The 144,179-nt window shown below is 41.2% G+C and overlaps 3 protein-coding genes across 3 annotated transcripts; 2 read left to right on the forward strand and 1 right to left on the reverse strand.

Moving 5' to 3' along the window:
- Positions 1 to 17,768: 17,768 nt before the first annotated feature.
- Positions 17,769 to 57,204, forward strand: PUM3 (pumilio RNA binding family member 3). The gene is made up of 18 exons (XM_081237693.1): positions 17,769 to 17,839; positions 23,122 to 23,213; positions 24,146 to 24,364; positions 26,973 to 27,108; positions 27,702 to 27,777; positions 29,833 to 29,926; positions 30,188 to 30,254; positions 31,449 to 31,623; positions 32,604 to 32,707; positions 33,709 to 33,787; positions 35,981 to 36,079; positions 36,990 to 37,043; positions 40,476 to 40,556; positions 47,284 to 47,426; positions 48,097 to 48,319; positions 50,231 to 50,318; positions 53,117 to 53,207; positions 56,914 to 57,204. The coding sequence occupies exons 2-18, from the start codon at positions 23,132 to 23,134 to the stop codon at positions 57,044 to 57,046; spliced, it is 1,944 nt and encodes a 647-aa protein (XP_081093819.1). The 5' UTR covers positions 17,769 to 17,839; positions 23,122 to 23,131; the 3' UTR covers positions 57,047 to 57,204.
- Positions 57,205 to 75,371: 18,167 nt separating this feature from the next.
- On the forward strand, positions 75,372 to 76,010 carry LOC308618916 (large ribosomal subunit protein eL21-like). The gene has a single exon (XM_081237257.1). The coding sequence runs from the start codon at positions 75,422 to 75,424 to the stop codon at positions 75,893 to 75,895; it is 474 nt and encodes a 157-aa protein (XP_081093383.1). The 5' UTR covers positions 75,372 to 75,421; the 3' UTR covers positions 75,896 to 76,010.
- Positions 76,011 to 108,450: 32,440 nt separating this feature from the next.
- KCNV2 (potassium voltage-gated channel modifier subfamily V member 2) lies at positions 108,451 to 124,546 on the reverse strand (the record flags this gene model as incomplete). Its single annotated transcript, XM_081237534.1, has 2 exons — positions 108,451 to 108,732; positions 123,155 to 124,546. The coding sequence occupies 2 exons, from the start codon at positions 124,544 to 124,546 to the stop codon at positions 108,451 to 108,453; spliced, it is 1,674 nt and encodes a 557-aa protein (XP_081093660.1).
- Positions 124,547 to 144,179: the final 19,633 nt, after the last annotated feature.

Genomic DNA, 144,179 nt, shown 5'->3' on the forward strand with positions numbered 1-144,179 from the left:
CTTGAGTTCATTCTCCATGTGGCAGACAGTGAGCCTATAGAGACACAAGTCAAATCATACCACTTCTCTGCTCAAAATCCATCTTACTCAGAGTCAGAATAAGTCTTCACAATATCCTACAAGGGTCTGTAATCAGGCCTGCGGATAACTCTCTGATCTCACCTCCTACTACCCTCACCCTCAGCAACAACACTGGCCTCCTTGCTGTTCCTCAACCAAACCAGGCATGTTTCTGCCTCAGGACATTTTTACTTGCTGTTTCCTCTGCCTAAAACGCTGTTCTTCCAGGGACCAACATGGCTCACTCTCTCACTTCTTTCATGGGACCAGAGACCCATACCCCTTATTTTACTTTTCTCTATAGTACTTACCACCATCTCACATTTTATGTATTTTACTTATTAATTTTTATTGTCTTCCTCCACCTGCTAAAACATGATCTCCATGAGAGTAGCGATTGTTGTCTCTTCAGATGATGATAGTATCCCTAACATCTAAAAAAGTACCAGTCACAGAGCAGGAAATCCAGTGTCTGTTGTATGAGTCCTATTTCCTGCCATTAGGAGATCACACTCTACCTGATGGATGGACCGTCTTTCACGCCTGCAGTGAGATCTGTCCCCCAGCCACCACTCAAGACTCTCCTGGCCTGTGAGGTCACTGGATGACTTTCCTGTTCCGAGCTATATAGCAGGCTTCTCTGTTGCTTGTAGCATTAAAGCAGGACACCCCCCAAAGCAGCCCAAATCAAAGTGGCCCAAATATACTTTTTCTGTCAAATTTGAACCAACCTTGGGATGCAAGGATCACTAAGTGGTAAGTTTTCAATATGATTACTTTAGGGAAGTAACAGTATGCAAATTGACAATGCTTGTATAGGGTGGCTTTGCTTTAGTTTCTCCTGAGAGCTTTTAAAAAATACCAATGCTTAGGTCCTTCCGCTAAGGGAGCGTGACCCCATTAGTCTGAGCTAGTGGTGAGGGGTGGGGCGTTGTGGGGTGTCAGGCATTGGTAGTTTAAAAAAGCTACCAGGTGTGCAGCCAGGGAGGAGAAAGCCTGATTCAGGACTTTAGAACTGGCAAAGCATTTTCATGCATTATTGTCTTTGCTTCTCACATTACGTCCACATGACAGGTGGGGTGGCAGATATTTTTTGCCCCATTTTCCAGGAGATCTAAGAAGATCGCTGACTTGGCAGCCAGGAAGTCTAAGAGTTAGGATTTGAATCCAGCTTTGGCCCCAAATCCGGGACTCTTTCCCACCAGCATAGAGCAAAAGTCACCTCTAAATGAGGTTGTAAATCCATCCAGAGCAACGTTCTCCTCGATGGTGTATTTCTAACTGCACTTCTTTCTCCGTGAGCCTTCATGAGAACAGAGACCAGGCTGCCTTACTCGCTCAGAGCCTAGCGCAAGTTATTTGTTGAGTGAATGAATGAGGAATGAGTGAAGCAGCCTTTGCACCATTGGCCCATTTGCTCTGCTCTTCTCCGCAAGTTCATTGTCAGTTTGGGGGCGTTTGCGCTGCTTCGGTTGGCTACACTGTCCTGTGACAGTTCCACTCAGATGCTGGTTTTACTCCAGGGACATCTGAGCTCACATTTTACCCAGGTCAGGGGAGCTGCCATGAACCCTCTTTTCTTCCCTTTTCCTCAGCACATTTCTGCAGCTGAAAGATTGACTGAGGCATCGGCATGAAGAAATTACATTCTGTCTGCTCAGAAGTCCCACACCAGTGGGCTCATTATAGGTAGGCCTCAGTGGAATAGTTCTCTTTCCCAGCAAGTCAGAGTGGAAAGAGAAGGGAAGAGTGATCTTCATTAAGATGTGTTCACCCATCAGTTTCTTTCCAGATGAATCTAATAGCTCCCTTCCAACTGGACAAGTCCCGTCACCTCCTGTTTCCGTGAGGGTGCTTTTGGATGAGAGAGCATTTAATTGGTTGACTTTGAGGAAAGCAGATTGCCCCTATCAGGTGGGTGGGCCTTATCCAGTCAGTTGAAAACCTGAATAGAACAAAAGACTGACGTCCTGGAAGCAAGAGGGAGTTCTGCCAGCAGACGGCCTTTGGACTTGAACTGCAATGTCAGCTCTTCCCTGGATCTTCATCTTGATCGCCTTTCGACTTGAACTACAGATTTTGGACTTGCCAGCCTCCATAATCACGTGAGTCAATTGTTTAAAATCAGTGTGTCTCTCTCTCTCTCTATGTATGTATACACAGATCCTATGGATTCTTTCTCTGGAGAACTCTGACGAATACACCCCAGCAGTAACAACCCCAAATATCTCCAGGCATTGCCAGGTGACCACTGGGGGGCAGAATAGTCTCAGTTGAGAACCACCGCTGGTGACAGGTGAGGCTCCCTCACGGCATAGTTTCTGGAGAGGCTGATCTGGCTAGAATAGTCCAGAACCTAATGGAAGCTAAAATACCTCCTAGAAGGTGTTCTCTATGTGTAATTCAGTTGGAGTTTGTTCCAAGTCTGGTCTGACAACAGAGGTCTCAAGGAGTCTCTGGAGTATTTTAAGCTAAAACTAAGCAGCTTTGCCTTGAGCATCAAATTCTCTCTTCTAGAAAAACTGTGTCATACGTGCCTGAATTTTACTTCAAAGAAAAATGAAAGCAAATCACCTTTGAATCCAGTCCTTGCAGACTTTCTCATTTATAAGATTTTTCTCTCAGTTACCTTATGTTGAAAAATAGAATATTGCTTAGAGAGGATGAGCCATAAACTGGTTCAGATCAGTGCAGATTTTGGATGTGAGTGGAAGGCTCCAGAGAAAAATCAGGGTTTTTTTGTTTTTTGTTTTTAAGGGGAAAAGAAATACTACACAGTCATTATTCCTGGGTGGTAAACTTGAATGTGGAAAGTCCTTTCTGAAAACAGTATCGGGTGACTCCAAAAGTGCCTCTATTGATGACAAGGATACTTCCATCAAAAATGAATATGAATAAGGCAAGCTAAAAAAAAAAAAGAAGACATCCTAGACAAAAAAACAAACAGACAATGAATATGAAGGCTTTATTAAATGAAACATAAAAGCAAATAATATTTCCAAATTTGTATCTTATTTTAAATGTGGCTTTGAGTATGTTCATGTCACTAAGTAAATTAAATATTACAAGGAGACATTTGGCTAGTTCCCCATGTCTATAAAAGTTGGCCCAAATGTACTTTTGCACATTGTCTTACTGACAGGAAGGAGCCCTGAATGGTCAGCATCCGTGGTATTCTTTAAGCAAAAGTATCGGAGGGTGACCAAGCCTGTCCCCTCCCTCCCTCTCCTCTCTCAGCCTTTCTACTCTGCTTTTTCTCCACTTCCTCCCCCTACACCCCAGCCTCCTCTTCTGCTTCACTCTCCCATTTCGTCTTCCTGTTCTCCTTGCTTTGCTTACTCTCCTTGCTTTTTCCTTTTTCCTTTCAAATATGTACCTTTCAAAGATCTCCATCCCCTTGGGCATATGTGCCCATTCTTGTTCTCCTATCAAATGTGATGGAAAGATGAGAAGAATTTAGGAGAAGAAAGGGGAAAAAATCAATTCTCGTTGCGTCACTGAGAATGTCAGTGTGGAGGAGCCTCCAGAGACGAACAAGGTCTGGGAAAAGTCACGCGGAGGATGGTTCCATCCATACACTTGGCAAAATATCACTCGCTGCCCTCCCATCCGAACCTCAGAACGGCGCGCGTAGTTTCAACAAAGCAAACAAAAAAAGTAAAGGTTATATATTTCCTCTACTGCGGGGATGAATTTGCTGCAGGAATCAGCATTTTTTCTTTTGAAATCAGATTGATACGGCTGCGCTCCCAAATGCCAGAGGTAGTGAATATTTTCAGCTGGGTTTGTGGAAACCGCTCCCTCGCTCGTGGATCTTAAAGAATCTTACAGGATGTCAGCTGCCCACAAAACTGAGGAGTGAGCCTTTAATCTTTAGTTTGTGATGGCGGCCGAGGAAATGCCCATTTCCCAGGTCCCCTGACCTTCTGAGGCAGGTGGCCCTGCTCCACCTTGTATCCCCTACATTCCGGGAGTCCCTGACCCCGCCTCCACTCCACTGCCCATCACCTCCCCGATTTTGCCCTTCCAATCCCCGCAGTGTTTTCCCTCTTGGACATTTCAGCTCCATTCTTCCAGGAACACAGCCTTTTTCTTTTTTTTTCTTTTTCCCTTTCTTTCTTTTTTCTAAAATAAGTCTGACTATCTTGCCAAGGAGCATAGGGGTGAGAAAAGGGGGAAAGACCTCATTTTTTAGTGACAGCTTTGACAGGTTGAATGAATGCCTCAGTAAATTACTCTCCCATGCTTCTTCCATTTTCTATCTTCAGTCTTTGGTGAGTTTTCTCAAAAGCTCCTGCTTGAAATATTTGAACAAACTTCTAGGTTATACTTACCTTATTTTTTATCTCCGTTATCCATAGGTAATGTTTCTTGGTTTACATTATTTCTTCATTACTTTTTCTTTTGTTCCCATGCAAAAGACAGATTGGCTAAAATGAGCAAGTCTGGAATTTGGATGTGTGTTACTCTCCCATGAGTATGTTTATAAGCTTTACCATACCTTTCCCCAGATCTTTCCCTAATATGTGTATTTCATAGGTGTTATAAATGATTAGTCTTATAAGTACTTATTTTCCCTAATGTATTAAAAAGAATACATGTGGGGCAGGTGAACTTTTTTCAGAGGTTAACTCCACAGTCAGTAAGTGGACAGAGTCCCTTGTTGCCTTATAAGGCAAGGGTCTATAAAGCCAAGCCTTGCAATTCTTCCTTTATAAAAGCTCTTGAAATCTGTTCCTTCTTTTCATTTCCTGCTGTCAGCACGTTGGTCTGGACCCATGTGACTCTCTGCTTAGGGGTCTTAATCTACCGCTGCTCCTGCCTGTAGCAGATCCTGCCAATAGCCTGTCTGTATCACCCACCCCTTTCTATTCTGCACACTGCCCCCCACCCCATTGCCAGCAGGTGCATTTATGTCTGTTTCTCCAATGCTACCAGATGCCATTTTGATGCCCATGTGGCAGGCTGGCAGTTCTGGGGAACCTCAAATCCCTGCCCCCAGGAGCAGCCCTCAACCAATGACTGCTGGGAGCTCATGTATAAACACCTCAGCTCCTACATCCCTTGGGTGGGATGCCTCTGAGCTGTATATTCTACACTGGCTCCCAGAGTCCCCCAACAAGACAAATCTCCAGTTATCCACAGTGATAAATTACTTGACAATGAATACTTTACTGTCTGCCTTCTGTTCCCTATCTCTCTCCCCCGGTCCCATGTTGGTATGTCCTGGCACCACCCCCAAAATCAGTCATTTTCACTTGAATCTTGGTTTTAAGTTTGACTTCTGGAGGAACTCATTCTAAGACATTGCCTCTCATGTCAACCCCCACTAAACAGTCATGTTATATTGAACTTTCTTTAAAAGTTCAAGGAGGTTAAAACCCCAAAACTTTGTAAACATCACCATCTCCACTCAGAAATCATTGGCAACTTCCAGTGGATAAAGTACAGATGGTCTTAGCCTATGACTTAAGATTCTATATCATGTGGCGTTTTTCTACCTTCTGTAATCCTGTTTCCTACAACTTCCTTCCACTCAAAATGGAGGTTCCAACCATTCCCAGAGGACACAATGCTCATCTTGACCCCCACGCATCTGCCGGCACTATTCCCACCACCTGAGCCCCACGCCCCGCTGCTTCAGTGTATCTGAGGCCACCAACCATCAGGACCGTTGTCCTCTTTGTGGATCTTCTTGCTGAACACACCATCACTTTGGCACTTTGCCTTTACTTCTTCTGATATTTACCATATTTTTCTTGATTCTTCTCCTGGCCTCCCACCTAACTGTGAACTCCTCCTAGGGTAGTTAAATCACTTTCTGTCTTTAGGACCTAGAATGTAGGTTTACAAACACTAGGTGAGGACGCAAAATTCATACTCTGCCATTTATTAAATGTGTGACTGGGCAATATATATATTGTCTCTTTGAATTTGTTTCTGTATGAGTGGTATATCGGTAATGTAACACTACATATAGTTGTGATGATTTGAGTGACATAATACATATGAAAAATGCTCTCGAAACTATCCAGCGGTATCTAGTTAGTCATGATTAAGTGGTTGGCAAATAATTCCTGCTGCTGCTGCTGAAAGTGGGAATGATAAAGTTACATAAGACAAGCAGCTCCCTAGAGATAAAGAATGAGTATCAGGGAAAACCAGCAAAAAAAATATGTAGCATTACATTGAGTTTTATTGAACCAGTTCATGGGCAATAAAGTAGCATGATTCTATCTACCTCACATATTCATTAATCCTACAAAAGTTTATCATTTCGAGGTCAGATCATTTTTCTCCCCTGCTCAAAACCCTGAGACGGCCCTTCTTTTTCACTCAGAATAAAACCCAGAGTCCTTAAAATGGCCTAAAAACCCTTTCACCATCTGCCAACCAGCCCCGCCCTCCTCCTGAACTTCTTTCCCATTACTCCTCTCCCTGGCTGATTCCAGCCTTCTCGGCCTGCCTCTGTTCCTCAGACATAGTCATGTGGGGTCCTGACTCCTGCCTTGGGTCCTTTGCTCCAGCTCTTTCCTCTGCCTGGAAGGCTCCTTTCCCAGTTGCATGTTTGGCGAACTCCCAACCTCCCCAGATTTCTCCTCAAACCTCTCCTTAGTGACACCTACTCTGACCACCCTATTTGATATTATAACCGGTTCCCCCGCTCTGGTTCTCTCTTTACCCAGCCCTATTCTTTTTACTATAGTACTTCTCATGTATCCTGCAATGCCTTTATAGTGTTTGTTATTGTTTGGTGTTTATTATCAGCAAGTCTTAGTTTTATTGACTAATATATATCCCAAGTGCCTAGAACAGTGCCTGGGACAGAGTAGCCACTGAATAAATATAGTTGCTGAATTTGTTGACTGAAGTTCTTACTACGTGCCCACAAATAAAATAGCTCTGATCCTTATACTTGTGCAATTATAGTTTAACAATTACACCCATTTCACAAATATTATCGACAGCTGAATATGTGCCAGGCAATCTGCAAGGCCCTAGAGATATTACAGCAAACAGAGGAACAATTTCCCTGCTTTCACACAGCTAATCCTTGTGAAATGATATGATGTTGTAAAAATTCAGGTGTTAATATACGTGAAATACTCAGCCACCAAATTAAAAATTCCAGATCATTATTTTCACGTCCCTGTCTTGTGGACAGACACCAAGAGCACCCTGCCTTGCACATACTAAACCTCAGCAATAACATGTATTAAGACAAACACTGGATTGTGTACTCCCCAAAAACCTAACTTCTACCTTCAATGCGAAGTCATGTTTTGATTCAGTAGTTTATATAATTTATTGTCCCAGGAGCTATTTTTTTGGAAGACCTATTGCTTTGAGTTGCTAAATACTAGATAATATGTTAAAGAGTATATGGTAGAAATGTATCTTGTCCCTCTAAATATAGAAAAGACATAAGGTTAGGCTTCTAAAACCCTGGTGATGGTTCTGGCTTTTGTCCTCGTCTTGACACTAAACTAGTCATGGGACAGTGACAGGCAGAGTGTGCACCACTCAGGTGTTCCTTCAGGAGAGAACTTGCTGCAGGAGGTGAGCGGTGGGGTTAGCTGAAGGCCTCCAGCTCTCAGACCTTCAGCATCCACCACAGTGTCCAAACCAAGGCCAGAGGCTTCCGGGGCTGCTCCAAGCCAACAACAGAGCGTGGCTGCGATGCAAGAGGCAGGCCATCCCTGCCCAACTCGGGACTCTTCTAATGGCCAGTTTTTGCTTTGAGTCTCCACACCAGCCTGGCCAAAGCATTCTCAGAGCTGTTCTCTGGGGCTCTTCCTGTACAATCCTTCCTTCCCACATTGCAGTCCGAGGCCCTTCCTCTTACCCTGCTTCCTCTTCCCTTTATCTTTACAGGCTATTCCCTGCATAAATCTTATGTTTCTAACTCTGCTTTTGCTTCCCAGAAAACTTGAAATAACACCACTGGTACCAGGCGTGGTTCCAGAAAGCTGACAAGAAGATGGGGTCGGAGACGGGATCACTCACCACAGGCTGGCGAGGAGGATCCCAATCCAAGTGGTAAGTGGGGCACAGCTAGTCCTTGGCACAGATGGTTGTTCAACTACTAAAAACAATCACCACTGATGAGCAGGGGGTCCCCTGGTGGAGAGGAATGCCCTTGCCAGGGCGGTGGTTCAGGCATTTGAATGTTATGCGGGGGCTTCCATGTATCTAAGGGGAGTGGAGTTGGAGGACTCCCTGCAGAGTGACAGTGGGGACTGGAAACAGATAGTTAAAGGCGAGTGGAGGAAGCAGAGGCATCTCTGGTCACTTACAAAGAGGCTCCTGTCCCTTGCGGGAGAGGACAAAGTGAAGAGCAAGCCCAAGATTCAGAGTCGTGGATCTCCAGAATCTTTAAAATGCTTAAGCCAAGGCAGCCTGTTACACTGAGGCCAGTGGCCCGCTTGGGAGAACTTGAGACCCTGAGACATGGGATGGAGACATGAGTGGGTGCCCCCAGTTTTGCTCTGCTGACTGCCCTGAACATGCAGATCTTGCAGAGGTGGCCACACTGCCTCATGAAGATCCACACTCTGCCTGAGCAGGAAGACACTGCAGAGGCCTCTCCCTGCAAGACAACACCTGCTCCCTGACGCCCTGCTCTCAGGAGCTGCCCCCGCTGCCTCTCCTGGCTGCCAGGCCAGTAACTAGGGTTAAGTCCAGCATGGCCCAGCAGAGGACATGCTGGGCCTGATGAAGGAGAAGAGAAACTACCCCCCTCCCATGGGACCAGCACGAGTTGGCCAGCATATAACTGTCAGGGGAGACGACTGCCCAGGGACTGGGTTATGCGGGTGCTTGACCAAGGGGCTGGAAGGTCAAAGTGAACAAGCGGGAAAACCCTGACTTGGGGTCTACTTTCTTGGGACATGGGATTTAACACTCCAGTGAGGACCCTGGAGGAATGGGGCAAACACTATGTTTTTACTCAAATCACAGAGCAGAGGTGAAATGCCTGAGTTACCACAGCAGATGGTAAAATAGGATGGAAAAAACAGATGGAAAATAGGATCAGAAACAGTTCACACTCCTTGGAATGAACAACAATATTCATTTACAGTTTTGCACCAGGGCTATGTTAGCTCGCCCACCTTCTGTCTTAATATAGTCCAAAGAGATCTGGACCATCTGGACACCCCACGGAACATCACACTGATCCATTACATTTGTAAAATAAAGACATGGCTAGCATGCTAGAGACCTTGGTAAGAAGCATGTGTTCAAGAAGGTGGGAAATAAACTCTACAAGAGTTTCAGGGACAGGCCACTTCAGTAAAGTTTTCAGGAATCCTAAAAAGCTAGGACAAAAAAAACGGAGGTACACATTTTTAGGGTCAGGGGCATGTCAGGATATCCCTCCAAAGTAAAGACACATTGTTGCCTCTTGGATTTCCTATTACAGACAAGGAAGTACAATATCTGGGGGGCCTCTTCAGGTTCTGGAGGCCAAATAGTCCACATCTGGGAATCTTGCTCTGGTCCATGTGCTGGAGGGTGTGGAAGGCTGCCACCTGTGAGTGGAGCCTGGGTCAGGAAGGAGCTGTACAGCAGGTCTAGGCTGTAGTGAAAGCAGCCTTTCCACTTAGAGCAGAACAATGGGCAGACCCTGTGGTGTGGGAGGTGTCAGTGGTGAGAAAAGATGCAAGCGCAGAGTTCATGGTAAACCCAAGTAGGAGGATCATAACACAGGGCCTTGGGGTTCTTTAGCAAGGCCTTGCCATCTGTAATGGAGAATTAATGTGCATCTGAAGAAATACCTCCTAGCATGTTACTGAGCCCTCATAGAGAGAGAGTGCTTGATTATAGTGTACCAATGACCATCCACCCACAACTGCTGGTTAGGACAGGTTCTGTCTCACCTGTCAATGCATAAAGTGAAAAGGGCCCAGCAACAATCCATTATAACATGGAAATGGTATATCAGGGATTGAACCCAAGTAAGACTGGAGGGTATGAGTCAGCTGCACGAATAGAAAACCCAGACCTCCATATCGCCCACATGATTACACCAGCCCCCTTCCTCGTCTCTCCCCGATGGCTACAGAGCAGGGTGCCTTACAAATAGCTGATGGGGGAGGAGAAAGCCCAAGCTTAGTTTACAGGTGAGTTGGCTAGGCTTGGGGGTGCAAACTGAAACTAAATAGTAGCATTACAACCTCATTCAGGCTGAAAGCAGAGGGGGAGAATCTTCCTAACGGGCAAGCCGTGCTCCTGGTCATCCAGTTGATGTGGAAGGAGAAGTGGCCCAAGGTGAGAACATGTAGAAATTCCTATCATTGGCCAGTGCCCCAACCAGCTGGTCAGGGACCTGGAAGGAAAAGGACAATGGGAAACAACGAGGTCCAGGGTAAAGGCAGATGGGAGTGGACACAGCAAGTGCCAATTTTCACATTGTTAATACCCATCAAAGGTATCCACAATAAACACTGAACAACCAAGAAGACAAAAACGACTCGGCCAGTTGACATTAGTGAGCTTGCAGCACTGGGCACTCTAGAGCTGGCCTGATGGGTACATGAACAGAGAGGCCACAATGGCAGAGACGGAGGCCACACATGGGCCCAACAGCATGAACTTCCACTTACCAAAGCCAATCTCTAGTGATTCCTCTGAATGTAGAACCTGCCAGCAACAGAAACCAGTGCTGAGCTCCTGAGATGGCACTGTTTCTTTCCCAGAGACCAACAGGCTACCTGCTGGAAAGCTGATGATGCTGGGCTCCTTTTATTGTGGAACGGCCAGCTGTTTCTCCTCATAGGGATAGAGTCCTATTCCAAGTATGGACTCGCCTTTCCTGCCCAAGAGCCTCAGCCAGCACCGCTATCCAGAAGCTAAGAAGTGCCTGATCCATGCTCATGGAAAAGTACACAACATGGCATCTGAATAGGGAACACACTTGACAACAAGGGAGGTCATGTGATCCACAGGACATATCACATACTGCACCGTCCAGAGGCTGCCGACCTGACAGCTTTGCACTGGCTTTCTAAAGGTGCAGTTGAAGCACCAGCTTAGAGGCTATAATCTGCAAAAATGCGATGCTATCTTCCAGAATGCAGAATAAATAAATCTAAATCAGAGATCTCTATATAGTGTTGTAAGAAGAAGACTACATAGGCCTGAGACCTAAGGAGCAGAAGCAGGAATGGCCCCACTTGCCATCATTCTAAATGGCCCTCTGGGGCCATTTGTGTTTTCTGTTCTTACAGCTCTGGGCTCTGCAGAGTTTGAGGTCTTTGTCTCCAAGGGGACATATTCTTGGCAGAGGACAGAGCAAGAGTTCCACTGAACTATGGATGCTACCTGGACATTTTGGACTCACTGTGTCCAGGACCGACAGGAGTCACCACGTTGGCAGGAGAGATGAGGAGCCGGGGACGTGTGGGATCACTGTAGAGCCCAGGTAATCCACTTAGGTGCCTCTCAGTACTCCTTAGCCCCCAGTATATCTGTAAGTGGACCTCTGTAGTAGTCCTCGCCTTACAAGGGTATGATTACCAGAGTCTCAGAACCCTCAATTAAAAGATCTTTTTTACCACATCCTTCTCCCTTTGTCCCTCCCTTCACAGGTGTCAGATCAGTATTAGATCAGTATTATGGTCTGAGGCTTCCGTCTTACTCCTGTCCCCTCTATCCTTGTCTTTCACAGGCTTTCCCCCCAATAAATGTCTTGGCCTTCTAATTCTATCTTGGCGTCTGTTTCGTGGAGAATTCAAACTGACATAACGGGCTTAGGTTAGTTGGCTAATCTTTTCTCCCTCTTAAAAGTAGGAGGAAAGTTGGGTAGGTACGTAGAGCTAGACATCATTGTAAGCCCTGACTTAACCTGTCTATAGTTTTTAAAAGTAAAATGGTAGAAATAGTTAGAAAATTATTAATTTATTAATAAGCTTGGTTATCAAGTCTTTATTGCTCAGAAATCAAGGAAATCACAAGCCAAAACCAGTCACTAGTTTCCCATCTCATAAAGCCCGAAAACAAAAATTTAACAAAAACTTAAACCAAAAACACGTTAATTGTTCTCATCCTCGCTAAAACCTGGGGCTGGTACCTTTTGCTTGAGGAGTTTTGTTTTACCATAGTGCATTGTTAAGGCTCCATGTATAAGTGATAACTCGTGGGCTTTAAGTGATATTAACTAATCTTTGACATGATCTTTCATTAAAGGTGGTATTTTATACTACAGTCAGATACACATGCATTTTGATGGTCTGATTTTTCTTTCTGTGGCTCCTGTGGGTGTCACCAAAGAAAGTAAAATTAGGACAAGGTCAATTTTATGTTTACTAGACAGTAACTAGAACATTCTAAATGCACAATTAATGTTTAGACTATATTTGTGCACTTTTTAGCAAATGTATGGTATTGAAAAACATAATCCACTCTACTCAGAAGCAGTTCTTTTTTACTAAATGAAAATGTGTTGGCAACTGCTCAGTTTCCATGGATTTATGACTCCAATAGGTCCTGAAAATAAAACCCAATCTTTGCCAAAATCTCACTTATGCTTTATATCAATAACATGCCCTTTATCCCTGCTTATGTGTTTGGGAAACAGAGAAACTATACCAATTAGTTAAAAATCCATTAGTTAGAACTCTAAAGAACTGATTTGGAGGGCGGGGAGATGTGTGGGAGCTGACACCTAACACTTTATTTTTATGAAAAAGAAAAATTGTACAAAATCATGATGAATTTAAAAAAAGAGTGAATATTTTCCAGAATACATTTGGAAGTGTATAGTTCAAATTTAAACCATTTAAAATATCTAATGATGTTAAATCACTGCAGGAGACCTCAAGCAACAAGAGAGATACAGTTATGTCCAAGACATTCTACTTACAGAAACAAGTGCAGTATACATTTAATTCTCTAATTCTAGTGGCTGCAAAAGGATTAAACAGGGTTTAATCCTCAGTTAACTGGAAAATCAAATCAAATCACCAACTTGAACTCCCTTCCCTAAATAAGCAACTCTTAATTTTAGCTGCACCTTAGCATGTTCTGGGGGAACTTTCCAAATTCTCAATGCCCAGGTCCCACTTCAGACTAATTAAATCAGAATTACTGTGGTTGTTGTTGCTGTTTTTTAATCCACAGGTGATGTGTGGCCAAGATTGAGAGTCACTACCTTGGATACTACAATTATTTTAAGTCTAAGCTTACTACAGTTATTTTAAGTTTTAAACCAGCTTAAATAACAAATTAAATCTCTACTGTTGGATGAAAGCATATTTGCCAAGTTACCTTTAATTTTACTAGAGTGCTGGAAAAGGAATGAACTCCAAATGCCTGGTTAACGTTATGTCTGATGGTCTTCCAGTCCTTGGGGGGGCCATGTGACTGAGTTCTAGGTGCTTAAATGGAAGGGGAACCCTGCCAGGTCTTCTCCCTCTGAGATAAAAGGATAGCGCCCTACTGGGGGGAAAAAGTGGATTTCATCTTTTCGCCATTCTCCTAGCCCTGAACTCTGATATAAATCCGGAAACTGAGAAGTACATCTTGCAGTCAGAAAACAATAGTGAAATAAGTCAAGACAGAGAAAAACAAATTCTGTGTGATCTCACTTATATGTGGAATCTCAAAAAACCCAAATTCATAAAAACAGAGAACAGATTGGTGGTTGTCAGAGGGGGGGTATCAAGCATAGGGGAAATGGGTGAAGGTGGTCCAAAGGTACAAACGAAAAAGGAAAAAATGAAATCAGCTTGGGTCTGTGATGACACTGTTGAGCCACTGAACTACAGCAACCAATTGCCTTCAGAATTTTTGTTGGGGGAAGAAAATGATTGATTAAGTCACTATTAGCTGAACTTTCCATTACTTGCAACCAAAATAATTTCTTTTTTTTTTTTAAATTTTTTAATTAGTTTCTGCTTTATAACAAAGTGAATCAGTCATACATATACATCTGTTCCCACATCCCTTCCCTCATGCATCTCCCTCCCTCCCACCCTCCCCATCCCACCCCTCCAGGCGGTCACAAAGCACCGAGCTGATCTCCCTGTGCTCTGTGGCTGCTTCCCACTATCTATCTACCTTACGTTTGGTAGTGTATATATGTCCATGCCTCTCTTTCGCTTTGTCACAGCTTACCCTTCCCCCTCCCCATATCCTCAAGTCCATTCTCAAGTAGGTCTGTGTCTTTATTCCCATTTTGCCCCTAGGTCCTTCATGACTTTTTTTTTTTTTTAAATTCCGTATATATGTGTTAGCATACGGTATTTGTCTTTCTCTTTCTGACTTACTTCACTCTGTATGACAGACTCTAGGTCTATCCACCTCATTACAAATAGCTCAGTTTCGTTTCTTTTTATGGCTGAGTAATATTCCATTGTATATATGTGCCACATCTTCTTTATCCATTCATCTGATGATGGACACTTAGGTTGTTTCCAGCTCCGGGCTATTGTGAATAGAGCTGCAATGAACATTTTGGTACATGTCTCTTTTGGAATTATGGTTTTCTCAGGGTATATGCCTAGTAGTGGGATTGCTGGGTCATATGGTAGTTCTATTTTTAGTTTTTTAAGGAACCTCCATACTGTTCTCCATAGTGGCTGTACCAATTCACATTCCCACCAGCAGTGCAAGAGTGTTCCCTTTTCTCCACACCCTCTCCAGCATTTATTGTTTCTAGATTTCTTGATGATGGCCATTCTGACTGGTGTGAGATGATATCTCATTGTAGTTTTGATTTGCATTTCTCTAATGATTAATGATGTTGAGCATTCTTTCATGTGTTTGTTGGCAGTCTGTATATCTTCTTTGGAGAAATGCCTATTTAAGTCTTCTGCCCATTTTTGGATTGGGTTGTTTGTTTTTTTGCTATTGAGCTGCATGAGCTGTTTATAAATTTTGGAGATTAATCCTTTGTCAGTTGCTTCATTTGCAAATATTTTCTCCCATTCTGAGGGTTGTCTTTTGGTCTTGTTTATGGTTTCCTTTGCTGTGCAAAAGCTTTGAAGTTTCATTAGGTCCCATTTGTTTATCTTTGTTTTTATTTCCATTTCTCTAGGAGGTGGGTCCAAAAGGATCTTGCTGTGATTTATGTCATAGAGTGTTCTACCTATGTTTTCCTCTAAGAGTTTGATAGTTTCTGGCCTTATATTTAAGTCTTTAATCCATTTTGAGCTTATTTTTGTGTATGGTGTTAGGGAATGATCTAATCTCAAACTTTTACATGTCGCTGTCCAGTTTTCCCAGCACCACTTATTGAAGAGGCTGTCCTTTCTCCACTGTACATTCCTGCCTCCTTTATCAAAGATAAGTTGGCCATATGTGCGTGGGTTTATCTCTGGGCTTTCTATCCTGATCCACTGATCTATCTTTCTGTTTTTATGCCAGTACCAAGGTGGATACACCTTGGCATGCACTCGCCCTCTCTCTCTCCCCCTCCAAGCTACAAATCACTAAACATTTACTATTACCTGATAACTATCAGCTTTTGAGTCACACAGCAACCCCAAAAGATAAGTGCTGTTGTTCCCATTTTACATACGCAGAAACTGAGGCCCACACACACAAAAAAAGTGACCTCTTACCTGAGGCCCATACAAATTAGTTATCTTGTCCACGGTCACATATTCCTTGGATTTTAAGCCAGGTTCTTTTGATTCCAATGCCAATGCTCTTAATTATGTTGCTATAAACCTCTTGCATGTGTACAGGTCTAGTCCTGATTAAATTACATGCCATATCATTTAGGAAGAGCATTTTATGCTTCTAGGAATACATATAACGTTCAACATTTAGATCATTAAATATTTGAAGAATTAATGGGCTTAACTTGGTCAACTGTAAAATTATAGAAAATTTTGTTGTTGGTGGTGGAGGTCTGCGAAACCGCAAGATATTTCCAACTCCAAACAAAACACTCAAGTCAATCTTTCTTGTCAACTTTTTGACAGCACAGATTTGATAAATAACACCATAAATAATAATCTAGGACTTAGGTATGTGACAACTTTTTTTCTCCCTGGTGAGAAGGCAGAAGAATATTAGAGTTTGATGTATATGTTTAAGACAGCTACATGGATGTGTCTTAGAGGATATGGGGTGCTGCGGACTTTGGTGTTGAAAATACAAATGAATCTCTTCCAGGTAGGGTGTATATGTTAAGATTTTGTTATTATTATTAGCTAGCACATACCATACTATTTGCCTAATAGGTGCTGTTGATGGACCTCCTGCCATTCCTGTTCTGTATTCTCTCCTTTTGAGCTTTCACTGGAGAACTAATGAATTAGAGAAAGCAGTCCAGAGTCAGTCACGTTGAGTTTGGAGTCAGACTCACTGGATCAGAAATACTGAATGTTTCCCCTTTGTCCATAACATGAGGGGGAAAGATGTACTTAACTGTTCTTATGAGACTTAAATGAGCTTATCCAAACGTATACTTAAGGCAGACAATAAGTACTTATCAACGGTCTGTGTGCTGAGTGGGATGGGTGTCTGGGAAGTAATGATGGCCCCCGCCCTCAAGAAGCGTAGTCTAGTGAATCATCAGTCTCAAGACAGTGCCTTAAGAGGTGGGAAGCAATGTGATTTAGAAGGCAGTAAAATCTGATGCTTGACACCCCTGGGATCAAGTCCCATTCCTCAACTCTCCGAGTGGCCCTCCAAAAGATATGTCAGTGTACCAACCTGCAGAAGCTATGAAAGTGACCTAATTCGGGAAAAGGATCTTTGCAGATGGAATTAAGTAAGGACCTCCAAATGAGATCATCCTTGATTACCCTGATGGGCCCTAAATCCAATGACAAGTCCTTATAAAACGTAGAAGAGAAGACATAGAAGAGAAAGCCGTCTGAAGACAGAGGCAGAGGTTGAAGTCATGCAGCCCAAGCCAAGTAACGCCTGGAACCACCAGAAGCTGAAAGGGGCAAAGGATGCTCCCCTAGAGCCTTCAGAGGGTGCACAACCTCGGTACCAGCATGATTTCTGACTTCCAACCTCCAGAACTGTTAGAGAATAAATTCTGTTGTTTGACCAGACCAGGTTTGTGGTGTTTCTTCATCTGTAAAATGGGGGTAACATCCTAGTCTCATTTCCTGAAATGTTAAGTGGGGTAACTGCAGTCTGGAGGAACGCGCAGACGTTTAAAACGGCAAACGTTTATTGAGCGCTTGTCCTGCTCATTCAGTGTGCTAGGCGCGTTCCCTGTGTGACTTAGCCATCTCTATTTTATTAATCAGATAACCAAGGCTCAGAGAAATTCAGTCATTTGCCCAAAGGCACACATCTAAGAAGCGGAAAAAAACCGAGATCGCAGTTCGAGCCGACTCCCGAGATTTCCCTTTAACGTCCCCCGCTGGACTGCCAGGGAGGATGCAGATGAACGCACTCTCAAAGCGTTAACTAGTTTAGCCTCAGTTCCAGCTACAAATGAGCCGAGCCAACCAAGCCTCCGCTTCCACAACTGGTCAACCCTCTTGGGATGCCGCCGGCTCCCCCGGCCGGGAAGCGACAGGGTTAATGACGTCACTTTCAGGAGCCGCTATCACGTCCTCGCCCCACGGATCCTTTCAAGGGCCAAAACCCGCCTGTGACGCAGCCCTCGCGCTTCTGGACGAAGGGAGAATAGAAGTGGGCCAATAGAAATGCCGAATTTCCGTTTTTCCGGCTAATCCCCACCCCTTAACCGAGCTCGGCCGAGGAAGAAAGGAAAAGGCGACTAGGGGGCGGGGCAAGGCGAGGAAGCGGAAGCCGTGGCGGCGGACCTGCGACGCGCGCGTCCCTGGGCCACACGTGCGCGGTGAGTGCTGCGGCCTCCGCGGCCGCTCCCGGTAGGGCTTTGCCGCCTACTCGGCGCTGAAGTCGGAGGGTCTCTCGGGTAGAGGTGTTCACACGTGTCACCCGCTGGGCAGCCTTCTGTGCCCTTTTCTGTTCTGGGAGTTTGGGGGTTGACGGGAGCCTGGCGAGAAGGGCAGCTTACAACTCCTCTCCCTACCACGCTTTCACCCTTTTTGTCGTACGTTTGACATCCGCTCTGCGCCCGGTCAGTGCTAGATGCCCAGTTTGCAACCTGAATGTAGAGTTGCAGGTTGTAAGCGCTGGGAAGGAAATGACCTGGGTGCCGAGATACAAGATAGGGGAGTCTGACGTGATCCTGAAGCCGAGACCTAGAGCGTGGCGAGAGGCAACCCTGATATCTGAAAGCCCAGGGAAAACTACTTTCCGCAGAGGCCGTAACTTGGGCTAAGTCCCTGAGGTGGAAGTGGGGGGCCGATGTTCGAGAGCTAGAAGTTCAGCCATATAAGATAAAGGGGTGAGAGGAGGTTCTGTAGGGCTTTGAAGGCCATGGTGGGAGTTTCGATTTTCTCTACAATGGAAAAATATTCGCATTATTAGAACACAGTGAAGGCTTATAAGCAAGGGAGAAACACAGTAGGCCCTGGTTCTTTTTGGAAAATGGATAATAATTTGGATTATTATTGATTATATAGTTGAATTATTGATGATGGTTTGAATTAGGGTGGTGGTACTGGAGATTGAAGTTGAAGGGTTTTTAAAGATTTGAGAAGAATTATTGAAAGATTGAATGTAGCAGACAAGGAAGAGTAAACTCTCACAGGTAAATCTTAGGTTTCTTGAGCAGTGGAGTGGATGCTGTGCCATTGCCGAAATGGGGAAGAATAGGGTGGGGGAAATTAGATGAGGATGTTATTGTTTGGGGGTGGTTTGCAGTGGTCATATAGTTAAAGAATTTTATTTTGGTTCTATTAAGTGTAAGGTGTTTGTTAGACACCTAAATGGAAGTTTCAGGTAGGCAGTTAGATACAGAAGCTTGGAGCCCAAGGAGATGTTCCTAATGGAGAGATAATTTGGGAGTCCAGCATAAAAAGCCATGGGATTGCACGAGATCACCTAGGGAGAAGAGAGAGGGGAAGACTTGAGGAATGCCAGCATTTAGAAGTTGGGTATTGAATGGTCATTACTTTCAAAGTGCAATGCTGAGCCTGCTGAGAGGAGTCAAGATCAGTCTTGATCAGTCACGTGTCCCTCTATGTCTGGGAAGTCTCTGCTCTTTTCCTTCACGAGGCAGAATTGGGCTCTCTCAGCTCTGTGGCTCTCTGAACACTTTTTTTTTTTTTTTTTTTTTTCGGTTCGCGGGCCTCTCACCGCTGTGGCCTCTCCCCTTGCGGAGCACAGGCTCCGGACGCGCAGGCTCAGCGGCCATGGCTCACGGGCCCAGCCGCTCCGTGGCATGTGGGATCTTCCCGGACCGGGGCACGAACCCGTGTCCCCTGCATTGGCAGGCGGACTCTCAACCACTGTGCCACCGGGGGAGCCCTGAACACTTTTTATATACTTCAGTTATAATGCTTAATTATGCCATGTTTTAATTTTCTGCTTGCCTGTCTCTATCACACCACACTGATTTTTTTTTGTACATATATTTTTAAAACCCATTAGCTCTCTAGCACATAGTGTGTAGGTATTCAATACATTTCAAGTCCAAAGCGTTGTTATAAGAAGGTCATCAAAATGTGCCATAGGAATAAGGAGAATCATTTGAGAAAGGAAGAAGGCATCTGGAGGAGGAATGATAAGAAATTGTCATTGAGGCTGGATTTGAAGGATGGGTAGGATTTATATTGATAGAGAATGGCTTTAAAGTTTGGCTCCTGAAAAAGAATAGTGAGGGAGTAAGGTTGGCTTCAGTGTGGTATTGTGATGTGGGTAAGTTAGGACTAAGTTTTGAACGGCTGTGAATGCCAGACTGAGTTTGAAGTTTTTCCTATAAGCAGTGGGAAGCTTTTGAAGGTGTTAGAGCAGGGAAATGACATGAAATGGATGTGACAGTGGAAGACTAATCCGGCAGCAGGCGGTGGATCATAGCAGACTGGGTCTAACGGCAGAAAACAATGTGAGCAAGAGACAGAGTCTGAACGGCATAGTAGAGGGAAGGGAAAAAGAGGAGACAATGCCAAGACACTGGAGTGTGATGGTTGGATGTGATGGTACAGGGTCCCCAAGCAAATGCATTTTGCTAAGTGATAGAAGCAAGACCCCAAAGGCTGTATATTGTCTAATTCCATTTATAGGACATTTTTGAAAAGGCACAAAGCTAGAGGGTAGAAGAAACATCAAGCATTGCCAAGAGAGCCAGGAGAGGATGATTGCAAAGGGGCTCCACAGGGGACTTTTAGGAGTTGGGACAGTTCTGTAAGGTGCTGTGGTGGAGGATACATGACTGGGTTTGTCAAAATCAGCACTGTACACCAAAAAGAATGAACTTGACTATAGGCAGAAGGAAAGAAAGTCAACTGACATGTCAGGAAGTGGAATGCGGACTGGAACAAAATGCATCTAACTAGTACAAATGTATAAAAAGACCTCACTGAAGGGGTGGAGGGAAAAGAGCTGACCTAAGAAACTTTGGAAAGCAGTGTTTTGAATGGATACTGTGAGGGAAAAGACAAAAAGAACTGTAAATAAACACCACATTATAGTTGGTACATTTGTTTTTACCAACTATAACCCTGTGGCACGTGATTAGAGTTGGAGACATTAGTATGAACGTACTTAACAGGTACAGAAATACAGGTTTGTGTATATACATAGGCTTATATACATACATATATTACCTAGCCCTGTCTGGTGAAAACACCTAGAAGCAGTGACACCCCAGTGAGAAGCACACCTAGCACCCAGATCTCGATAAGAGGGTTTCTCTAGGGTTCCTTGGAGAAATGGCTGATTTTAGGGCTTGTGCAAGGAAAATAAAAGGTAAACTTGGAACAAGTGCCAGGAATTAAGGACATGCTAAGGAAAAAAAAAAAGAAAAAAGAATGGACCATATGAAAAGGACACAGAAGCAATCTTAGAGATTTCAAAGCTGGAACAATTTTAGCAACAAAATACTAAGCAACAAAATACATTTTGTTTAGCAACAAAATACAAAGATACTGTTAGTCCATATCGCACATAATAAAATACTATGAGGCCATACTGATGTAAATAAATGATTAAATGAATGAGGAGAAATAATAAATGTTCTCTACAGAAGAATACAAAATAATGAAGGTAAAAGTAAGGGAAATAGAAAATCATCATGTAAACACCACGGAAATTGCCGCAGGCAAGATCCACTGGAGAGTGCTAAAATCAGTGGGGGTACAGGATATTTGCATGATCTCAAAACATATCCAAAATATTTATTAATTGCTCTGGGATTTTAATGCATTGATTCAAATTCTTTAATACTCCCCGCTCTAGAAAATGGAGCTTAATTCTCTCCCTAAGTTTGGGCTTAATTATGGAAAGGGAGACATAGTAACTTTACAGCAGAGACACCTTGCAAACACTATGTTAACCAAGTGATCAAGGTTAATATCACTAGTCATGTCAATATCATGCTCCTCCTAATGTGATGGGATGAGAAGGGCACTTCATCTCTATGGTATTCTTCCCTCAAATCCGTAAGGCCAGTAGAATCATAGGAAGATGTCAGACAGACCCCAAATGTGGGATATTCTACAAAGTGCCTGACCAGTACTCTCCAAAAGTGTCTTGGTCATGAGAAACAAGTAGAGATGGAGAAGCTGTCACAGATTGGTGGAAATTAAGAAGTCTTGATGACTAAATGCAAGGTATCCTGGAATTGAAAAACGACGTCAGTGGAAAAACTGGCGAAATCCAAATTTAATGGCGTCATATTAATGTTATTTCTTAGTTTGGGTAAATGCATCATGGTAAGATGTTAACATTAGGGGAGGCTGAGGGGTATACTGGACCTTTCTCTGTGTCTTTCCCAACTCTTCTTTAAAACTAAACTTATATCAAAATAAAAAGTTCATGCACAGAAGAGCTAAGGGATGCAGATGTGGTTATGAAGGCTATAGCCAAGTGACAGTGACCCTACAGTCATTAATCATCTAAGGAAACGTAGTCATTCAGAGGCCATTCATTTTCCAGAGTGCTCTTTGGGACCCTTCTGGTCCCTTGAGATATTCCAGGAAAAAGTGGTTCAACCACGGTTGGGAAATCCTGCATACTTCAGCTTGTGCTTGGTGATTAATGGCTTAAATTAGCAAATTAAAAGAATCTGCTTTTCCTTAAAGATGCCTCCTTCATTATTTTCATTTAAGGGTTTCCCAAATACATTTCACCCCAGAACCCCTTGTTTCTCTTATATCTATTAATATCTTGAGAAATTTGTTGTTCTTCAATGGAAAATTCTTGTCTAGAAATATCTGGAATTGTCTAAGGATCCCTAGCATCTGCTCGAGAGGGTCAACTTTAGAAATTTTGAAATGAGTTGAATATGCAACTTTGGAAGGTACAGAAATAGACAAAACATAATAACTTTTGCTCTTGATACATTCGGCTGCTTTCAGGAGCCTTGGGCAGCTGAGGGGTTATCTATTGTTTGCCCTGTGCACGGTGGGGTCTCTATCCAGAAGCAGCCTGTTAGGCAGATTTCTTTAAAATGAAATATTAAATATTTCAACAGTCTTATTTCAGAGGTCTTTGAGAATTACTTGATCGCCTCTAAAAGAATAACAGATTAAACGTTTGAAGTTAGTTTTTGTTTTAGCTACCTTGGGTTACATAAGGAACTTTTAGATAATCTTCTTTCATTAAATTTGAATATGTGATAAGTGCAATGTTTGTTCCTGGCTTTTTAGGATAGAGACCAAAAAATCAAGTGGTAATATTGTCATTTTCTCATCACAAAGTCTTCCCAGGTTGTAAGTAATGCAAACACTGACAGTTTTATCATGTTTCGTGTAAATAATGATTTATTTTTAGCCATTACTACTGCTGAAATGTTGCCTCCAAAACATCACACACTAGCCAAGGTGTGTGTGTGTTCTTAGTTTTTGTATTGGTATCGTATTTATTTTCACTTTTACAATCTTAGAAGTCATGATTGTGTAGTTCCTGGACTCATGGGTGCCTGTGCTGTATGCAGCTAATTTGTCCTGCATCTGTGACCTCAAGGAGTAAATGTGGCAGTGACCACTAATGACTTTTATTGGATGAGAGCAATTCAGTGATCCTTTTTTGGATTTTGTTTTTGTTTTCCAGAGTTTCTATAATGGAAGTCAAAGGGAAAAAGAAAATCACAGGAAAAGGTACAAAGCCATCACAAGAAAAAAACAGATTTCATAAAAACAGTGGTAAGATACTCAAAGCATGCTTCCCATGTGGTTGTTTTGGCCCTTGGAGGGAGCGGTGGGTGGGATGAGGGGGCATGTAGCAGATTCCAATCTATTCATGGGTTAGAGTTAGCATTAAAGTAGTAGGAAAAAGTAGGTGTTACTATATAATAGAGTTTGCATGTTCCCTGTGAAACTTAGACCTTTAAGAAATTGCCAGGGTAATTGGTGAATGCCATACTTTTGAAAGATGTTGTCTAGTGATGCTGTTTTCTCACTTTAGTCACACTAATTCACAACATTTTATTTTAACGTTTGATAAATTGTGGCTAATTAATACGTCTACTGGTGAGCCAGATATTCAGGATTTCTCACTGTGATGTCTTTATTGTTCCATCAGGTGTCAGTATTGCAAAATAGAAGAGTCGGGAATTGTGTCAATGACTAGTTTCCTAAGCAATCTTTTTTTTTCCTTGCAACTAGAAATTCTGAAAAATAAACATTTTAAATTTGTTTATATATGATATACTTTCTAAATTTTAAATGTTCATTTTATTCTTAGATTCCTATTATGTTATTGACCCCCTAAATACACACACACACACACACACACACACAAACATAAAAATAATATCTCGTCTTGTGATATGTGCTTAAAACAGAAGTACACCTAACTGCCAACAGTGGTTATCTCTCGAATTATGGGTAGTTTTTGTTATGTATTTCTCTACTTTGTAGGTTTTCTATAATGAACCTGTATTATAATTTTATAATCAGAGTAAGTTTTTAAATTTTGTTTTGATTTTTTAAGTCCTACTGTGCTCTGTTTTTGAGAATAAAACAAAGTATGTTTCACTAAAGAGTGTGTAATTTTCTGTAACAAATACAATCCAGTGGATAAAAGATCTAGGCCCAGGATCATTGAACTAACAATTATTTATTATTGTCACTAGATTCTGGTTCTTCAAAGACATTCCCAAAAAAAGTTGTTAAGGACGGTGGACCTAAAATCACCACTAAGAACTTTGAGAAAACTGCCACAAAACCTGGGAAAAAAGGTGTGAAGCAGTTCAAGAATAAGCAGCAAGGGGATAAAATACCAAAGAACAAATTCCAGCAGGCAGATAAATTCAACAGGAAGAGAAAATTCCAGCCAGACAGTAAAAATGATGGTAAGCACTGATTCCTTTAGCAGAGTTTTTGCAGAAGCCTTGCCCTGCCTGAGCTATTGCCTGAACCACTGTGCACAGGGACACTAGAAGTCTGGTAGAGACCTTCTGTTCTTGTTCCTTGACAGGCGACACTTGGGGTGGGGGTGGGAGGGTAGATGGGGTTAAATAAAAAACAGAAAGCATCTTCTCTGGTCAAAATTGTCCTCTGGTACCTAGAATTCCTTACTTCCTAGGCCCTTGCTGAATTCCCCTAGCTGTGGAATTAGGCTAAATTGTATTGGCTTTATGCATTGGAACCTCAATAAAACATTCCTTTCTGTAGGCTAAAATTAATGAACTCATTCATTCAACAAACAAATACTTAATACTTAAATTTAATACTTAAATAAACAGTGTGTCCCAGCTAAACATCCACCTTGGCTAAGGATGCCCTGGTGAACAAGAAACATATAGACCCTGCCCTCACAGAGCTCAGGCCACTCTAATATCATCAGCCCATCAGATGGCTCAGACCCGGTAAACAGTTCCAGAGAAGGTATAGTATACATGTGACAGATTTGACTTGAATTGGTTGAACAGGATAGGTTGCTCACTGATTACAAGTGTTGGCAAGGCTCCTCTTTGTTGAAACAAACTACTAATCTCTTCATCATAATGTTTAAGTGGTCGTGTCTAACCCAGAGCTTTGCTGTCTGTTGTACAGCTTGCCCTTGCTTTACATCGTCTGTCCTGCACTGGTCCCAAGCGAGCAGCTTCCAGGTTACGCGTGCTGTCATGCATATGCCTTCTCTGCAGCAGCATGAGAATTTCTCTGGTGTCTTTCATACTCTTTTTCTCCAGCATGGCATAGCCTGACACTGCTCCTTTGCTGCCAGCTGAGACCACTGCCATGGGGCCTTTTTACTCCAGTTCTTTAGACCTGGTCCCTGTTCTCTGCTCTGCCTAGGGCTGCTCCAAGACAGGGGCGTAGGGAGAGAGGAAAGCAGGGAAATTTTCATTATTTCTCATTAGACCTGGAGGATTCTTTCATGCTCTAGCTTCCACCTCTTCTCTTTTCGCCTTCTCTTCCAGCTTCTCTTTCCTACCTACTCTTTCCTAGCTTCTCTATTAGGTCCTAAATCTTTCTTTCCACTCTGGAGTTCTTGACACCTGCATTTTAAGTGCACACACATCCTCATCTTATTATAGTGGAGCCCTGGTTCCTTTTGCTATAGGAGATAAGTTCCCAGCATCTCAAAATGGAACTTTGATTTTATTTTCTCAGTGTTATACCAGCAACTGAGGGGGATTGGATACTAGACATCCCCAGAATTGGTTGTATCTGCTGCAACCCAGCATGGCATATGTCAAGGGTGCCCAGATATTTGTAGAATTCAATGAACTCTGGATTGGTTATTATCCTCTGCTGCATAGTACGTGATGCCCTAATATTAATGGTGAATATGCCTTCTGTTGCCTGTAATCCTCTATTACCAGGCTGGGAATAAGCAAGTGAGCAGAAAGGGGAGTAACTAAATACACTGTGGTATATTGAATGCCATTAAAAATTATATTCTTGAGGAATATTTAGTTTCATGGAAGAATGCTTACAACATAATAATGTTTAAGTAAAGACAATAAGGAAATTAATATAAAACGTGTAGGGGAAAAGACAAGAAGGAAATAAAACGTTAATCCCTAGGTTTTGAGATTATAGGAGAATTTTGTTTTTTGAGTGTATTTCTAATCAGAGAAGGGGAGATATCTAGAAATAACTTATTCTCCTAAGGGTTCTTTGCAGGGTACTCATGTAAATAATACCCATTTTATTAAGGTTTTTTTTGTTTGGCCTCTTTGGTTTTTTTCATTCAATTAATAAGTTATTTAGATTGTGAAGACCAAAAATAACCAATAGAAAGATACTCGACTTTTATAGCATGACCCTAATTGTAGAGAACTGAGGGATTTTGATTGTGCATTGTCATGAGTAAGAGACAGCAGATAATAAAGTTTTAGAGCCATGTCTGGGTTTGAATCCTGACTCTGCCACTTAGGAGTTAACGTGACCTAGGACTAGGAACTTACCTGCTTGGTGCCTTTGTTTCCCTGACAAGAAAGGGATAATAATAGTACCCACCTCACAGGGTTGTTGTAAGAATTAAATCACGTAATACATAACAGCACTCAGAAGAGTGAATTTTTGAATATTGTTTTTCCTGTGTTAATTTGGACTAATTTTTGTTTTCATTGAGAACTGATTATACCTAAAGTCCAATGATCTTAATGTTCTAGAGTAAAATTTTATTTTACAATTGAGAAAGATGCTTAAACTTTTTAAATTGCTTTTATAATCTGTTTAGTTTCCTTTTTTTTTCTTAATGGGTATCCTGTTAAGATTCAATAAATAGCCGTTGAATAAATGAACAGTTGGTGTCAACCAAATTTAAAATGTGTAAACTGCTCAGAAAATGAAACAAAGTATAACTTGGTAGGGAATGATGTTTTCCCCCTTCTAGTTTCCTCAATGAATATTGATCTTGATTAGTGATTGCCATAGGTACCTAATTTGTCCTTGTGTATGGCACTGAGAATGTTAAATGTAATTGAAAATAATTTCTGTAATGACTAGACACAGCAGCCAAGAAACCCAAATGGGATGAGTTCAAGAAGAAGAAAAAAGAACTGAAGCAGAGCAGGCAACTCAGTGATAAAACCAACTACGACGTGGTTGTTCGGGCGAAGCAGATCTGGGAGATCTTAAGAAGGTAATGCTACTTAATGGCATCTTTATTAGGCCCTTTGAGATGATGGAGGAGTAACAGTGTACCTAGTAAATAGTGAAATGTCCTAAGATAAATGACATAGCGCTTGGGTTATTTAGGGAGTACTCATAATACTCCAGTAGAGGCATCAGTGTTTGGATGTCTGCCCGTTGCAGAAATGTGTGGAATCATTCGGATGGTGTCAGATCTGCTTATGAAAATGAATGAGAGTTAAAATGGATTTGACGTCCTTCCTGAGAAATTTCTGAGAAAATGAAGGACAGTTCTTTTCGGCTAGGTTTTGAAATACTTGAGTACTTGGTGTCTTGGACTTGTTTTATTATTTTCTTTACTTTTGAAGTTCTGGCTGTTAAGATTTAGATTGATGCGTAAAATTATACCTTGTGAGATGAGTTTCTGCCTTTGAGAAAATTACTTTTCTCTGGCTGCTCTGGAATAGTAATTTTAATGTCCAGTTTGCTCTCTTCGAAGAGAAAATCATACTGAATTGGGTGAACATACACTGGTATGGTTTTTATTTTTGTGTGTTTAAAATAGTATCTTTACTTAGGCTATGTTTCCTGCCTCTTTTATAGAAAAGATTGTGACAAAGAAAAAAGAGTGAAGTTGATGAGTGATTTGCAGAAGTTGATTCAAGGGAAAATTAAAACTGTAAGTAGGGCATACTCAGTTGCAATTTTAACAATTGAAATTGACTCACAGTAAAGGGTAGTTGACCGTTGTGGCAGGTGAAATTGTTTCTGTTTTTAATGTATTTGGCCTCACATTTCAAATACCTTTTATAATACTGATGAAAAAATTTAATAGTGAGAGACCTTACTGCCGGGAAATTATAAAAAGGCTATCAAGTATTTGGCTGTTCATTTTAAAATAATTTACTGAAAATAAATCAATGTTCTCTTAAAGTTATCTCGAGAAATTTATTAGTTCAACAGTGTTCGTTAGACTGTCTTGCTGTGAACTCTATACTTTTGTATGTTCTAAATTGCTGGCTATTTTGTATGTGTGATGCAAACACATGATTACTTTCTTCCTGCGTTTACAAGCATCATGCAAAGATCTTTAAAATATAATAGATTTGGGACTTCTGAATTGATTTTCGTTGTTGCTGTTTAATACTGTTTTATAGTAAACGTCTATTGATTCTTGTGTATTTGGATAAATACTTAGTGATATTCACTTGTAAGCCAACAGACTTGGTATCTTTGGAGACCCTTGAGGGGCAGCCTTTGCTGAACCATGTACGTGGGTCTAACTAGATGCTGTATTGCAGTTTGAAGGACTGTCTTAAAATAGTGAGTTCCCAGCTGCTGCTTTCTTAAAGCCAGCAAGGTCTTTTTAGGTTGGAACTCCTCGTCATCTCTAGCAGTAGCCTGTTGTACTCAATTTATAAATACTTTACACTCAAGATCCTTTCCCAGTTACCCTTAGGTTATTACTGCATGCCCATGGACTTAGGGGTTAGTCTGGTATTCACATACCCACTCTGCTATATAAAATATGTGTGCCTTTAGACAATAACAGCCTATTTATTGATTATTTACTGTGTGCTAGGAATTATGCTAACCAGTGCATACTTTGTATCCTTTAACTTAGTCATCATCCCTATTAAACGTTTGATACATCTGGGCTCAGAGAAGTTAAGTTTCATCCCCAGGGTCACAAGGATAGCAAATTCCTTAACTTCTCATAAACTTACTTTAATCTATAAAGTGCTAATAACAACAACCCACTTTTAAGGTTGCTTTGAGTTTAAATGAGAAAAATATACTTAAGCACATATATTGGTTACATAGTACGTAATCAACATATGCACAAAACAGCCTTATTTCTTTTTAAAAATTATTTTTAAAGTTTTATCAAAAATGTCTATGCAAATCTCCCTTAAGGAACTTCTTCGGAAATCCATGACTTTGATGAAGGTATACCTTCACCTTCTGACTTGTTAGAATTTAAAAATTTAAAGACAGACTCAGCAACGAGTAATAAGCACTATTAAAGTAGACTGTAGCATATAAAAAATAATAGTGCATGGCTGATTATCTGCGGTTATTGCTTTAGAAAATTGATCAGCAAATCCTTCAGTGAGGATCTAATCCATCCAATAGTTGTGAGGGGGCTTGGGTTGGAGAGTCAGATTTGAAATTCTAGGAATATAACTGGATGTATGTTCAGGGATTATAATGAAAATGTGAGAAATGGAGTGATTAGCTCATAATGTAATTGCCAATGTGTATCTAGATTATTATAATAATTAGGTATAATTATTTATGTAGCAATACTTTGGTTGCCAAAGCCAAACATTCTTCGATCATTTATATTTTTTTAAAAATCATAGAATGATAGAATTTTTGCATTGAAAAATTCCTCTTTTAGGGAAAGTAACTATCAGAGAAATGAAAAATGTAGTGTGTATAATCATTAGACAGGTTTGGTTTGAATTATAATGATAGAATCTTGCAGAATACTTAAATGCATTCCTGTGTCAATGCTGTACGGTAGCCAGCAAAACCAAAGAATGCCATTCTGAACAATTAAACAAGAATTTCTACTCCCAAGTAACCTAGGTTTGATTAGCCATGAAGACCCTACTTTTTTTTCCTCACAAGGAATTGTAAAAGAGGCAGCAATACAACATAAATAATATGATAGAAACATATATTTTCAGGGAGAATTCGTCTAAAGGCCCCAAATGTTTTCCTACAGATTGCATTTGCACATGATTCAACTCGTGTGATCCAGTGTTACATTCAGTATGGCAACGAAGAGCAGAGGAAACAGGCTTTTGAAGAACTGCGAGGTATTTCTTATATATATTTCGTAATTGTTTGTAAGAAGTCGCTTGTTTTCTCTTGAAATACCCAACACTGTCCTGGAAAAGAATTCTGTTGAGGGATAGCAGTGTGTCCTCTGCAGGACCTTTTCTGTTTATTTGTTTTTTTTGCCTGGGACAAATAGGGAGTTATTCGTTTGTGTTCCCAAGATTGTGCAGTTAGTTCTTCCCTTGTTTCTGGAGGACTGAAATGAGGTTATCATTAATGTAATGTATTTTGTTTTTCAGATGATTTGGTTGAATTAAGTAAAGCTAAATATTCCAGAAATATTGTTAAGAAGTTTCTCATGTATGGGTGAGTTGTTCTATTTATAAAATATTTTTTATTAGTTTTTTAAAGGTGTGGATACCTATTGTGTGCAAATACATGTTGCTTAAAAGTCTGTTACCATAATAGGAGGCTTAAGCAGATGCTTGTGATGTTTGCAAGGAGTGTGGTCTTAAAAAATTAATGTTATTAAAATTAATGTAAAATGATGGTATTGTCTTCACTGTTCTTACGGGTATATCTTGAAGCCCTGGAAGAGTAGAAATGGTTATAATGAACTTCAAATTAGTCACCAGTTATTTAGAAGATGGAGTGATGGGAGGGGCAGGTGAGTAGGCTCAGAAGCAGGGTTAGTGGGTTAGGAAATGTCGAGATGGGAGGATTTCCTAAACTAGGTGGAATTGATACTTGTCTTGCTGTCTCAAGTATAATAATGGGCCAAAATATGCTAACCAACAACAAAAAAGTACAGCTGACAAATTTTCAAAAACTGTATTCCTGACTAGAATTACTGGCTGCTTGATTATTTTAGGATAGAATAGAAATATTTGTGATTAAGTCCTGTTTTAAAAGAGAATCCTGGAATATGTTTTATTCATATTGTCCTGCATGTTTGACTTTTACCTTCTCCTTTTCTCCTTCTACCCCACTTTTTTTAAGCTGAACAATTGACTAATGGGAACTGACATTTATTGAGCACTTACTATGTGCTGGTTACAGTTCTCAGTGCATCTTAACTCATTTATCCTCACATCAACCTTATTCTTTCTATTCTGTGACTAAAGAAGCTGAGGCACAGAGCGGTGAAATACCTTGCCCAGGGTCTTTCAGCTGGTAAGACCCTAGGTCTTTTCAAACCTAGGCAGGCTGGCCCCCGAGTCACTTAGAAATGCAAGGTAGAGGGAATTCCCTGGCGGTCCAGTGGTTAGGACTCCACAGTTTCATTGCTGAGGGCCCAGGCTCCATCCCTGGCTGGGGAACTAAGATCCTGCAAGCCGTGCAGCGCGGCCAAAAAAAGAAAAAAAAAAACAGAAAAAGAAAAGAAAGGAATACAAGGTAGAAATACAAGGCAATTTGATTTTCCTTCTCATAGCGTTTCTCTGTGTTAGCCACCTCCACACACAATGATGAGCTGGTCTCAGAAGAAGTGTGTTATGTTTTGTTGCCACCCAGCTTTCTCCTCCTATCACTTCCCTTTTCCCATGGTCACGCCGGGTTTAGGAGCAAAGCACAGATTGCAGAGATAATGAGAAGCTTTAAAGGTCACGTGAGGAAGATGCTGCGGCACGCGGAAGCGTCCGCCATCGTGGAGTACGCCTACAATGATAAAGCCATCTTGGAGCAGAGGACCATGCTGGCAGAAGAGCTCTATGGGAACACATTTCAGCTCTACAAGGTGACAGTTCAAGACATGTTTCCTAGAGATTTTACTTTCCCTGTGTGCTGTTCCTTACCTTCCAATGCCCTGTTTTCAGAATGTATTTTTACTTTGGTGGTTCCTTTAAGAGTCTACCTCATAGCCTTTATCCTCTTGGATTATTTTGTCTTGGGTGTAATAAGCAAGTGATCATACTTACATTTCTTTCTCCCAGAGCACAATCTTTAAATCCCCTATAAATTAAAACTACTTTTGTTACTCCTTCCCAAGTACTGTGTGTAATGCTTTGGTACTTCTGTTTCTACAATCAGATAGACCAAGGAAGAAGATTCTTAATAGTGAAGCTCTGTAAACACCCCCTAGCCAGCTCTGGTTGAAGGGCATCGAGCTCCCTGTTGCTGCCTTCTCCCATGTTTCCTCATGTTTGTGGATTACCCTTCCCCGGGTCATATGCAGAGAGGAAGCAGAGTAGAGAGACCCAACCTTGGATTTAGTACAAGGCTAGTAATGGGACTAGGACAGTTAAAGGATCCACTTCAGACTTCAGGACACAAATACACATATTTACCTCAAGGGAGATGGATGGATTCCTGGGTTCCTTCTGCTAGTCAGTTTCAGCTCCTGGGTTGTACTTTGTGCTCTGTTTCCTTTGTCACAGTCGCTATAGGAATATCCAGCTAATTACAAAACATGGTGGCAAGAATTTGTTAACTGACTACTTGACCTTATGATTAGGCACATGCTAGGTGCTTGGCAAGTATGAACTGGCTGGTTGGTTATTTAGCTTGGCTCTGGAAGTACGATGGTGGGTGTATAGAATGAGAATTAGATAATCAAGAATTACCCTGTGAGTGTCTCTACAGCGGGGCTTTTGTTATGTAAATATGGCAAATCTAAAAATGTAAGTTTATGTGAAATGACAATAATTGATTTTCTTTGTTCTGAAGTTGAAGAAACTTGATTAAATTTAGAGGGGTTTGATTTTTCTTCTGTTGCAGTCAGCAGATCACCCAACTCTGGACAAAGTATTAGAGGTACAGCCAGAAAAACTAGAGCTTATCATGGATGAAATGAAACAGATTCTAACTCCAATGGCCCAAAAGTAAGGAAGCTGTTTTTGTTTTTTTTCTTAACAAATGGCATTTGAAGGAGGAAAGTTTTACATAGCCTTTACAGAGAAAAGGTGGATAGTTTCCCAATTATAGTCTGTTATCTAAATTGGATTGTGAGACTTAAAAGCCCATGCATTTGGCCTTCTTGGAATTTGTACCACAGTGGAGTGGTTAGGGCATTACGCCTGGGACCAGACTTCCTGGGTGTGAATCCTGGTGCCTCTCTCAGTTAATAACTGTGTGACCTTGGGCAACTTAACTTCTCTGTGCCTCAGTTTCCATATCTGTAAAGTTACGATAATAATAGTGTATATTTCATAGAGTTTTATGAAGATTAAATGGGCTAATATTTCCAAAGTGCTCAGAACAGTGCTTTGCCATTAAAAACAACATGTTTTTGCTGTCTACATGGATACTCGATGTGGACTTAAAGTCTTTGGTGCCTGATCATTAGCCTCCACTGTACACCTGAATTCACCAAGTGTCACACTAGGAGGCTTGGATCAATTCGGTGTTTTGCGATTGCTGATACTGTTTTGATCTATTTAGGATTTAACTGCTAAAAGGATTTTGTGAAACTGACACATTATAAAGGAGGCTTGACAGAAAGAAAATAGCCATTAAAAAATAGTCTACATGTGGATTTCTAATCACACGTCCATTGTTGTGTAAAAGAATATAGATATCCTTATTTAAGAAAGTCGAGTGTATTTTGAATGATAATTTCATATTTGCTGATTAGATACTAGAAACTTGTACTCTGGTCTTGGTTGTAGATGGCAAGCAAGACCTATATATATTTTAATAGGTCTAAAAGTTTTTTTTTTTTTAGTCTTAGGATTGCTAAAGATATGATTTATTTTATGACAAATGACATTTGCTAAAACCATTTCACTTGTTTTGATTATTTTAGGGCGACCGAGGTTACCTATCTCTGTATTATTGTGGTGCCATTTCTGACTTTCTTTTTCTTCTTTTTTTCTGTTTTCAGAGAAGCTGTGATTAAGCACTCACTGGTACATAAAGTATTCTTGGACTTTTTTACCTATGCACCCCCAAAGCTGAGATCAGTAAGTTCTTGGTTTTAGGTTTTAAACTGAAACATGTAGAACTGTGTAAAAAATGTGGAATACTGCTTTGATGTATATTGGCTTTTGAAAATTTTAAAGAATTGTTTCCTTATTTAGGAAAGATAATGCGCTAAACTCCCTTTGAAGAAGTCTACTAATTCCATTTAGATTTTTGCCAGAAAGACAGTAGAATTGACCATAATTTTATCAATTTCATTGAATTTTTATATTTTAATTATAATCCAGAGAGCATCCTCTAGCTTAACCTAATCAGAAAATTAACTAACATGGAGGAATATTCAGCATTCAGGGAGTTCAAAATTCACCTGTATTGATACCAAAAAAAAAATTATATCGGTGTTAAAAGGTTACAGGAGGACACTTAGGTAAAACTAAGCGAACCGTTGAAAAACTGGACCTTACATGAGAGTGAAGGTAAATTGCAGTGCCCTTCAAGTCAGTGATGGGAATATAGATGAGAATTCATTTAGTCCCCTGAATTTTGCTTGCCTCATCATACTGTGAACCCATCATCCATTTGTTCTCATTCTAATAATAAGCGATAACCAAGTAACGAGACTCACGTCTTTTTAACAAATATGCCAGATTAAACATTCATAGGAATTGTGACCCTCTCAAAATTGACATGCAAAATAGTTTTCCAAGAGTAGCCACCTGCCTAAGCATGTGGTTCAGTGACCACAGCAGCTGCTGATTCTCTTTAGGGGATTTCTCTCTTGTTCTGGCACAGCACAGTATCTCACAGTTCTGGATTTACTGAGGCAGGACTTTATTTTCAGAACTGAGAAAATAATCATTTGAATATATTCTGTAGCAGAAAGTCTTTATCTTTTTAATGTTGAATGTGTTTTAGTAATAGCAAAAAATCATTGGGAACTTAGTGTGAATATAAAATAATCAGACAGGTTTTTGTGGCCCCGGGGGCATTTTCAATAGAGAGACTTTAAAAAAAAAAAAAACTTTTGGAGGTAAAAGAAGCATAATTGGAATATATGTTTAACTCCCCAACTGGATAGCTTTGCAGAGATTCATAAGTTCAGGTATGTAAGCTGAAAGCTATGTTCTTGAGATTTATCCTGGAAAAGGATTGTGAGATAGTTAAGGGTGAAATTGCTGTTCCTTATTGATAAAAATAGGCCACTTTTCTCCTTCCTGGCAGGAGACTTTGTATTTATTTAATATAAATTTTGAAATTGGGAATGGACTAAACTGGCCCCGCAGCTGTTAGCTGGCAGAACTCACTTATGTCCTATATGCTAGACTTCCAAATATAATTATGAAATTATATACATTGAAAATAAGAAATAAAGATTAAAAATAAGCTAAAATTACCTTGTAATAAATTAATGATTGGGTTTTTACTTAAAGGTCATTGAGTAAAGGCCTAGTGAAGGCCTAGTCTAAATGTTAATGTAGGGATAAATATTTCTTAGAGAAATGTTATTTAAGTGTCTTTATGGTGAATTATTAATATGATTTCCAGAGGTAATCCAGTGATAAATTAAAAAATAAAAACTTTTTCAGACAAAATTAGTGTTTTGGTTTTCTGCTTGTTATATACATGACTCTTTTAGGGAAGAACATTTTATTTATTTTATCTGGCTTTTTTATTAAAAACTCCCTTCTTCCCACAGCCAACTCTTAGATTTTTTTTTTTTCTTCAGAAGTCCTTTAGAATATACTATACATATACAGTTGACCCTATAACAACACGGGGGGTTGGATGCCGATACTCCCGTCCCCCTCAGTGGAAAATCCGCCTATAATCAGCCCTCCCCATCAGCAGTTCTGATTGCGGATTTTACCCACCTTCAGATGGTGTAATGCTATAGTACATATTTACTGAAAAAAATCCACGTGTAAGTGGACCCGCCTGGTTCAAAGCGCACTCGGGGTCAACCGTATACATACTTTTTTGAACAGACGTTGGTAAAACTCAGAGATTTTAATAGAAATTGCCTGCCAGCAGTACTTACTGCTCTTGATGGAAAAGAATGTTTCCAGGAAGCGGTTGTATGGATGTATGCCTGTCCAAAAAATTAAACATTAAATTGTTTGCTACCTATAGTTTCTGCCTTTCATTCTCTGTGCATAACTGCTCCTTAGTAGACAGATTGTGAGAAAGTAAAAAGAAATAGTAAACCAATGCCCTGAACTGCATTTATTCCCCAGGAAGTGATTGAAGCCATCCGAGAAGCAGTGGTATACCTGGCGCACACACACGATGGCGCCAGAGTGGCCATGCACTGCCTGTGGCACGGCACGCCCAAGGTAAGCGTCAGTCAGGGCTTGACTTGCCTTTCCTTAGACTTTTTCGGTCTCCTTGGGGTTTTGCCCTCTTGCGCACAATATTATCTTTGCAAAGTTGTGCCTCAAGGCCTCACAGAAGCTGGCTCCCCTTTGAGCCTTTTGTTTCTTCTCCACTGGAGTCTTCTTAAAGTTTGAAAACTTTGGGTTATCTTGTATGGGGAGGGGTGTGTCAAGCAAGTAAACACACTATTTATGTTAGGCTTAAGTTTATAAAAGTTTTGGTACCTGTCAGCCTCTTCGATTCCTCATTTAATGATCTTGTGGGAGAGGGAGAGGAAAGAGAAGAAAACGAGCAGCTGTGCATTTGCTCCCATGGTTCTTAAGTACTTTGAGGGAAAAGGTAATAATCCATATTAATTATAGAAGCTTAACAGAAATGATCCATATTTCCTTGATTGGTATAATTCTGCCTTTAAAAGACAGTTGTATTTTGTCCAATTTTTTTCTTTCGTCCACTTTTTAATACAAATTTAATTTCTCCTCAACAAGTAATGTATTGAATACCACCTGTATGCTAGACTTTTATGCATTTGAAGACAGTTCAGACATTGGAAGAGGGATCTCAGTTCTTACTATAAAAGGAGGTAGTTTCACTAGGTTTGCCTTGCAACTAATAATTTTATGGTTCCATATTTATGTCTCAATGGATTGTCACATAGAAGTCTAAGATTATAATAGCTCTGAGAGGACTTCTTATAGTGTATTGCATTTTTTGGTTCTGGTTGAATAACTATTTTCACTAATGAAAAGTATGCCACTCCAATGAAAGTTTAATATATAAAATTTTTAACTATGAAATACCTTAATCTATAGCTAATCTGTAACTAAACCTGTAGCTATAAGTTCATTGAGACAATTTTTCTTTTTTAAGGACAGGAAAGTGATTGTGAAAACAATGAAGACTTATGTTGAAAAGGTGGCTAATGTAAGTATAAAAACTACATATTTCTTTTAACTATTTTTAACAATAAAATGTATTTATATCTATTATAGGAAATTTGAAAAGTTCAGAAAATTACCAAGAAAATTACTTATTGTTTCATTTTGTTATAATCTATTTTTATGCATATGCGTGTCTTTTTATATATTATTAAATTTACACAAAATGAATTTCTCATTTTTTCATTTAACATTGTACTGTGGCAATTTTCCATTTTTATTAGTTTTGAAGAGCTGATATTTAGTCTCTAGGTAAATTGCACTTAAGAAACTTGTTACCAATTTTCATTACCACCAAAACATAACAGAAAGTGAAACTTGTCTCTTTTCTTTTCTTAGATTAAATTTGTAGTGTGGTCAAAGAAAATTTTAGTTAAGTTTTATAATTCTTTGGAATCTTTTGGAGATGCTATAACAGCTTTTCGAATGAAATTGGAGGATATAAAAAGTTTTTTCTGAAGGATTAGTTGCCTCAAAAAATAATATTTCTGTGTATTTAAATACTAAATAGTTTTCCATAATAATTCTAAAATATATGTAGTAGTAAGCATTAGTTTTCAATTTTTGAACTATTTTATATATTATGTTTTATAGCTTCTAATTTACAGGTGAACTAAACTTAGTGCTATCAACAACTTTTCCCTCTGAAAAATCCAATAAGAACTACTGGCATCTAGTGAATACTTGATATAGTAAATGCTAATTCAAATTCAGATAAACTGGTGCTCTGTGATTGTATACATATCTGTTGTCTTCTGTAGGATTCAAGACTAGGAAGAGAGTTAGTATAAAACCACGTAGAAGGCAGCTAACTTGGCTGTAACAAAATGAAATAAGAGGCTCTCTAGTGAGGAGTTTTCAGAGTATGAGAAAATTTTATGATTCATATTTCATCATTAAGTAAATCTTTTTGTATAACATGTTAGTTTGAATATTTTAAATCAGAAATGAGTAAAAATAGAATGTTAATAGAAAGTTCTATTAGGTGGAAGGGAGGGATAAACTAGGATTTGGGATTAACATATACACACTACTATATAGAGTGGATAATCAACAAGGACCTACTGTATAGCACGGGGAACTCTACTTTATATTCTGTAATAATCTAGATGGGAAGAGATTCTGAAAAAAAGATGGATATATGTATATGTATGACTGAATCACTTTGCTATACACCTGAAACTAATACAACATTGTAAATCAACTATAGTTCAATATAAAATAAAAATAAAATGACATCGGAAAAAAAAGTTCTGAAAGGTATTAATACTAAAAGACACTCTTTTGTAATAAAATTAGATTGTTTTAATTTTACAATTTGGTTACATCAACAGTAAATTTTTTTGGAGAACCTCATCCCCACAAGGTATTGTGAAGTTTAGCAAATTAACAATTCAGTGTCTTTTTTTATCTCAAGGAGTTGCTTCTGAAGGGGTGAGACAAACTAAAACAACCCATGGATTTGGTCTGTGGGTTATTTGGAAGTATTTGATTTCCAAATATGAGGGATTTCTTGATATACTCTGTATTATTTCAGTCTTTTGAAATTTATAATGACTTGTTTTATGGGCCAACGTGTGGTCTGTGTTAATGTCTTGAATATGTGGGTGTGGTCCTCTGTAAACGTCCGTTAGATCAAAACGGTTTGGAGTGTTTTCAGATCATGGATGTTTTTACTGATTTTATCTATCATTGTCTAGTTCTGTCAGTTGCTGGGGAAGTGTGTTCAAACTTCCAAGCATAATTGTAGAATTGTCTATCTCTCAGTTAAATTCTGTTCCACCTTCTGTATTCACCCAGAGATATTTTACGGTTGGGTATGCTTCCATGTGTGGGACTTAAAAAACCAGAAACCCGTGGTTGTGTACTATATGCACAACATTCTCTACTCTGTTTCCTTCATTTAATTCCTCTCAGGGGTCATTTCATGTCAATATATATTCATCTGTCTACCTCTCTCTCGTTAATGACTTTATGATATTTTATTATATGACTTCCATAGTTCATTTAACAAGTCTCTACTATCGGACACATGAGTTTCTAGTTTTTTATTTCAAATAATTCTCCAGGGCATATCCTTTGTTCGTATGTGGAAGTATGTCTGTAAGATACCTCCCTAGAACTACAATTGCTGGATCAGAAAGTACATGCATTTTAAATTTGTAGTGTTGTTGTCAGTTGCCCTTAAAGAGGTTGAACCACTTTACATTCTCATCAGCAACATAAAAGTGTGCCTGCTCTTCCCCAAACCTTTGCCAAATTAGTATATTATCAAGGGCTTTCACTTTTGTGTATAGGACAGGTGGGATATAGTATTTCATTGTTTTAATTATAGTCCTTAATTAATGAGCATTATTTCATATGCTTAAAGCCATTTGTACTTCTCTTTGTGAACTGATTCTTCATGTTCTTAGCCCATTTTTAGTTGATTGTTGGTATTATATATAGTAAAGATGTTAGACCTTTGTTGTTTTTCTCCAGTTTGTTTCTAGTTGAGATGTTATTCCTGCCATATTCATCGGATCTGGCTCTGAATGAGTGTTGGCTGGTAGCAAAAGTCAAATCCCTCTTAAAGTAAAAAAAGATTTATATCATCATCTGGGATACTTAAAAGGAATATGCCACAAGCTTTGAAAACTTTTTTTTTTTTTTTAACATAAAGTAGAAGTTCCTTAAATCTTGGAACAATATCAGCATCACGGAAAAATTTCTGTTATTTCAATAGTAATGACTGTGAAAGTCCTAATGTATATTTGTATGATCTCATGCTGCTCTACTTTTTGAAAGCAATTGTTTTTATCTTATTCTCATATTCAGTATATAAATATATTCTTCTAGTTCTTTTTTCTTTAGTGTTTCTATTTTAATTATATAGGATTATTTTAAAGAAATTGTACAATATACCAAAGAAAATGAAAAATTATTTGTAATCCTTCAACCCAGTGGTGACAGTGTTTTTCCTTCCAGGATTTTCTGTGTATGTGTATTATGTATATTTTGTATATATAATTATATCTGAGTTTATATATTTTCTTTTTTATGATTGCAGTACTCTTAGTTTTTTTTTTTTTCCCCACTTGTCACTGTAATTTTCTTTGAGTTTAATTTTCAAGTAGCTATTCATTAACAGGATACCTATTTTTGAGAGGTTATATTCTGATTAGTTTAAAAAAGTGCGTCTCAGCTATTTAATATTGAAGAATGTGCTTACCTGTTTGTCTTTTTCTTACTCAACCTAGAATATAATTAACTAGGTCCTGATACAAGAGCACATTTCTTTGAATGACTTTTATCCATCTCATTTATATTATGCTGGATACGTAGTCAGGGTGATAACCTTTTAACGTAACTCCTTAGGTGGAAGAAAAGGGAGAATCTGTGTATTTTTTTAACCTTTACTGGCTTTCAATTCCTACAGGGCCAGTACTCCCACTTGGTTTTATTGGCGGCGTTTGACTGTATTGATGATACTAAGCTTGTGAAGCAGATAATCATATCAGTAAGTAATTCACATAGTCTTGACTTTAAGTTAAATTGATACATCATTTGTGAGTGTGTAAGTTTGATTTCACACGTAGATGTGTAAAGACTTTGAAATGTGTAAATACTTTCTGCCAGTATTTCTTATTTTTTAGTTGCCTTAAGCCTGTTTTGAGGGGGTTGCTTTATTCCCGTACAAACCATAATCCTGTTACTTGATTATTACTAATTAATGTTGCTTTAAATATGTAAAAGACTGCTTAAATTAGGGTAATGTGACTGTTTAGACCATGTAACATACTAAAAGAAAAATTAGCGATGCAGTGTTTAGATTTGATCGGAAATTTATTTTCATAGTAATTCTTCAGTTATTCAAGAACTCCTGTCCACCCAGGCAGAAGCTATCCATGACCTTTGGAGAAACTACCTCTGCATAGCTTATCAATACATCTGTCCTGACTTGAACTGGAGAAGAAAAACTGATGAAGTTCACTCAGTTGTGATGGCTTCTTAGAGATTTCATGAAAGCTGGTGTAGAGTTAGATTAAAATTTTTAACTAAAATTAGAATACTAGTTTCCTTTTTTCATTCAGTTTTTTAGCCCAGTATAATGACCATAAAGTGGTAATAATTGAAAGCGGTTTACTTAACCCTAAATTTGCCTTCAGAAAAACTGAGCTGTTCTCTTATAAAAACTACACCCAAGTAAAAACTACATTATGAAATAATTTTCTTCATTCTGCAATGACTGCCCCTTTTCTGACTTGAGATTCTGTGATCCTCTTTTATTTTTCCTTCCTTTATTTCTAGCATGCAAGTTGTGTTAGGTGTATGATAGAGGTTTCGGGGGAAGGCGTAAGAAATTTCAACACTGGTAGCAGGGACCGAACCTGGAAATGTTTTAAAAAGCACATAATCCGTATAGACACAGATTATTCATTTGAAAGTTGGTACACATGGATGGGGCCCTTGCAGAAATCTTAGTGACAGAAGCGACTTCCACACCATCTGCAGGGAGAAGCATATGGATGTTCAGAAAGAGAATTCACCTGTTGGCCTGTGGTGGTGCTGTGGCCTCTTTGTGGCCTATCTGGACCAGTTAGAGCTGGCTGATGAGGAAAAGTGTCCCAACTAGTGAAGGGATAGGAGATTTGTTTTCTCAGATGCCAGCTGTAGGTCCCAGTGTGTGAATTTCTCATGCCCTTGCTGTCATTTTCCAGCTTTCCCCTTGACTCTTTTAAGATTGTGATGACTTTCTTTGGGATAGGATTGTGGGAAGAAACAAGTTGGCAGCACTTTGATGTTACAGACTGAGTATTTTGACATGTTCCTTGTGACTTTATTACCCTTTTGACTCCAATCAATAATGATTGTTTTTCATTCCAGTGACAGAAATGTGAGGCCATAGATTAGCCAATGAATAAAGTTGTTTCATGAAAATGGAAACAGGCTGGGCTATTGAAAGCTTGCTTTTGTTTAATATTTTCATGACAACTAAAATTTGCATAACTGTTCCAAATGGATTTTAAGAGAAATCAAACTTCCTTCAGGATTTGCCACAATTGTCTGCTAGATTAATTTTTTCCAAAGACTTATGCCACTTAAAGTCGCTGTTGAAACAGTTTTAATTCTTTGTGCTTATCAGTTTGATAAGCACAACTGTTTAACCCACATTCCTAGTGACTTTCTCATACTTAGGGCAGCTTTCCCTGAGAATGGCCTCATTTGCTGATGTCTTGCCTCCAGCTGACAAATGCTCAACGGGTTTTGTGTATCATTAAACTACGTAGCCAGTGATAAAATTATGGAATGCTAATTGCTCTTGCAAATTTCCCCGCCATCCACCACAAAACCTGTTGCAGTATGCAGTGCTTGTTAAAAATACCCAAGAAAGCTTAGTGTTGCAAAACATTCTGTTCAGGGTAACCAGACTCCTGCAAATGTCACGTTGAAATCACAGCCTGGTCAGTTGAGCCCTCACCTTTCAAAATGGATACACACTGTTTCCCACTTACTTTACTTTACTTTCTAAAATAAACATACTTATAAAATCCGACCCTGGACTTGTTGGTATGATGCAACTGCTTTGACAGCAGTGATCCTCTAAAAAGGAAGTAAGTGCACTGGCCATTTGCTCTTTGAGAGTGAATATTGATACATACTTTAAAGTGTAGTATCTTTAAGATGCTATACAGAAGATATAAAGAATAATAACAGTGAACACCCAGCCTCCCACCTGATCGGGCATGAAGAAGTAAAACTTGCCAAATACAGTTGAAGTTCAAGCCCTCTGTGTACTTTTTTTTTTTTTTTTTTTTTTTTGCATATCCTTGTACCCCCGCCCCTGCTGTGATGGATTGGTGCTTATTCTTTGCATGCATTCCCTTATCCTTTTGCTATATGTAGATGTTTATGGCATTATTTTGCATGTTTACAAATTCTATATAAGTGATGTGTGTTTTCTCCTGCAACTTGCTTTTTCCTTTTGGCATTATGTTTGTGAGTCATCATCAGGAGTCAGGAAGCTTTTTTAATAAAGGGTCAGATAGTAATTATTTTAGGGTTTGTGAGTCGTGTATGGTCTCTGTCGCATATTCTTGTTTGCTTTGTTTTTTGTTTAGCAACACTTTAAAATGTAAAAAATATATATATATATATTCTTAGCTCACAGGATGTACAAAAACAGGCTGCTGATTAGATTTGACCTACAGGCCATGGTTTACCCACCACTGTTCTAAACCATTCATTTTTCAATGCCAAATAGTTTTCTACTCTATGAATATACCACAGTTGATTTTTCCATTTTTTCTGTTGATGGACATTTAGGTTGTTTACAGTATTTGTAACTTTAAACATTCATATTATTTTTTGCTATTCCAAATAATTCTGTAAGCCTTCTTGTATGTCTCCTCATTTCTCAAAGGCATTTACTTAGCAGAACTGTGGGTTGCCAGATAAGCTGCCCATATGTTATATAGAGTCATGTGTCTGTGTTTCCCACGCAGCCACTACAAAACCTGTTGCATTATGCAGTGCTTTTAAAAATAGCCAAGAAAACTTAGTGTTGCTAAGCATTCTATTCAGAGTAACTGGATTTCCTGAAATGTCAGGTTGAAATCATAGCCTTACAAACACTCCTTTTCTCTTTAAGACCAGGCTCCAATTCAATCTCCAGATAATGTTCTCTGATCTCTCAGCCAGACCTGCTCTCCCCATTCTCTCAACTCTTATAATTTTTGTCTTTGCCGTCTGTTCATTTAGCAGTTAATTGCGATCTGACCCAGGGCTTACAAACTCAGAAACATTCATTGACCAGGCAGGTAAATGAGTGAGGCGGGCCAGGTTGGGAGGGGCGGGGGGAACTAGAATGCACATGCCCTGTCCAAGGCGGTAGCCACCCTTGGCTCCAGCTTCTGGGAGTGTGAGCCCCATGGTGATAGATCTTCCAATTTATTTTTCTTTTTTAATTGTGATAAAATTTACCATCTTAGCCATTTTTAAGTATATAGTTAAGTGGTGTTAAGTGTAGTCACATTGTTGTACAACCAATCTCCAGAACTTTTTCATCTTGCAAAACCAAAACTCTGTACGTTTAATAACCTCATCCCAATTTTTTGAGTGCAGCCAAAAAGTTGGACTTTTGTGTAAAGTCACCGCATTTTTTAAAACAAAACACTCAAGAGGCTGCAGTCACTGCCAGTGATCTAACCTTCTTTTTACACTTCTGTTTTTATCCATTATTTAAATGTCTTATTTTTATTTTTAACTTTTAAAGAGTTCCTCTTGCCTCTTCTGCTAGATTTTAGCTCTTAGGTTAAGGTCAGCCTGTGTTTCTTTTTGTTCACACACAGCCTTCCATAGAGGAACATGCACCATGGATGGGCATGGTGCTCAGTAATGTATGTTGCATTTTGCATTTCTTTCTTCCACTGAAAATGCATATGTGCTCTAACCTTACTTCCAGTGTGCACCTTTCATTTCGACCTTTCCCTTTCCCTTTTAAAAGAGGGTTGGCAAAACAAGAATGCCAAAGAATCTGACAAGGGTCCAACACAAGGTCAGAATGGCCACACATTTTCACAAGGGAGATCTTTTGTTCTTCCTGCACTTTTCTTCTGTTTACATACCTGCGTTAGAGTAAAGCGTTAAGGGGAAGATATTACAACAGTGGTCCTTCTTGTGATCTTCTCTAAGTAAGAGGGAAAGTGAATTGAAAACCTTTACATTTGAACCTTCATCGTTGGGGCTCTTTCTCTTTTGAGGATGCCAAACTCATGACTCCCATCAGCTTTATTTAACCTCCATAGTTAAAGATGCTGTATATTGATGGGTGTTTTCCACATGAAGATAATTACTTTATAGCAGTTTCCAGTTTACAGAGTGAACTTTCTGATTTGCTTCTGGTAGTGGCCCACAGGTGGGGCAGGTTTATCATTTCCTTTTGCAGATAAGGGAATTGATGTATAGAGAGGTTAAAGGATTTTCCAAAGGCTACACAGCTTGAACCCAAAGACCAAATTCAGCACAAATCAACTGCTCTGTAGCTGCCTCTACTCTATCTCTACGTGTTTTGACACTCAGTGTTCTCCAGGTGATCATCTAGAAATTTCTCTCCTCTGTGTGTGACCCAGGTTAAAGAGAAATGAATTAGTACTCCATAAAATAGCATCACTCATACTGTTTTATTTTTTCCAAGATGAATGTTTTTGATGGTAGGAAACCAGGAATAAGGGGGAGTTGGGGGAGAATTAAATGATACCACATTTTTAAGTAAACATTGTTTAGTTTCATATGATTGTTAGTTTATAAACATTGCACTCGTTTAAGAATCTTAGACCAACATAAGTGTAGGTTCTAAATTCCTTAATTACAGACTGAAAGGTAGTAAAAGTTCAGTGAATTTGGGCACTTAGTCCTTGAGTAGTATTTTTGCATGGATTTTATATGCATCTTGTGTTAAGGTGAAACCATTTCTGCCCAAGCCAGATAAGATGCACTAGTCCTTAAGTGTATGTAGAACCCACAGAGAAGATCAAGTACATTGAAGACTACATTGCTGGCTTCATGCCACTCCTTTTCCTCCTAGGCCAAGAAAAAAAAAGTTAATTAAAAATAAATAGCAGCCATTTATAGTTCTTCACTGCCTACTCCCCGCCTCCCTTTTTTTTTTTTTTTTAAAGCAAGGGTTTTAAAGGTATAATACCCCAGAGGGTTTTTTAAGGACAGCAAAGTTGTGGAGGTTTTTTAATGATTGTACACACTGGCCTAAGCTATGTATCATTCTCAGTCTCCTCTTTAAACTGATTAAAGCATTTCTCTTCTTTTATGAGTTGGTTAAACCTTAAATAAAGCCACACGAAAAGTAGTCCATATTTGTGGCACTAAATGCCTCTTTTTCAAAAATGCATATGTGAGTCTACTTTGGGACATGTTTACCTTGAAATTGCAAAAGAGCTCCCATCTCCATGAAGTGATGTACATTTTTTTTCTGTTTTCCCCTTTAGTACTGAAATTTTAAGTCATTTTTTCTGAGTGGTTAAAAGTTATATTCGTTTTCAGGTGGTTAGATCTGTTGCACCTATTTTCTAGCTTGTTTTTTTATTTTTTCCTGCACTGAAATTACTAATCTCATTGTAATCAGTAGGCACTCAAGAGAATAGCAGATCTGAGTATATCATCTCCTGGAGAATTCCTTTCCCTAAGAATGGGGTGTATGTTTTCTTTGAAAGAGACTAGAGTTGAAGTCAGAGGAGCAGAACTAGTGAGAGCCCTTGCACTGCCACTCTCACGTCCTCCTGCAGGTCACCTCTCCCCTTTCTGGGCCCCTCATCTGTAAAGCTGGGTGGTTGGACTGAATTCTTTCTGTGGCCCCAGCCAGTTCTGAAGAATCTCTGGTGTTCAGTCACACATGGCTTTGAATATTAAGTTTGTTATAAGAAATAGGAATGTTAGAGAGGGAAAGACCAATGATTTTTCTGTTGCATACGTAGAATAAACGAGTTTTTAAACAGTGACTTTTCTGTCTTTGCAAATATCGCCAAATCTACACAGGAGCTCAGTTGGGGTGGGGATGACATTGCCTTTATTCCTTAATCAAACAACTAGAAAAGGAGGTTACTGTTCTTGTTGATCGGAGATGTCATAGAATGCAATTATTTGTAACTGCTCCATGGAGTCTTTCTGCATTTATTCCCCTCCCCCCTCTTTCTGTTTTCGACGTGATACTTAAACAGCCTTCATTTGCCATGAGTAAGTAACCTAACTTTAAAAGCCTTTATCCACTTGTTCTATTTAACAGAGTTTCTTTATCTCCTTTCACATACATCTCATTAGGGGAATTCTAGTAAGAATGGTCGTCATCCGTGCTGCTGCTCCATTTAAGTGCAGCTGCAAATTAACTGTATCTGCTCAGTGGCCCCAGCAAGCAATGTCCCTAGTAATAGTGGCCTAAGAAATATTGGTTACAATGAATGAGATGACTCCTTTAGACATAAATTTTTTAAGTCCTTGAGCTTGGTCGGTTAAATATGAATGGATTGTTCAATAATGCTAGTCCCAGTAGAGAGGCAGTTCTGTATTCCGAGTGTAAATTTCTTTGTGCTTTAATGAGACGACTTCAGAGCTAGCTGTACATTTTTTCATTAAGTACGTTGGGGGAAAGTTATGTATCCTTCCTTACCATTCAGATTCCAATCATAGTTTATTTTAAGCATACAGATTCACTTTTTGTTTCTATAATTTTACAGGAAATTATTAATTCCTTGCCTAACATAGTAAATGACAAATATGGAAGGAAGGTCCTGTTGTATTTACTAAGCCCCAGAGATCCTGCACACACGGTAAGAGAGATCATTGAAGTTCTGCAGAAAGGAGACGGTAATGCACACAGGTGAGGGACAGTAGAATAAAGGGCTTGGGTCCTTTATTCCTCTGCTCTGATTGTTCATTCATTTTGAGTGGCATGTGCTTCCATAAATCTACTCACATGTGTACACCTCTCATGGTCCCTCCCTCTCTAAAACTCCAAAGGTGAATTCCATTTTTAAGTCTGTAGTTTGGGCAGATTCTTAAAGTTTTTATCCTGAAAAGGAAATGAAAGCATCGTATGCCAAAAGAACGCCTCTGAGGCCCAGCACATAGTAGGCGCTCGGGTGTGTGTTTTGCTTTATGTTTAAAGCAACTGGTATCACTTAATCAAGTAGTCTGGGGAGCAGAATCCATAAAGTAATCTAAACATGTGTTGTAAGATATTCTGTTATTGTCGTTATTTGGTTCAAGGTTGGTTCAGGATTTTTTTCTTTTTTTTGTATCACACAAGGCAGGTTTCACTTATTGAGTGCTCATTCTGTGCCAGGCACTGTTCAGATCCTGGGGACACAAAGATGAAAGACAGATATCCCGCCCTCAAACTGCTTATCTACATGCACAACAGAAATTAGACAACAGAGCGTGGCACACACAAACTGTTATAAGCCCTTAGAGATTTCTGTGATAATAAAACACCATATTTCCTTTGCTATTTATCTTACCTTAATTCTTCATTCAATATGTTACCACAGTAAGAAAGATACAGAGATCCGCCAACGAGAGCTCTTAGAATCCATTTCTCCAGCTTTGCTAAACTACCTGCAAGAACACGCCCAAGAGGTGGTGCTGGATAAGTCTGCGTGTGTGCTTGTGGCTGACATCCTGGGAGCTGCCATTGGAGATGTGCAGCCTGCCATGAATGCCGTTGCCAGCTTGGCAGCGGCAGAGCTGCATCCTGGTGGCAAGGATGGAGAGGTACTGTGCTATCATGAGACAGGCGGGAAAGCCACAGTGGCTGCAAAAACTCCAATCACTGGGAACATTGCTATAAAGAGAATTTTAGTGATAATTAACTCACCTCATACCCACAGTACATTTGGAAATTGCGAATTCAAAACACTGCTGTTAACGCTCACTGTCTTCTGATGACTCCACATAACTGCAGAGTAAAAACAAAGTCCTGGGCTTCCCTGGTGGCGCAGTGGTTGAGAGTCCGCCTGCCGATGCAGGGGACATGGGTTCGTGCCCCGGTCCGGGAAGATCCCACATGCCGCGGAGCAGCTGGGCCCGTGAGCCATGGCCGCTGAGCCTGCGCGTCCGGAGCCTGTGCTCCGCAACGGGAGAGGCCACAACAGTGAGAGGCCCGCATACCGCAAAAACAAAAACAAAAACAAAAAAAAAAAAAAAAAAAAAAAAAAAGTCCTCTTAATGCTGTCCATGATTGACCCAGGCTGTCTTTCCAGCATATTCTGTGTTCTTAATTTTGTTTTGAATTTGCTGTGGACTTTTGCACTTCTTTCATTTGTATGTACTTCTTTTCTCAACCTCAAGTGCTGCTTATGTTTCCATTTTCCTGTGCTCTTCCTGTAGAAAGCCTTATTAATCCTTCCAGGTCCTCAGAATCCTTCTCTGTGAAGTCTTCCTTAATTCCCTCTCAATCAGAAAGTTTTTGCTCTTTCTGATAGCTCCTGCCTATGTTGTTTGGGCCTTGTGTTATTCTGCCTTGTATCTTAAGTTTCTTGGTTCATGCACTGGATATGTGGTAGGCAGTGGTCAACACACCCCCTCCCCACCCGCCGAAAAAGAGAATACCCTTTGGGGAAACACAATACTTAAATAAATATGCACACAAATGATTATTTATTGTAGAATAGAGATACGTGCTGTGAAGGAAAACGCCAGGCTTTATGGGATTATATACAAATGGGAGCCAACCTGTCCTAGGAGGGCTTCCTGAGGCAGTGAAAGCGAAGCTGAGACCCAAAGGACTGGTAGCTGAGTGAAGAAAGAAGATTCTAGGCGGAGAGCAGAGCACGTGCGGCCGCCTTGGAGGAAGGAAGAAGCTCGGCGTGTTTGAGAACAGGAGGCTCGGGGGGCTGGAAATCAGTGAGCGAAGGGAAGAGGAAGGCGGAAGCCAGATCCTGCCAGGCCCTCGCCCCGCACTGGGTTGTGAGCTCCTGATGGACCCACATGGATGGGGAGCCCACTGTTTTCTGACACAGGAGATGGGGAAAGAAATGGGCCGTGGATCTTAGAGACACCCTGGCTCCTGCCCTCACAGGGCAGATCCTGTTAACAAATTGGGACTATGCATGTGTAGTGAAAGTTCCTCTGTAAGGACACAGGGCCTGTTGTCTCCCGTGCTGGACAAGGAGAGATCCTAGGGGATCTCTGTGCGAGCGGTTGGTATGGCCCTTGAAAAGGAGTGAGGTTAAGCTGAAAGATGCTTTCTCCGCCTGCTCAACAGGTAGTGCTTGCTCCTCAGGCGTCACCTTCAACGGTGATTTAAACATCATCCAGCCTTAGGTTGTAATGTTTCTGCTGTCGTGTTCTGTCCCATCGGTGTCTTTGCTCCTCAGAAATGCGTATGACAGTCTGGAAAGTGGTTAGCGTGATCTTAAGATGAGCCTGGTGGTACAGCTGTTCAAACTGGAGCTCGTGAAGCTGAATGGGAGCTGCCTCAGCGGCCATGTTATCTTGAATAAGCATCTTCATTTCAGTCAGGGTTGGAGTCGATCTCTGGTCCCTCCAGGTGTAGCGGTCGTTGTAGATAAAGACCTCTTAAGCCTTTTGGAACTTTCAACTCACCTGAGACTTTATCCGTATATGGTGATATAGAGTGGATGAAAACAACTTTTTAATTAATATGTTCTTGACCCCTCACAGCTTCACGTTGCAGAACATCCTGCAGGACATCTAGTTCTGAAGTGGTTAATAGAGCAAGATAAAAAGATGAAAGAAAGTGGACGAGAAGGTAGGCTGTGCAGCTTGACCTTTTCTTGTATTGGATGTGGAATTTCAGTCATGTCTGGCATCCCTGAACTTTATGCCGGCCATTTAAGTTCAAATGAAAGTCTGTTGAGTTTGTGAGTAAGAAATGATTTAGTGGTTGCAAATAATGCTTTTTCCCCCTGGAAATTTGTCTCCTAGAATCCTTTCATTTTCTTTCCCTTTCCCACCCTCCCTCCCTTTCTCTCTTCCCTCCTCTGCTACTTCAGACTTCAAAACGGGCTTGTCCAGCATTCTAAAATGCCATTTTATTCTTTGAGGATGGTGAGGGCAGAGTAGGAGGGCCAGTTTGTGAGTATCGTCATCCCAATTGAAAAGCATATTTATCTTTAGTTTTGAGGAAAGGATAAGCAGAAGAAAATTATCCTCATCAGAGAATTTTGAACTGGTGCCTATTTGGCATTCAAATAATATGACCAAAGAGCAAGCCAGTCCTTGGCACTTCCTGGTTTTTCATAAACCTTACAGCTGCTCTGTAGAAGCTCAGCTCTCAAGAGGAGGACAGCATCTTTTATTTATTGATGAGTGAAAACTTGCGTATCATTCCCCTCTCAGTCCTGTCTTTGACCAGACCTTCTCTTTCTAAATTCAAACTCCATCTGGTATTTTAGCCACTAAAGAGGCTTTCTCCCACTGAGTTAAAACAGTTTGGGCTTTCTGTTACTGTGTCTGAAAAAAGTGACAGATGATGAATTTATGTCTTGAGGCAAGTTGCTGTTCTAATGGTTAGTGAGGCAATCAGTATAGTAGTAGAACTGTCTCTTCTCACTCTAACTTTAAGAACAGAGACTTGGGGGGCTTCCCTGGTGGCGCAGTGGTTGAGAGTCCGCCTGCCGATGCAGGGGACATGGGTTCGTGCCCCGGTCTGGGAAGATCCCACATGCTGCGGAGCGGCTGGGCCCGTGAGCCATGGCCGCTGAGCCTGCGCGTCCGGAGCCTGTGCTCCGCAACGGGAGAGGCCACAGCAGTGAGAGGCCCGCGTACCGCAAAAAAAAAAAAAAAAAAAAAAAAACAGAGACTTGGGCCTATTTCTCACTGTAAATTTTTTATAAAAGAGGAAGCTTCTGGTAATAAATTTTGAAGAAAAAATAATGTATTGAATTATCTTTTTATTATTAAAAAGTTGGAGCATAGTTGAGCTGAGTTTATGTCAGAAAAGTTGTCTTGCTTTTAAAATCCAAGCAATTTTCTAGTGACTTTTCTCCTCATTTAAATGGCCCTGGCAACCCTAAAACACATCTGTTTGAACTTGATGTATTTGTCATTTTCATGTAGCACCAAATGAGTGGCTAGCTGTCTTGGTTATCTGTTGCTGTGTAACAAGCCACCTCAAAACTTCGTTTTCAAAACAACAGTCATTTGGTTGGTGTTTGGTGGAGCTCAGAGGCTCTACTCGGAGTCATCTGGGGCTGCTTGGCTTGGGGTTGGATTATCCACGTTCACAGTGGCTGGCAGTGGCTAAGTCCAGCAGCCTTGCTTCCTCTCCCTTGGCTGTTGGGTTTCCTCACAATATAGTGGTTGAGTTTTAGGAGGACAAAGTAGGTGCATGGTACTTTCATGCTTTAGCCTCAGAAGTTATTTAAGGGCAGTTGTACCATACTCTCTTGATTAAGTCAGTCGCAAAGGCCCACCCAGTTCAAAAGGAGAAGACATCAGTTCCACCTTTAGATGAGGGAATGGCACTATTCTAGAAGCATACACAGACAGGAGATACTGTTGTGGTCACCTTTGGAAAACATTGTCTGCCTCACCAGCTGATTTCTGTCCCTCTTGAGCACGTGCCACGAAGAATAAAATAGTCATAGGCTTCTTGGCTTTTAAAGGCTCCTCATATTTGGGTATCTTTGAATTTTACGTGCTACCTACCCAAGATGTTTGCCTTTAAGATAGGTTGTCCCCACCTCCATCTGTACCAGATCCTAGTCTTCAGAATTTCTCCTTTGTCGAAGAGTTAGTTAACACTTAGATGGCACAGTGAATAAGATAATACACTCTGAGACCTTGGGAATCAGATGTACTATAATAACAAAAGATGAATCGTATTTTTGACGGGTGAACGAATGTTTAGTATTGTAGAGAGAAATTGCCAGGTGTAAGCCAGAATAGTCATTTGACCATTAACCGTGTTCAAGGCACCTTCTGAGTGAGCATTTTCCTTGAGGGGAAACTTGATTTTAACCAAACACGAGGTGCTGCTGTCAAACATTTACTTCCTTAATAATTTTCAGGCCAGGGTTAAATCATTAAATAATACAAAGAAATGCAAACATGACCAAGCGAGCATTTTATAAGAAGTCATTGTTTCTCTTGAGTAATTACTGCTAAACATAGCTGAGGATTTGGGTCAGGGTTGAGAGAAATGGCTGTATTAAAAATGCATTACATAAAGCTGAGCTAGAATATTTAGTGTTAAGTGATACTGGGTGAGAACTCTTTATTAGCTTTCTCATTAAAACATGTTTCCAGCTTTAAGGGTAGTAGAGGGGCTTCCCTGGTGGCGCAGTGGTTGAGAGTTCGCCTGCCGATGCAGGGGACACGGGTTCGTGCCCCGGTCTGGGAGGATCCCACATGCTGTGGAGCGGCTGGCCCCATGAGCCATGGACGTTGAGCCTGCACGTCTGGAACCTGTGCTCCACAACAGGAGAGGCCACAACAGTGAGAGGCCTGCGTATAGCTTAAAAAAAAAAAAAAAAAAAGGGTAGTAGAGAGAGAGATTGGGAGTTTAAATCTTGGTCTATGATGTTCATTAAGTTTATTTTACAGGTTGTTTTGCAAAAACACTCGTAGAGCTTGTGGGTATGAAGAACCTGAAGTCCTGGGCTGGTGTCAATCGAGGAGCCATTATTCTTTCCAGGTATGTAGAACGTGTGCCTTTTTCTGCTCAGGGTCCTCATCCTCAATGCCCGTGAGGGCAAACCGTGCTTCCTTCACACTTACTTCTCAGTTCTAATGTCTGTTTCCCATAGTCCAGTATTCCTGTCTGTTACTCTTGGTCTAGACAACTATACCAAATATTAGAGAGCAAATGTGACTCTTCCCATCTGTCCTTACAGTTTCTTTTCATATGCCCTCTTTTGGATGGCAGGCATCATAAAATTATGGCATTCACAAGGCATCATTTGATTGTTTCACCACATTTACGGTTTTGACCAAAGTTTACTTGTGTTCTTTTTTAATGGATTAGTTTTGTTCCTGTAAAAACTGACAGAGTTGTTTTTCAAATCGTGACTGACTTTACTGACTTTGTTTTCAACTACTCTAAAAGGATTCGAGAAGCATTTGCTATTAAAGTCTGCATGCTAATTAATCTTTGTTTCTAATTTAAATGATAGAAAACTGATGATTTGTGAATTGAGACATAAGCTTAACTTGTATGTTGTTGTTTGGACATAGGTTGAGCTTATAATTTATGGGTCATTGAAATTTCCATCTATTCTATTCCCAGATAAAACCCTTTTTATTAAGGATATTCATTTTAAAATAGATTTGTGTGTTGTTTTGAAATAATCACTGTTGATTTTTTTCACCCTGCTGTGTTGTTGAGATTTGGAAAAACAGTTACCAGTCTCAGCTTGAATTTCCCACAGTATTTCACATGCCAAGTTACTATGCAATTTAATTTGTATATGTTTATAAATGTTGTAGGCATTTCTTCAATATATATTTTGATTTGGTACACATATACTCACAAATACATACATTCCAAACATGCATTCATTATTTTTAGGTATATCAGTATCTCCAAATATATGGATGATACAGATCACTAGTTTATTTCTCATTAAAATTAGCTAATTTTCCAGTTGATTTTGAACAGCCGGAGTCCATTAGCTGAAACATGAACTTTTTGACATGAATATCTTTATTGGGCATTTGGAATGTTAACACCTACTGACACATTCTTTCATTACACTCAATTAACTAAAAATTATGACAATGCCGTAAAATTAATTTTTTTAAATATCTTTATTGGAGTATAGTTGCTGATTCACTTTGTTATACAGCTATATGTATACACATATCCCCATATCCCTTCCCTCTTGCATCTCCTTCCCACCCTCCCTCTCCCACCCCCTCTAGGTGGTCACAAAGCACCGAGCTGATCTCCCTGTGCCATGCAGCTGCTTCCCACTAGCTATCTATTTTACATTTGGTAGTGTATATAAGTTCATGCCACTCTCTCACTTCGTCCCAGCTTACCCTTCCCCCTCCCCGTGTCCTCAAGTCCATTCTCTATGTCTGCGTCTTTATTCCTGTCCTGCTCCTAGGTTTATCAGAGCTTTTTTTTTTTTTTTTTTTTTAGATTCCATATATATGTGTTAGCATACCGTATTTGCTGTTCTCTTTCTGACTTAACTTCAGTCTGTATGACAGACTCTAGGTCCATCCACCTCACTACAAATAACTCAATTTCGTTTCTTTTTATGGCTGAATAATATTCCATTGTATATGTGCCACAGAACCAGGAAGAAATAGAAAATATAAACAGACCAGTCACAAGCACTGAATTGAGACTGTGATTAAAAATCTTCCAACAAACAAAAGTCCAGGACCAGACGGCTTCACAGGCAAATTCTATCAAACATTTAGAGAAGAGCTAACATCTATCCTTCTCAAACTCTTCCAAAATGTAGCAAAGGGAGGAACACTTCCAAAGTCATCCTACGAGGCCACCATCACCCTGATACCAAAACCAGACAAAGATGTCACAAAAAAATAAAACTACAGGCCAATATCACTGATGAATATAGATGCAAAAATCCTTAACAAAATTAATTTTTAAAGATTGCTCATCAATCAGAGCTCCCCTTGGGTGGATTTCAAACATGAGAAGGATACTGTAGGTTTATTATGGAATATTCCTTAAAACAGGAATATGAAATATCTGAACATGAAGTATCGGAGGTTCTAAAGGGAAGTGAAACTGGAGATAAATTAATAATTGATTAATATAATAATTATTTTTATTTGGCTTTAGAATATTGTCATATGCTTGTTTGGCAAAATTCTTTCCTTGTTTATATTATTCTTTAAAACTCGTGCAGTATGTGTGTGCGTGTTTCTTTTTGTTTGTTTTGCTAAATCTTTTTTAGAGTAAGTGACAAAGTGTCATTCTGGGTGAAAAAATCAGCCTTGTATGCAGTCTGAAAAATAACTCAGAGAAGCATAATTCTCTACATTTAAAGGCATGAGCTCTAGACAGACTGCCTGGGTTCCAGTCCCAGCTCACTGTGTGGCCTTAGGCAAATTATTCAGCTTTTCTGAGCCTTAACTTTCTTGGATGTAAAAGGAGATTAATAATAATCCTAGGTTGTTATGAAACCTAAATGGGATGATGCATACATAATGCTTAGCATTATGTTTAGTGCGTGTGTTCAGTAAATATTAACTTGTATCACTATTATGCACCGTGTGACTGTGTGTTTAGCCAAGGTTTATAAAATAAGAACACCTATGAGTCACAAGTCTGTTGAGAGGGCACTTTACTTTTCAGTTTTGCAGGTGGCAAGCAGTACTTGTTGCTTGTCTTCCACAATCATGTCCTCCTCTCTGTGGACATGATGGAAATTATTGGGACCAGGGTCTTTCAAACATGCCAAGTGATTTCTTTCTGGGTTGTGTTTCAGTGGTCAGCATTTAAGCAGGGTCATGAGGAAGTCGGGGGAGAGTAGGAAATTCGGCCCTGGGGTTGGGTGGTTGAGTGCTTGTGACTTCGCCCCTATTTAGAGAAAGGGGCCTACTTGTTGCCCGTCTGCAGAGCTCTGCTCCCCTGTGATAAAGTAGGCCAGCAAGGTCTCAGAGAGCAGGGCTGACCTCATTTTGTTGAATGACTCACACTGATCGAGTGGTTAATTAGGAACCAGGCTCTGGCTGGGTGCTTCAGACACGGGGTCATGTGAGCCTCAAAACACAGCCCTGTGAAGAAGGCGGGGTCTTTTGTTCCCACTCTGCAGGCCAGGAAACTGAGTCTTTGAGAATTTAAATAGCATGCTCTTGGTTGTATAGTTACTGAGCGGCAGAGGCAGGTTTCAGATCTGGGCAGTTAAGCTCCAAGGTAAAGCTCTTTACCCCTTCACTCAGTGTTTTGGCAATAGAGTTCAGTAAGAAGGCCATTCATTAACTGCTTACCTTTCATGCTCCCCACCTTTCCTCCGTGTACACCTATTCGCACATGTTAATTCAGTCACTCAGTGAGCATTTCTTGACTGTCTGCTCTGTGTACGTGGTGCCGTGAGGTAAATAAAGCACAGGGTCCTTGCTCCTGAGCTTTTCTAGGTGGAGAAGGAAAGGTAGAATAAATGTAGTAAACAATTTTAAGGTAGGGTGTTCGTCCTAAGACAAAGTGAAAGCAGGACCAATTATGTGGTTTTAGAATATAGGCTACTAGCCCCCATCATTCATCTGATCAATGGGGGAAAAAAAGCGTTTATAGTTACACAACTTGTCTCACAAGTCAGTGAATTTTTTGTACTGTGTGCGAAGGTAGTATTTGCAGACAATCTAAGGGTTTTTTATGAAATTTAATTTTTTGTTTGCTAATTTTTGTCTTCTCTCTTCAGCCTTCTCCAGAGCTCTGATCAAGATGTTGCAAATAAAGTCAAAGCTGGATTGAAAAGCCTTATTCCCACATTGGAAAACAACAAAAACACCAGCAAAGGAATAGAAATGCTACTTGAAAAACTGACTGCCTAGATAGAAACAGTTAAGAACAAGTTGGAGTCATTTTTCCTCTTCTGTTTTCCCAGTACAGAAAAGAAGGGCTAGGGTCCACCTTACTGGTAATGTGGGTGCTCTGTATATGTGTTTCTTCTTTGTAGAAGAATCTATTTATAAAATGATTTCTAAAAATGGCCTTTGTAAGAAACAAATCTCAGCCTTCTCTTTTATTGTATTGAATAGTAAGCAAATTACAATGTAAAAGATTTAACAGTCATACACAGTGGGACCGACCAAATTTATATAAATAGTTGTGTGCATTGATTCAGGGGAAAAGACATCTTCAGTGAACAGTAGTCTGAGAGGGCTTCATGGAGGAGGAGGAACCTGAGAGTTTCCTGCTTCAGAGGAAGGCACGATGTGGTAAAGAAGAGCCACGGGGAGTCCTTGGCGGGAGCAGTGAGGTGGCAGTCAATGGTTTTGAACTGAACTTCAGGAAGGCTTGGGGCTTGTTGGGTACAGGCATGGGGATACTCTACATCCAGGACAGCTGCATTCCTAGCTGCCTTATGGATTGGGTGCCATGTTAGATTTTGTTTGAAACAAGCCACTCCAGGAAGTTAAGATTTGTAGGAGGAAATGTGCTGGATGAATTAGGGGATCATAGTGGGTAGCAGTGTTAAGGTCATTGTCACAGGGGAAATCTTCCTGTCTTTGAAACTGGGCCTTCCAAGTAAATAGCTCCTTGTAGTGAGACTTTCTCTCTTGGGACTTTCCCTAAAGTAGTTGAGGCCTACAGGGTTTGAGTTAGAAGGATATGCAAATTTGTTAACAGTGCAGAAGTTGGAATTTAAGTACAAGTAGGATGTTTGAATTTTAAAACTACACTTGGCTTCCAAGCAACAAAGCTTGGAAGGATTGGTAAACCCTGGAAGAATTCATAGCCAGGCTCATGTAGCCCTGCTTATGAATACCTGACTGCTTTAGAAACCGAGCCTTGGGGCTTCCTCTAAGTAGCCTGCTGTAACAGGACACCCACTCAGGTCTGTCACTGCTGTTACATCTCAGGAGAACGGCTGTGCCTTTCCTACCAGACCGCTGGGTCCCAGGACTACTCCCAGCACGTGAGCTGCCAGGACGTTACCTGCTGCCCTCTCCTGCGGGTGCATTGAACCCTGCAGGAGCAAAAAGAGCCGATGCCTGTAATTCTCTTTGGGCGTGGATTCTCCCCCTACCCCCACCCCGTACCCCCCACCACCACGACCCAGCCAGGTCTAAGGGTAGAGGTGGGACCCTTGGGGGAACTAGGGGTGGTGTGGGAGACAATGGGGAAGAGCTTGCTTTTGTTTGACTGATATATTGTGTGTTCGTTTTCCGTATAAAGGGCCCATTTGGAAAGAGAGGGGGACAGAAATTCTGCTGTTTGTTCCATCTGTAAGACTAAAAAAATAACATCCGTAGTTTGGAAAGTTAGAATGTTATGAAGCATATAACGAGAGAAGAAATCCTTCTTCTGCCCCACTCCTCCACACCCCTGCCTTGTCCTCCCCAGAAGCAACGGCTTTCAGTTCTTTTTAGCTCTGCTAAGTTTTTAAATATATGATTTTTGTGGGTTAAAAAAAAATCTATCCGTTTTAGGCATTTTCTTTTAACTTCCTGTTATGGAAAAATACAGATTTGAGACTCTTCACCACCACTGTCTCCCTACTTCTTTTCTTTCCATTTTCCCAGTAGAATTGCATCATCTTTGATAAATTGGTGTTCAGTTTATATGATTATGTTGACGTCAGTTGTTAAATACTGAAGGAGGTAGTGAGCTGTCATGACATTTCTATACCATTTTTTCCCCTGGAATTAATAAATTGCCTCATTTATTTTTATTTGCTTACTTTCCTACATTCCTATAATTAATTTTTCTCAAACTGTCCATCAGAATTGCATACACTCTTCTCCAGTAGGCATTTTCCTCTTTTTTCAGCCTGGCAAGGCTCCAGTGTTATTCTAGGGTTGACCCCTTTCCCGATGGCTCCAGTATGTCCCATCTAGTGTGCCTCCAGTGGGTCATAGATGTGCTGAAATTTTAACAGTTTCAACCCTTACTCCACCAGGCCATACAAACATTCCCCTTGTGTGGTTCATGCAAAAGAACACTGGTATGAACTAATCCCAGGGGCCCTTTCCTTAAGTCAGTGATGGATTTAGGAAGGAGCCTGGCCAATGGACCTCAGAAGAGAAGTATATTCCTGGGAGAGGTTCCTTTGGTCTCACACCCACAAGGAACAGAGTCCCTTTCCTGCTGGCTGACTTTAGTATATGCAGAAAGCATACTGAGACTGGCTGAGCAAAAGGTTGAAAGAATCTGAAACTTTGATTTTGAACTGCTGAATAAATCAACTCCTGGAGCTGCCCTATACCTGAACTCCCTGTTATGTGAGAGAATTAACTTTCATTTATCATTTAGGCCATTTTGAGCTGAATCTTTAGAAACTTGAAGCCAAAATTGTGCTAACCTGTCAGTGAATACTGACTTCCACACTATCCAGTACATCAGGTCAACTGGCAGACACCTCCGCTGGAGCCACCTGGCTTTCTGAGTGTCCTAAGAACCTGCAGCACAGCCATCCTCATCCCGGGCCTTCCCTTCATGTCTCGTATGGAAAGCCCATTCGAGGATCCCATGCATTTCATTTCCTTGCTTAGCATCCTCTTTTGAATGGGGCACAATCTCTAGTAGCATCCTGAGAAAGAATGCATATGAGGTAAAATTTTAAAGTCCGAATGTCTATACTATCCTTTCACACCTGGACACCTAGTTTAGCTGGATATAGAATTCTAGTTTGAAATTAATTTTGCCTTGGAATTTTGAAGACATTGGTCAATATTTTCTTTGGCTTGCAGAGTTACTGTGGAAGTCTAATGCCATTCTTATTCTCAGTCTTTTATATGTGGCCTTTTTTGGGGGGGTTGTGAGGGGTTTCTCTGAAAGGTTTCAGGACTTTTTTTATCCCCAGCCTCCTTGTATTTCAGGATCATGTGCATTGCTATGTGTCATGTGTGTCTGCTCTTTATTCTTTGTGCTGGGTACTTGAGGATTTTAGTCGGAGACGTGAAGCCCTTCCATTTGGGGGCTGTATCTGTATTGTCTCCCTAACCCCCTCCTCCTCCAACCCTATTTTCTCTATTTCTCGTTGAAACGCCTGTTTTGCAGATTTCGAATGCTGATTTGATCCTCTAATTTTCTTTTTCAATTCTTTGGCTCTTTGTTTTGCTTTCTGGGTGAGATATTTCCTCCACTTTCTCTGTCAGCCCTTCCATTGACCTGTTCTTTTCTTGTTTCTTACGTGAAGTATCTCTTAAATCCCTGGGAATGTTGTCTTTTTTGTTTGTTTTACCTTGCTTTCTCTCTTGTGTCTGCACTTTTTGTTTATTTTGGTCTCTCATGTTTGAGACTTTCTGGGAGAGATCTTTGGCTCTCCCTTATATACTTAAGACACTTAAAACTGATCAGAAAGGGGGCAGGCCCTTCTGGACTTTTGACTGCTCATTACACAGGTGATGAGGTATGGATGCTCCTGTTTCACTGGAGTCCTCCAGATGTCAGGATCCACAGGCCTTGTGTCTGGGCCATTCTGTGCCTCTAGAGGGAAATCCACCTGGCAGCCACAATTCTGGTTGCTCAGCACTGTGTGCAGATTTTCATTAACCCACCTGCTTTGAGTACAGCACCTCTCCCTCATGTTCTCTTATACCTGGGACCCCCTTGTCTGAAGAAATCGAACTACCGTGAGTCCACAAAATAAACTCTCGGCCTTCTGCCAATGTGTAGAGTGGTAGTCAACCAGTTTTAGCCAATCCCTCTGTTTCCCATGCTAGGCCTCACTCCAGCTTTGCCCGGGACTCAGCACCTCTACTTGCTGGGAGTTTCTGTAGATCCAAGTGAGAAGTAACTTGCTCCTCTGCTTATACGTGGTATTCGGCTTTCTTGGCCCTGATAACTTTCTCCGTGGCTTCCTCTTTTTCCGGATACTTGTTGTTGTTCACTCACTGATGGCTTCTCTCCTGTTTGTTTCTTTCTTTTGACTTTCTACCATTTTAATTTATTCTTAGCAGAAATCAACAAATGGTTTTAACCAAATTGAGAACAACCTACCTGGCTGAATGGAGGATGTATTTTCCATGGAAAAGCTTCCTGCTTTTGAGAATGTCTTTAATTTTAAAATTTAGCTTTTGTAGCTTTCAGATTGCACCCCATGCTTTTCTCAGGGATCGATCTGACATTGCCTAGAATGAAGGAGAACCTGTTCCCCTTTAAGCCTGGGGTAATGTGTGTTTGCCTAATGGAATAAGGCTTCCTGCTTACCCGAACGCAAAGGATAGGCTCTTTAAAATATGCGATGGCACTTCTGTTTCTGTTTGCAATGAAATTTTGAAAAGGTTGCATCTTAATTATAGCAGATTAGTCACTCTTAAGAGTATGTCTTACAAAGACAAGAGTGTGTGTATTTTTAGAATAATGGTTAAGAGAGTACAAGGTCTCAGAAAAAGCAGCAACAGTTTATACTGAGCCATTAATCAAGCTATTTCTAAAACTAATGAACTTAAATAAGCATAAAAATCTGCCACTTGAACTTTTTTCTCACCTCTGAAACTGATTAACCTAAGGAAACAGGTTATAATCATCTCCATCTGTTAAGGACTGAATTGATTGTGTCCCCTTCAAGTGTGTGTGTGGGAATCCTAACCGCCACTCCCACCTCTGTACCGTACCTCAGAAAATGACTGTATCTGCAGATAGAGTCTTTAAGGAGGTAATTAGGGTAAAATGAGGTCTTATGGGTAGGCCCTAGTTCAGTATGACTGGTGTCCTTGTAAGAAGAGATCAGGACACACATAAAGAGAAGAACACGTGAAGGCAAGAGAGAAGAGGGCCATCCACAAGCCAGGGAAAGAGGATTCCAAATGAAACAAACCCTGCTGATACCTTCATCTTGGATTTCCAGCCTCCAGAGGCTGTTTGAGGAGATAAATTGCTGTTGTTTTCGCTGCCCAGTCTATGGTATTTGTTAGGCAACCTTAGGAAACTAAGACACCACCTTTCCTTTTCTAAATTCAAAACCTCTACCACCACAGTGCCTCCAAATTCCCTACCCTTTTTCCCAGATGAATTCTTAAGGGTTTAAATGAAGTCAACCAGGAGATACGTTCTTTGGATTGGTCTTTTATGAATGGTAACTAAACGGCCGCTCTGCTCTGCATTCCAGAGTTTGCAAACAGACACTGATTGCTGTGGGCATGTTTGTACCCAAAACAGTGGCTTGGAAGATAGTGCCGATGTTTTGCATCGCTGTGAAGGAGTGGTGTTTGGAATCTCATCAAAATGATTTCTAATGTTTAAACATGGCCTCATGCCCATTGCTGAATGTAAGTGGACGAAGAGAGCTCCAAAAACATGGTAATGAGAAATTTTGGTCCATGCTGTCTTGTTTTTAGGGGAATTAATTCTGTCTTGGGAGAAATGATTAGTTCTTAGTTGTGCCGATATGTAATAGTGCTTAAGTGGAAGGTGATAGAAATCTGGTATGGTTATGAGAATCATCTGACTGTGCTCTTGATGACTATAATTAAGCATAATGAATAATTTAGATATTTTAAGTGACTTCCAGATGCTTGAAAACAGACTTTCCTTTTAGATAGAAATCCTCTTGCATTTAAAACTCATGTTCTTATTGATAAACCTGCCAGTAAACACATTGACTTGCTGCTGTTACATTCAACAGTAGACAGTGATAGAAAGAATGAACACGATTTTTTTTTTTTTTTTTTTTTTTGGTACGCAGGCCTCTCACTGTCGTGGCCTCTCCCGTTGCGGAGCACAGGCTCCGGATGCGCAGGCTCAGTGGCCATGGCTCATGGGCCCAGCCGCTCCGCGGCATGTGGGATCTTCCCGGACCGGGGCACGAACCCGTGTCCCCTGCATCGGCAGGCGGACTCTCAACCACTGTGCCAGCAGGGAAGCCCGAATGAACATGATTTTTAAAGACCTGTGTAACAGCAAGGAAGTGCTTTTGAGGAAATGGACACGTGTTGGGTATTATTTTTCTTGCCCAATCAACTATTCTGCCCCATCTGTATTGCTTAATACGTAAATCTAGTTCTAAACATAGACGTATTGAAACCCATTGCATCTGCGTGTAATGCATCCTGGTGGACGTGTGTTTTGGTCTGGCTGGTACCTCTTTGGGGGCTCCCCTCCTCTCACGTTTCATTCGTCCCGTTTGTGTAGGGTGAGCCCGTCATGACCTGCCTTCATCAGATGCACGTGACCCAGGTCTCCCAAATCATAGCACCATTCACTTGGCCACGATGATTAGTTAATGGGTAAGGTGCTCTTTTTAATAAACAGCATCAAATCAGAATCTGGCATGGGACCAAAACAAGAGCATTTAGAGCTCTGGGGATCACTGTGAGGTTTAACTCAACTTAAATTGAGTTTACATGTGAAAAGGACCTAGAACTGGGCCTGAATACACAGGTTGGGGCTCACTCCCAGGGCCAGGCTTTCTAGTGGCCAGGTAGAATCATGGGAGATTTGGAGATTGCTGGAAAGCTTTGTTGTCACAAAGCCATGCCTTGGGAGTCAAAGTTCCCATTGTTGAGTTTTTTTGACATCAAACATTTCAGCAACCCTTACCCCAAAACGCAGTATTACACTTGCACTTTTGAGTTTGTATTGGCTAAGAAATCACATAGGCAGGTCCATGAATTCATTACCACTTTTAAATACATATTTTACAATCAGCTTAAAGCAGCTGTGCACCTTTGAAAAGCCTTCACCCCATTTGTAGCTAGGGCTTGGGGCAAGGTGGGGTCTGCAGGCGCCCTGCAGTCTCTTCTGCCCACAGGTTAGGAAGCATGGGTGAAAGCACTTGAGCCCAAATTGGCTCTTTTTTAAATGCAAATAACCCTGATAGGAACAGCACCTTTAGCTGTAGCCTGTGATTAACGCCTTCCTTTAAAGTCTATCGACTTGTTCGGGTAGAATGCTGAGAGCTAGGCAGCTTGGAGAGGGAGTTCGTTTCCTTGGGAAGGAGCAAGGGGTAATTTGAGGTCATTCACCTGGGCCAAAAAGCCTAGGAATGGCAGAGAAGTCCAGGGTTTCAACTTGCTTAGTGGTCTTGTCATGCAGAGATGGGTGTGAGCACCAGGAGACACTGGGCCAACCCCAGGTGATTGCTTTGCAGAGGCAGTTAACTGCCTTGGATTTGTTTGAGAAGCTTGGACCCAGCATGGGTTCTGCCACCCAGGTGATTTGGGTCCTCTGTTTCCTCATCTACAAAACAAGCCACCTGCTTCACATTCCCTTAATTAATAGGCTTTTTTAAACAAGAACATTCACTACAAATGGGAGGGGTTTTTGAGAGCAGAACCACAGTGAAAAGCACTTGGAGTTTGTTTTCAGAAGATCTGGCTCTGAAGCGCGGCCCTGAGTCTAACCAGAAATGTGAGTCACAATCTTTAGAAACTTCTGTTTTCTTATTTATAAAAATAAAGATAGTACCTGAAAATTTCATAGAGTTGAGGTCAGAATCAAATGAGATTGTGTATGTGAAGGTGCCTTGTAAAACTTTGTAGGTGTTCATGATTCCCCAGATAGATTGGATATTCCTTGCCTTGTTTGGTTCCCAAGTCACAGGGTTGCAGTGTGCCAGGGACTCGGCCAGAGGTGCAGGGTGGAAGAAGGGGAGAAAGAGGACCAGTAGTTCAGGGGAATAACCTTCGGTGACTTAAGTTAATACAAGGAGTACACAGCCCTCCTCTGCCAGGATTGTGGTGGGACAGGCATGTTCTGACTCACCTTAGAAGCAGGTAATACGTTGTACTTTGATTCTACAGTACAACAAATCCTTGCATTTGGGATAAGGTGAGAGCTCAGCAAAAGGCGTTTGAGGCCTGGCCTGGGAATCGAAGGATTAGTGTGATAGAATGAAAGGAGCTTGGGATAGATGTGAGTTCTAACCCGCAACCCACCAGTAGATCAGGTGGTTTCTAGGTGGGATGCTCAAAGTCCCAGTTTGCCCTGAGATGCCTTGGGAGCAGCACTGTGGTAGGAGGTGGGGGCAGAGCCGATGGGGCTCTTGACCAGCCACCTGGGCTCCAGTGAGAGCAGCCCCACTAATACCTGTTGAACGTGTTCAGATTTGGAGTTAGCTTTCTTTTCTTTTTCTTTTTTTTTTTTTTTTTGCGGTACGCGGGCCTCTCACCGCTGTGGCCTCTCCCGTTGCGGAGCACAGGCTCCGGACGCGCAGGCTCAGCGGCCATGGCTCACGGGCCCAGCCGCTCCGCGGCATGTGGGATCCTCCTGGACCGGGGCACGAACCCGCGTCCCCTGCATCAGCAGGCGGACTCTCAACCTCTGCGCCACCAGGGAAGCCCTGGAGTTAGGTTTCTTTTTGTAACAGGGTTCTGCTGTTAAAAACAAACAAAAAGCTGGAAAACCACAGAGATTGCAATCTCCTGCCCGGTGTCCTCAGTGCCACATGCAATCAGCAGGCTGAGCCAGAAAGGAGGCATTAACTGCAAGCAGATTTCCTGTGAAGCCAGCGAGGCTTAAGCATCTGGGCCGCTTGCTTGCTTGGCATTCCAAAGCCTGCTACATCATTTTGTATTCATAATTTAATTTTTTCTTAAGGGGAGATCCTAAATTGTACAGGCTTTAGGTCCCATGAATCCTGGATCCCTTGCGTTAGACGCAAGCTTCTTTTTTTTTTAGAAATTTATTCTTAATTTATTTATTACTTTTGGCTGTGTTGGGTCTTCGTTGCTGAGCTGTGGGCTTTCACTAGTTGCGGCGAGCGGGGGCTACTCTTCGTTGTGGTTCCCAGGCTTCTTATTGCGGTGGCTTCTCTTGTGGCGCACGGGCTCTAGGCACGTGGGTTTCAGTAGTTGTGGCGCACGGGCTTAGTTGCTTGTTCCACGGCACGTGCGATCTTCCCGGACCCAGGCTCGAACCCATGTCCCCTGCATTGGCAGGCGGATTCTTAACCACTGTGCCACCAGGGAAGCCCAAGACACAAGCTTCTTCATGTACAGACATCACTACACACCCGTCCTAGTGAACTGAACGTGCAGCCTTAGAAAGAACAAACCAGCCATTTGGAATGGGGTAGTGTTGTTTTGCAAGCTCAACTTTATTAAGTGATGGCAAAACCAGTGCTGTATTATTCCTGGTAAATAAGAATGGATATATAATATTGGTTATTGCTCATCTTCTTTCTTCTCCTCCACCAGCATTTTTATCAGAGTAGCAGAGCTTTGAGGCTAAGAACGCATACTGTATAACAATTGCCCATAGAATACTGTCATGTGATGTATTTAACACAGTGCCTGGACATGAAAAGCACTCATAAGTTTTAGTTTTCCTTATTATCATCATTGGGTGATTAGTCGAGATAGAAACAACTAGTTTCTTGTCTCAGTACCTCAGAAACAGAACACCAGTTTTTGGCTGGGTGGACTGCCCGACTCAAAAACGTTTCTGCCTTCTTCACAGAAAAGTTTTTTTGCCAATGAGATGTAAGAATAAATGTACTCATTCAGGAAGTCACGTTAAAAGAGAGAGAGTGCCCTTGCCCTCCTCTGGTCTTTTCTCTCTCTCACTCCTTTGAACTTAGATGTGATGGCTAGAACTTCAGCATCTGTATTGGAGCATGTGGACAAGGTTTTTACCCCAGGTATGTGAGCAGAAGGGAGCCTGTGTCCCTGCCAGCTTCATGGAGTTGCTATATTAACCTTGGACTACCAGCTCTCAAATGCTTTTATAAAGGCAGGGTTCTCAAATCACTTGGATGGCTTGTTAAAACAGATTTCTAGGCCCTACCCCCAAAAGTCTCGGATTCAGTAGATAATGGTTTGGAGCCAGAGAGTCTGCAGTCTTAATAAGTTCCCAGGTGATATGGATTGTGCTGGTCCCAGAACCATGTTTTGAAAGCCAAGGTTTTATGTATTGGGGGAAATAAACTTTTCTTGTTTAAGCCACTATTGGGGGCTATTTTGATGTTAAAGTTGAGTCTTATACATTATTTAACTTTAGTAACTAACTCTTCTTGCTCTTCTGAGTGATGAGGAGCAGCAGCATGACTAAAGTGCCACTCAAAGTGAAGCAGAGAGATGGGATGAACTGCACATGGAATTTTTGGCCTCTGCATTGTTCATCTGTCAGATAAGTACTGAGCACCTAGTATGTGCTAAGCATACACAAGAATAACTAAGACAGGGTCACGATTCACAGTGGGTGACCTCCAGGATTTAACAGCTGATACTCATGTGGAAGTCGTTGAATCAGACGCATTATAACAAGTGTCTGCAAGAGAGTGATGAAATGAGCAAATGATTTCCATCATTTGATTAGTCTGGAAACGGGGAGGGGCCTAGGGCTGGAGGGAGGGGTTCTTAGAGGCCATCAGATGCAGTGGTAATCAACCTCACCTGCGCATCGGAATCACGGCTAGGGAGCTTTAAAATACTGATGCCTGGGCCCCATTTCCAGGGATTCTGATTTAATTGGTCTGGGGTGGAGCCAGGGTACTGAATTGTTGAAAATTCCTGTGGTGATTTTAATAGGTTGAATAAGGCTGATAAACCAACTCAGAGAGATGAGGTGACTGCCCCAAGGCAGGTCTCCTGCTACCCAGCTGAGTGCTGTCAGGTGTCTGGCTGGTCCTGGAAACCTGCTCGAGGCCAGGTACACGGCCAGGTTAATTCTCCTTCGCCTTTAATTGTCGGTGACGTAGGCTGTGTGGTGCTGCAAGCATGCATCTGCTCCCAGCTAGTGACAGAGAGCTCCCTGCAACTCATCAGTTTCGCTAACAAGATTTTCCTTGGTGACAGCAAAACAGATCATTTTAATTAGCATTAGATAAATGAGTTTAAGAGCATTGAAGCAGTTCCAAAATCTCCCTTAACTTCCCTAAATAACATCATGCAGGAAGTACTCTAGTGGGATTTATTGTTGAGAAATATCTGTGGTAAGGACACAGCAGATGAGTCTCATTGCATGGGATGATTTTCCCTGGTTTTACTTTGAACATACAGACAGAACCACAGGCTGTCAGAGCTGCAGGGATTGAAATGTCTTCTGATGTCCTCATCCCTTACCGGGTTTGCCCATCTCCTTGTCCAGTTGTCCCCATGAGTTGGCTGTGACCCTGAGCTTAGACCTGCTCGTAACAGGGAGTTCATCCCCAATCTCCGGAGAAGCACCTTCCACTCAGAAAGTCCTTCCTTACGCTCAGCTGAGAAGGACCCCTATACCTTCCCCCCTTGATCAATTCTGCTTTCTGGGAATTCACTCCCTGCCCTTTACCGCCGGCGGAGCAGGACAACATCTCTGGGGGCATCTTAAGGAATTTGAATAGGTGTGTTGGGGATGAATACTGCTGCTGTTGGCCTCTGACTGAAGGGGCTGGGGAGAAAATGCATTGTCCTTTCTGCCCTAAAAGAGCTTGCAAGTGGATTTGCCCTCTCTCTAAATTTCTGTGAAATTGGCAGTGGATATTTTTGATTCACATCTCTCTGAAAGAAAAAAGGAAAAGAAAAATATCGCCAAACTTTTAAGCCGTTAGGCATGGGAGTGCCTGTCTTGTTATTACGTTGCTAGTGTCTCCTGGGTCATATTCTGATTGATTTAGAAAAAGGGTGTCTGTTTTCCTTTCCTAATTGGCCTGACCTCACTGTGGAGAAGCTGTTACATCACTAGACCTTAGCTGCTCTCTGGTAACCTGAATCAGTAATGTGAAATTGCACGAGCCAAAGACTCTCAGATTCCAGTTTTGTTGCCTGTTTTTTTTTTTTTTTAATTTATTTTTGGCTGCATTGGGTCTTCATTGCTGCACGCGGGCTTTCTCTAGTTGTGGCCAGCAGGAGCTACTCTTCGTTGTGGTGCGTGGGCTTCTCGTTGCGGAGGCTTCTCTTGTTGCGGAGCACGGGCTCTAGTCGCACGGGCTTCAGTAGTTGTGGCACGCGGGCTCAGCAGTTGTGCTGCCCGGGCTCTAGAGCACAGGCTCAGTAGTTGTGGCACACGGGCTTAGTTGCTCCGCAGCATGTGGGATCTTCCCGGACCAGGGCTTGGACAGTGTCCCCTGCATTGGCAGACAGATTCTTAACCACTGCGCCACCAGGGAAGCCCTCTTGCCTCTTTTAAACATAAATTTCTTAAAGTAAGATAATACAAGACTATTGCCTAAGGGCTTTTCTATGGGCCAAGATAAAAGTATTAATTTTGTTAAGTCTGTCGTTTAAAAAAGTAGACTTTTGGAGTTATTAGAGAATTATTGTTAGATGTACTGTACAATCACACCCCATGTTTAAGTTACGCTTGCTCTGATACCAACTGGAATACCGCTGTGTGCTTTTGATGCTAATCACCCAGAGTTAGTGTCATATCCATAGACTTAAGGGCATGGTCCCCAACAAGACTGCCCTATCTTCAGATGCCAGCCACACTTCAGGAGTCCCCAGGCCACCCACACTTCTGACCACTGGCTACAGATTCAGAAGTTCACACAACCCCTCAGGTTCAGTAATTCACTAGAAGACTTAAAAACTCAGGAAAGCACCATGCTGTGACTATAGTTTTATTGTAAAGGATACAAATCAGGACTAGCCAAATGAAGAGATGCATAGGGCAAGGTGCGGGAGGGTCTCAAATGCAGAGCGTCCATGCTCTCTCCTGGTGGAACACATCACTCTCAGTACCTCAATGTGTTCCCTAATCAGGAAATTACACTTAGCTGATCTCTAGAGTTTTTAGTGGGCGTGGTAGATGGAATCATTGGTTATGGGATTGGACTTAATCTCCAGTCCCCCTCCCCCTCCCTGGAGGTTGGGCTGGCTCTACATCCCCAAACTCCAATCATGTAGTCTTTCTGGTGACCAGCCCCCATCCCGACTTATCTCATCTCTTAGCATAAACTCAGGTGTGATCCAAGAGGCTCATGAATAAATACATGCTCCTATTACTTGGCAAATTCTAAGGACGAAGAGTCTTTCTCCCAGGAAGCGGGGACAAAGGAAAGTCAAGTTTTTTATTACACAACAGGACGGTTTAACTAAATGTGCTTGTAGAGGAGTGGGAGGGAAGAGTGATCGTCACACCCAGTCGGTATGTACCCCAAAGTGAATGTGAATGGGAGACTTGAATCAGTGGTGGTTTTATTTGGTCGCCACACACTTCTCAAAGGTTTTGTCATGCCAGTGTTTAAAAGATTGTGCTCTCAATTATGTTGTACATTATTAAATACATTGTATGCTTATACATACATATATAGGCACAAACCCATGATCTATATTAAACATTCTTTATAGGTAATTTTCAAGGTGATTTTGGCTGCATGTGATTTTTGCCTTACCGACTAAGATAGAGTCTAACCTCCATGAGCTCCCTGATTTGAGTCAACCCATTCAAGTTTTTGGGCAGCCTTCAGGGTCAGGGAGTAGTTTCTTATGTTGAACCAAGTCTGTCCCCTGGTCCTGTGACTCTACCCTCTAGAGTCACACAGAGGACAGCCTCTGTTAGAAGAGGACTTTCAGTACTTGAAAACAGAGATCCCATATGCTCCTAAATCTTCTTTTCTCCAAAGCAAACATTCTTTGATTTCTTCAGCCATTTTTAGTACATTCTTCTACATACATGGTTTTAGGACTTTCTCATGAATATTTAATGGCCCTTGTAAACTGCAGTGCCAAGAACTGAATACAACACTCCGAGTAGTTAAGTAATTATAGAACAGCTCTTACATTTCCTGATTTGGCACTCTATGCCCATTGATTCAATCATCCCAAGATTACACTTTTTTAGCTGAATAGTAATTTCTCAGTCTTGTTCACAGATCAAGTAAATGCACTTTGGACACATGTTCCTTAGATGCCTAGCATCCATCTCCCTCTCTCCTGGTAACGTCATCATGATCTGGCTGGCTACTTCCGCATTCTCAGTCTCTATACCCAGAGATAGGAACACAGCCCAGGACTGAACAATCAAAACGCTCTATTCCCATCATCATAGTGAGTGGATCGTTCCTTTAAATTATTGAGGAAGAGGGCCTCTCTTTCCACTGGCATTGCAATACCAATATGATAAAAGCCTTGAGTTACTACTGAATGAAGCCAACATGGAGGAAAGCAGAATAGAGGGAGAGCACTAGAGGGAGAGAGACTGAGTCTTTGTGACACGATTTGTGCCAGTGTCCAACTCTGCCTAAGGCTCTGACCTGGTCTTTCCAGTTACTTGAAATTGCTGTTCTTTTGTTTGTTTGCTTAAACCGATTTTAGCTTCAGTCAAAGGAGTCCTAACCAATATACTGTTTTCTGTTTAGTGGTGTGGTAGTAAATGTTGAGCAACCAGTTCTCGTTGGGAAGGAAAAGGAAAGGCCCTGATTTACAGTGCTTGCTAATTTCTATAGTCTAAATACCCCCACTATGACCAATTACAAGCTAACATGTCAACCTGTTCACAGATTTTCTAAGAATTTAATGATCTATGCTCATAAGCCAGCTTCAGCACACTACGGCTTCTGTATCTTTACTCAAGATATAAATAAAAATTTTGATCAAAACCAAGCCAAGGATCAAGCTCAGAAGCCAACTAGAGAACTCTCTTCTGTTGTCCAAGTTGTTGTGGATACGTCAATCAACATTCTTTGGGCAAGCCCAACAAGCTACAGATTTAACTCTTTTTACTAACATCCAGCCCATGTTTCTAAATACTTTGTCCACTATTACGAGAAAATGTCAGGAATTCTGCTAGTGGCAAGTCCTCTACATTCTTGGATCCCTCTGTGCTGTCAGTCCGGTCCTTGTAGGAAGTGGAGTCACCTTGTCATGGCTCGCTTCAGTGACCCAGGCTGCCTCCTGAAGACCACTGTTTTCCATCCTAAATGGCAAACCACCTGCTAAGCACTCTGGGGGAGGACTTTTATTGCTTGCCAGTTGTTTCTGGAATCTCTCCTTCTCCCCACTTGGAAAACTTGAACATGATCTGTGTCCAGTCTTTCTTCACTTTCACAGATTATTTTAGGTATGTGCCATGGGAGAAATCAGAAATGACTAGAGTTGGAATTTTGTCTAACCTTTATCATTTTTATTTTTGTAATTTTGCCAAAACCTATTTTCCCCCCAACAGATCTGCAATTTCTTATGGGTCTAGCGGCCTGCCTTATGAAAAGAAACTAGAGTTCTAATCGGTTCTTCAGTCCTGACATTTGTGTCTCTCTTAATAATGTTTGCTGTAGGCTTTGTGACAAGAAGCATACTTCCACTGGTAGAATTTTAGTTCTCTCTCCTTTTTCTTCACCCACATGTTCTTCATTGTGTCTATTTCAGGTCTATGGATTTCCAACTAAGTCTCAGCCTCTTAACATTTCATATTCTTCTTACTCCTCTGTAGGTATTTCTTTTCAATGATTCAACTTTCCACGGGGTCATACTTTGTGAGATCCTCAACCCACCAAGTTTCCTTGACACTTGTAAGACTGTAGTTCCCTCAGATTAAAATTCTGTGTTTGCCATGGTCATTCCTTTTGTGCATCATTATAAAGACATCTGAGGTCATCAGTGCTATAGCTGAACCCACTCTGTGGTTTCCTAGTGGGAATTATTGCCATTTTATCTAGTTAATTTTCTCTGTTGCTTTCATCTTTCAGTTTAAGGAACTCTTTTTCAGGTTAGGGATCATGAGTTAGCAAATGCATTCTTCCTGATCCCATGATACAGTGATACACCACATCCCTGGCCTGGGACTCAGTATTCTCCTGGCTTTACCATAGCCTTCATAACCAGAATCCTGTTCCTGGACATCATCTTTACAGCCAGCTCTTCACTTCCCAAATCTTCTGGACTCCAGCTGTCCCTGGGGAAAAGGACATGAAAGTAAGACCTATGCAACCAAGTCCCTTAGTTGCCAAACTAGGACCAGAAGGGCATAATGGCTATGGCGTTCAAAAGGGAGTTATGTTCTTAGGGTCTAGTCCCACCTTGGCTACTCATTGACTCAGTGACCTTGGACAAGCCACTTTAAGCCTCTGGGTTTTGTTTTTGTTGTTGTTGTTTTTTCCTCTCATTCGATAGGTGGAAATAGTTGTCTCCCATGAAGTAAGATGGTATGTGTGAAAATGTTTGTGAACTGAGCATTACACACAAGTGGGCTTCTGTTAGTAACGTTACCAAGGCTTCTTGTGAGATATAGGATGTGAAATTGTTGAAGGTGAGGATTATAATCAGGTTTTCTGTCTCCAGGCCAGTTCTCATTCTCCCACAGGAATTTTTGAGCAGGAAGTAAGGAAAGTGAAAAAAAAAAAAAAACACAGGAGTGGCTTTATTTGGGTGGTGGAGGAAATATAATTTGAAACTTATGAAAAGTTGCAAGAATCAACATATACCCTTCACCCTGATTCGCCAATTGTTTATATTTGCCCCATGTTCTCATTTTTTCTCTAAACATATTTTTGTACATGTGTATTTTGAAACGATTTGAGAGTAAATTGGAGACACGACCCTTTATCCCTAAATACTTCTGTATCTCTTTCCTTAGACAAGGACATTTTCTCACAAAATCATAGTACCGTTCTCAAAACCAAGAAATATAGCAGTGATGTAATACTATTTTCTAATCTACAGTCTATATTACAATCTTGTCAATTATCCCAATAAGTTCCTTTGTGGCTTCTTATTTTTAGTCCATGGTCTATTCCAGAATCACATATGGCGTTTAGTTGTTACGCCTCTTTAATCTCCTTTAATCTGCAGTAGTTCTTCAGCATTCCTTTGCCGTGATTGACTGTAACATTTTTGAAGAGCACAGAAGAGTCATGTCCCTCAGCTTGGGTTTGCCTGATTTAACCCAGAGTTTGCTTTATCTAGGAAGGAGTAGCACAGAAATGATGTTGTGCCCCAGGTACATCAGGAGGCATCTTCAGTTTGTCCTATTTTTGCTGATGTTAACTTTGACCTTTTGGTTAAGGAGGGTCCGGCTTCTTAACTTGAAAGCTACTTCTTCTTTTTAAATTAATAAGGAATTTGGAGGAATGTATGCTGAGACTATGTAAATACTTTGTTACTCCTCAAACCTTTGCCCATGAGTTCTGGCATCCTTTGATGATTTTCTACCCCTACCATTTAAGTATAGCTGGATAATATTTGAAATATTCCCTGATGTATTTTTCCTTCTCAATAATTCTTCTTTGTTCTGTGTTCTTTCCTTTGTTGGGACTAAGGCTCACTTGCCCCAGGGAAGGGTGGATGCTGGGGACCTTTAAGAACAGAGTAAAATTCTTGACTTGTTCCAAAATGAGCTCTTGAAAGCCACAGCTGTCAATTTTAAGAGATGCATTTTTACAGGAAGAGAGGTGTTCCTTCTTCCTCCTTCCCTGCTTTCATTCTCACACCTTTTAATTTTAAAAGGTTGGCTTTGATGATTAGTAGCAAAGCCTAACCCCACTGGATAATTAATTCAGGAAAGAAACTTCAATGGATGCTAAAACCTGTTGGAGAATAGGCTATTTGCTTGATGTCAAAAGGATTACATCTCAGATTGCTTACAAATTTCAAGGAGAAGATGGTACCTTTGAAGGAGAGATCTTGCAGTTGTCACTCCAAGTAATAAAACTAGTAGCAAGACCACGTGACATTAAGTGCCTCCTGCTATGATGCTTTCTCACTGTATTTAAAATGAACATCACCTATGGAGTAATTTTGCCAGAATGGCTTAATCTGAATCATCTAGTCTCTAGACTAAATTTCCAATTTATCATAAATACATGGGAGAGAGGAGCAGGTTAAACGATATCACACACACACACAAAAATGGTCATGAAGAACCTAGGGGCAAGATGGGAATAAAGACGCAGACCTACTAGAGAATGGACTTGAGGACATGGGGAGGGGGAAGGGTAAGCTGGGACAAAGTGAGAGAGTGGCATGGACATATATACACTACCAAACGTAAAATAGCTAGCTTAGTGGGAAGCAGCCGCATAGCACAGGGAGATCAGCTCCATGTTTTGTGACCAGCTAGAAGGGTGGGTAGGGAGGGTGGGAGGGAGGGAGACGCAAGAGGGAAGAGATGGGAACATATGTATATGTATAACTGATTCACTTTGTTATAAAGCAGAAACTAACGCACCATTGTAAAGCAATTATACTCCAATAAAAATGTTTAAAAAAATAAAATCAATTTTAAAATAAGTAAATAAATAAATAAATGATATCACAAGTAAGCTATCAGATGAATTCAGAATGTGAGATTTTTTTTCCCCAATAGGAGAAAATAAAGGAGAGGGGGTTGTGCTAGACAAGATGATACTAAAGAGACAAAACAGCTTTTCGGCTGGAACCGCCATCTTCCAGTAATTCGCCAAAATGACCAACACAAAGGGAAAGAGGAGGAGCACCCGCTACATGTTCTCTAGGCCTTTTAGAAAACATGGAGTTGTTCCTTTGGCCACATACATGCGAATCTACAAGAAAGGTGATATTGTAGATATCAAGGGAATGGGCACTGTTCAAAAAGGAATGCCCCACAAATGTTACCATGGCAAAACTGGGAGAGTCTACAATGTTACCCAGCATGCTGTTGGCATCATTGTAAACAAGGGCAAGATTCTTGCCAAGAGAATTAATGTGCGTATTGAGCATATTAAGCACTCTAAGAGCCGGGATAGCTTCCTGAAACGGGTGAAGGAAAATGATCAGAAAAAGAAGGAAGCCAAGGAGAAAGGTACTTGGGTTCAACTGAAACGCCAGCCTGCTCCACCCAGAGAAGCACACTTCGTGAGAACCAATGGAAAGGAGCCTGAACTGTTGGAGCCCATTCCCTATGAATTCATGGCATGATGGGTGTAAAGAAAATAAAAGACCTGGACTGTATAAATGATTCTCTTAATTGAGTAGAAGTGTGTGACCCCCTTACCCAAACAAATATTTAAAGCACATTTTAATTGTGTCTGAATTCAGTGGATGACATCTTTTTACTTTTCAAATTTAGTGGGTTTTGTTCCTGAAAGATGTGAGGTAGTTTGTTGTGCAGTATACTCCATTGGTTAATAAACCGCTAGATATTACTTATAAAAAAAAAAAGAGAGAGACAAAACAACCAAATATAATGGTTAACCTTTATAAGATTCTGTTTTGGGTTTGTTTTTTAAGCCATAAGACAGGTTATTGGCATATTGGAGAAATTTTAATATGGACTGGATATGAATTGCTGGAGTTGTGATTTATGAAATCATTGTCAAATTTCTTATTTGTGATAATGTTGTAGTAATTATACAGGAGAATTTAGAGTACACATGCCAAGATATTTAGAGGTGTTGTATCATTACTGTGGGGAGACAGTTCTTTATCATTTTCTGCACAATCTTGTGAGCAGACACTAACAGCTTTTGTGCCAGACAATCTTTTTTTTTTAAATAAATTTCTTTATTTTAGGCTGCATTGGGACTTCATTGCTGCACGTGGGCTTTCTCTAGTTGAGGCGAGCGAGGGCTACTCTTCATTGCGGTATGTGGACTTCTCATTGCGGTGGCTTCTCTTGTTGCGGAGCACGGGCTCTAGGTGCGTGGGCTTCAGTAGTTGTGGTTCATGGGTTCTAGAGCGCAGGCTGAGTAGTTGTGGCCCACGGACTTAGTTGCTCTGCGGCATGTGGGATCATCCCGGACCAGTGCTCGAACCCGTGTCCCCTGCATTGGCAGGTGGATTCTTAACCACTGCGCCATCATTGACGTCTCACCAAACAGTCTTTTCAATGACATTTGACTAGCAGAAAGCTTTGGAAGATAGAGTGTCTCTCTCTAAGTCAAAGGGAAAGGTTTTTTTTAGAGTGTAGCATAATAAAAACAGAGTCCCCCTCTCGGGTAAAAGTCAAGCAGGTTTTCTTGCAGCCCATTTTAAAAGATTTGAGCTTCCTGAGCTTGGAGTTCCTTAATTGTGACACAAACCCACTGTGTGTACAGCACCCCTCCTCCCAGGCTTCTCTGTGTTATCCCCCTGGGAACTGAGGGCAAGAGAAGCCAATGTGAACAAGAAGTTCATGCCACTTGCTGTGCTGAGAGTAATAAAGTCCTTTGTCTCTGACACAGAAGTCCTGTGTCTTCTACCCACATCTATAAAACTATGGCTATAAAACTATGGTGGTTAGCTTGCAGCCTGGGAGAAAGTCCTTCATATCTGATGAAGGACTTGTATCTAAAATATACAAAGAACTAATTCTTAAAGCTCAATAATGATAATTAAAAAAACCCAACCCAATTCAAAAGTGAACAAAAGATCTGAACAGACCCTTCACCAAAGAAGATATACAGATGGCAAATATGCATATGAAAAGATGCTCCACATCATATGTCATTAGGGAAATGCAAATTAAAACAACAATAAGATACTACTACACACCTATTGGAATGGCCAAAATCCAAAAACATTGACAACACCCAATACTGGTGAGGCTATAAAGAAATAGAAACTCTCATTCATTGCTGGTGAGAATGCAGAATGGTACAGCACTCTGGAAGACGGTTTGTCAGTTTCTTAGAAAGTTAAACAGTATTACCATACCATCCAACAATCACACTCCTATTTAGTCAAACTAGTTGAAAACTTATGTGTGCACAAAACCTACACACAGATGTTTATAGAAGCTTTACTCAGAATTGTCAAAAACTGGAAGCAACCAGGAAGTCCTTAAATAGGTGAATGAATGTGCTACATCTATACAGTGGGATATTATTCATCAACAACAAAAAAATGAGCTACCAAACCATGAAGAGACATAGAGGACTTTTAAATTCATAGTTAAGTGAAAGAAGCCAGTCTGAAAAGGCTGTGCACTGTGTGATTCCAACTATATAACATTTTGAAAAGACAAAACTATAGAAGACAGTAAAAAGATCCATGTTTGCTAGGAGTTTGATGGGGATGGAGGGTGGGAGAGAGAGAGAAGTAAATGGAGCTCAGGGGATTTTAAGGGCAGTTAATCTATTCTGTGGATAAATGACATACATTTGTCAAATCCCATAGAACAACACATAAAGTGAACCCTAATATGAACTATGGACTTTAATAATACTATATCAATATTGGTTCACCAGTTGTAAGAAATGTACCACGCTAATGTAAAATGTTAATAATAGGAGAAACTATGGATGGGAGTGTGGTGGGAGGGTGGCAGGAAGAGTAAATGAGAACCTTGTGTACTTTCAGCTCCATCTTTCTGAAAACCTAAATCTAACTTTTTAATAATTTTACTATTTGAAAACTGTTTTTACATAATTAATGTATGCTTTTTGTTTATAAATGCCTGATTTAAAAAGAAAAAAAGAGTATAAAAAAAGTGTGGCGAGAGAGTGCATGCTAGAGTCATATATAGTAAAATGTTAACTGGTGTTGAATCTAGGTGGAGGGTGTGCAGATTTTCATTTTACTACTCTTTCTACTTTTCTCTGCATTTCCTAATGGAAATGAGTGGACTGAGGCCAGATCTAGAGGACTGGAAACGCTGAGTATGTGTCAGTGGGGAAATAGGTGGTGATACGAGGCCAGGTTTTCTGCCATGCAGAGGATGACAGAAACTCATTCTCATCTGGGCTTGGGTGGAGGTGATGCCTGAGAGGATTTAATGAGGAGAGTGAGGGTAAACCACTGCTGTAGGTTCTTGAGAAGGACATCAACAGTCTTCTTACCCGATTGAGTCGGTACCTGATTGGGTTGAAGGGAACACAAAACCTCAGATAATTGATGACCTCTGTAGACAGAGAAAATTTGTATCTTGATTTCTAAGAGTGTATTTGAAGGAAACTGCAGGTGTCTTAGAGGAGCCCCAGATATGGGGGTACTGATCACAGCAAAATGGAAACAATGGCGTGTTTAGGGAAGGAGCACCTAAGACGGCACTCCAGATCTGATCTCCTGTGATGCTGCAAGGGACAGATAGCGGCCAAAATGACTGTGGGCTGCCTGAGAGGCTTTGTGGTGGGTATGAGAAAGGCATGGAACAACCTACATCCACCAGAGGCAGGATCTCCGAGGACAAGGGCACCTGAACAGTGGATTCCTTAGGTTAAGAGATGAGGAGCAAAGAACAGATGGATGAGTTACTTCAGTGAAGGATGCCCGCAGAGAAACAACCATGAGTCAGATGCCCACCCTGCCCCCATCCATCACGTCATGGTGTTATGTAACCTCCTGTGTGCCCAGGTGCCACTTTTAGGATGAGAGAAAGGAGGAGAATAATCCAAATTAATCAGTATTTTCCCACTTAGACTGGGTTTAAATCAGAAGTGTATGAGTTACCTCAAATCAGTTAGCCAATACAGTGATTAAAGGAAAGCTACATTTAGCTACACACTGGCGAGCCTGAATCTGTGGGGAAAGATACTACATTTGTTTAAAATCCTGGACCAGCTTGTGGATTCTCACTGGGTCCACCTTTCTGTGGCTCTCTGGTCAGCAAAATTCTTAAAATGTATAAAATCTTAAATAAGTAAATAAAATAAAAAATTTTGACTGTTCCTGTTGGTCTGTATAACTGTCATGGAGTAATGTTTGTGTCCCCTCAGAATTCATATGTTGAAGCCCAAAGCCCCACTGTGGCTATATTCGGAGAAAAGAAGTGATTAAGGTTAAATGGGGTGGTAAGGGTGGGGCTCTGAGCTGATAGGATTAGTGTCCTTATAAGAGACTTTATTTATTTTTATTTTTTATTACTTTTTATTGGAGTAGTATAGTTGTTTTACGATGTTGTGTTAGTTTCTGCTGTACAGCAAAGTGAATCAGTTATACGTATACATATATCCACTCCTTTTTAGATCTCCTTCCCATTAAGGTCACCACAGAGCATTGAGTAGAGTTCCCTGTGCTATACAGTAAGTTCTCATTAATTACCTATTTTATACATAGTAGTGTATATATGTCAATCCCAATCTCCCAGTTCATGCCACCCCCTCTACCCTCCCTTCCCCCCTTGGTAACCATAAGTTTGTTCTCTACATCTGTGACTCTGTTTCTGCTTTGCAAATAAGTACATCTGTACTATTTTTCTAGATTCCACATATAAGTGATATTATATGATATATTTGTTTTTCTCTTTCTGACTTACTTCACTCTGTATGACAATCTCTAGGTCCACCATGTCTCTGCAAATGGCACTATTTCATTCCTTTTTATGGCTGAGTAATATTCCATCGTATGTATGTACCACATTTTCTTTATCCATTTCTCTGTTGATAGGCATCTAGGTTGCGTCCATGTCCAGGCTATTGTAAATAATGCTGCAATAAACATTGTGGTACATGTATGTTTTTGAATTATGGTTTTCTCAGGGTATATGCCCAGTAGTGGGTCATATGGTAGTTCTATTTTTAGTTTTTGAAGGAACCTCCATACTGTTCTCCATAGTGGCTGTATCAATTTACATTCCCACCAACAGTGCAAGAGGGTTGCCTTTTCTCCACACCCTCTCCAACATTTATTGTTTGTAGATTTTCTGATGATGGCCATTCTGAGCAGTGAGGTGATACCTCACTGTAGTTTTTTTTTTTTTTTTTTTTTTTTTTTTTTTTTTTTTTTTTTTTTTTTTTTTTGCTGTACGCGGGCCTCTCACTGCTGTGGCCTCTCCCGTTGCGGAGCACAGGCTCCGGACACACAGGCTCCGCGGCCATGGCTCGCGGGCCCAGCCGCTCCGCGGCATGTGGGATCTTCCGGGATAGGGGCACGAACCCGTGTCCCCTGCATCGGCAGGCGGACTCTCAACCACTGCGCCACCAGGGAAGCCCCTCACTGTAGTTTTGATTTGCATTTCTCTAATGATTAGTGATGTTGAGCATCTTTTTATGTGTTTGCTGGCCATCTGTATGTAAGAAGAGAATTTAGAGAGATGTATTTTGTTATAGCAGTTCAAGCAGACAAATGCAATAACTAAAAGCAGTCACTGATGTGATTCAAAAGGCCTTAAAACATATATATATATATATATACACACACACATATGTATATATACTTCTCTGTAGATTTTCTTGAGGGAACAGCAAAAGGAGGATAATATGGCACAGCAACAAAACTAAAATCTTCTCCTGTGATTGTTCCCTCTTTTCAAAATCCCACATCTCCTGGTAGGTCCCCAGATGTCTCTTCTCCCCTTTCTAAACTGCGCTATTCAATATAGTATCGACTAGCCAGATGTGGCTTTGAACACTTGAAATGTAGCATGGCTGATTGAGAAACTGATTTTTTTTAATTTTATTTAATTTTAGCTAATTTAAATTTAAAGACCAAAGCAGTGTAAAGCATTTTGCCATTAAACACGAATGTATTGTTTTAGTAGGACTAAATTTCAGTTTAATTTTGCATCACTTAATATATTATGGTTGCAGTGTGTAGACTGGGCACTTCGGGTTTTCTGGTGTTACACACGAGTGCATCGCGATCTAGTCAGTGACAGTGGATTGTGTCAGTTCAACTGATTTTTTTTCTGTGCACTGATATAGTATAATTTTTTGAACATTTTATACAAACCACATGAGTTATAGTAATTCCCATGTAAATTGGGATTGGTAATTGAGCTGAAATGCTTATTATTCTTGTTATAATTAAATCAGTTTTCTAATTAAAGTAACACATATAAAGAAATTTTTTGCTTTAAAAGAAAGTTGTACTATTGATGCAGGATTGAATGGAGACAGAGAAACTAGGACTATGATGTCTTAGTCTGTTTGGGCTGCTATATCAAAAATACCACAGACTGGGTGGCTTAAACAGAAAACTTTCTCACAGTTTTGGAGGCTGGGAAGTCCAAAATCAAGGTGCCGGTAGATTTGGTGTCTGGAGAGGACCAACTTCCTGGTTCATAACAGCTTGTCTTCTGCCAGTGTTCTCAAGTGGCAGAAGGGGCAAAGGAGCTCTCTGGAGTCGCTTTTATGAGTACTGATCTCATTCATGAGGACCCCACCCTCATGATCTAATCTCCCAAAGGCCCCCATCTCCAAATACCACCACATTGGGGATTAGGTTTCAACATGTGAATTTTGAGAGGACACAAACATTCTATAGCGTATATTAGAAGAGTTTTGTTTTTCTTTTTAAAAGACTGGAAGGAGGTATGTTGTAGATTTCACATAGAAGGGCAGTTGCAGTTTGCTACAGCAGAACAAAATGAAAAAGGTGTTTGTTGTGTAAAAAGACATTTTAAGTCAATAATAGTGAAATTTCCTCTCAAGAGTCAAAAAACCATCTACAGGATTAGTCACCTGAAATCAAAATTAAATGTTCAAAAAATTTTTAAATAATTTTAAACAGGATTTGAGCTTGTAACTTTGAATTCTTGTGTGTGCATGTACACACACATACAACTACTTTTAGATGGAGAGATGGTAAAAAAAAAAACTATTTCAGTTATAGAAACTTTGTTAGAAAAGTATGAGAAGCCTGAAAGTATTTTACAAAAGTTAAAATATCTTGAATTAAGCAAATAAAGAATTGCCCACAGAATTCAAGACCTTTCTAATAATATCAAAGATCAACTAATTCAAAATTTGAAAAATCGCAAGTATTTTACTTTACTTTTAGATGAATCATGTGATATGAAAGATACTGCCCAATGGTACTCTGGGTACATTTTATATCAAAGGACTTGCAAATTTATGGAGAAACATCAATTTGTGACTTAAAAGTTCATGGTATACTAGAGACTGTCACACAGAGTGAAGTAAGTCAGAAAGAGAAAAACAAATACCATATGCTAACACATATATATGGAATCTAAAAAGAAAGAAAGAAAGAAAAATGGTTCTGAAGAACCTAGTGGGGGCAGGACAGGAATAAAGACGCAAACATAGAGAATGGACTTGAGGACACGGGGAAGGGGAAGGGTAAGCTGGGATGAAGTGAGAGAGTGATGTGGACATATATCCACTACCAAAGGTAAAATAGATAGCTAGTGGGAAGCAGCAGCATAGCACAGGGAGATCAGTTCGGTGCTTTGTGACCACCTAGAGGGGTGGGATAGGGAGGGTGGGAGGGAGACGCCAGAGGGAGGGGATATGGGGATATATGTATACATATAGCTGATTCACTTTGTTATAAAGCAGAAACTAACACACCATTGTAAAGCAATTATACTCCAATAAGGATGTTTAAAAAAAAGTTTATGGTGTAGATATTTTAAAATCTTTCCCATCTGTCAAAGAAGACCTTCCGCCAAATAAAGATTATTTTCTATCATGATGGATAGTGTTCCAGCTATGGTAGGTCAAAAGTTTGGATTCACTGTAGTTTTAATATAAGAGATGGATGGTTCTCTTATTGCTGAATTGTACTGTATCATGTTGACAGTGTTGAACTTTATCTAAGCCCTGTGTTCCTGGAAAAGGCTACTGTAAAGGGACCTCTGTTGTCACACGTTCTGAGATGACTTACCTCCGCCCTCCTCAATGACTAGGACTCCGTTTTTACCTGGCTCTATAACCCCCTTTGCTTTCTCTAAGGGAAAATAAATAAATGTGTTTTTTTTCCTCCAAAGAAAAAGAAAGGGGCCTTAATTTTTTTCTTTCGTAATGAAATGTCACAAAAATTTACTGAAAGATACAAAACTCTTCAATATCCAAAGGGTAGTACTCCACTGCATCTTCGTCCAATAATATTTGGCATTTCTATTAACGAGAATCATTTGCGTTTTATTAGACCTCCAGAAGTTAACTTCTATCTCTACAGAATGTAAAATAGTCAAAGACAGTGGAAGGCACAGACCTCTTCAGAATCAGATAACCCTAGAAATTTCCTCTAAATACTTAACATTCTTTTGAAAAGACACTCCATAGTCTTTTTGCCCATTACAAAAATTTTCACAATTTTTTCTAGCATGTTTAAATTGTGTGGATTTAAAATATGCAAGGCAAAATTCTGTATACCAAGAAGTTGGTAGAAAATATAAACATCAACTCTCTACTATGCAGTAGGTAGCAAATAAGAGAAATTTTATATAATCTCTCTCTCTCTAAATATATGTATATATATATATATATTTACACACATACATACCTACATAGGGATTCTTAGACAAAAAAAAAAAAAAAAAAGCATTCCATTCATTTTTCTCAAAGACAGATAACCTAGACTTGAGCGTTGGAGTTAGATGGGCTTCCCCCAGAATGTTCTGTGTCTGGAGCACAGTGTTTCAGTCCCTGTAGAAATATGTTTACTAACCTATATCCTCAGCTCACACCTAGGGACCTCACTAGAAGCAAACATACAAAATTGACATTATGTGACTTGTAGGGCTGTCTTGCGCTAAGATGCACACTTGGGTCCAGCTGCCAGTGCCTTCAGCCCTATCTGTTCCATCCCTGAAAGAGTTTAAATGCAAACAGAAGACTCCCATCCCTCTCCATTTAAGCTCCCACCACAGGGAAGGGCACGTTCCCCTTGTCTGTATTTTCCAAGAGTTCCTGTGAATCATAATTTCTGAGGATGGGAGCCCAGCATCAGTATTTTTAAAGATCCCAGTTGAGGGCTTCCCTGGTGGCGCAGTGGTTGAGAGTCCGCCTGCCAATGCAGGGGACACGGGTTCGTGCCCCGGTCCACGAAGATCCCACATGCCGTGGAGCGGCTGGGCCCGTGAGCCATGGCCGCTGAGCCTGCGCGTCCGGAGCCTGTGCTCCGCAACGGGAGAGGCCACAGCAGTGAGAGGCCCGTGTACCGCAAAAAAAAGAAAAAAAAAAAAAAATGCTGGTTGATTGTAATTGGTACTAAAGGAAGAACAATGTTGCCTTTAGATTGTAAAACTTCTCTGAGAACAAAGGTTTCTTTGTTACCCTTAATCAGGACACATTCTATCAAGTTAAGAAAGTGTGATGTGATCAAGGGGAGAGTTATAAGATATTAGAGTTAAAGGGAATTTGTGGCCCAGAAGGGACAAGGGACTTGTCCAAAGTTCATCATCCACTCAGTGGTAGAGCCAAGAATAGTTGGTGTGGTAGGCAGAATTTTTTAAGCTGGTGCCTATGACCTTTGCTCCTTGGTGTCACTTCTGTGACATGACACGAGACATGACCCAAGTGGGCTTAATGTCATCCCAGGAGCCCTTTAAAAGCAGAGCAGCTTCTCCAGCTAGTGGCAGGAGAAGACATCAGGAAAATTGAAGTATGAGGCAGTTTTTACATGATGGCAGTTCCCTGTTGCTGAGATGGAGGGGGCCTTGTAGAAGGATCTTTTAATATTGTGTGATATAATAAGAAGTATATATTTTGTTTTCATCCCTGATTCCTAGCAAAGAGCTCTTAAAACCATTAAGGGGTGAGAAGAATGTATTTTGTTAATCATAATAAGCTCCTTTCAACCACCCAGAGATTATGCTAAGGAGGTGACTCTTGGTGGGCCCTTAGATAGCATCAGGATGCTGGTTGGTTCCTCTGTGATTAGAGGGTTGGTCACTAATGGTCAATGATTTAATCAACTACACCTCTGTAATGAAACCTCCCTAAAAACCCAGAAGGATGGGGTTTGGAGAGCTTCTAGGTTGGCGAGCACATCCACATGCTGGGAGGCTGGCTCACCCTCCAGAAGCTTGTGTGCTCAGTGCTCTTCTGGAGTTTACCCTATATACCTCTTCTGACTGTATGTTTTTATCATTTTTATATCCTTCATAATAAACCAGTAAACATAAGTAGTGTTTCCCTGAGTTCTGTGAGCTGTTTTAGCAGATTATCAAACCTGAAGTGGGAGTTATGGGAACCCCCCAACTTTATAGACAGTTGTTCAGAAGTACAGACTGCCTGGGCTTGTGCCTAGAGTCTGAAGTGGAGGTATCTTATGGGGCTGAGCCCTTAGCCTGCAGAGTCTGTGCTAACTCTGGGTAGGACAGGAATTGAATGAGATTGTAGGTCATCCAGTTGGGGTACCCAGAGAACTGGAGAATTGCTTGGTGTAGAAAGCCAATTTCTACATTTCATATCAGAGGTGCTGTCAGTAAAAACAGATGACAGGCCTTGAGGAGCTGAGAGTGATCCCTAACTAACAGCCAGGACAAAGCCAGGAACCTTAGTCCTACAAAGGCAAGGAACTGAATTTGGCCAAAATCAGAATGAGCTCAGAAGCAATTGATCCACAGAACCTCCAAGTAAGAGCCCATCCTGGCCAGCATCTTAATTTTGGCTTTGTGAGACCCTAAGCAGAGAACCCAGCCAAGTCCTTCTGGGCTTCCTATCTACAAAACTGTGAGATAATATCGCTTCAAGCTCCTGAGTTTGTGGCAATTTGTTATGTAGCCAAAGAGATGTACTACACTTGGGTCTGGGGGCCTCTGCCTTCACAGCGTTCAGCATCTTCACAGACTGGCAGGAGGCCGGTCCTTTTGTTGCCCTTGTGAGAGCACAGTGGTTTAGAAAGGTGAAGGAGTTTGAGCTGAGCTCTCATCTCTGCTAATGAAAACCCCACTGCCATTGTAGAGTGGCTACCAGGAACCAGGCATTGTAATGCTTTTCATTTGTTACTTGCTTAATTCTCAGCCACTGTCCATAAAGTGTCTGGAATTTCCCATTTTACAGTTAAAGAACCAAGGCCCAGTAAGGCAAGTCAGTGACCCAAGGTCATGCTGCTGGTAAGTGCAGAGGTTCATATGAGGTCTGTCTGACCCCGTGGTTTTGTGCTGATGACACCAAATGACTTCGTATTAGTTTCCTAGGGCTACTCTAGCAGAATACCACAAACTGCATGGCTTAACAGAAATTTGTTGTCTCCCAGTTCTGGAGGCTGCAAGTCCGAGATCAGGGTCTCAGCAGGGTTGGTTTCTTCTGATGGCTATGAGGGAAGGTTCTGTTCCATGCCTCTCCTTTAGCTTGCTCCTGGTGGTTTGTTGACAATTGTTGGCCGTGGCTTGTAGAAGCATCACCCCGATCTTGCCACCTCATGGCACTTTCCTTGCATGCATCTGCTCTGTGTTCAAATTTCCCCTTTTTATATGGACACAGTCATATTGGATTAGTGCCCACCCTAATGACCTCAACTTGATCACCTCCAAAGACCCTGTTTTACATTCAGTGACCCTAGGGGTAAGGACTTCAGCATCTTTTGGGGAGACGCAATTCAACCTGTTACAGACCTCAACTGCAGTTCTTCAAGAGAAGTACACCTGTCTGCAGATGTTTGTTGCCCCATTAATCCTAGAGTTGGAGATTGAAATCAGTACCCAAGCCCTAGGCAGAGGGATTAAAGGAAGCTCTGGGTTTCTTTTCCTGCCCTTTCAGTAAGTCTTCCTGTTCCTTATCACTCCATCCCATGCCTTCCGGCGGTCTCAGCCTCCTCAGATCCTCGTGAGAGGAAGTTGTCAAACCCTCCCGACCTGTTGCCCCTGCTTTGTGGTGGAATCCTGCTTATTCTCAGCAGTGTTGCCTAGAGGCTGCCAGTTCCCACCGGGTGAGTCCTGCTGGTGGGGGAAGGATTGGGTGGGTGGGGATGTTTCAGGGCATTGATGGGGGTTCCTGGGAGGACAGTGACAACTGGGCACAGGCCAGAAGTCAGAAAACACCTGATGCCATCACTTTTCTTGCTTATTCTTTTACCGGAGGTGAGCTTATCAATAGGAAAAAATACCGTTGGTGAACCTTATACTGTAAGCCAGGCTCTGTTCTAGGGACTTTATATGAAGATCTCACTTTATTTTCCTTATGTTACTCAGTGTTTTATAGTTTGCAAAGTATTTTCTCATCTGACCTTTACTGCATCCTTTTGAGAGAGTAAAATAGATTTTATTTCTATTCTGTGGATGGGAAGTCACCAGACTGATGTCACACCATACATGATATAGGTAGGACTGAAACCTAGTTCACAGAGGCAGCCAGAATTTCTCATGGGAGCAGCTAAAGGTTTTACTCCAGAGGAGGTGTGGTATCCCCTCCCGTTGTCAAGGAACCTTTGAAAACTTGCCTCCTTCTAAGGCCCCTGTGGAAGATGGCCATCTCTACGAGCCCTACCCCATCCTGACATTCATATGTACATCCCTCTCTCACATACATCCATGCAGGCACGCACATGAGCCTTGTGATCTTACTTTTGGGAAGAAACCATGACTTGGACTTGATAAGCTCTCTTGAGGGTTCTATTGGGTTGGCAAAAAAGTTCATTCGGGTTTTTGGTACCATCTTATGGAAAACCCCGAATGAACTTTTTGGCCAGCCCAATACATCCTCCCCATCAGTGTGTACCACCCTCTGCTCCCAAGGGACACATCCAAGGGAAGCCTCAGCCCAGTGCAGTCATAATTCCTAGCTGGAGTTTCTGTCTTGCGTCTTTGCTACCTATTCTTCTTTTGGGGAGCACAGGGCTGGCCTACAGTAAGTACTCTATGAAGAATGATGATGGTCCGTGTTTATGTATTGGCAATCTGTGGCTCCATTACAAGTTACCCCAAATTTAGCAGCTTGAAAAAACATATATGTATTGTCTCCTAGTTTCTATGGGGCAGGAATGCAGGCAAGATTTAACCGGGTGCTTCTGGTGTAGGCTGTCTCATGAGATGGCCATCAAACTGCCACCCAGTCCTGCAATCATCTGGGGCTGGTGGGTCTGCTTCCAAGCTCACTCCCGGGGAGGGCTTGTTAGTAGGACTCACTTCCTGTCTGGCTAGCGGCTGGATACCTCACCGCACAGTCCTCTCCACCGGCTTCCTGATTGTATTCAGAGCACGGCAGCGGCTTCTTCTAGAGCAAGTGATTTGAGAGACAGCCCAAGACAGAAGGGGCAGTCTTCTGTTACTTAATCTTAGGGGTGACATACCATCACTTCTGCCTGTTCTACAGATCAGCTCTGGGACGGTGTGGGAGGGGCCTAGGCAAGGCTGTGGATACCGAGATGTGAGGTCACAGGGAGCCGTCTTACAGGCCTGTTTGCACAATGTGTCGACACAAATATTTTTCATTTTCCAGAGAATTTCTCATATGTTATCTCTTTTTTTTTTTTTTTTTTTTTTTTTTGTGGTACGCGGGCCTCTCACTGTTGTGGCCTCTCCCGTTGCGGAGCACAGGCTCCGGGCACGCAGGCTCAGTGGCATGGCTCACGGGCCCAGACGCTCCGCGGCATGTGGGATCCTCCCGGACCGGGGCACGAACCCGCATCCCCTGCATCGGCAGGCGGACTCTCAACCACTGTGCCACCAGGGAAGCCCCTGTAATCTCATTTTTAAAAAACTTTTTTTCCCATGGTTTTATCTCATTTTCCCAAAAAATTAGAAGCCTCTCAAGGGCAGAGAATGTCACCTTTCTAGGTTGCTTGCTCCTTGCTGCTCCCAATCCTCCTAATCCATACTAGTAAATAAAACAAAATAAAAATAAACCAAGCTTCTGTGGATTTGGAAAGAGTATTCATTGCATGAATTAGGTAGGCTGCTTTTCATTCTCGACCTCAATTTTTGCCTCTGTCAAATGGGGTACAGAGAAGAAAGGGTTGGACCGGATGTTTGCTAAGGACCCTTCTAGCCCCAAGGGTTTTTTTCTAAAGTGGATGGGACTATCCCCATTTGACAGATGCAGAAACAAAGGCAGAGAGTTGGGGAGGTGACCCAACTCTCCCAGCGCGGTCCTGACAAAGCTGGGAGCTGGACAGCATTCTCAGGACTGCTGGGACTGGTTAAATCTGGGCCAGCCAGCCCTTTACCTATTGTCTTACTACTAGTATTACTAGTTCTACTAGTACCATTAGCTCTACGACCACCACCACCTCTGCCATTTATTCAGCATCTGCTAATTGCCATGTCCATTTCCAGGGTTTATATTATTCATGAGTCACAATAATTCTAGGCCATAGGAATTGTTCCCATTTCACAGGGAAAAAACCTAACCCTCAGTGAGTTTTACCTGGATGATTCGCCCTAAGTCTAGACAATTAAAGAGCAACAGAGTGAGGATTTGAACTCAGGTATGTGCAGCCTGAGCCACAGGCTGTGGGCCTGATAGCAGTGAGCACCGATCACATGCTGGACTAGATGCTTCCTGCCATTGCCTAATTTTAAGCCTTGCAATTAGCCTGTGAGATGGGTATTTAGGGGCCATATGTGGATGATAAAACTGGCTCAGCAAGGTTAAGGAACTTGCATGAGGACACAGAGCTTAGCCTGTCAGGAATCAATTAGCATTCGGAATGCCCTTGTTGGGCCTTCCTTCCTCCAGCCTTCAGGGCCAAGAGGGAATCCCAAGCTCTAGGTGCTCCAGATTAGATCACCCCTTATGGAGACTCCACGCTTGCATCAGTAGGAGTGCAAGGTGGATCCAGGACGGCACGTCCCTCCCACCTTCCACACTTACAAGTTCATCACCACTGCTGCCCTGAGGCCAGCAGGACCACCTTCCCTTTCATCCATGTCACCATAAGATGCCTAGGACTCCTGCGGCATTACTCAGCCCCAGACTTTCATTATGACACACATACCCCTTTTTTTTAACATCTCTATTGAAGTATAATTGCTTCACAATGGTATGTTATTTTCTGCTTTATAACAAAGTGAATCAGCTAGACATATACATATATCCCCATATCTCCTTCCTCTTGCATCTCCCTCCCACCCTCCCTATCCCACCCCTCTAGGTGGTCACAAAGCACCGAGCTGATCTCCCCGAGCTATGCGGCTACTTCCCAGTAGCTATCTATTTTACATCTGGGAGTGTATACATGTCCATGCCACTCTCTCACTTCATCCCAGTTTACCCTTCCCCCCTCCCCGTGTCCTTAAGTCCATTCTCTACGTCTGCATCTTTATACCTGTCCTGCCCCTAAGTTCTTCAGAACAATTTTTTTTTTTTTAGATTCCATATATGTGTGTTAGCATACGGTATTTGTTTTTCTCTCCCTGACTTACTTCACTCTGTAGGACAGACTCTAGGTCCATCCACCTCACTACAAATAACTCAATTTCATTTCTTTTTATGGCTGAATAATATTCCATTGTACATATGTACCACATCTTCTTTATCCATTCATCTGTTGATGGACACTTAGGCTGCTTCCATGTCCTGGCTATTGTAAAAAGAGCTGCAATGAACATTGTGGTACATGACTCTTTTTAAATTATGGTTTTCTCAGGGTATATGCCCAGTAGTGGGATTGCTGGGTCATATGGTAATTCTATTTTTATTTTTTAAGGAACCTCCATACTGTTCTCCATAATGGCTGTATCAATTTACATTCCCACCAACAGTGCAAGAGGGTTCCCTTTTCTCCACACCCTCTCCAGCATTTATTGTTTGTAGATTTTTTGACGATGGCCATTCTGACCAGTGTGAGGTAATACCTCACTGTAGTTTTGATTTGCATTTCTCTAATGATTAATGATGTTGAGCAGCCTTTCATGTGTTTGTTGGCAATCTGTATATCTTCTTTGGAGAAATGTCTGTTTAGGTGTTCTGCCCGTTTTTGGATTGGGTTGTTTATTTTTTTTGATATTGAGCTGCATGAGCTGCTTGTAAATTTTGGAGATTAATCCTTTGTCAGTTGCTTCATTTTCAAATATTTTCTCCCATTCTGAAGGCTGTCTTTTCGTCTTGTTTATGGTCTCCTTTGCTGTGCAAAAGCTATTAAATTTCATTAGGTCCTCTTTGTTTATTTTTGTTTTTATTTCCATTACTCCGGGAGGTGGGTCAAAAAGGATCTTGCCGTGATTTATGTCATAGAGTGTTCTTCCTATGTTTTCGTCTAAGAGTTTTATAGTGTCTGGCCTTACATTTAGGTCTTTACTCCATTTTGAGTTTACTTTTGTGTATGCTGTTAGGGAGTGTTCTGATTTCATTCTTTTACATGTAGCTGTCCAGTTTTCCCAGCACCACTTATTGAAGAGGCTTTCTTTTCTCCATTGTATATTCTTGCCTTCTTTATCCATTTCAAGGGTTTATATTATTCATGAGTCACAATAATCCCAGGCCATAGGAATTTTTCCCATTTCACAGGGAAAAAGCCTAACCCTCAGTGAGTTTAACCCGGATGATTGGCCCTAAGTCACTAAGGGATGAGTGGAAAGCAAGGGGTTGACATCTGGAGGCTAGGTGGGAGATAAAGGGAAGCAGGACACACCAGACGCAAAGTGACGTCATCGAGCCACCTGCAGTGTCAGGCAAGGCAGCTGCACCGCAAGCAGCTGCCACCACCCCATGCTGAGAGGGTGATGTGACCCCCAGGGACACCTGTGTGGAGGATGACCAGGACTCCACAGCTATCAGATTGTCTCAAGTGGGTGGACTGCTACACTCTGAGCCAGGTACAAGATGGGGAAGCAAATGAAGCATACATCCTTGACACAAAATGTGGTGACTCCCGAGCGGCAGAAGCAGCCGTCAGAGTGGCGGGGCTGGAGAGAGAAGGCGGACTCTGAGTGCACTCTCTCGGCAGCCGTTCCACGGCTCCCGAGTCGGCCTTAGGACACCAGCTAAGCCTCAGCGGTTTCCTTGCAGAGCCTAGGCCTCCTCTCTCCCCATCTCAGGAAATTCACCTGCTCTTTCCCTGGGTTTAGGCTGCTTATAGGCCAACGTCAACTCCAGACCCTGGTCTCCGTTGCCCTCCAGGTCACCACAATGTCGCCTTACCCCTTAATGTGCTCAGGCCTGGCCAAAAAGGGCCTCAGGAGCAGCCCTGAAAACTTCTCAAAGCAGTTCCTGATTCTCCCTGGGACCAGGAGCTCAGAAGACAGAGGGCTGCTGATGCACTTGAGAAATGGTTAGGGTTATGGAGCACAAAGTGACCTTGTTAGGCTTTGGAGTCTCTTCCAGCGAAGAGAAGGCAAAACCTAATACCTCATTACATCACCCTTCATTGATTCCTTCCAGGATCCCTGTGTACCTGGTAGTATTCTCCCGATTTACTCACAAGAAACTGAGGCTCAGAGAGGTTAAATAACTAGCCCCAGGTTAGACAATTAAAGAGCAGCAGAGTGAGGATTGGAAGTCAGGTATGTGCAGCCTGAGCCACAGGCTGTGGGCCTGATAGCAGTGAGCACCGATCACATGCTGGACTAGTTGCTTCCTGCCATTGCCTAATTTTAAGCCTTGCAATTAACCTGTGAGATGGGTGTTTGGGGGCCATATGTGGATGATAAAACTGGCTCAGCAAGGTTAAGGAACTTGCATGAGGACACAGAGCTTAGCCTGTCAGGAATCAAGAAGCATTCAGAATGCCCTTGTTGGGCCTTCCTTCCTCCAGCCTTCAGGGCCAAGAGGGAATCCCAAGCTCTAGGTGCTCCAGATTAGATCACCCCTTATGGAGACTCCACGCTTGCATCAGTAGGAGTGCAAGGTGGATCCAGGACGGCACGTCCCTCCCACCTTCCACACTTACAAGTTCATCACCACTGCTGCCCTGAGGCCAGCAGGACCACCTTCCCTTTCATCCATGTCACCATAAGATGCCTAGGACTCCTGCGGCATTACTCAGCCCCAGACTTTCATTATGACACACATACCCCTTTTTTTTAACATCTCTATTGAAGTATAATTGCTTCACAATGGTATGTTATTTTCTGCTTTATAACAAAGTGAATCAGCTAGACATATACATATATCCCCATATCCCCTCCCTCTTGTATCTCCCTACCACCCTCCCTATCCCACCCCTCTAGGTGGTCACAAAGCACCGAGCTGATCTCCCCTTGCTTTGCAGCTACTTCCCACTAGCTATCTATTTTACCCTTGGTAGTGTATGTAAATCCATTCCACTCTCTCTCTTAGTCCCAGCTTACACTTCCCCCCTCCCCGTGTCCTCAAGTCCATTCTCTACGTCTGCGTCTTTATACCTGTCCTGCCCCTAAGTTCTTCAGAACAATTTTTTTTTTAGATTCCATATATATGTGTTAGCATACAGTATTTGTTTTTCTCTCTCTGACTTACTTCACTCTGTATGACAGTCTCTAGGTCCATCCACCTCACTACAAATAACTCAATTTCGTTTCTTTTTATGGCTGAGTAATATTCCATTGTATCTATGTACCACATCTTCTTTATCCATTCATCTGTTGATGGACACGTAGGTTGCTTCCATGTCCTGGCTATTGTAAATAGAACTTCAATGAACATTGTGGTACATGACTCTTTTTGAATTATGGTTTTCTCAGGGTATATGCCCAGCAGTAGGATTGCTGGGTTGTATGGTAGTTCTATTTTTATTTTTTAAGGAACCTCCATACTGTTCTCCATAGTGGCTGTATCAATTTACATTCCCACCAACAGTGCAAGAGGGTTCCCTTTTCTCCACACCCTCTCCAACATTTATTGTTTGTAGATTTTTTGACGATGGCCATTCTGACCAGTGTGAGGTAATACCTCACTGTAGTTTTGATTTGCATTTCTCTAATGATTAATGATGTTGAGCAGCCTTTCATGTGTTTGTTGGCAATCTGTATATCTTCTTTGGAGAAATGTCTATTCAGGTCTTCTGCCCGTTTTTGGATTGGGTTGTTTGTTTTTTTTGATATTGAGCTGCATGAGCTGCTTGTAAATTTTGGAGATTAATCCTTTGTCAATTGCTTCATTTTCAAATATTTTCTCCCTTTCTGAAGGCTGTCTTTTCGTCTTGTTTATGGTCTCCTTTGCTGTGCAAAAGCTATTAAATTTCATTAGGTCCTCTTTGTTTATTTTTGTTTTTATTTCCATTTCTCTAGGAGGTGGATCAAAAAAGATCTTGCCGTGATTTATGTCATAGAGTGTTCTTCCTATGTTTTCGTCTAAGAGTTTTATAGTGTCTGGCCTTACATTTAGGCCTTTAATCCATTTTGAGTTTACTTTTGTGTATGCTGTTAGGGAGTGTTCTAATTTCATTCTTTTACATGTAGCTGTCCAGTTTTCCCAGCACCACTTATTGAAAAGGCTGTCTTTCTCCATTGTATGTTCTTGCCTCCTTTATCAAAGATAAGGTGACCATATGTGTGTGGGTTTATTTCTGGGCTTTCTATCCTGTTCCATTGATCTGTATTTCTGTTTTTGTGCCAGTACCATACTATCTTGATTACAGTAGCTTTGTAGTGTAGTCTGAAGTCACGGAGCCTGATTCCTCCAGCTCCGTTTTTTTTTTTTTTCTCAAGATCACTTTGGTTATTCAGGGTCTATTGTGTTTCCATACAAACTGTGAAATTTTTTGTTCTAGTTCTGTGAAAAATGCCAGTGGTAGTTTGATAGGGATTGCATTGTATCTGTAGATTGCTTTGGGTAGTATAGTCATTTTCACAATGTTGATTTTTCCAATCCAAGAACATGGTATATCTCTCCATCTGTTTGTATCATCTTTAATTTCTTTCATCAGTGTCTTACAGTTTTCTGCATACAGGTCTTTTGTCTCCTTAGTTTGGTTTATTCCTAGATATTTTATTCTTTGTGTTGCAATGGTAAATGGGAGTGTTTCCTTAATTTCTCTTTCAGATTTTTCATCATTAGTGTATAGGAATGCCAGAGATTTCTGTGCATTAATTTTGTATCCTGCTACTTTACCAAATTCATTGATTAGCTCTAGTAGTTTTCTGTTGGCATCTTTAGGATTCTCTATGTATAGCATCATGTCATCTGCAAACAGTGACAGCTTTACTTCTTTTCTGATTTGGATTCCTTTTATTTCTTCTTCTTCTCTGATTGCTGTGACTAAAACTTCCAAAACTAAGTTCAATAATAGTGGTGAGAGTGGACAGCCTTGTCTTATCCCTGATCATAGAGGAAATGGTTTCAGTTTTTGACCATTGGGAATGATGTTGACTGTGGGATTGTCATATATGGCCTTTATTATGTTGAGGTAAGTTCCTTCTATGCCTACTTTCTGGAGGGATTTTATCATAAATGGGTGTTGAATTTTGTCAAAAGCTTTTTCTGCATCTATTGAGATGATCATATCATATTTCTCCTTCCATTTGTTAATATGTTTTATCACATTGATTGATTTGCATATATTGAAGAATCCTTACATTTCTGGGATAAACCCTATTTGATCGTGGTGTATGATCCTTTTAATGTGCTGTTGGATTTTGTTTGCTAGTATTTTGTTGAGGATTTTTGCATCTATGTTCATCAGTGATATTGGCCTGTAGTTTTCTTTCTTTGTGACATCCTCGTCTGGTTTTGGTATCAGGGTGATGGTGGCCTCGTAGAATGAGTTTGGGAGTGTTCCTCCCTCTGCTGTATCTTGGAAGAGTTTGAAAGGATAGGTGTTAGCTCTTCTCTAAATGTTTGATAGAATTCGCCTGTGAAGCCATCTGGTCCTGGGCTTTTGTTTGTTGGAAGAGTTTTAATCACAGTCTCAATTTCAGTGCTTGTGATTGTCTGTTTATATTTTCTATTTCTTCATGGTTCAGTCTCGGAAGGTTGTGCTTTTCTAAGAATTTGTCCATTTCTTCCAGGTTGTCCATTTTATTGGCATAGAGTTGCTTGTAATAATCTCTCATGATCCTTTGTATTTCTCCAGTGTCAGTTGTTACTTCTCCTTTTTCATTTCTAATTCTATTGATTTGAGTATTCTCCCTTTTTTTCTTGATGAATCTGGCTAATGTTTTATCAATTTTGTTTATCTTCTCAAAGAACCAGCTTTTAGTTTTATTGACCTTTGCTATCATTTCCTTCATTTCTTTTTCATTTATTTCTGATCTTTATGATTACTTTCCATCTGCTAACTTTGGGGTTTTTTTATTCTTCTTTCTCTAATTGCCTTAGGTGTAAGGTTAGGTTGTTTATTTGAGATGTTTCTTGTTTCTTAAGGTAGGATTGTATTGCTATAAACTTACTTCTTAGGACTGGTTTTGCTGCATCCTGTAGGTTTTGGGTCATCGTGTTTTCATTGTCATTTGCTTCTAGGTATTTTTTGATTTCCTCTTTGATTTATTCAGTGATCCCTTGGTTATTTAGTAGCGTACTGTTTAGCCTCCATATGTTTGTATTTTTTAGGTTTTTTTTCCTGTAATTGATATCTAGTCTCATAGTGTTGTGGTCAGAAAAGATACTTGATATGATTTCAATTTTCTTAAATTTACCAAGGCTTGATTTGTGACCCAAGATATGATCTATCTTGGAGAATGTTCCATGAGCACTTGAGAACAAAGTGTATTCTGTTGTTTTTGGATGGAATGTCATATAACTATCAATTAAGTCCATCTTGTTTAATGTATCATTTAAAGCTTGTGTTTCCTTATTTATTTTCATTTTGGATGATGTCCATTGGGGAAAGTGGGGTATTAAAGTCATGTTACTGTCGTTTTCCCCTTTTATGGCTGTTAGCATTTCCCTTACGTATTGAGGGGCTCCTATGTTGGTTGCATAAATATTTACAATTGTTATATCTTCTTCTTGGATTGATCCCTTGATCATTCTGTAGTGTCCTTCTGTGTCTCTTGTAATAGTCTTTATTTTAAAGTCTATTTTGTTTAATATGAGAATTGCTACTCCAGCTTTCTTTTGATTTCCATTTGCATGGAATATCTTTTTCCATCCCCTCAGTTTCAGTCTGTATGTGTCCCTAGGTCTCAAGTGGGTCTCTTGTAGACAGCATATATACGGGTCTTGTTTTTGTATCCATTCAGCCAGTCTATGTCTTATGGTTGGAGCATTTAATCCATTTATATTTAAGGTAGTTATCGTTATGTATGTTCTTATTACCATTTTCTTAATTGTTTTGGGTTTACTATTGTTGGTCTTTTCCTTCTCTTGTGTTTCCCACCCAGAAAAGTTCCCTTAGCATTTGTTGTAAAGCTGGTTTGGTGGTGCTGAATTCTCTTAGCTTTTGCTTGTCTGTAAAGGTTTTAATTTCTCTGTCGAATCTGAATGAGCTCCTTGCTGGGTAGAGTAATCTTGGTTGTATTTTTTTTCCTTTCATCACTTTAAATATGTCCTGCCACTCCTTTCTGGCTTGCAGAGTTTCTGCTGAAAGATCAGCTGTTAACATACAAGGGAATCCCTATAAGGTTATTTGTTGCTTTTCCCTTGCTGCTTTTAATATTTGTTCTTTGTATTTAATTTTTGGTAGTTTGATTAATATGGGTCTTGGCGTGTTTCTCCTTGGATTTATCCTGTATGGAATTCTGTGCTTCCTGGACTTGATTTTTTCCTTTCCCGTATTAGGGAGGTTTTCAAACATAATCTCTTCAAACATTTTCTCAGTCCCTCTCTTTTTCTCTTCTTCTTCTGGGACCCCTATAGTTCGAATGTTGGTGCCTTCAATGTTGTCCGGGAGGTCTCTGAGACTGTCCTGAATTCTTTTCATTCTTTTTTCTTTGTTCTGCTCTGTGGTAGTTATTTCCATTATTTTAACTTCCAGGCTATTTATCCATTCTTCTGTCTCAGTTATTCTACTCTTGATTCCTTCTAGAGAATTTTTAATTTCATTTATTATGTTATTCATCACTCTTTGTTTGCTCTTTAGTTCCTTGTTAAAAGTTTCTTGTATTTTCTCCATTATATTTCCAAGATTATGGATCATCTTTACTATTATTACTCTGAATTCTTTTTCAGGTAGATTGCCTATTTCCTCTTCATTTGTTTGGTCTGGTGGGTTTTTACCTTGCTCCTTCATCTGCTGTGTGTTTCTCTGTCTTCTCATTTTGCTTAACTTACTGTGTTTGTGGGTGTCCTTTTCGCAGGCTGCAGGTTCGTAGCTCCCGTTGTTTTTGGTATCTGCCCGCAGTGGCTAAGGTTGGTTCAGTGGGTTGTGTAGGCTTCCCGATGGAGGGGACTGGTACCTGTGTTCTGGTGGATGAGGCTGGATCTTTTCTTTCTGGTGAGCAGCACCGCATTCGGTGGTGTGTTTTGGGGTGTCTGTGACCTTATTATGATTTTAGGCAGCCTCTCTGCTAATAGGTGGGGTTGTGTTCCTGTCTTGCTAGTTGTTTGGCATAGGGTGTCCAGCACTGTAGCTTGCTAGTCGTTGAGTGGAGCTGGGTCTTAGCATTGAGATGGAGATCTCTGGGAGAGTTTTTGCTGTTTGGTATTACATGGAGCCAGGAGGTCTCTGGTGGACCAATGTCCTGAACTCGGCTCCCCCACCTCAGAGGCACAGGCCAGACACCTGGCTGGAGCACAAAGACCCCGTCAGCCACACGGTCGATTTTGGAGGCTGAGAAGTACCTCTGCAAGCGGGAGGCCCAGGAAAGCTGGTGGTATAGTTCTAGTCCGAGACCCAAGTCTGAAGGTCTGGAGAAACAGGCCGCAAGCAAGCTTCCAGGACAAAGAGACGGTACTCTGACACCCCCTTTTCTGACACCATCTCTTCTCCTTTCCGAATTCTACAGCACTTCCACTCTGGTCCCTGGAACTAGTGTCAATCATCAACAATTCCCCCTGTACCCTTAGCTTTTCCTTTGAATATTGAATGCTCTCTCTCCCTAACTGTATTATGTGTTTTGCAATGGGGGCACCATTGGATGAGACAGATCTTCATCTTGTGGGACTATTCTATGCTTTGCAGGGCATTTACCATCCTTGGTCCATCTGCACACTAAATACTAGTGACATGACAATGAACCCCACTGCTACCTGACTCTCCCCTGAGGATCCTGTTCTCCTGCACTCCTCTCAAGTGGTGGTGATTTTCTATCCAACAGCCCTTACCGACTGGGCCTGTCCTCCTTGCTCCTTTGCTCCTTCTTGCTGCTTCCAGATCATTCTGCCTTCCTCCTCCCTAACTGCTTCAAAGCAAATTTGAATTGCAAGTCATCAGACCCCCTTTTCCTTCTTAGCACAATCATCTACTGATCTCCAGGCCCTCTTCTAGTCCCTTGAAGAGGGGGAGCTGGCTCCCTCTCTAAAACCTCTCTTCTCCAATTTTTGATGACTCTAGTATCTCCATAGATGAAACTTCCAATACTCTGTCTCTCGGGTCCTTCATATCATTTTCTTTAATGGTTGTATCTCCTATCCTATTTGAGACACTCACTTCCCTGGTCTTATTCCAGAACGTGTCATTAAGGGAACTGCAGCCTTTCCCTAAAGGCAGTTTCAACTGTCCCACTTTTCGTTCATCACTTTCTATTTTCCAGTTCATTCTAGTGTCTGAACTTCAAAAATCCTTCTTTCCCACCAGGACCTACACTGCATGGAACCTTCCACCTTTTCCTTGCTTCTCATGCCCTCACTAAGTATACTCTTGCCCCAGAGCATTTGCATTTGGGGGCTGCTCTTCACTAGACACCTACAGGGTTAAATCCTCACCTCCTTTTAAAGCTTTGCTTCAGTAGCATCCCTCACACTGAGGCTTCCTCTGATCATATTATTTAAAAGTGCCCTTCCCCCCAATACTGCTACTCCTTATCCTCTTATGGTTTATTTTTCTCCATTGTACTTATCACTAAGATACCATATATTTTCATTTTTATTTATTTCTCCGAGGTGGAAGTTTTATGAGGTGGAAGTTTTATGAGGGTGAAAGTTTTATGAGGTGGGAGTTTTATGAGGGTGGAATTTTGTTCACTGTAAACCAGTGCCTAGAACAGTGCTTGGCACATATATGGTTATCCATAAATATTTGTTGAATGAAAAAAATGTGCTAGGGCTGCATTCTGAACCTAGTCCAGATGGACTACAAAGTTCCTCCTCCCACTACTCTGTGTCCTTTCAGAATGAACTCTGGTTATGAATTGGACTGTGGGACTAGTGACTTAGTAGCTTTTCTCAGGATGTGGGTAGGAGTATAGGAAAAGGAACACCATAAAACACCCAGATGTAGGCAATTGGCAATATGGTACCAACTAAAATTTTAAGAAAAGATGAAAGTCCAAATGGATTGCTGATCTCATGAAAGCACAGAACCAGTCCCACTGCTACTTTACTCTGTTCTCACTCTTCTTTTTTTTTAATTAAAAAAAGTTTAATACACTTTGTTATTTTTATTTTATTTTATTCTTATTATTTTTATTGGAGTACAGTTGCTTTACAATATTATGTTAGTTTTTGCTGTACAGCAAAATAAATCAGTTATACGTATACATACATCCCCTCCTTTTTGGATTTCCTTCCCTTTTAGGTCCCCACAGAGCACCGACTAGAGTTCCCCATGCTATACAGTAGGTTCTCATTAGCTATCTATTTTATACACAGTAGTGTTTTCAGTCTTCTTTCTCCTCCCTTCCTGACTATCTTAATCTCCCTCTTTTCCCCTATTCTATTTAACTTTTTATTTTTCTTCCCTCCCTTCCTCTCTGCCTCTCACTTTCTTACCTCTTACTCCTTGACCCCTTTTCTCGTCTTTTTAGCTTTCTCAGAGAACAAAGTGAATTATTTTTTTGGAAAGAATTTTAATTTCCAAAGTGTGGGAAAAATGAAATTGTCCCCTTTCTGGAGGTTCCCTTGAGCATCCTGCACTTTAATGAAATAAATGCCCTGGAGGAAGACATGGTGGGTGGAGGGTAGTTGGTGGGTCTGTCCATGCTTGGGTTCTCTCCCTCCCTCCCTGTTTGACCTCTGCAGCTCTAGGGAGATGGACGGGGCAGGGCAAACTTACCACTGGCCCCTGGCCCTGTGCTACTTATGAAATAGAAATAAATGACAACCTAGGGATGTTGAAGAAAGCTGAAAGAGGGGGGAGGGAGCAACCCCTCTTAACAGTGAATCTTGAAGCTGGTAGAAAAACGTAATCCTGTTCCTGAATGCCAAGTTTTCATTTCCATGGACGAGTTGATCTAAGGGAGGCTGGTTTCTCTCCTTCTTCCATGAATTAGCCTCCAACAGTTTCAAGTCGTGGCACCAGGTGTGTATATCTGATGGTGAGACACCTGCCCCACCAGTGGGAAGTGGAGTAACCAGGAAAGTGCATGGCACAGAACTTGTGGTCTTCATCAGGAAGTGTATGTAGCAGCATGGAAAGAACAAGGACTTGTTTCCGGCATACTTGAGTTCAAATCTTTGCTGTGTCATTTTCTACCTCTGAAACCTTCGTCATGTTACTTAACTGCTCTGTGCTTTAGTTTCCTCTTCTGTCAAGTGGAAATCATAGCCGTCCCTACCTCACTGGGTCATTGGAAGGACTGGAGATGATACGTGATAATGGTGATGAGGACAGTGATGAAGATGAACATGAATTTGGACATTTACTCTATGCCAGAATTGTGCTATGTGTGCACATTTGTTCACATGAAGTGCCCAGAACAATGTTTGGCACATAATGGGCATTTAATACATTTTTAAAAAAATAATTAATTAATTTATGGCTGCGTTGGGTCTTCGTTGCTGCGCCGGCTTTCTCTAGTTGCAGAGAGGGGGGCCTACTCTTCGTTGTGGTGTGTGTGCTTCTCATTGCGGTGGCTTCTCTTGTTGGGGAGCACGGGTTCTAGGTGCACGGGCTTCAGTAGTTGTGGCTCGTGGGCTCTAGCGCACATGCTCAGGAGTTGTGGCGCACGGGCTCAGTTGCTCCACGGCATGTGGGATCTTCCCGGACCAGGGTTCAAACCCGGGACCCCTGCATTAGCAGGTGGATTCTTAACCACTGCACCAGAGAAGTCCAATACATTTTAAATAGCATTACTATCCAGCACTGTGTAAGAGAGTAACAAAATGACTTTGGGGTATGTGAACCTTTAAGACGTGAAATTTCAAGTCACCTCTCTTGTGAGGTGGAGAAGTTTCAGCTTCCCTGGAAACTTGATACAGATAGCGGTATTTATCTAAGCAGATTAGGTTACGGCTGCAGAAAGAAACAACTGCAAAATCTCAGTGGCTTTACCCAGCACAGGTGTATTTCTCACTTATACTATATGTCAGGTGGGGTCACCCTAGGGTTCTGCTTATCATTGTCACTCAGAGCTGTGGGCTGATGCATACTCCATCTTGAAATCTATTTCCATAATCACCAAGACAGAAAAAGGGAAGACTGGAATACAGAGGCAGCAGTCAAATGCTTCTGTCCAGAAGTAATACATGTCTCTTTTGCTCACATTTGCTTGGCCAAAGGCAGACACTTGGCCACACATAACTTGAATGTGGTCGAGAAGTGCGAGCTATGATGCATATATTCCAGAAGAATGAAAATATTTAACAGCTCAATGACATGGACCCTAATGACCACCATAGAAGGGCATGCTCTGGATGGTGGATGTAAATGAAATTGTTCATGAGGAATGGATAATAAGAGCTACCATGAGCTGAGTACCTAGCATATGATAGACTGTGCCAGGGACATTGCTTTCATTTATCAGCTAATCCTCCCAAAGAGGTCTTACTAATCTCATTATTATAATGTGGGAACTGAGGCTCAGGGAGGTTTCCTTACAATGGCATCATAGGTATTAAGGATAGAATGAACATAGCCTGCACGGGTTTTCTGGATTATAGGGAAATCCTTTAAAAAGGATAGTGCACTAGGAGACTACTGAGACTGATTTCTAGCTCCACTTTCTAATTTTTAAAGTCTGAGCACGTGTGAGGATGGCAAACAGGTCTTGAGTGTCAACTCTGACAGATTTGTGTTGGCTACCGGAGAGCTGCAGTGAGAAGGTTTTCTGATGGGAAAGAGTAACGTGATTGATTAACACTGTCTGCTGTGGGCATAGGAAGGAGGGTGGTGGCGTGAGAAACAGATGTTTGCCATCTCTGGGCGTGTTTCTTAAGTTCCCTGGGTTTCAGTTATATCACTTACAAAACAAGGTTAATAAAACTTGTATGAGTGAAGGTAGTAGATTGGCCAGGATGGTTTCTTGATGTCTTCAGAGGGCACCAAAACACCTGTTCCTAGCTGAATATATTCCAACTTATTTTATGCACACTGTTCCATCATGTAGTCATGAAACTCCATTTGTATGTGTGGGATGGGTTTGGGGAAGGGAATTCAACAGGCTGAGTCATTGAAAATTGCTCCTAAGGAGAGCAGAGCTGGAGGCCTTTGACAGGAAGGATGAGTCATTGGCAGTTAAGGGTGCCCATCATCACTGTCCTACAAATATCTGTGAGCTGGATATGCCTCCTGTCTTTTTTTTTTTTTTTTTTTTTTTTTTTTTGCTGTATGCGGGCCTCTCACTGTTGTGGCCTCTCCCGTTGCGGAGCACAGGCTCTGGACGCGCAGGCCCAACGGCCATGGCTCACGGGCCCAACCGCTCTGCGGCATGTGGGATCTTCCCAGACCGGGGCACGAACCCGTGTCCCCTGCATCGGCAGGCGGACTCTCAACCACTGCGCCACCAGGGAAGCCCTGCCTCCTGTCTTTAAATCCAAGGGCTCTGTTGCTCAGTCTGGGGTAATATGTCAGGGAGATATGAATCCTCAGATAAACATGCTTTGTCTTTTCAGTGGTGATTTGGGGAATAGGAGCAATATATTTTTCTCAAGACAGACAAGGTGTATTAGTCAGGATCCAGAAGGAAAATAGACAACAGACTCAAAGTGTTTAAAGAGATTTTAATAAAGATTCTGTTAAAAGATATACTGAAGCACACTAAAAGTATAAGGGTTATTTGAGTAAAAATAGATTTGAATTGAGCAGGGCCAAACCAGAAATGTTAAGGAACCTTCCACCAACAGGAGCTAGAGAAAAGACTTTTATAGAGAAAAGACACACACATACGTACACATATATTATATATGTATGTGTATATCGATAGCGGAATATTACTCAGCCATAAAAGAGGAATGAAATTTTGTCACTTGTGAACATGCATGGACCTGGAGGGTATTATGCTTCGTGAAATAAGTCAGACAGAGAAAGAAAAATACTGTATGTTTCCACTTGTGGAATCTAAAAAATAAAACAAATGAACAAATATAATAAAATAGAAGCAGACTCACAGGTACAGAGAACAAGCTAGTGGTTACTAATGGGGAGAGGGGTGGGTGGAGGGGCAATATAGGTGGAGGGGATTAAGAGGTACAAACTACGAGGTATGAAATAAATAAGTTACAGGGATGTAATGTACAGCACAGGGAATATGATCAATATCTTATAATAACTTTGTATGAAGTATATCTATAAAAATATTGAATTATGTTGCACACCTGAAACTAATATAATAATACAAGTTAACTATACTAAACTAAATAAAATAAAAAATTTATGTCCTGAGTCACACTAGCCACATTTCAAGTGCTCAGTAGCCACACATGGCTGGTGGTTACTGTACTAGTGCATAATGTTTCCATCATCACAGACAGTTTTATTGGAGAGACTGGTCTGGATTCTTGTGCACAGCCCTGATGGCTAGGGGGCTGGCAAAAGGATTCAGAAACTGTCTTCATCCACAGAATCCTCTCCCCAATGGTACATGACCCTCTCCGGGCTTGTACAATTTTTCTATACATCCAGCAAAATAGTAACGCTGATGATAATGGCAGCCACATTTATTTAGTTCTTAATATGTGCCAAATAGTGTGCTAAGGCTTTTAAATACATTGTCATTTAATTACTACCGCAACCCCAAGGAAGACACTATTACTTTCTCCATTTTAACAATGCAGAAACTGAGGCTCAGAGAAATTAAGTGACCACACAACTATTCGGTTTTACTGTATGAAACTGCCAATATTCATCTGTTTTCTTTTTTTTTAAGAAAATAGCTATTTTATATGGTTCAACCTCATAGTAAATGGCAGAGCCAGATTTCGAACCCAGTTCCAAAGACCTTGTCAAGGCCAGTGTGGCTAAGCCTCTTTAAGTGACCACCTTGAAACCTGCTTCTTGCTGTTGAAGGATTAAGTGAAATAACGTTGATTCTGTGCCTGGTGCACAGTCGGGCTCAGGAAATGCTACGTCTGTTTGTTTTAACGCCTTTCTGTCAGCCTCTCTCGGGAGGCAGAGCACAGCTGTCTGAGCAGATGGGCCAGTAAGACTGGAAGGAGCCGGCCACTGCTATTGACCACACGCCCTCCCAGGGACCTGGAAAAGTTCATCTTCCTCACCAAGGCCTCCCCCGCCCTTCCCCCCACTGCTTCCCACCCCTGTCTCTCAGGGAGTCGATTTTGCTCAGGAGGTCAGGGTCATTTTCTCTGGGTCTTGAGCAGAGGGAGGGGTGATGGACACTGGTCCTTCCTGTTCCCTGTGTCCTCAACAGCCCCAGAAGATGCATTTCATCAACAAACCCCTCCCAGGGAAGGGTTGGCTGCTGCACTGAGAAGGTCACATGGTTCCGTAAGCTGTGCTCCAGATCTCCTGCATGCTGTAACTCTGTTTTCATGATTGTTTCTGCCAAGGAGCCTGATTTGAAATTCCTCCCTCTCTTATTTGGCAAGAGGGGAGAGAAGTCCCCGTGGCTGAGGGGCCTGATGTTTGGGTGGGGTTTAGGACTTGGGGGTGAGTTCCATCCATGTGAGTATCATTTGTCTCTGAAAAACAATAGTATAGTGTTGCTGGATTTAGCAAATGAAGCTACTGGACACCCACTTAAATTTGAATTGCAGATAAACAATAGATGACTTTTTAGTAGAAGTATATACCATGCAATATTTGGAACATACTTCTACTAAAAATTATTTGTGATTTATCTGAAATTCAGATTTACCTGGGCATCCTATTTTATCTAGCTGCCTTCCAACAGTAGGGCTTCTGTCCATCCTTTAGGTACCAGATCATTTATAACGATGTTAAGGATGCTTAGGACTTAGGAGATCAGGAGATCTAGATCTAGTTCTCACCAGGCGCACCCTACTTTCATATTCAGAGCTCCTGGTGGGAGGGACACAGTGAAGTGATTTAGACTATAGTTCTCAAAATGTGGTCCATGGACCCGCAGCAGCAGCATCACCTGGTACTTAGTAGAAAGGCACATCCTTGGGCCCCACCTGTACCTCCTGAATCAGCCAGTCTGGGGGTGGGGCCAGGCACTCTGTGTTTAACAAACCCTGATGCTGTCTGAGAGCCAAAAGTTTAGATTTCGAGCAAGAGCTTTAGGGATCAGACAGACCTGGGCTCAAAGCTCGGTCCTACCGTTTACTGGTTGTGTGAACTTGGCCTAATTACTGAACTCCTCTGAGCCTATTTCTTCCTAAATAAAAAAGGAATATGATAATTTATTTAGGGATAGATGAAGGAGTAAATGGAGTTACATATTCTAAAGTGCAGCCCATAGTGCCTGTCAGTGTAAGAACGCACAAAATGATTACTCTTATTTTTACGATTCAATTGGAGATCCAATCATGCCCTGAGACAAATTTGCCCTGAGACACATTGACAGTTGGCATGGCAAGCCCCTAGTTACAGGGGCAACCTCTGTTTGTTCAGTTCAGAAGTGCCTTTAAATCCCAGGATTTCGCTTTCCAAGTCTTATGGAAGAAGGAAGGAATTAATAGGAGATGGGGGCAGGGAGAGGAAGAACCTGTAGGAATTGGTTTTCTGACCCACAGATGGTGCCCAGAGCAGAGGGCCATGTCCATTTAATTCCTTTCGTTCAGTGCTTAGCCCAGAACAGCTGTCCAAAAGGCAGTGTTTTTTGTTTTTTTGTTTTTGGTTTGCTTTTGTTTTTTCATGGAAAGGAGAGAAAAAGGAGGCTCTGAGAGGTGAGGACATGTAGGGACTCCTGTCTAGGAAGGGGGACTAACACCCTCGGGCATGCGTCACAGTCAAGTCTGGGGGCACCCACATTATGGCTAGACCAGGGTTTCTCAACTTTGTCACTGCTGACATTCTGGGTCAGATAATTCTTTGTGATAGGGCTGTCCTGAGCATGCTTAGTAGTAACCCAGGCCTCTGCCTACTAGTGCCAGTAGCCCCTCTCATCCTCTGTCACAGTGGTGACAATCAAAACCATCTCTAGAAAAAAAACAAAACAAAACAAAACAAACAAACCATCTCTAGGCATTGCCAAATGTCCTGGGGCAAGTGGGGGAGGGGTGGACAAAACCTCCCTTGAATGAGAACAACCAGTCAAGAATCTACTACACAATACCTACTCAGACAATTTTAGCAGCTACCATTTATTGAGCATTTACAAGTAGTATCTCCAATCCCCATGCTCATATTACTAGGAAGGCTTTTAAAGTATAATTTAAAGTTGAAGAAACTGAGGCTCAGACAGTTAAAAGTAACTTGCCCCAAGTTGAACAGCTGGTAGATCTGAGCTTCGGATTGAGGTTGGTCTAACTCCAAAGCTCATATAGTTTCTGCTGCAACACTCCCTCTCTCTAGACAATTAAGAATGCTTTTTTCTTTCAATCAGGGAAATTCTTCTCAAGTCAGCTCAAGTCCGAAAATATCTATTGAAAAGCCATGAGAAGCTGCAAGAGAAATCTTCACTGTTGCTTCTCTCAAGGAGGTTTCAATATCAATGTCATCGGGAAGGTCAGTATCTTACACAACACTGTTAGTTACAGAGTAACATGAGGCAGTCTGAGTTTGGGCCAAAATGAACATTTCTAGAGGTAGATTTTTGTGAACTGAATGCCTTTTGTGTACGTCTGCTTCACGTGTCCTTTCACTGGTAATCCTGATAATGAAAAAAAGGAAGGAGGAAGGAAGCCTTGAAATTCATGGCATCGACCAGCCGCACATCCTAACAAATCTTAATTATTTTGCCTTGGGTTGGGCTGTGGGTTGTTTCCAGCCAAGCACTCAGCTATCTTCTTTCTGGCTCTCTGCATGAACTCCACATTGCCCCTTTCCCTTCGTATGGCGGTGTACTCGTAAGCCTTGAGCTTGCTGTAGTAATCGGAGAATTTGTTGTAGAGGATGGAAATGGGCATCCCGTTGAGGATGATCCCGAAAGCAATGCAGAGGAAGGCAAAAAGCCGGCCCAGGTGAGTCTCTGGGTACATGTCTCCATAGCCCACCGTGGAGATGCTCACCTGTGAGGGAAGGAAAGTAGAGTGGAATTGTCAGCATCGAGAGCGAGGAGAAGAAAGGGAGAGAACCAGGCAGGGAGAGGTGTCTTCCGTCCCGCTGAAGGTGCACGTGGTTGTATAACAGCTCCTCACACGGAGTCAGCTTTAGGAGGTACTGGAAAGGTGGCCTGCAAGACCTGGGGCATGGAAAGAAGATAAGCTTTGGAGCTGAAAGGCTTGGGTTTAAACCCTATCACTTATCAATTTTCTTACTTACCATACAGGGGAGTTATATCTACTTTAAAGGGTTGTTGTGAAGGGCACAGAAGAATAACGTGTGTGACGTTCCTGGTGTAGAATAGGCTCAATAAATGTAGGTCTTTGCCTCCCTTCAGCTGGGGCCAAATTTAGGACAGAGTCCCTGGATTTGCCTACATGATACACGTACGGGAAAGAGCTTGGGCTTAGAACCAGTCAGACCTGGTTCAAGTCCTGACTCTGACCCTTGCCAGCTGAGTGACCTTGGGCAAAACATTCAGAGTCTCTAAGCCTTGGTTCCTGCATCTAAAACAGGAGGATAATAACTAACTCTCAGGATTCTTGTGAAGACTAAATAAGAAAATGATTACAAAGCACTTCACACACACTTTGTCAGGCACGCAAAAAGCATTAAGCAACCTCCTCTGTGGTCCTTCTCTCATCCTTAAAATAGAGACAATTGTAATCGTTCTCAGAGTTGTTATGCAGTTCAAATGAGATATTTTATAGGAAGGTGCTTTAATTGCAAATGTCTGGAGAAACACACTCATTATTTTGCGAAGGGATTTTTGTAAGACGTCACCGACCAAAAATATGTTCACCCTGCATGAAAGTCTCCCCATCACACTTGTCACACTGCTTCAAATTCCACTAATTAGAGATTTATTTAGGTTAACAAGCTTCTGTTTTAAAATGCAGATACCCACGGGACTAGTTATCAGTCGATGTAGCCGGAGAAAACCCAGAAAAATCTCTCGGAACCTGTTTTTTATGCCTCATGTCCTGAGACTCCCTTTGGTCCCCAGACTCTTGGCAAAATTACTAGAAGCCTTTTAGGCAGGGCTATTGATTACAGTTGAAAAAATTGTGCATCGCACAACTCCAGAGGGCAACATTGGCTTCATCGATTTGTGTCGTCGCACAATCTTCCAGCATATGCTTTTATAAAATATACAGTCACCCTGTTGATCTGTACAAAGACAGCCTTTAACTTAGAAATATAAACATTTTTGTTTCGATGATGTAAGGATTAATTTGAACTTAGAGTAAGTATGATTGATTAGTTAGAATGAAATGGAGAAGTGGGCCAGCTGGGCAAACCTGGTGGAGCTGATAAGAACCAGAGCTCCATCCAGCCCTTAAAAAGGGGAAGGTTGCACCTCTCCTCTTGGGGTGGGTGGCACACTACCTCTCACTACTCCGTCTCCGGGGAGAGAACTGTTGAGGGCTGGGCTGCCTTTCTCAAAGTGGAAAAACACAAGGCAGCATCTAACAGAGGCAGGAGGGTGTCGACTAAGTTAAGGAAGCAGGTGTGGCACTAGGCCACGTGGGTCTCAACCTGCTTCCCAGCTGTGGGATTTGGGCAAGTCGCCTAAATTCTCTCTGCCTCAGTTTTTACTTTTGAAACGTAGAGAGAATAATAGTGCTCACCTCATAGGACTGTTACAAGAATTGAAGGAGCCACACAGGGTGTGTGAGGGATAATGTTAGTTCTTGTGCTTGTTAGACCAGCGGGCTGTGGAAAGAAGCTCTTCCCTGGCTCCTGCGAATGCTGTGTGAGGGAGACTGGGGGGGACACTCTGTCTCCAGTAGAGAATCTGCTTTTCCCACCTTCTCGACCACAGGGCCATGAGAGGCAGTGATAAAATAAGACTGTGGGCTAATCTTAAAAAAAAAAAAAAAGCTTGCTCTGTGTGTGTGTGTGTGTGTGTGTGTGTATTTCTTGTCACTGGCCACGCTGAAAGTAAAAGAACCCGAGTCAGATCTCTGTCCAGGTGTGTGAACAGCTTTCATTTGTCACTAACCCTGTCACTCGCACCTCTGTGTGAATGTTTAGTCAGTTGACTTTCCCTGGAGGAGGCCTAAAGGGAGTCTGGATATAAGAGCGAGTGACAGGAAGGGGTAGTTTCAGAACAGGAAGCATCCATGAAAGGCCAAAGCAGAGGCTTTGGTGTAAACCAGCCCCTCAAGGGTCCAGGATTGGGGGGAGGGTTGGAGATAGGAGGATACAGAGGAAGGAAAGGAATTGAGACAAAGTACCTAATTTAAACTTCTGCTCAGTCCCCACACTGGCTTTTCTTCTCTCCCAACCCCAATTTCTTTTTTTTGGCTGAACTTTGAGCAAAAAGTCAAAAGCAAAGAGAACTGGCTGAAGGAAGATTAAATATTTGATGTGCATAATATGGTCTAAATATTTTTGTATGTCTTGGATCTCTATTTTTAGAGAAAAGATCTCTTCTGCTATGAGTCTCTGTATGACTGATTCTGAAGAATTTGTTCAAAATGCATAGCTAATTTATGCACTGTCTGTTTGACTCAACCGGTGATCTGCTTCTTGCTTCTTGGCCCCAGAGGAACTTTGGATTCCTTGGCCTTTGGAAATGTTTTCTCCATGTTCCACAGGCCAAACCATTTCTCCCTGAATGAGCATGAAAAATGGAAGGTCCCAGAAGGACCAAAGTGACCTCCCAGAGTGAGTTCTCACATTAGCAGGAGTGGGGTTTGGAAATGTGACTGAAATTTCTGCAATCCATCTTAATATCCTGAAAAAACTGACTGGCCCAGCCACTCTGTAAACTAGAAACTTACCATTCTGTTGAAAATTTACACATTTTCCCTAGCCATTGGACCCCGAAAGCCAGAATGTAACCTTTCCCTAGCAGTTCACCCACTAATCAGCAAATCCTGACCCACTAAATGTTACAAGGAGAACAAGTATCCAGTTTTTCTCTGAAACTTTAGAATAACTATACTTGAATTTCTCCTTCAGCAAGGAATGTTTGTTTCCTTCATAATGACCTGCGCACAGATTACATTTTAGCACCCAGTAATCCCTGCATCTGGGAATTATGATCTCAGGGAATAAAACTGATTTTGCAAAAGAATTAACACCTCTTCTTAGTTTTCCCAAAGAATTCGAGGTGGTAACGACTAACATTTTCTGGTTAAAATTATGACATACTTCAGTGCATATTGTCCTTTAAAGGATTTAGCTTCAAAGGCTCTACTTAGCTTACCCATGCTGCTGCTGCTACAAATATTTTAGGAATTCCTCTCTGGGATTATAATCTGCACAGAGGATTCAGTGGCATGACCTTGAAACAAGTGTTCTTATCCCCCTTGAGGGTTAACTCTAGGTGCCGGTCTTCAACTCAAGGGTCTTGACTATTTAAAAATATTGAATCCACCTTCAAAAAAGTAAAGATTTAGCCCCACTACAAAGAAGTATTAATAAATGGACATGTCACAGGCACTGAAGATAATTCCTCAGTGGAATTCAAAAAATGCTTTGATCAGTGGAAGCACTGTTAGAATGAGGTCATGGGTAATCACCTTGAAAAGAACAACCGGCCTCATCCGTATATGAAAGTTCTGACATGTACATAAATTGTACAATAAGGGGGAGGTGTGCAGAAGCTAAGGCAAGTTTGGGATCTATTCCTAGAAAGGTACACAATAGTGACAATGCCCTCCACATCCTCAGCTTACTTGCTACTTCTCCCTGCCCTCTACAATTCTATCATGTCCCACTCAAGTTACATTGGCCAACAGGAAGAGTTTAGAGAGACAAAAGGGGGAGACAAAAGACTCCCAAAATCAGGAGTCTGCCAGATCAAAAGTTATAAAAGTGCCTAAGAGCCTTTGCCCCCTTTTATGGCTTCTGTGCTATTTCTGAAGAAGCTAGGAGAACTTCAATGCCTTCTGTGCCAGACATTTACTCATTATCTCTCAGCCCTAAGCCCGATACACTTCTGTGCTCTTTTCTTGTAATTCAGCGGCTGGGAGGATGCAAAACTACATTTCTCAGATTTCCTTGCCTGCTGTCTTCTGGTTAGGCTCTGCCAATGAGAGACACGGTTGGGAGACTAGAAGATGGAATGAGGAAGTTAGGGTCTCTCTTCCTGCTTCTGGTTTCTGTCATCATCTTTCAACAACAGCAGAAAGCTATGGCTCAGGCATCTTTCAGCACACCCAGCACCAGCCTCGTGATGCCATCTTAGGGGTCCGGCAACAGCTACACAGTAGTTCCTTCTCTGTACACCTAGGTTCCAGTAACTCTACCTTCTCCCATTTGTCTCCCCAGTTCTGGGGCCAACACTATTTCCTACAGTTACCAATCTTTGGGTTATCTCACTTTCTCCTTTTTGCTCTTCCAGCCTATGTTTCTATCTCCCTGTATCAAATTCCTTCCGTTTAAAATATCTCACGTTTTGTTTTCTGTTATCCCAATTCACCTTCCAAAGGGGTCTTCTCAAAGCAAGCAAGCAATCAATAACAATAAAATAAATCTCAGTGATCTTCTAAGTGCCACCTATTTGCAAGGAAAAGGTAGCATACTTGAGGAAAACAAAGATAGAAACAAGGTCTCTGGGCTACAACTATCTGATGCTTCAGCTAGAGATAGTTTTCATTAATTTTTGAAGGAATGAGTTCATGACATAGTTTCCTATTTAGTTTCTACAGCTTTAACTTGCTCTGGAAAGCTCAGAAGGAAATGGTCTGTTGAACAGCCCAATTGTCCTTTTCTCCTTAAAAACATAGCCACAACAGAGGCCAAAGCTTACGGCTTCATCATAGAGCTAATTGTTCTTGTTGAGCTATGCCGAACATTTCCCACACCCAGGCAACCCGGAGGGTCCTAACATGGCTGGAGCTGCTCCAGGCATGGGCCTGTTTATTTGGACACTCAGAAACTCTCCCAAGATAGAACAGCTGACCCTTTTGTGCACCTTACAGCCTCTCTCTTTTCCCCAGGAGAGAAGGAATCACTTCTGTTTTCTTTTCCCAAAAATGAATCTGGAAGCAAAGGTTATTGCTTCCATGTGATAAAGGCTATCAACTAGTCAGATATGGTAGCTTCTATTTACTGAGGATAGAGTACAGGCTAGCGTTTTTACATATGTTTCCTATTACATTAGTGCTTACAAATAACCTCCATTTGACAGATGAGTAGGATGGGTCTATCTTATATCCTAATGCATGAGCATTTGCAGACATGAGTGTCCATGAGGGATTTGTTCTGCAGCTGTAGGAGAATTCACAATAATGAAAATGACTGTGTTTCTCTTAAAACTCTGAGTTGATTTACAGAGGAAGGTTGCAGGATCCTTGGCATAGATAGAGGTGAGATTATTAAAAACAAGTCAGATTTTGGGGTTGTCTGAGAGTACTAAAAACACATGGAGGGAGGGATTAGAGAACCTGTCCCTAATGTGGGTGAATATACCACAAGGGCTACAGCACTAGCATGGGGCAAGAAAATATCAATCCTGTTTTTCTTTACCTCTTTACATTTTCAATGTGTGAGTGTATGTTTTCTGATACACATAATATATTTGAGCAGTAATATCTTAATGCAGTAGAATGATTGTATTACTGGACCCAATTCTTTGTATCTTCCTGTATCCAAGCTCTTTGCCATATAACTTTGCAGTGCTTTCCTACAGTAAGTAGGCTAACCTGCTTTTCCCTTTGACTCTGGGTTTGGCCTTGTGACTCGCTCTGGCCAATGAGTTGAGCAAGTGCCATGAACAGAAGCTTATCAGTGCTTGCATGATTGGGCTTGCACTCTCTCTCTCTTGCCCTTTGCCACGGCCATGGATACATGCCTGCTGCATGATGAAAGACCTAGTCTCCTTCTTCATCCAGCTGTCAGCCAGCTGACCATCAGACTGTGATGAGAGCAGCTAACACCAGTCCAAGGTTCTTCTAACCTTGTACTTGAAACCAGTCTGAGTTGCTGACTTGCAAACTCACAAGGCAAATAGATGCTTGACATTTCGAGCCACTGAATTTTGGGGTGGTTTGTGATGCATTGTTATTATAGCAATAAATAGCTTCTAACTTATGATTAACTAAACATATATTTATCATGGGTGTGTGCTCAGACTTTTTAAAATTATGAGACGTATGATAAATAAAATGCTTGGAGACTATTGGATCAGAGTTACTTTTAGAATTCTACTTCTCAGATTCTCATGTCTGCTTGGTCACGTCTATTTAGATGACTTCCTTCTCATCATTCAAGATTTAATTCAATGTCATCTTCTCCAAGAAGGCTTCTCTGACTATTCCACTAGTCCATCAAAGGAAGATTCTGCCACCCAGGTCACTCTCTGTCCTATTATCCTATATAAGACACACTCATATCTGAAATGATTTATTATCTTTCTCCATTAGGATGTAAACTCCATGAGGGAAAAAATTTCACCTTTTTTTTTTTCCCTTATTACTCGGTATCCCTAGTATTTAGAATACTCCTTGGCACACTAAGTGCTCAAAAAAAATCTTGCTCACCTCCAGTGCTGAACACCCCATGCCAAACAACTAGCAAGACAGGAACACAACCCCACCCATTAGCAGAGAGGCTGCCTAAAATCATACTAAGTTCACAGACACCCCAAAACACACCACTGGACACGGTCCTGCCCACCAGAAAGACAAGACCCAGCCTCATCCACCAGAACACAGGCACCAGTTCCCTCCACCAGGAAGCATACACAACCCACTGAACCAACCATAGCCAGTGGGGGCAGACACCAAAAACAATGGGAACTACAAACCTGCAGCCTTCAAAAAGGAGACTCCAAACACAGTAAGTTAAGCAAAATAAGAAGACAGAAAAACACACAGCAGATGAAGGAGCAAGATAAAAACCCACCAGACCTAACAAAAGAAGAGGAAATAAGCAGTCTACCTGAAAAAGAATTCAGAGTAATGATAGTAAAGATGATCCAAATCTTGGAAATAGAATGGAGAAAAAACAAGAAATGTTTAACAAGGACCTAGAAGAACTAAAGAGAAAATAAGCAATGATGAACAACACAATAAATGAAATTAAAAATTCTCTAGAAGGAATCAATAGCAGAATAACTGAGGCAGAAAAATGGATAAGTGACCTGGAAGATAAAATAGTGGAAATAATTACCACAGAGCAGAATAAAGAAAAAAGGATGAAAAGAATTGAGGACATTCTCAGAGACCTCTGGGACAAAAACAAATGCACCAACATTTGAATTATAGGGGTCCCAGAAGAAGAAGACAAAAAGAAAGGGACTGAAAAAATATTTGAAGAGATTATGGTTGAAAACTTCCCTAATATGGGAAAGGAAATAGTCAACCAAGTCCAGGAAGTGCAGGAGTCCCATACAGGATAAATCCAAGGAGAAACATGCCAAGACACATATTAATCAAACTATCAAAAATTAAATAAAAAAATATTAAAAGCAGCAAGGGAAAAGCAACAAGTAACATACAAGGGAATCCCCAGAAGGTTAACAGCTGATCTTTCAGCAGAAACTCTGAAAGCCAGAAGGGAGTGGCAGGATCTATTTAAAGTGATGAAAGGGAAAAACCTAAAACCAAGATTACCCAGCGAGGACCTCATTCAGATTCGACAGAGAAATTGAAACCTTTACAGACAAGCAAAAGCTAAGAGAATTCAGCACCACCAAACCAGCCTTACAACAGATGCTAAAGAAACTTTTATAGGCAGGAAACACAAGAGAAGTAAAAGACCTACAAAAACAAACCCAAAACAATTAAGAAAATGGTAATAGGAACATACATATTGATAATTACCTTAAATGTAAATGGATTAAATGCTCCAACCAAAAGACATAGACTGGCTGAATGCATACAAAAAGAAGACCTGTATATATGTCTACAAGAGACCCACTTGAGACCTAGGGACACATACAGACTGAAACTGAGGGGATGGAAAAAGATATTCCATGCAAATGGAAATCAAAAGAAAGCTGGAGTAGCAATTCTCATATTAAACAAAATAGACTTTAAAATAAAGACTATTACAAGAGACACAGAAGGACACTACAGAATGATCAAGGGATCAATCCAAGAAGAAGATATAACAATTGTAAATATTTATGCAACCAACATAGGAGCCCCTCAATACGTAAGGGAAATGCTAACAGCCATAAAAGGGGAAAACGACAGTAACATGACTTTAATACCCCACTTTCCCCAATGGACATCATCCAAAATGAAAATAAATAAGGAAACACAAGCTTTAAATGATGCATTAAACAAGATGGACTTAATTGATAGTTATATGACATTCCATCCAAAAACAACAGAATACACTTTGTTCTCAAGTGCTCATGGAACATTCTCCAAGATAGATCATATCTTGGGTCACAAATCAAGCCTTGGTAAATTTAAGAAAATTGAAATCATATCAAGTATCTTTTCTGACCACAACACTATGAGACTAGATATCAATTACAGGGAAAAAAACTGTAAAAAATACAAACATATGGAGGCTAAACAGTACGCTGCTAAATAACGAAGTGATCACTGAAGAAATCAAAGAGGAAATCAAAAAATACCTAGAAGCAAATGACAATGAAAACACGATGACCCAAAACCTACAGGATGCAGCAGAACCAGTTCTAAGAGGGAAGTTTATAGCAATACAATCCTACCTCAAGAAACAAGAATCTCAAATAAACAACCTAACCTTACACCTAAAGCAATTAGAGAAAGAAGAACAAATAAAACCCCGAAGTTAGCAGAAGGAAAGAAATCAATAAGATCAGATCAGAAATAAATGAAAAAGAAATGAAGGAAATTATAGCAAAGGTCAATAAAATTAACGCTGGTTCTTTGAGAAGATAAACAAAATTGATAAACCATTAGCCAGACTCATCAAGAAAAAGAGGGAGAAGACTCTAATCAACAGAATTAGAAATGAAAAAGGAGAAGTAACAACTGACACTGCAGAAATACAAAAGATCATGAGAGATTACTACAAGCAACTATATGCCAATGAAATGGACAACCTGGAAAAAATGGACAAATTCTTAGAAAAGCACAACCTTCTGAGACTGAACCAGGAAGAAATAGAAAATATAAACAGACCAATCACAAGCACTGAAATTGAAACTGTGATTAGAAATCTTCCAACAAAAAAAAAGCCCAGGACCAGATGGCTTCACAGGTGAATTCTATCAAACATTTAGAGAAGAGCTAACACCTATCCTTCTCAAACTCTTCCAAAATATAGCAGAGGGAGGAACACTCCCATATTCATTCTATGAGGCTACCAAAACCAGACAAAGATGTCACAAAGAAAGAAAACTACTGGCCAATATCACTGATGAACATAGATGCAAAGATCCTCAACAAAATACCAGCAAACAGAATCCAACAGCACATTAAAAGGATCATACAGCATGATCAAATGAGGTTAATCCCAGGAATGCAAAGGTTCTTCAATATATGCAGATCAATCAATGTGATACACCATATTAACAAACTGAAGAATAAAGATCATATGATCATCTCAATAGATGCAGAGAAAGCTTTTGACAAAATTCAACACCCATTTATGATAAAAATTCTCCAGAAAGTAGGCATAGAGGGAACCTACCTCAACATAATAAAGGTCACATATGACAAACCCACAGCCAACATCATTCTCAATGGTGAAAACTGAAACCATTTCCTCTAAGATCAGGAACAAGACAAGGTTGCTCACTGTCACCCATGATTATTCAACATAGTTTGGGAACTTTTAGCCACAGCAGTCAGAGAAGAAGAAATAAAAGGAATCCAAATCAAAAAAGAAGAAGTAAAACTGTCACTGTTTGCAGATGACATGATACTATACATAGAGAATCCTAAAGATGCTACCAGAAAACTACTAGAGCTAATCAATGAATTTGGTAAAGTAGCAGGATACAAAATTAATGCACAGAAATCTCTTGCATTACTATACACTAATGATGAAACATCTGAAAGAGAAATTAAGGAAACACTCTCATTTACCAATGCAACAAAAGGAATAAAATACCTAGGAATATACCTACCTAAGGAGACAAAAGACCTGTATGCAGAAAACTGCAAGATACTGATGAAAGAAATTAAAGATGATACAAACAGGTGGAGAGATATACCATGTTCTTGGATTGGAAGAATCAACATTGTGAAAATGACTCTACTACCCAAAGCAATCTACAGATTCAATGCAATCCCTATCAAACTACCAAAGGCATTTTTCACAGAACTAGAACAAAAAATTTTACAATTTGTATGGAAACACAAAAGACCCCGAATAGCCAAAGCAATCTTGAGAACGAAAAATGGAGCTGGAGGAATCAGGCTCCCTGACTTCAGACTATAGTATAAAGTTAAGTAATCAAGACAGTATGGTACTGGCACAAAAACAGAAATATAGATCAATGGAACAGGATAGAAAGCCCAGAGATAAACCCATGCACATATGGTCACCTTATCTTTGATAAAGGAGGCAAGAGTATACAATGGAGAAAAGATAGCCTCTTCAGTAAGTGGTGCTGGGAAAACTGGACAGCTACATGTAAAAGGATGAAATCAGAACACTCCCTAACACCATACACAAAAGTAAACTCAAAATGGATTAAACACCTAAATGTAAGGCCAGACACTATAAAACTCTTAGAGGAAAACATAGGCAGAACACTCATGACATAAATCACAGCAAGATCCTTTTTGACCCACCTCCTAGAGAAATGGAAGTAAAAACAAAAATAAACAAAGGGGACCTAATGAAACTTAAAAGCTTTTTCACAGCAAAGGCAACTATAAAACAGATGAAAAGACAGCCCTCAGAATGGGAGAAAATATTTGCCAATGAAGCAACTGGTAAAGGATTAATCTCCAAAATATACAAGCAGCTCATGCAGCTCAATTTCAAAAAAAAAAAAAAATCCCATCCAAAAATGGGCAGAAGACCTAAACAGACATTTCTCCAAAGAAGATATACAGATTGCCAACAAACACATGAAAGGATGCTCAACATCACTGATCATTAGAGAAATGCAAATCAAAACTACAATGAGGTATCACCTCACACTGGTCAGAATGGCCATCATCAAAAAATCTACAAACAATAAATGCTGGAGAGGGTGTGGAGAAAAGGGAACCCTCTTGCACTGTTGGTGGGAATGTAAATTGATACAGCCACTATTGAGAACAGTACGGAGTTTCCTTAAAAAAGTAAAAATAGAACTACTATACGACCCAGCAAACCCACTACTGGGCATATACCCTGAGAAAACCATAATTCAAAAAGAGTCATGTACCACAATGTCCATTGCAGTTCTATTTACAATAGCCAGGACATGGAAGCAACCTAAGTGTCCACTGACAGATGAATGGATAAAGAAGATGTGGCACATATATACAATGGAATATTTCTCAGCCATAAAAAGAAATGAATTGAGTTATTTGTAGTGAGGTGGATGGACCTAGAGTCTGTCATACATAGTGAAGTAAGTCAGGAAGAGAAAAACAAATACCGTATGCTAACACACATATATGGAGTCTTAAAAAAAATGGTTCTGAAGAACCTAGGGGCAAGACAGGTATAAAGATGCAGACGTAGAGATTGGACTTGAGGACACGGAGGGGTGGAAGGGTAAGCTGGGAGGAAGTGAGAGAGTGGCATGGACATATATACACTACCAAATAGATAGCTAGTGGGAAGAAGCCGCATAGCACAGGGAGATCAGCTAGGTGCTTTGTGTCCACCTAGAGGGGTGGGATAGGGAGGGTGGGGAGGAGAGGCAAGAGGGAAGGGATATGGGGATATATGTATACTTATAGTTGATTCACTTTGTTATACAGCAGAAACTAACACAACATTGTAAAGCAATTATACTCCAATAAAGATGTTAAAAAAAAATCTTGCTCAATGAATGAAGAAGATGGATTTTTGTGAAGAATTGGTCCTAATATTTTGCATCTTTTTACTTGGCATCTTCTTTTCTCTTTGCTATATTGAAAATAAGGGCCCTTACTACACAATATACAATGTCGTAAGAAGTATATAGAAGAATTGGGTTAATAGTATATTGGTCCTGGGGAATAGAGCAGTCCTCAAATGTTCAAGGGGAGTTGCTCCTATTGTTTTCATAGGTTAGTTTAGAAACGAACACAAGTTATCAGTCTTTAATCCATAATGATTTTTAATAGTATGTATAATTCTCAGAGAATAAAATGGATAAAGGTCATTGGTAAAGGTTAAGGTTGGTAAATGGTAGGTTGACATGTGTAAATTTTGGCCTGTGAAAATAGTGCCTGATAGAGCTAATAGCTACAAAAGAAAATTCACATTGGTAAAAGCAATAATTAGTAAAATTTGTTATGGATAGAAACTGAATGGTGATTCAAGTTTTATTGTAAAGTCTATAGAAAACAGTGACCTTGAGTAAGATAATTTTTGTTAATATTAAAAAGGGTATAATTCGAAAATTTAAATGTTATTAAACAATAAACACATCAAGAAATTAAAGGGGATCACTAGGCATTCACTTCAGGAATTTTTTTAAAAAGGAAAAATCCATTATTAGGAATATAATTCTTATCAAAAATTTTATATTAATATACAAAAGGTAGAAAACGTTTTGTGTATTCAAAATATAGTATCCAAGAGTTCACTAGGTGTAGCTTACAAACACTAGCCTTCTAAGATATTTGGACGAATGGAAACTTGACTCTCTAAAAACTTGGTATTATATCATCAGCCTGTGGATTTTCTCTTTTCCCTCCTTGCATTACTTACCTCCAAAGTAAATGTCCTTTGCTGGGGACAAATCATCCTTCATCAGCCCCGCCTGTACACATGATTTATCTACTATGTGGATGACCTTTTGTCATTTGGAATACGATCAGAGGAGCGGCATTTGGCCAGCTCGTTTGGAAGAGCCTAATATCATCCCGTCACTGAAGAAAGCTCACAAATCTTGTTGTACATATGAGAGCTCTGCTTTCCAGGGAAGCAAGACTCACTGAGTTGTAGAGCTCTACACCCTCCCCTTTTGAGATGAAGAAACTGAGGACAGGGAGTTAGGGAGTGAGGTTTCACAGTTAATCATGTAGGATCACAGTTAATTATTAGCTGATCTGGGGCTAGAATCTAAATCTAAATCTTCCATTCCACTATACTACACTATTAGTAGGAGCCCTGGGTAGGTTCATATCAGAACTCCAGACTGTGGGTTCTAACATATCCAATGTTAGTGTTGAAAATATCCACTTTCTAATATAGGAAAAACTGGTTCTATTTGCTTAATGTCTTTAAAGGCATTACAAACAATCTGTTTAAAGAAAATAAGGAAAGCACACACCCAGTTCTTTCCTATGCACATATGTCAGCGTGTTCATTGATCTTAGAAGACCCAGTCAGCATTTCCAGGGATTCGGGGATTTTCCAAGGATTTAGTCTAGCATATCAGAAACACAGATATTTGAGTAAATGGCATAAATTATTATAAAAGGCGAACATCAAAGAATATGACAAAAATAACTAATATACTAAGTGCAAATTAAGCAAGGCATGCAGAAAAACTAAAGCTTGAAAGAGGCAGTGCTGGGCTGTGGAAAGGGCATGCATTTTGCAACTGGACAGGCTTGGGTTCCAGTCCTCACGTTACTACCTTTAGCTGTGAGTCTAAATTGTTATTATAACTCAAATTATCTGCACCTCAATGCCTCTAGCTGTAAAATGGGGCAATAATGCCATGTCCTGAAAGAATTTTTGTGGCATTGGAGCAAGTTTCAGTGTTAGCTGCTCAGATTTAGCTAGAACCAGTGGGATTTCAGTGAGGGCTGACGCTCTTCAGCCAAGTCTCATTTCCTTCCCTGCATACATGGACGGCTTCCTTCAAAATTTGAAGGAAAATTTTCCTCTTAAAAAAATAGTGATCCTAACCACCACACATGGTTGTGATGCCGAAATAAGATACACTTTATAAACCACTTAGGACAATAGGTGTTCAGTAAGGGACAAATAACAAGAATGACGAAGATGAATCTTCCCACGAACGTGAACAATGACTGTTCCTTAAAATCAGCCTCTCAGGGGTATTAAGACTAAATCTAGATTTGGAGATAACTAGGACCACACCAAATTTCTTGGACTACGTCTTTCTTACTGGACTATGTCTTTCCAACCCTTTAGCACCCACCCATTTTTTTTGTTTTGCTTTGCTTTTTCTGTTTTGTTGTTTTTATCTTTTGTTGAAGCTGGGGACATCGAAGGAATGGAGAAAGCAATGGCCGTTAAACAAGGCAGGGCAAAGACGAGGGAACAAAGCAAGGCAGGTGGCATGACCCAGGAAGGGGAGGAGCAGCGTCTGTTGGGCTGGGGAAGTGGGTGGGAAAGCCCACGGGCCGTGGGGCTCACCGCGGCCCACCACCAGGCGTGGGGGATGCTGGTGAAGTTGGTTCCACGCACGTCGTGCTCCACGGAGTAGACGGCCGCAGAGAAGGTGAAGATGCCCATGGTGATGAAGAGCAGCAGGCAGCCCACCTGCTGGTAGCACTGGCGCAGCGTGAAGCCGAAGGCGCGCAGGCCGGTGGAGTGGCGCGCCAGCTTGAGGATGCGGAAGATGCGCAGGAGGCGCATGACGCGCAGCACCTGGCCCACGCGGTCCATGGTCTCGAGTTCATGCTCGTGCGGTGAGCCCTTGCAGCGCACCTGGTCCTCGCTCGTGAAACACTCGAGCAGCAGCTGCAGGTAGAGTGGCAGGATGGCCACCAGGTCCACCAGGTTGAGGGCGCTCCGCGCGAAGCGCCGCAGGTCGGGCGTGGAGGCCAGGCGCAGCAGGAACTCGAGCGTGAAGAAAGCCATGCATAGCATCTCCACGTGCTCCAGAAAGGGCCGCAGGTTGCCACCGCCTGCACCCTGCTCCGCCTGCTGCTGCATCTCCTCCACCGTGTTGAGCACCAGCGCCACGACGGAGATGAGCACGAAGAGGCTGGAGGCCACCCCGATGGCCTTGGCGGCCACCGACGAGAAGGGCTTCTCCATGAGGTTCCAGAGGCGGCGCCGCTGCGGCCCATAGAAGCGCATGTCTCGGAAGAGCTCCTCGGCCTCCTCGGCCTGTGCCTGGGCGCGCAGCTCGCGCTGGATCTTGAGCTGCTCGCTCAGCTCGTCGCGCCTCTCCTCGAAGCAGATGAGGCAGCAGCGCGGCGTGTACTTGAGCCGTACGCCCCAGTAACCCAGTTCCTCCAGGAAGCAGCGCGGGCACAGCTCGTCGCGCACCAGCAGCACCCCGGATGCGTAGAAGTTGTAGATGAGCTGGAAGATCTCCGGGTCGCGGTCGAAGAAGTATTCGTCCGTCTGCGCCTCATAATCGTCGCACAGGCGCAGCTGGCGGCTGCGGCTGGTGGAGGTGGCCAGGCGGCCCAGGCGCGTCTTGGGGTAGCTGGCCAGCTCGGCGTACTCCAGGTGGTAGCTGTGGCCGCCCACGTTCACTTTCAGAGTGGACGACACCACCGGAGCGTCGGTGCCGCCTTCGTCTTGGTCGGTGGTGGCCTCTCCTGGCTGCTGGTCCTCCTCTGCCGGGTCGTCTGTCCACTGCTGCTCCTCCTCGGTATCTGTGTCCTCCTCGATGTAGTAGCTACAGTTGCCCTCGGTCCACGGTGGGACGCTGGCCTGGGAACCCGGGAGGGCCCCCAAGGAGCAGATGCTCCTGCGTTGCTGGCTGCCCACTGCCTGGGAGGCGTCTTCACTCTCCGTAGTGTGCCAGGACCTGTAGCCCCAAGACCGCCTCCTCTCATTCTGTTTCAGCATGGCTGGAGGAAGTGGACCCTTGCTTTTCCCTCCTGGTTGTGGTAAGGTCCCCAGCCTGCTCACTGCCACTGGTAGATGGATCACGTGCTCTGCACTGTTGTAGAGAGACCGGCCCGGACCACAGACCTGGGGTCCACAGCATCGCCCTCAGAGCTGTCCCTCCTCGGGCCCTGGGCAGCCCAGCCCAGCCCAGCCCAGCCCAGCCTGCCGGATCTGAACACCTAGGCAGACGGCTGTTGACTGCTCTAATCTTGCTGATAGGGAAGAAGCAAGTGTTAGGGGGGATTTAGAGCCTCTTAGTCAGTTTCCTCCCCCTCTCCCTCCACTCTGTGACCTAGAGGATGATTATGTGGTCTTAAATCTGTAGATAATCAGAAGGTGGCAGAGATGATTGCTAATATAAACGTTGGCCAACCCTGCCCTTAGGAAGTGCTCAGTGTCCCCGTGCTGAGGTGAAATCAGCTGAATTTGCTATAGAATTGTAGATGCCTATGTCTTACACTTAACTGTTGAAGTTGCAGCCTCTGCCCTAGGTAAACCCGCCTGAACAGGGACAGAGATAGCAACAGAATGCTTAAAGTGGACCTCCTGACCAGTCTCTTTGCCTCTCAGCATTTATCTTCTGTTTCAATCGTAGAAGATCTCAAATGATCTCCTTCCCATCCAGTCACATGATCACGTTGTTTTCCCAAATGTATTCCCCTTAGCAGCACTGCTCTGGAGTCTAGTCTGATGTTTAAATCTATCTCAGTTTCTCTCTGTTTGTCTCTGTCTCTCTCTCCCTCCCTTCTCTTAAAGGATAAGGACACGTTTCGAGGTAGAATCTCAGGATGGGTGGGTAGATGTTCTTAGGGTATTGCAGCCCCACTCAGCTGCTGTATCTGGTGACCAGACTTCCTTCCAAGGAAAAAGTCTTCATCACTCTTCAAGACATCACTTAAAAAAAAAAAGTCTCCTGCCATGTGTAAGGCACTGTGCTAGATGCTAGATGCTGGAGATGGAAAGTTGATAGAGACATAGCTGCGGCCCTCAAGTTGCTCATGGTTTTGTAGGTGATATAAATATTTACATATGCAAGCACAACAAAAAAAGTGAGTGAAAAATACAGAGGAAGCAGAGAAGAGGAAGGGATTTGTTACTGAATTCAATTTATTTGAATAGTTAATACACATTCACTACAAAATATTCAAAAGGTACAAAGATGCGTTACGGTAGAAAATTTATATCTCCCCCAACTCTAATTTCTAGCTATCGAGTGTGCCTCTGAGGTTTTGGTTACCCTTCCAGAAATACTCTAAACATATATAAGCAAAAACCTGTCTCCATCTATCATCCAAGAAGCTCTTTATTACTAACACAAATTACAGTATGCTATTCACTTTGCTATTTTCCCATTAACCATGTATCTTAGAGGTGTTTTCATATCTGAACATAAATATCTGCCTCATTTTGAAAATAGCCACTAAGTAGTTTTTTTTTTTTTTTTAGAAGATGTTGGGGGTAGGAGTTTAGTAATTTATTTATTTATTTTTGCTGTGTTGGGTCTTCGTTTCTGTGCGAGGGCTTTCTCTAGTTGTGGCAAGCAGGGGCCACTCTTCATCGCGGTGCGCGGGCCTCTGACTGTCGCGGCCTCTCTTGTTGCGGAGCACAGGCTCCAGATGCGCGGGCTCAGTAGTTGTGGCTCACGGGCCTAGTTGCTCCGCGGCATGTGGGATCCTCCCAGACCAGGGCTCGAACCCCTGTCCCCTGAATTAGCAGGCAGATTCTCAACCACTGCACCACCAGGGAAGCCCCCAGCCACTTAGTAGTTTGATAGTGGCAGAATTCAAGTTGTTTTCTACCTTGGCTCTTATAAACAATGATGTAATGAATAACCTGATACCTACACTATTTTACATGTGTCAGGATATATGAAAGATTAATTACTATAGGTGGAGCTTTTAGGTCAAAAACCACATTTGTAATTTTGATTGATAATGCCAAATTGCCTTCATGAAAGTTTTACCAGTTGACAGCTCACCATCAGTGTATGAGGGTATATTATCACACTCCTTGAGCTCTGCCCATTTTATAGATGAAAAATGATGTGTGAGTTAATTTTAATTTGTATTTCTCTTACTATGAATGCAACTGAGCATCTTTCATGTGATTAAGAGCTACTATATTTCTTCCTCTATTTTTCACTGAGTTGTTGGTATTTTCTTACTGATTTGTTGGAGAGCTTTCTATATTATGAAAACAGACCCTTTGCCTGTGTTATGAATTACAAATATTTTTCCTGTTATACTTTGGTGAGATTTTTTCCATGTAAAATATTTATTTTATGACTTCTGGGTGTTATATTAGAAATGTCTTCACCTCTCTATCATTCTTTAAAAATTTACTTGTTATAGTTTTATTTTTCATGTAAGGATTTGATCCATCAGGAATTAATTTTGATGTCGAGAGTGAAGTAGAGACCCAACTTTATTTTCTGGGCTTTTATCCAGATGTTCAAATGCATTCATTGAATAATCTGTTATTTCCTCGTGGATTTGTAGTGCTATCTTTATCATAGAGTTCAGTTCTATGCTTCAAAGGTGTTGGGACAGATAACAGTTGCTACAAGGTCTGCACCTGATAGATTAACACTGGCAGATGGTGTTTGGCTTCCAACGGGGCTCAGACCTATGAGCTTCCAGTAAAGCCTCCTGCCAGGCCTGACCTCTGAGTTGCTCTCTGCATTTCTAGGGTTCTCCATTCGGCATACAATATCGATGTTGTTTCTGCAGACACACACTTGGCCATTTTCCAATGCCATCTCTTCTTTAGATTGTGTTGAGTACAGTCACAGGAGTTTTAAAGTGGTGCCAAAAGTCACCTTTTTCCTTCAGAATGAATTATCCTATTATAAAAAGTGAAAGCATCTCTATTTTTATATTTTTAACTTCCTCTCTTCCTATTACAATCATGTACTACTTTTTTTTTTTTTTTTTTGTGGTACGCGGGCCTCTCACTGTTGTGGCCTCTCCCGTTGCGGAGCACAGGCTCCGGATGCACAGGCTCAGCGGCCATGGCTCACGGGCCCAGCCGCTCCGCGGCATGTGGGATCCTCCCGGACCGGGGCACGAACCCGCATCCCCTGCATCGGCAGGCGGACTCTCAACCACTGCACCACCAGGGAAGCCCCTCATGTACTACTTTTTAACCTAAACCTTTAACACTCTTATGGCTTTTGCACTTAAAAACCATAGAGTTAGTGATGTTTGTTAGGAGTCTCAGAGTCAAGCCACAAGCACCACAACCATGAAGTAGGTTGAGGAGTTTTGCTTTGCTGGACCACGGTTAGGTGACTGGTACTCCCAACATGTGCATGTGTCGGTGTGGGCATGTGGCTTGGATTTTCTCTGACGTGTATGTACGCAAGTGCAATGGTAGATGAGGTGTCCATATACGGAGACACTTCTTAACAAAGAGAACTGTCCAACCAGGGGATGGATTTGTTCTTAGAGCAGTCAGCTGCTCCTGCCTGAGTGCATGTAAGCATCTGTAGGGCGTGCTGCAGAGGGAGACCCGCGTGGGTGGAAAGGTGGGCTGGTTGATCTTCAAGCCCCATTCTGCCTTGAGATTCCTAAGATTATGAGTGTTTGCTTGATGTTCCATTTGTCTAGAATTCTCCACTGCCCTTCTTCTCCCTAAGTCCTTGTTCTTCAAAAGTCAGCTCAGATGTCGCCTTCTCCCTCAGAGACCCTTGTCCGACATCCCTCTATTTCCCCAAGATGGGTGAGCTGCCCCTTCTCAGTGTTCTCATTTAAGATAACACATCCCACTAGCTTACAATATGAGGCACTTCTGTGAATGAAGAGTGATTTTCCCATTATAAAAGTTATATACATGCACTAAAGAAAAATTTAAAAAATAGAAAACAGAATACGAATCATCCATACATTAATAACAGTATCATGCCCAGATACTGTACTATGATACTGTCTACAACAGCCTATCACATAGGTGCTATGAGTATTCCTATTTTACAGATGAGGAAACTGAGACACAGAGAAGTTGACGTATCCGAGGCTACACAGATAGTAAATGGTGGAGCTGGGCTCTGCTCCAGGTTAAACATCGTGCTATAGAATAGCATATACATGAGAATCACCTAAATCTCACTATCAAAAGACTATTGTGCTTGCTTCGGCAGCACATACACACACACAAAAAAAAGACTGTCATTATCAATATTTTAACTTGTCTCCTTACATTTAATTATATATATATATATGTAATTATACATGTATACTTAATATGATTGTGGTCGTATTAGACATAAAATTATGTATCCTGCCTTTTTCATTCAACATTTTAACATAAGCATTTTTAGTATTTTAAAAAACACTGTAAGCATTATTTTAAATGGCTACAAAATATTCCATATTGTGGGTGTACCATCCATAACATAACCAAAGATCTTTTATTGAAATAGATATTTTTCCATATTCCACTATTTAACTAATGATGTGATAAAAGTCTTTGTATATGAAAGGTTGTTGGTTGGTTTGTTTTTGTATTCTGGGTTATTCCTTAAGGTAGTTTTGCCAGAGGTTTTAGGCCATTCTCTCTTACTTTTGAGCCTTCCCATGGGCTGTTCCTGCTGTTCCTTCTGTTTAGGATACTCTTGCTCCACACCACCCTGTCTCCTTCCTCTGGCTAACTCCTGTTCATCATTTAATAGATGGAAGGCTATCTCCCCTTATCCTCCCTCTAGGAATGCCTTCCCTAGTCTCCTAAGGCTGAATTCACCTCCCCTCACTTGTGATTCTATAACAGCTCTCTCTACTTTGCCTATAACAGCACTTCTCACAAAAGCTTATCTGCCCATAAACAAGACAAGACAGTAAGTTCCAGAAGGGCTGGACAGTGTCTGCTCTGTTTACTGTTTTTCTCCAGGGTCTAGGCCAGTGCCTGGCATATAGCAGGCCTCAAAATATACTAGCTAAAAGATGGAAATATTGCATACCTATTGCCAACCTGCTTTCCAATTTGCCTCACTTTACACTCTAACCAATAAAATATGGGAGTGTCTCTTCCAGCATGCCTTGGCTATGACATCATGACTATTATCATTATTTGCTAATCAATAGGTGAAAATGACATTGCATTTTTGTTTTAACAAGCGCTATAGTAGTTATTTACTTATGTGTTCCCCGATAGCTTCTGAAGTCTTCTAGGGTAAAGACAGCCTTGTGGAGTATCCAAATCTGTAGCAGATTAAAAGATATATATTGAAAAGATATGCAAGATCTCTCTGTATTAATTCTTACAACTGCATGCGAATCTAGGATTATCTCAAAAGAAAGTGTTAAGAAGTATCTATGCTCTGTACTGACATGGCCCCAAGCCCTACTTTGAGGGGAAAGAAAACTAGTGAGCTCTGAGGCTCAGTGGCTGGGAACAGTGGCTATGAGTCCCATTTCCCTGGTGACAGAGATTTATAGGCAACAGGGTACAATGGGAAGAATATTGGAATTCAAGCTGACTCGATTTTGCATTCTGGTTTCAAAGCTTTGGGAAAATTTCTTAACATCTTTTCGTCTCAGTTTTCTCATCTGTAAAATGTGTTGCTGGTGGATTTCCTGTGAATATAAAAAAAGAATGCCCCCCTGCTTTATTTTCAGTTGGCCTGCATATGCCCAAATTGTGGCCTATAATACTCATCAAAAGAGAGTCATCTCTCCCTCATCCAGCCACCTCCTTCCCCAGTTCCTGATTATACACCTACAACACACAAATGTATTCATTTTTAGCACCTGTAGAGTTTCTCAGCACAGAAATAATGGTCATATTCACCATCCATCATTAAAATGAATCCCTTTATGTTAAGGCAGTGCTGACTAACAGAACTTTCTATGTTGATAGAAATAATCTTATGGCTGAAAACATGACTAGGGCCACTGCGGAACAGAATTTTAAATTTTATTTAATTTTAATTAATTTATATTTAAATGTAAGTGATCACAAGTGGCTAGTGGCTACCATGTTGGATAGGGCAGAGTTAAGATATTATCTGTGTCTGAATCAGTGTCTTTTAAATATGCAGAGCCCCAAGGAGCAATGAACTTTTAAGACAGTAACCCCACGGTCATAGGAGTATGCCCCCATAAACTGGCCTACCACTTCCCAAACTAAAAGGGAATGAGACAGGGAGAAAGTAATTTTGAGAGGAATGAATGGAGCCATGGGATGAGATGGAGAAGTGTGAGCAGGTAGAGGGCAGGCTTGGGGGTGGGGACATTTCAGAACAGATTCAGATTCAGGATGGCTTGGGAAGAGAGTAGTATTAAAAGGGAGAAACTGAGGCAAATGGTAAGAAGAACAAGATTGCTGAATATAAACACTTTGGCAAATTTACCGAGACCTAGTTCTGAAAGACAGAGAGAGAGAGGACAAGAAGTTTACCATTTCCTTGGGAAGCTGCATTTCCTTCAAGACCTTTGTGGTCCCTGTCAGTGAATGACTAAGATTGTAATTGATGAGGATCTAGATAATTAATACCGAAGCCAAAACAAAGAAATTACAAAAACAACAATCTCTCCAACTTCCAATAAAGGAAAAAAAAACTTTTTATTTTTTAAGACCTCTGCTAAACCTGGTGAATTTCTTCCAATAATTGAATTATTGGGGTATTTGTTTACCTCCTTCTCTTTAAATTTACCTGTCTCATCATAGGTGAAACATGGAATGAATGGGAACAGCGATTGATTGCAAAGTGTCTCAGTCAGTTGAAATTCTTGCTGCCCAAATTAAAGTTGTCTGTGAGTTTGGAGAAAGGAAGAGTGAGTGATGGGGAGAAGAGAAGTCTGTAACTAAGACGTCTGTAACTAAACATTCTTTTCGTCGATGTCTTGTAATCAGGCTTAAATCTGGAGGGTGCACCCACTTTCCCAAAGCACATCCATCATCTAATTGCTTTTTTTTTTTATAAAGCTTTATTTTATTTTTTTACATCTTTATTGGAGTATAATTGCTTTACAATGGTGTGTTAGTTTCTGCTTTATAACAAAGTGAATCTAATTGCTTCTTTTAAAGATGAAGAACCTGCGACTCAGAGACATGGGTTTCCTGCCTGATGTTACTCAGTGATTGGCGGGTAGAGCTGGATCTGGAATCTGGGACTCATTATCTGCCACTCATCTATCCTCTCCTCTGTAATTCCGAGACAGATCATGCAGCCCTGAACGATAGGTCTCTTCCTTAGAAAACCTTCACTTTGATATCTGAACTACATTTATTGTTTCTCCTAAACATACATAAACAGTCTTTCAACATGGTTCTTTTTCTTCATTTTGCCCCAGCTGATCCAACAGATCTTGCTACCTGTTATACCATTTTGGCAAGTGGATGCAACCAGTTCAACATAAAATATAAACACACCTACTGAGTGACCTAGCGGTCATCTAGTCCCACTGCTCACGTTAGAGATAAGGAAACTCAGGTGTCAGATGAATCAGGCCACTTGCCCAGGGTCTCATAGACAGGTGAGTTAGTACGTGCCTGCCTCTGGAGTCCTGTTTTATTTTCTTCCTTTACATTATGGTTTATTACAGGATACTGAATATAGTTTCTTGTGCTATACAGTAGGACCTTGTTGTTTATCCATTCTAGATATGAGTTTGCATCTGCTAATCCCAACTTCCCATTCCATCCCTCCCTCCCCCACCCTCCCCCTTGGCAACCACAAGTCTGTTCTCTATGTCTGTGAATCTGTTCCTGTTTCATAGATAAGTTTATTTGTGTCACATTTTAGAGTCTATATATAAGTGATATCATATGGTATTTGTCTTTTTCTGTCTGACTTACTTCACTTAGTATGATAATCTCTAGGTCTAGCCATGTTGCTGCAAATGGCATTATTTCATTCTTTTTTTTTTTACAGCTGAGTAGTATTCCATTCTATCTATCTATCTATCTATCTATCTATCTATCTATCTATCTATCTAGATATATCTCACATCTTCATTATCTATTCATCTTTCAGTGGACATTTAGGTTGTTTCCATGTCTTGGCTATTGTAAATAATGCTGCTATGAACATAGGGGTGTGTGTATCTTTTCGAATTATAGTTTTGTCTGGATATATAGCCAGGAGTGGAATTGCTGGATCATATGGTAGTTCTATTCTTAATTTTTTGAGGAACCTCCATACTGTTTTCCAGAGTGGCTGCACCAATTTACATTCCCACCAACATTCCCTGTTCTAACACCAGTACCTTTCCCCCAAACTTGACATTGTTTCAGCATTGCTGCAGCATATGATTTCACTTTGAGGTTGTGTTCATGTGGAACAAGCAAGCTGTAGATCTGGAAGGAGTGTTTTTGAATAATTTCAATATCAGATCCTGGCAGTTAATAAATCAGTTATCCAAATTAATTGCCTTCAGTAATCTAATTCCATGGAAAATTTCTCAGTCTTCCATTTTGTTTTGAGTAGGTAGTCACAGCTATATTTCACATATCTTCCAAAAACAATCTGCTCTCTTCTGCCCAGACCAGAATATTGTTTAATTTCCATGGCAGAATAGACCCATTTGACCTTTAAAACATTGAGCCTTGTATAATTTGACTTTGCATCTCGTTCTCTTTGGTTTTCCAGGGTTATCTCTGGTCTCTGTCTCTATGTATCTGTTTCTGCTCCCTATACTTCGAGCAAAGAGATTCTCTCTGACCAGGTCTCCAGAAGAGCAGAAAAGAGGACTGTGCACTGCATTTGACACAGAGAAAGCAATTGCAGAAAACTCTTGCACCCAAAAGATTTTTTTCAAATCTCAAAAATTTGCATTCAAGAACTCTACTGAGGGAGGGAAATCTGCCAGAGAATATGGAACATCTGCTCTGATGCTGGTATTACTGTGATGACTAGGGGGCTCCCTGAAGTAGGGGTGAAGGGAGCCAGCTGATGCTCCTGAGGAGATTTGCCAATTTAAAAAGTGGCATCTGTGAAAATCTAGTAAGCATACAAGGAATGTGCTTGAACAGATGGTATGCGAAGAATATCGGAATTGAACCATTCTCTGAAAACCTTTAAGGATTAATAAATGTAGCAAAGGGAAGGGATTACAAGTGATTAATGATGACTCAATTATATTATTCAAATTGTCTATGTAGTTTTACTCCAAACCTTTTTTTGGGGGAGAGGGGGACAGATCAATAGTTATCAGTCATGGCAAAATCACATAGTGTAGGTAAGTACTTTCTGTGCAGCTTTCTAAAATATCGTGTCTCTGCATTGGAAAGTTTATTCATAAAATCAGAGCAGAAGAGTTAGACCTTAGGTTATGAATGTGTGTGTGTGTGAGTTACACTCACTGAAGAGCCTAGATGGTAGATTTAAATGAATACATTTGTGATTATATTGTTCTTAAGTTGATGTAGATTAAACTTTAAAGTACTACAGCTAATTTTAGAGAATTCTATGAGAAAAGTCAGTATTCTGGACTTCAAATTGTAACTGGATTAGCAAGATATTGCCAAAAAGAGTTACAGAATAAATAAAAATCATTTTAGTGGACATAGCAACTATTTGTATGTAACCCTGTGCTTGGTGCTACTAAAGGGCTTGTGATTAATAAGTAGCTTAGTCTTTCAGGAAAGGTAATCATTTTCCTTGCCCTCATAATTTCACTGTTGATTTGTTTTAAGATTGATTTGGCAAAAATCAATTTTAGCTCCCACTATGTAGGGACATCACAAACTATGACTAAGCAAAGTCAAATTTAAAGAAGTTTTATTGCATGCAGCTTTTAGGAATCCGTTTAGCTGCATGTAACTGAAAGCATGCTAAGTAGGGATTTCTATATCTAAGCATTATTTTTCTTCTGTGACAAGATGCCCAAAGACTGGCAGTCCAGGGGTAGTAGAGGCTAAGTGTGTCATCCAGAATGCAGGCTCCTCCAGATTATCTGTAAATTTTAGGAAGGTGTATCATTTGGTCCTAAATGCAGATTTGCTTTTCCATCCCTTTTACTAGATGAGTAGGTCCTGCTGTGATTTCTATATCCAATGTCCATGTTCTAACACAAACATTTGTTCCAACCCGTTGGCCATGCTCCTGATACCTGAAGTTATTCAGAACAATTATCTTATACATTTCATTGCTTTTAAAAAAGATACTGGATCAATGTTAAAAAGAAATCAACGGGCTTCCCTGGTGGCGCAGTGGTTGAGAGTCCGCCTGCTGATGCAGGGGACACGGGTTCGTGCCCCGGTCCGGGAGGATCCCACATGCCGCAGAGCGGCTGGGCCCGTGAGCCATGGCCGCTGAGCCTGCGCGTCCGGAGCCTGTGCTCCGCAAGGGGAGAGGCCGCAACAGTGAGAGGCCCGCGTACTGAAGAAAAAAAAAAAAAAAAAAAAAAGAAATCAACAATAGAGAAATGTACAAAGAAGAAAATAAAGTCCACCTCATATTTTAACAAATACTACTGTTAACGTCATGGTAAATGATCTTCCAGAAATCGTTATACCTCTGCATATCTATATATATCTATACACACACTATACGTATACACATACATATACATATACACACGTATAATTGTATAATTTTACGTATTGTATAATTTCACATACCTATATTTAGATAGATAGATATATATAATTTTACATACACATAGCATGATGGTAAATGTAACATTCTATAATCTTCTTTATTCACTTAATGTTGTGTCAGTCATTTTTCATATATAGGTCTATTTCTAGATTTACATCATCTTTTTAATGACTGCCTGATATTCCCTTGTTTGTATGTACTCTGTTTATTGTCTAACAAAATATCAGTAGGGTTTGAGCACCATCATGATGCCTAGTTTTTTCTCAAATCTTGTGCCTCTAATCATGTGTATAACTGTACTATAAAATCTCGGTAAGTGCTGGATTAGACTACACTAAGGAGCATAGTCTAAACCCCCTCAAACTGTAAATTGAGCAGCAGAAGAGTATGTTGAGGAAGTCAAGAGAACTAGTCCCAACTTGTATTTACTAGTTGTGTGAACTTCAGCAAATCACATCTGCTGTCTGGACTTCAGTTTCCATGTCTGTCAAATAATGACACAAATACAGGCGACATTCAAGGTGTCTTCTACCAACCCTCATGATTTATTATTTTATAAAAGCTTGTCTTTTGTTAGTTAAATTATTATCAGTTCCATGAGAACAGGGACCAGGTCTGGATTATTACTTGTGTGTAGCCGAGTATGGCACTTAGAAAGTACCCAATAAAAATTTGCTGAATGACTGAATGAAAGTGCCAGGTTACCAACATTCTGAATTATTCTGCAAATATACCAAGTTCATTCCCAACTCCTTGCTTTTAGACAGATATAAATGTGGAAGAATTGTCCAGAATAGTTTTTCTTTCCATTCATTATACCTTGTTTTATGAATCTTGGTAAGATTTTATAGATTCATTTATAAGTCTTAAGCCTGCCGTGTTCAGTTTCTCCTGAAATACTTTATTCACTTTATCTGCCATTGTAAATGAAGTGTCTCCCATATTTCCATTTGTAGGTGCTTATTGCTAGTATAGAGAAAAGTTATTGATCTTTGTATAGTTATATTGTATTGAGCCATCTTACCAAATTATCTTATTAATTGTAGCAAGTTTTCTTTTTTTAACTACAGTTTCTGGAAACTAAATCATATTAATGAATCAAAAGAGTTATCTCTGGGCTTCCCTGGTGGCGCAGTGGTTGAGAGTCCGCCTGCTGATGCAGGGGACACGGGTTCATGCCCCGGTCTGGGAGGATCCCACATGCCGTGGAGCCGCTGGGCCTGTGAGCCATGGCCGCTGAACCTGCGTGTCCGGAGCCTGTGCTCCACAACGGGAGAGGCCACAACAGTAAGAGGCCCGTGTACTGCCAAAAAAAAAAAAAAAAAAAAAAAGAGTTATCTCTGCTTTTCAATGTGTATACAGATTATATCATTTTCTTATCTTTGCATTTGCCCATAGCTCCAAGACAATATTGAATAGTGGAGGAAAAAAAGAATATGAGTAGGACATTTACAAAGTAACAAAAGAAATAACCAATAAACATATGCTGCAGCTATTTTTCCTGAACCAGGAACAAGAAAAGGATGCCAACTCTCTTTTTATACTACAAAACATGCCATAATAAAAACAAATAAAAAATATTCAGTTTTACTGTTCATCATGTATCAAAGTGGCAAAAAATAAAGATGTATTGCTGGTGGGGAAGAACCCTTTGAATTGCTAACAGCTGCTTTAAATATTCTCTATTGATACCTATTAAAACTAAAAGTTCACATATACATTGATATAGCAGTCCCACTCTTGAGAATTGAGAAATACCTTATATTCAGGATACTATTTTGTTGGTTATCTAAAATATTTTTACCCATGTGTGGCCTGTCTTTTTCACTTTCTTTACAGTTCTTTTTTTTTATGTTCAATTTTATTCATTTTAATGTAGTTAAATTTATCAATTATTTTTATAGCTAATATTTTTATGTCTGCTTAAGAAGCCCTTCCATAACATAAGGGCACAAAGTCATATTCGTCTATTTTCTTTTGTGGCTTTTAGAGCTTTACCTTTTACATTTAAGTTTTAAATTTACCTGGAATTCATTTATGTAAAGATATGACCTGAGGTTAAGATACAATTTCATCTTCTCCCTCCATGGATAAGCGGTTGTGGCAGCATTATTTATTAAATACTATACTGTTTGCCAAGTGATTTTCAGTGTTCCTTTTGGTGTGTATCAAGTTTCTATAGTTGTATAGGTCTGTGTCTGGGATCGCTGTTCTGTTCATTGCAAAGTTTGTCTATTTCTGAGAATCCCACACTGTTTTAACTGCTATTGCTATCAAGCTTTATAAGAAGTTTTGATATATGTGGAGTGTGTTCTTCAATCTTGTACTTTCTCTCCTTCAGGAGTGTGTTTACTATTCTTGGGCCTTTGAATTTCCATATGAGTTTCAGAATCTGCTTTTCAAGTTCAAAAAATTGTTTTAAAAATTCTGTTGGAGGCTTAGATTAGAAATGAATTGATTTAATATATCAGTTTGAGAGAATCGCTTTTGAGACTACCTAACATATATCTCTACATTAAGTTAGGTCTTCTTTAATGTCTTTCACTGAAGTTTAAAATTTTTCTCCTTAAAGTTTTAAACATCTTTCATTAGATTTATTCCTAAGTAGGTTGGATTTTTCTGCTAAAAATGATATCTCTGGTAGTTTTAAAATCTGTCCACATGCTCTGTGAAATGCCTCCCTTTAAAAGGTGGAGCTTAATTTCCTCCTATTAAGTGTGGAATGGACTTAGAGACTTTCTGCTAAGGAAAAAATAAAGCAGAACTAATTCAGAGACTAATTAATTAAAGGTACTGTGGCTTCCTCCTTGTCCTTTCTCAGATCACCTTCTGTGCAGGAAGGCAGCTGCCGTGTCCTGAGGATACTCAGGTAGCCTTACAGAGAGGTCCACGTGGAGAGAACTGAGACGTGCAAATATCCAGCCTCCATCCACATGAGTGGGCCATCTTGGAAGCAGATCCTCTAGCCCCAGTCAAGGCTTCAGATGACTAAAGCCCCACCAACTGCAATCTCCTGAGAGACAGACCCCTCGCCAGAGCCATCAGCTGAGCAACTTCCGGATACCTAACCCTCAGATATAGTAAGAGCTAATAAATGTTTGTTGTTTTAAGGCACTAAATTTTGCGATAGTTTGTTACAGAATAATATATAACAAATAGAGCTTTTGAAAACTTATATTTTCTTTTTGTTGTCGCTATATAGAAATGGAATTTATTTTTTTACATTATTCTTATAGCTAGCTACTTTGCTAAGCTCCCTTATTACTTTTAATAATAATAAATTCTCTATAGACTCTATTGAGTTTTGTGTAGACAGTCATCTTATATGTACTTACTGGCAGCTTTATTTCTGTCCTTCCAATCCTTATTTATTTTTCTTCTCTTAATGCATTTGGCTTGGTCTTCAGTATGGTATTGACTAGAAACAATGATAGTGGGTATCCCTTTCCCATTCCTGATTTTAAGGGGATTCTGTGATACTATTCTACTTGTGAGTGTTGTTACCTAGGCTTCTGATAGTTAATTTTATTGGGTTAAAGGAGTTCTTGCTTACCCCTAGGTGCTTCCCTCAACACACAAATGCACACATTTGTGCTGGTACATCTGTAGTTTACATTCCTTGCATGGAATTGATGAATCACAAGACACAAACATTTAAAATGCTGTTGGATATTGCCAAATCACCCTCCAAAAATGTTGCATTAATATAGGGCAACCACCCGTAGTATATGTAAATGCCTGTTTTTCCATGTTTCACCAACCTCTTTTTCCCCCAACGCAACCCCCCATTTTCTTAATAATAAAACCAACCAGTTATACAGTAGTTACTATGTTACTATGTTCCAGGCACTGTTCTAAGGCTTCATTTGTATTATTCATCTAATCCTTACAACAATCCTTTGAGGTAGGTGTTACTGTTATCCCCAGTTTACAGGCGAGCAACTGTGGCACAGACAGATTCAATAACTTGCCCAAGGTCACACCACTAGTGAGTGATACAGGGTCAGGATTTAAACACAGGCAATCTGGCTCCCAAGTTCATGCAATGAAACGTTATGCTTCACTATCTGTTACAACTAACAGTGATCGAACCCTTGACATGCAGGTGAGAGCTGTTATAACTCAATTAATCACTACAATCACCTTCTAAGGTAAGTACTGTTATTCCCTAGTACTTGGCATATTGGAGCACATGCTACACCTTCGTTCCTTAGCGAAAACATTGGTTTGATGGTGGCTTGATGGAGTGGTTCATCTTCCTATGCCCTTTGACTTCCCAGGAAGTGGTTTCTCTAGGCCATCAGGATTTGCCCCAGGACGGGAGCTAGATAGAGACAATGGCTTGATTTGGGGGAAGGCATGTGGTTGCAGTTTGAATTTAGTAAGGATAGCATTCATATCTGTATTGAGCGCGAGACAGTCTGAAAGAGCAACGGCTCAGGAAAGAGAAAGACTGGGATTTAACCTTCCCTTCCACTTACCAGCAGACTTTACTCAACCCTCTGAGCCTTAGATTTTCCTATCTGTGGAATGCGGACAATGATAGCTACTTTGTGGTGGTGTGGTGAGAAATACATCTGGTGGCACATGTGAAGTGTCTGGCCTAGTGTCTGGCATGTGGTACTTGCTCTGCACGAGTGAATTCCTTTCTTCTTCCTCAAGGGCAACTGAGTATCAGGGCCACAGATTGCTCTAGGTGAAAACCAAACTAAAACCTAAAACCCAGTGAATAATCGCCATATAGACAATTGAGAGTTGATTAGGTGTGAGCAGATATTTTTACTAGTGTACAAAGGAAGTGTCTGATAACTTGCTGTGTGCCAGGTATAATTTAAAATATATTACATAGATCTAACTTTTAAAATCTTCAACTAACTCTATAAGTTGTGCACGATTATTATTATTCCCATTTTATGGGCAAAGAAACTGAGGTACAAAGAAGTTAAGTAACTTGCCCTTGGTCACAAAGCTCATAAATAGCAGAGCTGGGATTCAAACTCAGGCTTTCTGATTCCATAGTCTTACTCACCATGCTATTCTTCCTGTGGAACAGCTCAGAAAACTTCCTGACAGATGTCTTACTGAGAAAAGTAGAAGTAGCAAATTCACACACTCGGTTTCTGTTTGCAAGTCCATTTCCAATGCCGAGTTTTTATTTAGGTTTTGACGTCTTCCTTGGTTTTAGCCAATAGTATGTATTAAAGTTAACTTAAATCTTTACCATTGTGTTTGTTTCATGAAAGACCTGGTTCCAAATTGTGTTTTTCCATTTCCTAGCTGTGTGAAGTTGTGTAGGTCATTTAACTGCTTGAGCCTCAGCCTCTATAGGTTAAATGGAGGAAATAATACCTACTGCTCTGGGCTACTCTGATGATTAAATGAAATAGTATTGAAAAGGAAAGTGATTTGGAAACTGTAAAGTGCTGTGCAAATGTTATTTGATACAACTATTCCACAAAGAGGAACCAGCCAGAAGCCTTCGCTTACTTAAGCAAAAACCCCACTTTGGGAATAGGAAGTGAATTTAATTGCTCCCTGTCCTTCTTCTATTGCTAATCTTAGCCAGGGTCAGAGCATAGCTGTGGCACCGCATGTACATAAAGAGAGGAGCTGGTGCCAGGATCCCACTTTCTCTGTGTATAAGTATCTCCAAGGGAATGTGATAGGTTTGCCTGTCAGCAGAGTCTTGCCTCCTTTGTGGTCCAGAATATAAACTGAAATATTACGCTACAAAATTATTAGCATTTCCTTACACAGAAAATGTTAAAAATAAACAGGTGGCTCATGGGAGTTGAGAGAGAAGAGGTGAATTGTACTAAGGAACTGATGCTGTCCCACTGCGGAAGATGTCTTTGGACCTCCCAGAAGCATTTCAAACAGCAAGGAACTCTGATTTAAATTGCAAAGGACTTTTTTCTTCCAGAAAATTGTCTTGTGTGCCAGTGTCTGTTAAAACAGCCGGTTCCTGGAGTGACTGGCTGCATTCGAGTCAACTAATGATACATTTAAGTGGAAGTCTAATAAATACCAATTCCTAGTCCCACTCTGCAAGGATTCTTATTCTTTAGCTCTGACAGGAGACTTGAGAATCTGCATTTAAAAAAGCTCCCGGGGGCTTCCCTGGTGGCGCAGTGGTTGAGAGTCCACCTGCCAATGCAGGGGACATGGGTTCAGGCCCTGGTCCGGGAAGATCCCACATGCCGTGGAGTGGCTGGGCCCGTGAGCCATGGCCGCTGAGCCTGCATGTCCGGAGCCTGTGCTCCACAACGGGAGAGGCCACAGCAGTGAGAGCCTGCGTACCGCAAAAAAAAAAAAAAAAAAAAAGCTCCCAGGAAGACGCTAATTCACAACTAGATGTGGCAACCATGGCCTGAAGATGAAGATGAATATTGCAAATGGGGATGCATATGGCAGTGAGACCGATGAGTTTTTGGGGACTAAGCTGGTTTTTAAAGTGCTTCTGTCCCAGGCCCTTTTCACCCCCATAATCTGTTTTCCCTTTTTTTCCTAAAACCTGTTTTCGGAAATGTTTTCTGGACAATTGCAACATGCCAGTTTTAAATCACTTTAGTCATTGCCTTCTTTGTCAACCATTTCATGACAACATAGGTGAATAATTTTAGGAGGTTAATTGCGTTATGCTTTCAACTTGTGCCCCCCGGCCACAGTTGTGTGACTGATGTTCGATATCGCTGTTTCTGTAGTAAAATCTCAATGCTCAGTTCTCTACTCCTCTTCTGTCTTTATGCCATGAATGGCACGTACTGCTGGATCAGTGTTCCCCGGGGGAGGGGGGGGATCCCTGCCCAGTTGCAAGAGAGAAAGACAATAGACACCAGAACTTTTGAAGTATCCTATTCTCAAAATTTTGGAGGTGGTGAGGCATAAGGAAAGTCATTGTTGAAGGTTTAGAAATCACTGTGTTCCCTAGGAAGTGGCTGAGAGACGGGGCACACAGGCACACCGGGGACCTATGCAAGTAGGTTTGTTGGCTGTTTGGCTGTTGTAGTTAAACATAATTCAAAGGATGTCTCTGTGCTCCTATCTTGACAAATGACTTTGTGATCAATCAAACCTATCCATTTGAATTCTGGTTTCCAGCACAAACTGTGTGACCAAGTCGGGATAGGTTGCTTAACCTCTCGGTCTTTTGTTTCCTTATCTGATAAAAGGATTTAACGATACCCTAATTGCATGGCTGTTTTGGAGTTAAGACAAGGCCTATGAGTGTGCGGTATATAATAAAAGCTAGTTTCCATCCAATCTGGAGCCTACTTCCGCCTTCTCAGTTTATACTGAAGTGTGAAGTGGAGCCTGCTGCAAGGTACCTTGAGTCAGTCCTGATAGGAAAGTCTGTTAAGCTGAAGCAATGTGTGTCAATGTCCCTTTGTACAGAAGGTGCTGGGATACAAGTCAGTGCATATAACCTCATAAAGTATGAGGCGACCACACAGAAAGTAGCAGCTTGGTGATCTGCAGAAGGCAGCAGAGGTTCTCAAAATGTGCTTGTTGAAATGGTGGTGAATCCAGGAGGATGTCTCGGCGGTATCCCCACTGGTCCACCCCAGGATATATTTAATACTGACTAGTCAGCTGTAAGAAGGTCTCATGATACGGTTGGTAATGTGATATCGTCATGGGTGAATTCCCACTTGCAGTGTCAGAGTCCAAAAGGCAGGGATCCCTGGTTAATATATTTGGAGCTAGTCGGGCACAGACCAGTCCTATTTTATGTTTGTGGTTAAAGATACAACAAACAGCTAACGGACGCGCAGGCTCAGCGGCCATGGCTCACGGGCCCAGCCGCTCCGCGGCATGTGGGATCCTCCCAGATCGGGGCACGAACCCATGTCCCCTGCATCAGCAGGCGGACTCCCAACCACTGCGCCACCAGGGAAGCCCAACAGCTAACATTCTGTAATGTGGAGGAAAACAATCTGGACAGGGGTTGAGAATCCCTGGGCTCCAGATTTGACTTTCTTGCCTTGGAAGAGGGTCATCAGGATAGGACTAGGTGAGAGATCCAGAAGGGGCACCGGGACTGTGAGTTTTATGCTGAGCACTTGGTCTCAGGCTCAGTGCTCCTTGAAAAGACTAAAACTTTAGCAAAATGGCTGACATTTCATACTTTTCAAACACTTTTCAAAGTTCTGTCCCTCAGTTACACCTCCCAACAGCGCTGTGAAGTCAGTGTTTAAATCCCCATTTGACCATGGAGGAAAGGAGGCACAGAGTCATTAGTTGGCAGGGCCAGGCATTAAATCCTTGGGTACCGGACCCTGGGCCCAGCCTTTTCCACCAGGCTATGAAATGGGCCCTGTAAGGAATAAGGGTGAGGTTTTGATAGTATTATGAAGGCATGAAAGCCAGGAGATCCAGGAATAATGAAATCCTACCCTCCCAGTGATGTTCATGCAGTGACCTTGCAATAAAGAACAGTGACAAAGAAAAGAAAAATATCATTTTACTTATTTAATATTGGTTGAGTTTTTCCTTCAAATGCCAGTGTAGACTGGAGCATGGGTCCTGAGCTCAAAAGCTGAGAACCCTCTTTCTTCCCTTTTTGCCCATATCTGAATCTTGTAGATCATACCAGATCAGCTGGAAGAGAAAGAGTGAGACAGACAGCCACATGGAGAGTCACAGAGAGACTGATAACCAGGGGTCAGGCCTGCTTTTCCTAAATGTCAGCCTACCACTTCTGCTACTTGGGTGGAAGGGAGGGAGAATGGCCAGAGCAATCTGACCAGAGCTCCTCCACAGGGACGTGGGTTTTGGCCCTTTAACGTGGAATAGACAGAAGAGAAAGATGCACATTCAGAGCTTGGCCTTTGCACATACCCACTAGCAAATATGGCCCAGTAAGTATTCTGGAGTCAGTCTAACTCAAAGCAACTTTTCCTCCTTTGGGAGAAGTTGAGGGGCTTTGGGAGAAGAGCAGATAGAGCCTCAGAACCGAATTCTTGCAGTGCTCTTCCAAATACCATGCTGCGTGGGGTAGGTGCTGGAGCGTGATGTGAAAGGTGGAGGAGTGGCAGGTAATGGTACTAA

This window comes from Mesoplodon bidens, assembly GCF_964165515.1.
Source record: "Mesoplodon bidens genome assembly, chromosome: 6".
NCBI classification, from domain to species: domain Eukaryota; kingdom Metazoa; phylum Chordata; class Mammalia; order Artiodactyla; family Ziphiidae; genus Mesoplodon; species Mesoplodon bidens.

What these genes read in the sequence shown, in the direction of transcription:
- PUM3 (XM_081237693.1), top strand. Translation starts at nt 23,132, where the DNA reads ATGGAAGTCAAAGGGAAAAAGAAAATCACAGGAAAAGGTACAAAGCCA. An exon ending in CAGATTTCATAAAAACAGTG is followed by an intron (nt 23,214 to 24,145) that starts GTAAGATACTCA and finishes TATTGTCACTAG; the next exon opens with ATTCTGGTTCTTCAAAGACA. An exon ending in GGAGACGGTAATGCACACAG is followed by an intron (nt 47,427 to 48,096) that starts GTGAGGGACAGT and finishes ATGTTACCACAG; the next exon opens with TAAGAAAGATACAGAGATCC.
- LOC308618916 (XM_081237257.1), top strand. Translation starts at nt 75,422, where the DNA reads ATGACCAACACAAAGGGAAAGAGGAGGAGCACCCGCTACATGTTCTCT.